This window comes from Martes martes, assembly GCF_963455335.1.
Source record: "Martes martes genome assembly, chromosome: 6".
NCBI classification, from domain to species: Eukaryota; Metazoa; Chordata; class Mammalia; order Carnivora; family Mustelidae; genus Martes; species Martes martes.
Genome location: NC_137893.1, coordinates 21,505,995 through 21,650,173, shown reverse-complemented (window position 1 = coordinate 21,650,173; position 144,179 = coordinate 21,505,995). Strand labels below are relative to the sequence as shown.

The 144,179-nt window shown below is 40.9% G+C and overlaps 3 protein-coding genes and 1 pseudogene across 6 annotated transcripts; all 4 read left to right on the top strand.

Moving 5' to 3' along the window:
* Positions 1 to 12,506: 12,506 nt before the first annotated feature.
* On the top strand, positions 12,507 to 33,309 carry AMD1 (adenosylmethionine decarboxylase 1). The gene is made up of 9 exons (XM_080805543.1): positions 12,507 to 12,945; positions 27,004 to 27,090; positions 28,056 to 28,182; positions 28,766 to 28,868; positions 29,964 to 30,006; positions 30,108 to 30,252; positions 30,369 to 30,461; positions 30,541 to 30,696; positions 31,093 to 33,309. Exons 1-9 carry the CDS (start codon positions 12,836 to 12,838, stop codon positions 31,231 to 31,233), a joined length of 1,005 nt encoding a protein of 334 aa, XP_080661669.1. The 5' UTR covers positions 12,507 to 12,835; the 3' UTR covers positions 31,234 to 33,309.
* Positions 33,310 to 71,669: 38,360 nt separating this feature from the next.
* GTF3C6 (general transcription factor IIIC subunit 6) lies at positions 71,670 to 83,725 on the top strand. The gene is made up of 6 exons (XM_080806988.1): positions 71,670 to 71,796; positions 72,113 to 72,193; positions 73,717 to 73,780; positions 73,876 to 73,920; positions 75,475 to 75,588; positions 81,334 to 83,725. The coding sequence occupies exons 1-6, from the start codon at positions 71,740 to 71,742 to the stop codon at positions 81,612 to 81,614; spliced, it is 642 nt and encodes a 213-aa protein (XP_080663114.1). The 5' UTR covers positions 71,670 to 71,739; the 3' UTR covers positions 81,615 to 83,725.
* A 5,507-nt stretch (positions 83,726 to 89,232) lies between these two features.
* On the top strand, positions 89,233 to 94,957 carry LOC308344286 (transcription factor E2F4-like; annotated as a pseudogene). The gene is made up of 3 exons: positions 89,233 to 89,420; positions 91,212 to 92,045; positions 94,791 to 94,957. The product of its transcript is annotated as a transcription factor E2F4-like (transcript).
* A 19-nt stretch (positions 94,958 to 94,976) lies between these two features.
* Positions 94,977 to 138,946, top strand: RPF2 (ribosome production factor 2 homolog; the record flags this gene model as incomplete). 3 transcript variants are annotated; one of them, XM_080806929.1, is made up of 11 exons in its annotated part: positions 95,013 to 95,046; positions 96,584 to 96,633; positions 97,213 to 97,345; positions 99,837 to 99,874; positions 105,417 to 105,456; positions 110,693 to 110,774; positions 111,608 to 111,684; positions 117,468 to 117,567; positions 124,651 to 124,753; positions 136,045 to 136,189; positions 136,937 to 138,946. In XM_080806929.1, the coding sequence occupies 9 exons, from the start codon at positions 97,289 to 97,291 to the stop codon at positions 137,114 to 137,116; spliced, it is 822 nt and encodes a 273-aa protein (XP_080663055.1). In that variant the 3' UTR covers positions 137,117 to 138,946. The 3 variants fall into 3 exon arrangements, with proteins under 3 accessions (XP_080663054.1, XP_080663055.1, XP_080663053.1); XM_080806928.1 differs by lacking the exon at positions 96,584 to 96,633 and having other exon boundaries at positions 94,977 to 95,046; XM_080806927.1 differs by lacking the exons at positions 95,013 to 95,046; positions 96,584 to 96,633 and adding an exon at positions 95,345 to 95,382.
* Positions 138,947 to 144,179: the final 5,233 nt, after the last annotated feature.

Genomic DNA, 144,179 nt, shown 5'->3' with positions numbered 1-144,179 from the left:
GGCAGTCGCTCAACAACTGAGCCACCCAGGCACCCCTGGATTTTCTAATATGTGTTTTGTAGCTACTCATGTTTAGACTTTCTCCCCACCTCCCTTAACAGTGGGTAATATCTGTTTTGTAACTCATAGGCCTATCAAATAAAGGCTCGAATTCTAACCTTATCTCGAAAATAAATGCAACAATAATAAATGATACGAGGAATTGCTGATTTTGATCTCTATACTTGTTCATTTTTATAACAAATGACTTATGGGAACCTCACAGTATTATTATAACAGTCTCAATTTCAACAGCAATAGGTACTCAGTGAATAGTTGTTGAATGAATGATTGGATTAATTAGTTAATTAATTCATGAATACATAAAAATGATGCCTAAACCTAGATGTGTTCTGGGGGAAAAAATAAGACAAGAAAAATTCATAGGTATAAGTAACCATGTCATTCTCCAATCACCTGAATTTCTGGACTAATAGTTGAGGTTAGGAACTCTGTTTTGCCTCTCTGTATCTGCATAATTTTGCATCTCTCTAATTATATTGTGGAACGGCTGTAAGCCAGCGCAAAGCTCAAGGTTGTGTCATCTGATAGGCCCACCACACATCTGCACGCCATTTGTTACTTAGCAACATTTCCCTGCTCCCCTCTCCATCTCCTGTTAGGAAACCTACTCAGAGGAGGCTGAACTTGACAGGGGTGAAGGAAAATCCAGTGACCAATCCTTAATGTCCAGGTATTTTCAGACACTATGGATGACTCTTGGTTTTGGATGGTGAGTTTTGTTCTTTTTTCTAGCTTTTTCTCCCCCCTTATTTAAGGATTAGAAGTTATATATTAGAGGGGCGCCTGGGTGGCTCAGTGGGTTAAAGCCTCTGCCTTCGGCTCAGGTCATGACCCCAGGGTCCTGGAATCGAGCCCCGCATCGGGCTCTCTGCTCGGCAGGGAGCCTGCTTCCTCCTCTCTCTGCCTGCTTCTCTGCGATCTCCGTCTGTCAAATAAATAAATAAATAAATAAATAAGAAGTTATATATTAGAAAGTTTGTTCCACAGTGGAAGATGCAGAACAGAAACGTGTTTGACTGGAATAGGATTCCGTAGCACTAGGGATGCCACACCTTAATTGCTAAAGACACGGCTTTTGAGAAACACGGACACTCCCCTTCTCACACTTTGGGTTACAGTTAAGCAAGACACAACTTCATACCGGAGACTGAATTTAAATGAGCTACAACTTTTATGTAGGTCAGCAAGGTGCACGAAAAGGAGAATAAATGAGTACAAAGGAGAAAGGAATCACTCCTTTCTATATAACTCCTTGGGTGGAAGCATAATGTGAATGGACAAAGTAAATTCTCCTTCAGTGTAATTATAATTCTATGTGGCTGAAGTGTATATATCAAAACAGCCTATTGGGACAAAACTAAGCTATAATTACTGTAATGCTTTGTTCACATAATTGCTTTCTTTAAAAAAAATTAAGCTTTAAAATACTCAATGGAAAATAAAAGTAATAAAGTGAAGTGATTAATTACTTCCTTAAATATTGTTTTTCTTAGGAATATTCTTAAGGAAAACTAAGCTTATAAGCAACAAAATGGTTATATTCTTTTTAGGGCTCAGTGCAAGTAATACTTGATACGAAATAGGTTATAGAAATATCAAAATGAATGGAAAACTTTCACATTTCATTTAGATATGAAACTAAACAGTACTGTGACTTCACTATTCAAAGTAGATAAAAATTAACTTGTCATACACAGTTAAACTCATAAGATATCTAATTTTTAATTACCCAAGTGTAGAAACAATTTATTTTCTTTCATCCACTATAATGATTATTTTCATTTTTGGTCCACCTTACTTTGATAAGGATTTAATGACTGTAAGCACTGTGACTGACTTATAAATAAAGGTATGGTTTTTAGTATCTCAAAATTTGCAAGTCATTTAAAGAGGAATCTACTTTAAAAGCACGTACTTTGGGGACACCTGGGTGGCTCAGTAGGTTAAGCATCTGCTTTCGGCTCAGGTCATGATCCCAGGGTCCTGGGATTGAGTCCCACATCGGGCTCCTTGCCCAGCGGGAGCCTGCTTCTCTCTCTGCTACTCACCTGATTGTGCTCACTCTCTCTTTCACAAATAAAATTTCTCAAAAATAAAATTAAAATTAAGAATATGGGGCACCTGGGTGGCTCAGTGAGTTAAAGCCTCTGCCTTCGGCTGGGTCATGATCCCAGGGTCCTGGGATCAAGCCCCGCATCGGGCTCTCTGCTCAGCAGGGAACCTGCTTCCTCTTCTCTCTCTGCCTGCCTCTCTGCCTACTTGTAATCTCTCTCTCTCTCTGTCAAATAAACAAAATCTTTAAAAAATATATAAATAAATAAATAATAAATAAAAATGCATACTTTGTAAAAAAGGAAAAAACATGTTACTTTGTGATATGACCAGATATCAGAGTATTCATAATTATCTGATGTTTCCTTATATAAAAAGTTATCTACTCTTCTTAACAGTGTAATTTCCCTTACTTCAAATGTTTGTAATTCTTTCATTCTATGGAATGAAATTCATTAGTTGAATTTATACTGAGATGTATAAATTCCTAGTTTCACGCATTTTATGTTCGGTCCTTTGAAAGGTCCTCATCTTGTGTTTACACATAGTGCTAAGGACATTTTGCTAAGTTGAAAACTACATTTGTGGATTTTGGTTTTCTTTTTTTAAAAGATTATTTATTTGAGAGAGAGAGAGAGTGAGAGCACAAGCGGGGGAAACAGAGGAAGAGAGAATCTCAGACTCTGCACTCAGTGCAGAATCGGACATGGGGCTCAGTCCCAGGACCTTGAGATCACAACCTAAGCCAATAGTTGGATGCTTACCTGACTGAGTTACCCAGGTGCCCCTACAATTGTGGATTTTGAATAAGTAATACTAAACTGGTTCTGTCAAAAATGTGAAGATTAACCTGTATCCCTGGGGCAAATAATACATTATATGTTAGTAAAAAAAATTAAAATTTAAGAAAAGCTGAAAAAATGTGAAGATTAGGTACATTTACAAATATTTACCTGGGGAGGTTCTCTCTACATTCTCTGAGTACATGGCTAAAAATTCTCTATTTTGACAATTTCTCAGGAGAGACATTCTCAAATAGAGATTTATTTATTAAAATAAAGTTTCAACAAGGACCAAGAAAAAACTTCACAAAAAATATAACCTTACATTTTTTGAAGATTTTATTTATTTGAGGTTGAGAGAGAGAGCAAGACCATGAACAAGCATGAGGAGGGGAAAGAGAGAGGGAGAAGCAGACTCCCCATTGATCATGGAGACTGGCGCAGGACTTCATCCCAGGACCCTGAGATCATGACCTGAGCCAAAGGCAGACACTTAACCAACTGAGCCACCCAGGCACCCCAAACCTTATATTTTTTAAAAAACAAGAAAATAACTACAGGGAAATACCTTTTTTTGTTGTTGCTAACGATTTTATTTATTCATTTAACAAAAAGAGGGGCGCCTGGGTGGCTCAGTGGGTTGAGCCTCTGCCTTCAGCTCAGGTCATGATCTCAGGGTCCTGGGATTGAGCCCCGCATCGGGCTCCCTGCTCAGCAGGGAGCCTGCTTTCTCCCCACCCCTCTCTGCCTATCTGTGATCTCTCTCTCTCTGTGTCAAATAAATAAATAAAATCTTAAAAAAAAAAGAGAGAGAGAGAGACAGAGAGAGAGGGAACACAAGCAGGGGGAATGGAAGAGGGAGACGCAGACTCCCCACTGAGCAGGGAGCCCGACTTGGGGCTCAATCCCAGGACCCCAGGACCACAATCTGAGCCAAAGGCAGATGCCCAAAGACTGAGTCACCCACGTGCCCCACCACAGGGAAATATCTTGAGGTAACTAGCTAGCTCAGTTGGTAGAGTATATGACTCTTAATCTCAGGGTCGTGAGTTCAAGCCCCATGTTGGGTGTGAAGCCTACATAAAATTGAGAAAAAAAATTTTTTTAAATAAGTGAAATATTTAACTGTCATGTGGAACAGTATTTTCAACATCTGATGATGAGGACACGAAAGTACTATTGTCCAGCAAAGCATTATCAGTGCCATTGATTATGGCAGTGTACAAAGGAGAGTTTTATCTTGTTTATAGACTTTAATTTACTGAATGTATTAAAGGTACAGTTTTAATTTTTTTAGGATATTTATTTATTTAGAGAGACTGTGCTGTGCTCCCAAGTGGGGGGAGGGGCAGACAGGGAGGGAGAGAGAGAATTCCTTCCAAGCAGACTCTGTACTGAGCGTGGAGCCTGAGGCGGGGCTTGGTTTCATGACCCTGAGATCATGACCTCAGCTGAAACCAAGAGTTAGACACCCAGCTGACTGAGCCACCCAGGTACCCCTTAAGTTATAGTTTTAAACAATAACTTCCTTCATTTCAAATTCCCCATTACTTTAGAATCTGGTCTCTCTAGCAGGTAAAGTCTGTCTACGTTGGTACTTCAAATTCATGGTTTTTGCAAAATTCCTTTCTTTTTTCAGATTTTTAAGAATCCTGAGATCAAGGAAATAAATGAAAATTTTCTTAAAATGTCCATGTATACTTAAAGTACTGTAATTATATGTATTAAATCTGTTAAAAATAATAATAAAAAAAATAAAACAGGGGCATCTGGGTGGCTCAGTTGATTGAACACCCAACTCCTGATTTCAGCTCATGTCATGATCTCAGGGTTGTGAAATTGAGCCCTGAGTTGGGCTCCTCACTCAGCAGAGAGTCTACTTGGAATTCTCTTTTCTCCCTCCTCTTCTGTTCTCCCCTCCAAAATAAATAAATAAATCTTTTTTAAAAATAAAAAATAAAATAAATCTATAAAAAAACCTGATAGTTAAGAATCTTGCAACCAAGACGTAATAGCTTTATTTTACAAAAGAGTGCTGAAACAAACAATAAACCATAACAAATCTTATAACTTTCATTCACAAATTATGTTTGCTAAAATTCTAAGTCAATAAGTGGCGTCGGATTATGTAGATTTTCATCGGGTTCATCCTCTGGTTTCTTCCAACATCTATCAGAACTGCTAAAGAGCAGGCTGAGTATTGAAGGGGTGATCCTTTAAGTACCTCCAAATCGCTATAACTAGAAAGACCCAGGCATCCCTTCTGTAGGACATTGTAAGGAAATGTCTTTTCTTCGATAGTTCCATGTTCTCAAATAACTTAAAACATATTACAGAGAACCTGTAGAATCCAGAATCCATGGTTAGAGAGGTACAAAAAGGCAGAGTCATGGGTGCCAAAAATGAACTTTTAAAAACTATTGAGTCAGGGATTCTTTGGTTACAAGTAAAACGAAGCTATCCAAATTAACTCAAGTAAAAAGGAAGTAATTAGAAGTCCCAGAGAGGAAGGGCGCCTGGGTGGCTCAGTGGGTTGAGCATCTAACTCTTGGTTTCGGCTCTGGTCATGTTCTCAGGGTCATGGGATGGAGCCAGGCATTGGGCTCCACACTCAGGGCAGAGTCAGCTTGAGATTCTATCCCTCACCCTCTGCCCCTCCCCGCACTTGCATGTGCATGTGTGCATGATCTCTCTCTCTCTCTGTCTCTCTCTCTCTCTCGAGTAGATAATCTTAAAAAAATAAAAAAAAATAAGTCCCAGAGAAGAACTTTCATGGTTCCCAACACAAAAACAGAAATGATGTAACTTGTCAGACCATTACTTTCTCTTTCTCTAGAGCTGTATGATTTCTGCTTCCTTTGGCACATCCAGGTTATGGTATATTTCTGAGGACCAGATTTCTCAGTTTATTTGCATGTATACAGCAAAAAATGACTGCCACTCCTGAGCCTACCTGACCTTGTAGTTCTAGTTTCCTCCACAGAGTTACTGACTCAATGTCTAGGTCTCTGGGTTCAAATAATCAAGCAAAAGAACTTGACTGGGTTGGGTATTCTCCCCTCATCCAATCGGCCACAGTTCAGGAGACAGGGTCTAATGGACGTAGGGCTGCCCCTTCCAGGGACTGTGGGTTGGGCAGATTCTCTGAGGAAGGGATGCGAGTGGGGATGAAACAATTAGTATCTCAAGTTACCAGATACCAGATAGGTTGAAGTTAGACTTTCTCAGTTGTTTTTAAGTCTCCTTCAACTTGGGAGTTCAGGCTGCGGAGGGTGGAAATGTCAAATCGTATCAGCATATTCTTCTTATTACAAAACAAGGTAGGCTTTGGTTTGTGGCAGATATAGTTTGTTCTATTAAAAATGGGAAGGGGGGGGGCGCCTGGGTGGTTCAGTGGGTTGGGCCTCTGCCTTCAGCTCAGGTCATGATCTCAGGGTCCTGGGATCGAGCCCCACATCGGGCTCTCTGCTTGGCAGGGAGCCTGCTTTCTCCTCTCTCTCTCTCTGCCTGCCTCTCTGCCTACTTGTGATCTCTGTCTGTCAAATAAATAAATAAAATATTTGAAAAAAATTAAAAAATAAAAAATAAATTAAAAAAATAAAAATGGGAAGGGGGAAGGGTGCCTGGGTGGGTCAGTGGGTTAAAGTCTCTGCCTTCAGCTCAGGTCATGATCTCAGGGCCCGCATCAGGCTCTCTGCTCAGCAGGGAGCCTGCTTCCCCCTCTCTCTGCCTGCCTCTGACTACTTGTGATCTCTCTCTGTGTGTCAAATAAATAAATAAAATTTTTTTTAAAAAAGTACTTTTAATTTGTGATATTTTTACCTTTAATTTATATTTTATACACATTCAGAACTTACTTTTTTAATCCTTTAGATGACAGAATGAATACAAGTTAAGATCATACAGAAAAAGAAAACACAAAAGTGGAGCTCAAAAACAGTAAAAAAAAAAGGTCTCAAAAGGAAAAATTACAAAACCCTTGAAGAGGCTATCTGCTTAAATATTTAAAAACTAAAATGAAGTGTTTATGAACCACATGAAATTTGCTAACAGCACATTACAAATTCTTTGCTTACTGAATATTTAACAACTGATGAAAACAAGAAAATTATGTTAGGATATTTTGCCAGGACATACTGGCCAGGACAATGGGCAGTACATTGTTCATAAATGGCTCTGCCCATTTTCATTAAGGTCATTGTCAATCTTTTTTTTTTTTTTAAGATTTTATTTATTTGACAGAGATCACAAGTAGGCAGAGAGGCAGGCAGAGAGAGGGGGTGAAGCAGGCTCCCTGCCAAGCAGAGAGCCCGACATGGGGCTCAATCCCAGGACCCTGAGACCATGACCTAAGCCGAAGGCAGTGGCTTAACACACTGAGCCACCCAGGCGCCCCAAATCTTTTCTTATTTTTAAGTTTATATCTGTGGTTAAAAATTTAACTCAGCCTAGGAAACACCATCACTAAATTTGTTATACTCTGAGATTCTTATTCTCTCTTATTAGTTTCACTTTCTTATGTTACTTGTCCTTCTCCTATGTCTGATAAATTGGAACACAACACAAAACATTAAGGGGAATCATTCCAAAGAAAACTGCATTTTCACTTTTGGCATATCATCTGGGCACTTCTGTTTCACAATTTAATGTAAAACACATCAGGTATTACAGTACTGTTCCTTTCCTCAATACTTTTGTTTCTGCATTTTGCAGTGATAGTGCCATGTCTTAGCCTGTATGCGGTTCTACAGTTTCCAACCCACTTTTATCACTTATAAACCCACAACAGCCTTGGGTGGTGGAACTCATGCTTATCTTAGAGAAAACCCTGTTTTCAACATCATGAATGTGACAGATTTGGGAACACCAGTGGTATACTGGTAAATGTTTAACAACAGTTATAGAGAACCCTAACTGTAGAGTTTAGCAATTTCCTTGAAGTAAATGCTCCCACCGTGTCCAATTCAACCTACCTCCTTAAAGTTCTGAAAACTGAACAAATGACTCTTGCAAACGGGAAAAAACCGGCTCTGGCACCCCCCAGTCACGTTAAATTCAATCCAGGGATGCCTGGGGGGCTCAGCTCATGCTCAGTAGGGAGCGTGCTTCTCCCTCTCCCTCTGCCAGCTGCTCTGCCTACTTGTGCTCTTTCTCCCTGTGTGTCAAATAAATAAATAAATAAAAATCTTAAAAAATAAATAAAATAAAATAAAATAAAATAAATTCAATCCAAAAGTTTATGAAAACTTACATCTGTGCCTTGTTCTGAGATTGGGATATCAAAATAGAACATACAGATGTGCCAATTTAGTTGGCATATTCAACCAACAATGAGGCTATTAAATGGCAAATTATGTGGTCTTAATTACTATTTTTTTTAAGATTTTATTTATTTATTTATTTGACAGGCAGAGATCACAAGTAGGCAGAGAGGCAGGCAGAGAGAGAGGAAGGAGAGCAGGCTCAAAGAGCCTGTTGTGGGGCTCGATCCCAGGGCCCCGGGACCACGACCTGAGCCGAAGGCAGAGGCTTTAACCTACTGAGCCACCCAGGCGCCCCATGTGGTCTTAATTATAAACGCTTCTGGAGGGGCACCTGGGTGGCGCAGACGGTTGGGCTTCCAACTCTTGGTTTCTGCTCAGGTCATGATCTCGGGGGCCTTGAGATCAAGCCCCACGTTCGGCTCTGCATTCAGTGGAATTGGCCTGGGTTTCTCTCTCTCTTTCTCTCTGCCCCTTCCCCCTCAAAGAAATAGTTAAATCTTTTAAAAAATTAATAAATGCTCTGGAGTTCCCAGAGGGTAGTGAGTGTGGTAATAGGTAGGTTCTAACTGGCCCTCAGTGATCCCTGACTGGCAGTATTCACACCCTTATGGAATCCACTTCCCTTCAGTGTGGGTAGAACTTGTGACGTCATTCCAATTTTCTTAACCAGTAGAATATAACAATGGTGCAAAGCTGGTGGGATGCCACTCCGTAATTGCGTTATATTAGATTGTAACTTCTGGCTTACTAGCATACCCTGTTTCTGTGTTTGGTGAAGCAAGACATGGCAAGGACCTATGGAAAGACACTGAGGCCCTCGGTCCAGTAGCTTGCAAGGACCTGAACCATGGGAATGAGGAAATAGCTCCTTTTCCTAGTCAAACCTTTAGATGGGACTGCAGCACAGACCAGTATCTTGACTGTGGCCTTGTGAGGGACCCTATACAGAGGACTCAGCTAAGCCATGTGCAAACTCCTGACTCACACAAACAGTGAGATAATAAATGTGTACTGTTTTAAGCAACTAAGTTTGTGTAATTTATCAGGTACCCAGAGATAATACATTCAGTGTGTGCTAGAGTACTGTTCTAAAGAATGTTATGTGGAATTATAGCTAGTATTAGAAATTGAATAAGATTTTTATAGTGTGAGGTATTGGGGGAGGGGCTTTGAGGGAATGTTGGGAGATAAGATTAGTTTGAAAGAGCAGGATCTATTAGGAGGGCACTTAACATTCATGTTTTCAGCTAATACTGATTGAATACATTATGCCAAATACTTTTTTGGGAGCAATGCTCTGCAGGTTAAGCAAAGACAAACAAGCTTTTACATAGCTTAAAAGCGGACAGAGACCTGACAATCAACAAATAAGTAAATACAAGAGAACAGTAAGAATTATGCAGAGAATTAAAGCAGAATGGTGTGTTAAGGAGTATCTACTTGGCTACTGTAAATTAGAAAGTAAGGAAAGGTGTGGCAGGCCTGGAGAAAGGCCCCCACATCCGTTCTCTCCCTGTTTCCTCTTAAGTAACAGAATCGGCCAATTTTTGCCCAGGCAACTAGCTACCCAAGTAGGAACCCTACTTTCCAGCCTCTCTTGCAGCTAGGCGTGACCATGTGACTAAGTGTGCAAAACTGATATTGCAATTTCCAGGTCTTATTTTTATAAGAAAATTGTTTTTTCTGCACTTTCTCTTTTTCCTTTTTTCCCAGGCTGGAATATAGACAAATGTGGACGAGCTTTAATCATGTGAATGAAGATTGCACGCTGTGATAAGAAAAGGCTAGAAGGAACCAGGGTCCCTGTATGATCTTCCAAAGCAGGGTGCCCACTCACCCTTTGTCACCTCCCTGCCTCCGGATGTTATATGAAAGAGAAATAAACTTTGATCTTTTTCTCAAGTTACTGTATTTGGGGGTCTCTTTGTTATCTTAGTTTAGCCTATGCCCTACTACCACAGGTGACCTCTCAGAGGAGGGGGACATTTAAGCTAATTGCTGAGTGAAAAGGATGAAAAATTATACAAAGTGGAGAGAGAGCATTTGAGACAAATGAAAAGGACCTAAAAAGGGAACGGTCAGTATGCCTAGGGCATAGAGAGTAAGCAAATAGTGGAGATGGGCTTGGAGAAAAATTAGTTGAGAACCATAAAAAATAAAATAAAATAGGGGCACCTGGGTGGCTCAGTGGCTTAAAGCCTCTGCCTTTGGCTCAGGTCATGATCTCAGGGTCCTAGGATCGAGCCCCACATCGGGCTCTCTGCTCAACAGGGATCCTGCTTCCCCCTCCCTGCCTGCCTCTCTGCCTACTTGTGACCACTATCTGTCAAATAAATAAATAAAAATCTTTAAAAAAATATAAAATAAAATAAAATAATCACTCAGGCTTGCTCTGTGGTAAATCATCTGAGAGAGCCAGAGGTATGTTTTGGACATATTAAGTTTAGCAGAATATTCAAATGAGATTAACTGACCAACTTAGTAATTAATACAAGGGACTTTGAGCCTCAAAATGGTAATGACGCTTGAGAAAAATAATATATTTTACAAAGGACCAATCCAATTGGTAGACACTATTTAAATATCCTCTACCAAATTAACAAGGACTTACCTTGCCAAGATTCTTGGCACTTTTATATTAACTTAAATTGCATTGGGAAAAAGCATAATAGTAATTGAAAAGCAACTAATTATAAGCAATTATAAGCCAAATTATGTTTACACCACAATTAGTGTTTGAGGTGGTTTAGTAGACAGATTCATTTCAATAAGCAAGCATCAAATAATTGAATAGCTTGTAAAACACAAATACTTCTTTTATCTTTATTCCAAGTATAACCACCACATTCTCTGAATTATTATTATCATAAAATAAGCAACATTTACCTTTTGTCCCAATTCCCAGCTTGAGTTGGATGCTTTTAAAAACATGGCAAGAGTAGTCACACAACATAGCTTCTTTCAACAGGTTTCATGGAGAAATGTGAGCAAATTTACGTTCTTGTAAGACAAATACTACCCTGGAGGGAATCTAGAGTGCAAATTCAAACCACATCTTTTTCATTTAGTTTTTCATGCTTAAAACATTATCTCATTTCACTTTCGGTTGAGGGAAGTCTTTCTCTAAGGTTGATAAGGAAGTCTTTTGTGTTGTGACAATGGGAATTTTTATGTCAGGCTGGGTTTTTTTCTCCCATAATCCCGAGAAAAAGTCGTAACTTTGTTGCCACAATTTTGCCACCTCGGGTTAAACTTTGAAAACCACGACTTGCCAACTATTTTACAGTTGACATTGATTACTTAAGTATTACATTTATGGTTCTTTTTTTTTTTAATTCATGGTTCTTTAAATCACCGCTAGTGATAGGTCAGAATGCCTGTTCTATGAATTTCCAAATTCTTCCGAAGCACGTGAGATGGTATCACTGTAAATTTGGGGGGGGTACCCCTTTCAACTAGTTCATCAGTTTGAGAACATTCAAAGAAAAAAATATCGAACAATTTCATATTATATTTAATAAACCAGTTTCTAGAAATAGTTTTGCAAAATAAATTCCCACCGGTTGACCTAATCGAGCACGGAATTACCAGTGCTTTCACGGCAGCGGCCGCACTCGACCAACTCCAAGGCTTGGCGAGCCACATGGTGGGAGGTAAGTAGAGCCGGAGCCCTCCGAGGCTGGGCGCCACGTTGCTTTTCTCTTTTTAAATGGGGAGACAACGCTTCTGGCTATTGTGTAAACGGGTCGGGAATTGCGTTTACTCGTACATCAGCAAAGGCACGAACAGAATTAAAGTGCCTTCTAATCCGACCCTTAGCAACATGTGAGTCACGGACAAAATATTGAGTTTTAATGCGCGGCTTCTTTCGCCTTGGGGGAAACGCACTTTAGAGAATGGCCAAGTACCTCAGCAATCGCGGTGAACTGCACAGGATCAAAACCACCACGCCATCCGAGCAGTGGCCACCGCCCCCGCCGAACCCCGCCAACCCTTCTTAAGGATCCACCCATGTTCTCTGCTAATCAGTTGTTTAACGCAGCGCGGCGCAGCCTTCCCTCGCTCCCTTCCCGTTCTCCCCACCCATTCCACATTCGACCCCAGGTTTCTAAACCCCAACCGGACCACACAGCGCCGTCTCCCGCCTAGGGGACAGCGCGAACCCGAACCGCAGCGCGGCGAGTATCTCCCCGCGCTCCTGGCAGGCGGGCCGCCAGCCAGCCGCAACTCGCGGTTGTTGATTGACATGCGGCAGCAGCAATGAGTCTCAGGGGCGGGATGCTGCGTCACTTCCTGGCCTTTCGGGGGAGACGGAGTATATAAATGCGGTGCTCACGCAGCGCTCTCGCTTCCACAGTATGGCCGGCGACATTAGCTAGCGCTCGCTCTACTCTCTCTAACGGGGAAACAGCGGACTACAAGAGACTGAACTGTATCTGCCTCTATTTCCAACAGACTCACGTTCAACTTTCGCTCACAAAAAAAGCCGGGAAAATTTTATTAATCCTTTTTTTTAAAAAAAGTTAATATAAAATTATAGCAAAAAAAAAAAAAAGGAACCTGAACTTTAGTAACACAGCTGGAACAATCCGCAGCGGCGGCGGCAGCGGCGGGAGAAGAGATTTAATTTAGTTGATTTTCTGTGGTTGTTGGTTGTTCGCTAGTCTCACGGTGATGGAAGCTGCACATTTTTTCGAAGGGACCGAGAAGCTTCTGGAGGTTTGGTTCTCCAGGCAGCAGCCCGACGCAAACCAAGGATCTGGAGATCTTCGCACCATCCCCAGGTGGGTGCTGGGGGCTGTCGTCGCCTCGAAGGCATCAGCCACGGGCGGGGGGCGGGGGCCGGGTGCCCGCAGCCTTCAGGTGGGGGCACGTCCCCGGGTGGGGCTCGTTTCGGGGGCTCTGGTGGGGCTGCGATGTTATGGGGGGGGGCCCGGCTGCGTCCACGCGGGGCACGAGCCGGCTCCTCCCGTCGCCGTTGCTGAGCCGGGCGCTGCCCGGGGGGAGGGGAGGAGGCCGGCGCGCCTCGTGCTCAGGTAACGTCCCCCGCGCGGCGTGCGGGGCCGCGGGCGGCGCCGCTCGGGGTGGTTTGTGGGCCCGCGCCGTCGGGCTTTCCCCTCCGGAGTTGGCGGTCCAGGGCCCGGGTTGGGGACGTCTTGGGGCCGCGCGGGCTGCCTCCCGGCAGGTGTGGCTCCGCAGGCTTAGTCAGGCGCTAATTTGGGCGTGCCCGTCTCGGGGAGCGAGGAGGGAGGGAGTGAGTCCGAAGCCGGGCTGGTTCTCCCCTAGTGCTGCGGGAGGAGGGGGCTCCCCCGCTCTCGGACCGAGGGTCTGGCGCGCAGGCCTGCCTCCCTCCCGCGGTCCGCGCTGGCTGCATGTGGCGCCCGGGCGGAGGGGATTGGGCGGGAGCAGTGTCGCAGTGTCTGGGCCCCACCGCCGCCCTAACGTGCTCTGCACCAAATCCTTTTCTGGGCGGCCCCGGGAGACGGCCGCGGAGCCCACTGAGGCTTGCCCCGGAGACTCTTGACCTTGGGTGTGTAACCTGTTAACAGCGTCGGCGGGTTCCGGGCGAGGTGCGGGGTGCTGGAAGGTTTGACTGCATTTACGGGCTAGAGGCCCGTCTGAGCCAGGACATAATACCTTTAGTGCCTAAGCCTGCGAAGGAATCTGGGGCCCCGGCCTCCCACCCCGGGCGGTCACGCGAGAGAGCTTGGCTGATCGCACAGAAAAGGAGAGGTCTTCTGGTGGTTTGGAGAAAGCCGAGCGCAGATAAAAGCGCAGCCGGTTGCGAAGGTGCTGGGCCTTTCGTCGCGGCGCTCACACCGCTATCCACCGCTTGCCTTTCCGCGCACAAGTGCGGCGAGTGTGGCAGTGTCGCGGAGGAACCGGCGCGGCTGCCTCATTGAGGCGACGACCAATGAGCTCGTGGGCCCGAGCAAGAGCCTGGCCCCAGGGTGTGGGCCAATGGGCGTTTCAGGAATGTAGGCTGCGCTTGCCGCCGTCCCTGACAAAAAGCAACTGGAGAAGGGAATCCAGGCGGACACGTGCTGCCGGGACTTTTAAGGCAGTCTATCTTGAGGGATTCTCCTGCTGGAAAGCGTCCTGTTTGCTAAAATGTGACAGGGCTCATTTTTCAGGCTTTGTGCGACGCATAAAATGTCTAACGTAGCCCTTTACTACGTGCCAGGCTGAGCTTTAAACACTTAATATTATAGGAAGCAGTTACTTACAAAAACGGGGAAGCTTAGTATTTCCTCCATTTCACAAAGAGGAGAATTCGCTGGTCGTGGTGGTGTTTTGCGTCTGATTAAACAATTGTGATTAGATAATCCTGTCAATGAAGACGACTTACTAGTGTGTAAGTCTTATAAGGTGTATAACAAACTGTTTTGCTCTGGCTCTTCAAATGTTTGGAAGCTTAAATTTGTAAGCTCGCATTCTTAATAAAGAGGGGTTTTCCTCCCTCCAAGTGCTTGGGCAAAAATGCCAGAATTTAAGCTTGGGCTTTTCTGGTTAAATTCGGAGTCAAGGATCGGGGAAAAAGGCTTATAAAAGGTAGCTTGTTTTCTTTAAAGGTTTGAGAACCACTTTTCCTTTGTACTTTGGGCAGCTGAAATTGTTTTGCTTCCTCAATGTAGCTTTTAAAATGACGGCAAAAGTTAAACCTTAAAGGACAGAATATTGTTTGTGATTTAGTGCCACAACCTCTTATGGACATTATTCATTAAGTCAGATTTGGGAGTTTATGTCACATTTCAGCTGTTGGAGTTAGAGCAAGTAAGAACTGAAAAATCTGTTCCATTTAGCTGAAGTCCATTGGCATCCTTGGTAGGAACTTTTCTCTGTGACCTGTCAAGCAAGGATGTACAGGTTAGGTTATTTACAAGGAGGTAAAAAATAACGTGGAAAATAGTAGATGCTAGGTAAATCATCTAAAATTAACGGCCTGGCCAGGGGAATCATTGGCCTCTGGTCTCTTGAGTTGGGAGTTGCAGGGCCCAGAGGAGGATTATGATCTAGTAAGTAAAGCATAATGAGATGGTTAAGTACGTTGCCATATAATATCTAAGTTTTAATTCAGACAGCATTTAATAACTAGCTGTTTGATGTCTCCTCATCTCTAAAATGAAGATAATAATGGCGTACTTCTCCTTGTATGGTCTTCTGTAAGGATTAAGTGGGTTAATATACGTACAATACTTAAGAAACTGACACATGGTAACCACTCTATAAGTATTACTATCATCTTTGGGGGCAGTTGTTTGGTTTGCCTTTAAAGACCACCTGCCCCCAACTCCCCGCACTTTTTTTTTTTTTTTTTAAGATTTTATTTACGAGAGAGAGAAAGCACGTGCAAGGCGGCAGGGGTGGGAGGGTTGTTCAGGAGAGAGTGAAGTGGACTCCTGGCTGAGCAAGGAGCCTGGCATGGGGCTCAATCCCAGGACCCTGAGATCCTGACCAAAGCTGAAGGCAGACGTTTAACCGACTGAGCCACCCAGGCGCCCCTCCTTTTCTCCTTTTTTTAAGCAAACAGGCTGTTAATACAAGTATGTTGCTATGAACAAGTATGCTCATAATAGCATGAACACTAATATGTCATTTAGTATACCATATTGTGTGAGCAGTTATGTATGCATTTCTGTTACGTACACACCTAGGAGTAGAATTGTTGAGTCATAAGCTGTGCATATATATATATCCAGCATGAGGGTGCTAGTTGCTCCATATCTTCATCCAACACTTGGTATTATCTTTTTAATTTTAGCTATTGTGGGTGTATAATAGTATATACTTCCCATTGGACTAATAGAGTTGAGCATCCTTTCATATCTTTATTCGCCATTTGGGTATCTTTTGTGAAATGCTGCCTGGTTTTTTTTTGGAATGCCTTTTCAGTTTGTAGGAGTTCTTAATATATTGCGGATTAATTCTAATATGTGTATTACAGATATCTTTCACCCTCAGTGGCTTCCCCTTTCACTCTATTAGTGATATCTTTAGAAACAGAAGTGCATAGGTTTTGTTTTGTTTGGGGGGGGCGGTTAAGATTTTACTTATGTATTTGAGAGAGAGCATGAGCAGTGGTGAGGGGCAGTGAGGGAGAAACGGACTCACCACTGAGCAGAGAGCCTGAAATGGACCTTGATTCTGGGACCCAGGGATAGTGACCCGAGCTGAAGGCAGGGGCTTAACCAACTGAGCACCCCAGAATTGCATAGTTTTAATGTAATCCAACTTAGCAGTATTTTTCCTTTAATGGTTAGCAGGGTTTTTATGGTTTTTTTTGTTGTTGTTTCGGTTTTTTTGTTTTGTTTTTGTTTCGTTTTTTAATTTTTTTAAGTTACCTATATAGGCAGCATAGGGCTTGAACTTGATCAAGAGTCTCCTGCTCTACCAACTGAGCCAGCCAGCTGCCTCTGGTTAGCAGTTTTGTATCCTATTTAAGATATCTTTGCTCATTTTAGATTAATGAACATGTTCTTTTTTCCTCCTAAATTTCGTTTTGCTTTTCATATTTAGATCTGCACTCCATCTGGAATTTTATTTTTAATGCAGTATGAGGGAATACAGTGCACTTGAAGCAAAATTGGCTCATCTTTCCAAGCTTTAACTCCTAAGTCGATCTGGAACTTATCTGTTAAACGTTTCCCACTCCTGTAGGCCATTTAGTGGAATTTACCTTACTTGTAATCTGAACAAATTACAGAACACTGAGAATCTTTTTTACTAACTTCTCAAGGGAGACAAAGTGTACGTTGTATAGTTGTTGTTGTTTTGAGAGAGTACGAGAGGGGACAGAGGGACAGAGGGAGAATTTTTTTTTTTTTAAGGTTTAATTTATTTATTTGGGTAAGAGGGAGAGGGAAGGCAGACCCCCCCACCAAGTACAGAGCACAATGCAGGGCTCAATCCCCAGGACCATGAGACCACGACCTGAACTGAAGTCAGATGCTTAACCCACTGAGCCACCCAGGGGCCTTGGGGAGAGAGAATATGAAGCAGGCTCCATATGCAGGCCGGATCTTACAACCCTGAAATCATGACCTGAGCTGAAATCGAGAGTCAGTCAGTTAACCAGCCAAGCCACCCAGCCGCCCCTTCTTGTTCTTGGGTTGTGAAATAAGCCCACATTGGGCTCTAAAAAATAAAAATAAATTTTAAAAAATGGAAAATCAGGACGCCTGGGTGGCTCAGTTGGTTAAGCGGCTGCCTTCGGCTCAGGTCATGATCCCAGCGTCCTGGGATGGAGTCCCACATCGGGCTCCTTGCTCCACAGGGAGCCTGCTTCTCCCTCTACCACTCTGTCTGCCTGTGCTCACTCTCTCTCTCTCTGACAAATAAATAAATAAAATCTTTAAAAAATAAAAAATGGAAAATCTTCTGTGGCTCAGGTTGAAGAATACTGGTTAACAATATGTTGAAGAAAAAGCTACAGTCCAGTGTATCCATATGAATAAAGGAATAGATGATAATGTTCCAAAATTATTTCACACATTACTTGAATTTGAATGTGAAAGGAAGGGGTGGTATATTAGGTTTAACCTGCAGTTTTTCAGATTTCAAAAGGATATGAACAGAAATCAGTGATCATATATATTAAAAGGTCTTAGGGTTGTTGGACCAAACAAAAGCCTTTTATGTTATAGGAAATGGCATCTGTGGGGAGGAAATCTGTTAGAAAATAAGAAATTTTCCTGAGAAGAAAGATTTTTGGTTTTGAATTCATAGCTCTGAGGGGCTATTCATAGTAATGAGGTACATTCAGATGGGAAATTGTAGTGGAGGTGAAGAGAATAAATATTAACTGTGGGAAGGTTAGAGGTGTATTATTTGCACACTTATGTGAAACCATGAAAACTGGAATCTATATATAGTGTTCATGTTGGAGAAGACATTTAGGATTAGTGGGATGTTTTGGCTGTTTTTCTCCTGCAAGTTTTGTGAGCTAAAATTTAATTTTTAGTAAAGGAGTGGGGGCAGTTGGAAAGATTGTAAATTACACTTCAACATTAACTTTCCCAGAACTCCTGCCTTGCTTAACCACATCATTGCACAGTATCAGTGATTTTACATGAAGAAATTTACAACCCATTGTCAAGAAACCTTTTAGTGTAAATGGTTGGGTTTTGTTTTTTTTTTTGTAAATGTTTTGAAGTTAGAAATCTTCATATTGAATTAAGCTTCCTTACATTCTTAACAAAAGTTTCAAAAAAGTTTGAACTGCTATACCAAAGCACTCATTTTAAAGAAGTATGCATTGAAAGTAATAATCAACTGAATGTAGCAGTGTTTATACTAATAGTGATTAAAATTTTAAAGCTTGAGATAGAGAATTTAATATTGGAATTAAAATTAGCAGTGTATTTTTAGTTGATTTCTTTGAATAAAAGGGGAAGGTATTTTTCTAGATATCTGAACTGCCCTAATTCAGGGGAAGGTATACTCAGAATTTAACTTCTGGTCAGTCTAGGCTTTGCTGAAGAATGATGTCCTATTTTAGGATGCCTTTTGACGGAAGGACTAATACTTTGGGTAGGATACGAATGTAGTGTGGTAAGGGGAAAGCCTCTAAAACAGACAGATCAGGCTGTTACCTAAGGTCACACACAGCTCATGGAAACTTCATGTAGTTGTGTGACTTTGGGGTAAATTACTTGGTAACCCTGAAACCAGTTTTTATTCGCATGGAAGCCTTTCAAATGCAAATTTCTGGGCACCATTTGCAGCATGTCTGACCTACTGGATCTGACCTACTGACCTACTGGTATGTTCTACCAAGGATCCAACTCATCGGGTGATGAGAGTGATTACTCTCACAGATTTTTTCCACCTGCCAGCAGCATTGTTCCCATAGACTTTTACTTTGTAAAACTGTGATTTGAAAGAATCTGAGCACTGGAACTCCTGGGTGGCTCAGTTGATCATGATCCTGGAGTTGTGGGATCCCAGAAGCAGCCTGCTTCTCCTGCCGGCTGCTTACCCTGCTTGTGCGCGCAGGCTCAAATAAATAAATAAATAAAATCTTTTTAAAAAAAAAAAAGACAACATTTTTAACCATTTTTAAATGAGTAGTATTCTAAGTATAGTCACATTGCTGTGCAACAGGTCTCTGGAACTTTTTCATCTTACAAAACTGAAACTATACCCATTAATTGCCCCTTTCCTCTTCCCCGAGTCCTTGGCAACCGTCTTCCTTTAGGATTTTGACTGCTTTATTAGATACTTCATAGGACTGTGAGTACCTCATAAATGGAATCATACAGTCAGTATTTGTCCTTCCATGGCTGGCTTATTTCATGTAGCTTATTTCAAGGTTCTCAAGATTCATCCATGTTGTATGTATATATAACATTTTATTTATCTAGTAATCCTTTGGTAGACATTTAGGTTGCTTCCATCTCCTGACAGTTATGAACAACAACACGGGTGTGCAAATACCTCTTCCAGACCTTGTTTTGAATTCTTTTGGATGTGTACCCAAGTGGAATTGCTGGATCGGTCATAGGGTAGATCGGTCTTCAAGGTTTTGAGGAATGTCCATACTGTTTTCTGTAATAGCTTTACTATTTGATACTTTCACCAGTGATGCACAGATGTTAAAATTTCTCCACATCTTTGCCAAAACTTATATTTTTAATAGTAGACATCCTAATGGATGTGAGGTGTTATTTCATGGTTTTGATTGGCATTTCTCTTAACTGTGTGATGTTGAGCATCTTTACATTATGCTTGTTGGCCGTTTTTAGAAAACTGTCTATTCAAGTCCTTTGTCAGTTTTTTAATGGGATTAATTTATTTAGTTACTTATTTTAAGATTTTTAAGTAACCTCTGTAACCAACGTGGGGCTCGAACTCACAACCCAATTTTAAGAGTCCCACACTCCCACCTACTGAACTAGCCATGTGCCCTATTGAGTTATTTGTTTTTGCTCTTGGGGAAGTTCCTTAAATATTCTGGATATTTACCTTTTATCGCCTGTATGATTGGCAAGTATTTTCTCCTTTTAGTACTTTCCTGTGATGTGCAAAAGTTAAGTTTGGTGTAGTGTAGTTCCTTTTGTCTGCTCTTGTCCTTTTGGCTGTGCTTTTTTGTGTCCTATCCAAGAAAGCATTGGCAGATCCAGTGTCCTGAAGCTTTCCCCTATGTCCTAGGTCAGTCTTAATTTTGGTCTTTAATGTATTAATTATTTTTTGTAGATGGTGTAAGGTAAGGATACAACCTCATTCATTTGTGTAGACATCCAGTTTTCTTACCACTGTTCGGTGGCTCCCTACCTCCCCGCCCCCCTCCAATTTTGTACTCGTGGCACCTTTATTGAAGGTCATTTGTCCATTTTGGGTTTTGTTGAATCAGATGACCTAGAAGTCTGTCATCTTAGTTGTATCTTTTCCCTTGTAAATGCTCCAACTTAACTATGTTTTTATTAAACCACAGATTCTTTAAGAAAACTTCAAATATACTATACTGTTAATGTTTTGCTTTCTGGCATGGTGACCTGGTATTATTCAGTCCATGTACTGTTGGTGGTAAAGAGCATCCTATTTTGGAGAGGGGGATACTTAACCATAATTTGGGTGTGGCTATGATCCCATAAAGCTTTATTTGCAAAAGGAGGCTTATTTTCCTGAAAAAAATGTGATAAAATAATAAGCTGAAATTCTCTGTTTTTTATGTTGGTTTTTCAACTTTCTCTTTGTATACATGTATAGCATTGTATTGGCTTTCTTGGTTTTCTCTCACATCTTGCCCCTTGATTTATTCTTTTTTCGAGCCTATTGGTTCTCCTGATGCTGTCTTTTTGGTTGATCATTCAGCTATGTTTTAAGGTGTTTTAAAGCAGCTGCGTTCTTTCATACTATGACTTCAAAAAAATACTAGAGGATTTTTTTTTTAAGGTGAGGAAGAGTTTGGTTGCAAAATTTATTAACTAATGGTGAATGAGTGCAGGAGCATTTTGTTTTCCCTCAAGATGGAATAAGCACACTGCTGTCTCTTGGATTTACTAAAAACCTTGGGCAGAATGCATGGGACAGCTGAGGACTTTGAAAAGTAAATGTTGGCAGGTGAATTGAAGGAAACCATAACTCAAAATACCACTGAAACAACTGTGATTGCCCATTTCTTCCCCCTGCCCCCTCTTTGGTTATCTCTTGGGGTCATCTGAAAAGCTGCCAGAAGCTGGTAACTGCACACTAGTTTCAGACAAAAGTCGTTCCAGGAGAGGTCCTCTTTTTCTGGTCTACAGAGAAGGAAGGGGGGCTGGCTCCTTTGGGTCAGAGAGAGTAGGGAACATCCCTTTTTTGTTTTTGTATTGCTTTGCTGTGTGTGTGTGTGTGTGTGTGTGTGTTCTGCCCACAGCACAGGCAGCCCTGTAACAGTTGTGGTGGCCAGACAGATGCCTAACACTCTGGGTGTGGGAGGGGGAACCGCTTTTTGACCAGAAGCACTGTGGTCCCAAGAGTGAAGAGCATCATGGATATTCCTACTGCTCTTTGCCCTTTTTGTAGCCCAAGTTACAGATAGTCACAGGCAGCCTACTGCAGGGGGACAAACTAAAGCCTTGGGTTTCTAGCCAGAGGACCCAAGAATTGGGCCCACCCCACCCCAAACCAGAAATTGTCAGCAGGATTATGGGAAGGAGAGAGGTGAAGTGATCCCATAAAGATGTATATAAACACCACTGAGCTGCTCCTGTATAGATCTTGTCATAAACAGTATATCAAAAGCTTTTGAAAACTGATAGGTCACCTTGCAGTCCCAGTCTGGCCAGTGGGTGACACAAAAGCAGGACAGATCTGAATACCATGGCAAAGGCTTTTGTGACTAAACTGGAACCATAACATAACCCAGAGAAGCTGGATAAAAAACTTGAAGACTGAACCTAAGCATTCCAACTGCCTTCTAAAACTTTTAAAAATCAACATGCTTCTCGGGATTTAAACAAGATTTAAAATTATATAACATGATCAAAATTTTCAGGATGCAATCATAAATTGCTCAATTTATGAATGAGAAGTTTTCAGCATCCCTCAAAGGAAAAGGACAACCTCAAGGTGATTGTAGGTAAAGCTTTACAAACAGCTGTCATAACCATTCTATAAGAAGAGTGAACACTCTTAAAAGGAAAAGACAAAGTCTTAGAGAAATAGAAGATGGAACAGGAAAATAATTACTGAAATAAAAAGTTTCCTGGGCAGGCTCTACTAGATTGGAGATGACAGAAGAGTGAGTGAACTTGAAGATATATCAGTAGGAATTATCCATTCTGAACATTTTGAACACAGAAAAAAGATTGGGGGCAGCAAATAGTCCCACAGGTCCCAAACAGTAAAGGAGCATGTAACAGTTTTAGATTTAAAAATTTTAAGGCTATATGGGGCGCCTGACTGGCTCGGTCAGAGCATGCGACTTTTGATCTTGGTTGTGCGTTCAAGCCCCAGAAATTACTTTTAAAAATAACAAAAAACAAAAGTTTTAAGGCTGTTCGTTACTTCCCAAATGTCCGTAAGATTTAATCAGAATAATTGCCAGATTCAGCAAATACTTACTTGAGGACCTCTTTTTAACTGGGCTAGGCACTGCAGATAAAAACAATAAAACACAAACTCCCTAACTATATGGAATGACTCTTGTGGGATTTGCATGAATACCAAAATAGCCACACAAATAAAATGCTTTGGCAAGTGAGTATTAAAATCTTTTCATGAAAAGATCCTTGGTGGGAATAGTGAGGTGACTTGAGCTAGAAGAAGGGTGCTGAGGACAGGTTGTAGGTAGGGTGAAATCCATTCAGGCAGTACCCAGAACAAAGTATATGTGTTGTCTCTTTCACTCTTGTTTGGCTTAATTTGGGTGAATAAATTTATGGTGCCCTGTTTCTAGGGAGAAAACGGTTGGTGGAAAAGCCCCATGTGACTGAAATACAGGAAATGGGGATAGAGGTAGTTACCTGTATATTCATCAGTGTGTGTGTTCTGTATTTCCACTGTTCTTCTGATTGTCTTTATATTATAAAATTTGTCTGAGTCAGATGAAAAGGGGGATGCCAAGAGATCTGACGATTAGATAATAATTTATTCTTTGGGAGTACAAAAAGATCTCACTGAAGTGAGGGGACCAGGTACTGTTGAAGAGTAGAGTGACTATACTGAAAACAAAGAATAAAAGCTTATAATGAGTGAGGTCCTTAGCTCTTTACCCTCTTTTGCCTACCAGAAATCTTAATGTTCTCTAGGCAAGAGAATGGAATGTTTGGATAATCTGACCTGCCCAGGAAAGAACTTTTAAAAAAAAGAAGATAGTGATAAGGAGGGAGTTCCCCAGTACCCTGTATAGAGGCCCACAGTAAACAAGCCCCGTCCATGTGTATGGACTTTTTGACGAGCTAAGTCTTAGTACCCTAATCTTGGCCAAGAATCACTGAAAAGAAATGTTGAAAGGAAACAGTTGGGGGAACATCTGAGGATAAATTAATGCATAGAAAACCAAAACAAATGAAAAAGCAAAACAGCTTTTAAATCCAGAGGAAAAGTTCAAGAAAGAAGAAGTTACAGAGCATTACTAAAAGTCTTAATATACTATTGTTAACACTGCTGTATGAGTGAAAGTTAAGAGAATAAAATCGCAAGAGTTCTCTTAGTGGGAAGGTTTTCTTTTATTGCTTGCTTTTTAAAAAAGATTTTATTTATTTATTTGACAGAGATCACAAGTAGGCAGAGAAGCAGGCAGGGGGGCAGGAAGCAGGCTTCCTGCTGAAGCAGAGAGCCCTATGCGGGGCTGGGCTGGATGCGCTGGATGCGGGGCTCAGTCCCAGGACCTTGGGATCATGACCTGAGCCGAAGACAGAGGCTTTAACCCCCTGAGCCACCCAGGCACCCCTTTGCTTTCTTTTTTTATTGTAGATGTGAGATGAAGGATCCTAACTAAACTTTCTGTGGTAATCATTTCACAAATGTGTAAGTCAAACCATTGTGCTATGTACCTTAAGCTTAGAGTGACGTATGTCAGTTATAAAACGGGGTGAAGGAGTCTGCATCAATAGTGAATATAACTGAGGAGGTCGTGTTTCCAGTGGGTGGAAGAGAATATTTGCAAGAGTGCTGAATTCTAGTGAAAAGTTATTACAGGGACGCCTGGGTGGCTCAGTTGGTTAAGCGGCTGCCTTCGGCTCGGGTCATGATCCCAGCGTCCTGGGATCGAGTCCCATATCGGGCTCCTTGCTCGGCGGGGAGCCTGCTTCTCCCTCTGCCTCTGCCTACCACTCTGTCTGCCTGTGCTCGCTCACTCTCTCTCTAACAAATAAATAAATTTAAAAAAAAAAAAAATTAAAAAAAAAAAAAAGTTATTACATAAGATCTGAATTAGATAAGCTCTAAAGAGAGACCCCGTAATTTTATTACTTACCTACGTATCCAGTGCTTAAATTCTTTCCATCAAGTAGGTAAATTTTGTATGCATTTTGTAATTTAGTCTTTATCAGTCAGGTGAAGTAGGTTTTAATTGCCGGCCAGTATAAGGAAACCAAGCCCAGAGAAAATTAATTGCAAGAAATGTCACAAAGTTGGCCACCTGAGTGGCTCCGTCGGTTAAAGCGGCTGCCTTCAGTTCAGGTCATGATCACAGGGTCCTGGGATGGAGCCCCCCTCCTCAGGCTCCCTGCTCAGTGGGGAACCTGCTTCTCCCTTTCCCTTTCCTGTTCCCCTGGCTTTGCTCTCCCTCTCACTCTCTGTCAAATAAATAGCATCTTTAAAAAAAAAAAAGGTCACAAAGCAGAAAAGCAATAGCTTCTTTTAGGGCCCCATTATTCCTTTTTTTCATTAAAGATATTATTTGTGAAATTGAAATACGGTGGGTTCTGAAATGTTCATACATCAGTGAGTCTTAGAAATAGGAAAGGCCAAGCTATTACATGACCACCTACAATAAGAGGATTAAAATAATCAGTGTTGCTCAGAACTGCTTCTTAATTGTAACTTTTTTTCTTCCTAAACAACAAATTGTACAATTTAAAAAACTTGAAACAGGGCGCCTGGGTGGCTCAGTCATTAAATCTCTGCCTTCAGCTCAGGTCATGTTCTGGGGTCCTGGGATCAAACCCTGCATCGGGCTCCCTGTTTGGCAGGAAGCCTGCTTCTCCTCCCACTCCCCCTGCTTGTGTTCCCTCTCTAGCTGTGTCTCTATCAGGTAAATAAATAAAATCTTTTTAAAAATTTTTGAAACAAACTGCCAAGATATGGCCCACTCTATTGTGTATTTTTTTCTTTTAAAGATTTTATTTATTTGAGAGAGAATGAGATAGAGAGGCTGAGAGGGGGGAGGGTCAGAGGAAGAAGTAGACTTCCAGCAGAGCAAGGAGCCCAGTGTTGGACTAGATCCTCAGACTCCAGGATCATACCTGAGCTAAGGCAATCGCCCAACCAGCTGAGCCACCCAGGCACCCCAAATGTGTATTTTTTTTCTTTAACATAAACAGTTGCTGGCACCTTTTTAAAAGAGAGCTAGATATTAGCTCTCTTTTAAAAATTGCTTGACAGGGGCTTTTGGGTGGTTCAGTCAGTTAAGTGTGTGACTCTTGATTTTTGGCTCAGGTAATGATCTCTGGGTTGTGAGATCAAGCCCTATGTCGGGCTCCACGCTCAGTGGGGAGTCTGCTTGAAATCATTCTCATTCTTTCTCCCCCCTCGCCTTCCACTTTCCATTTCTTAAAAGTAAAAATAAATCTAAATCTTTTTTTAGGTTTTACTTATTTGACAGCACAAGCAGGGGGAGCTAGGGCTCAATCCCAGGATCCTGGAATTACAACCTGAGCCAAAGGCAGATTCTTAACTGACTGAACCACCCAGGTGCCCCAAAAATAAAAATAAATTTTAAAAACTCCTTGGTAAAGTTTTAGGCAAATAGGCTCTATAATCATTAGCAAGCCTAGGGCACCTGGTTGGTTTAAGTGATTGCCTTCAGCACAGGTCATGATCCTGGAGTCCCAGGATCAGTCCCGCATTGTGCTCCTTCGTAGCTCATCAGGGAGTCTGCTTCTCCCTCTGACCTACCCACCCCCCTTCATGTGCACTTGCGCATACACTCTCTCTCAAATAAATAAATAAAATCTTGAAATCATTAGCAAGCCTAACTAATCTAAGGTTTTTCAGGTAGATCTCAGTACTGTTCAATTTAACCAATTTACCCAACATAGGAATTATGGCCTTCTGTGTTTAGTCATATAATTTCTTTTAGAAAATGATGAAACAGGCACAAAATGCTAGCAGGATTGACTGGTACTATGCTTGTGGGGTTTTGTTTTTGTTTCTGTTTTTTTTTTTTTTTTTTAAGATTTTATTTTTTTAAGTTACCTTTTATACCCAACATGGGGCTTGAATTCACAGCCCTGAGATAGTGTTGCATGCTCTACTGGCTGAGCCAGCCAGGTGTCCCTGTGCTTGATTTTTAATACAAAAGAATATTTGATAGACCAAAAAAGACTCATTTTGACTTACTTCTTCACTTGCTTGTTGGTGAAAGGTAATGATTGTCCTTGGTTTGTGGGCTTAAATTGCCTCTGTGCATGGCTTATTCATTTCGTCATTTGTTTTTTCTTAGTAAATTGCAAGTACCTTAAAATTTCCAGTTTTCCAGTTTGCTCTCTGTTAGTTGGTGGATATGTCAATATAGGTAGGCTTTTGAAATAAAATTAAATGTTACCCGGAAGCTGGAACAAGAATGTGACAACAAATATAAAATACAGGGTGTAAATTGTGTTAGAACACCAAATTGTAAAAGCTTTACAATTTTTATTCAAGTAGACAAGTACTGTTATGACTTAATCATCTTTTTTGTTGTTGAATAATAGATCTGAGTGGGACATTCTTCTGAAGGATGTGCAATGTTCAATCATAAGTGTGACAAAAACTGACAAGCAGGAAGCTTATGTACTCAGGTAAGTCCTGCCAAAACAGGTGTTAGCGACCTGATTTCAGTCTGAATCATACTTTGCATGGAATAGCAAATTGTTCTTCTGGATCCTAGTACTATAATCATTTTACCTTACTTTGAGAAATAATGGTATAAAACAAAATGTTCAGTTTAAATGTCTGCAGTATATAGGAGAAGGAAGCCATTCAACATGTTTATAGGTACAAAGCTAATTTATCTAATAAAAACATTGGGGTTTTTTGTTTGCTTGTTTTATTTTTTATGTGAAAGGGAGTACACAAGCAAGGGGGTGGGGGCAGAGGCAGAGGCAGAGGGAGAGGGAGAAGCAGACTCCCCTCGCTAATCAGGGAGCCTGTCGCAGGGCTACATCCCAGGACCCTGAGATCATGACCTGAGCTGAAGGCAGACACTTAACCAATGGAGCCACCCAGGCACCCCAGTAAAAACATTTGTTTCTTATACATATTATAATGGACCTTGCTAACATGGTTGCATAAAGTGCCTGGTTAATTACTAAGCTTATGATGTGCCAGGCCCTAGGAATATAATGTTGAGTAAAAACAAATTTCTTTCCTCATGGAGTTTATTATCTAGTAAAAGAAGTAATGAAATGTTTACAGAAATACTTGTGAGAGTCCATGCTACAAGCTGAAGTAAAGTATGACTTCAGTAAATAATAATGCTAAGATAGGTGAGGTGAGGAGGAAAGTTTAGTAGTAGAAGAGGGTTTGTGTAATGAACTAGTATGTTTTATGCCTAATACAAGGCCTTTCTGTGGGTTCCGGAACCTTAAATTTGGAATTCTGTATAATAGAGAAGAATACGATAGTGCCTTTCTTTGCTTCCTTCAGATCTTCACATTTAAAACTAATAGCCAAATTTTACATTGTAAATAATCTAATAATAGATTAATTGCATCTCAGTAATACATAAACATCATTATAACCTTGTGACTTTTTCCAAATGCAGTGAGAGTAGCATGTTTGTCTCCAAGAGACGTTTCATTTTGAAGACATGTGGTACCACCCTCTTGCTGAAAGCACTGGTTCCCCTGTTGAAACTTGCTAGGGATTACAGTGGGTTCGATTCAATTCAAGTAAGTAATCGAATATCTAATCTTTTTTTTTCCCCTCTAGGCAAACGTTAGGGCTCTGTGATATGCATATGCCTAGTAAATAAATTTGTATATTTACTGCTTAGTTGTGGTGGGTAATCACTGACTCTCCAAACTAAATGTACACATGTTCTCAAATTATTGCTTCCATTCCTGTTTAAAAGCTCAGAGCTTAAATAACTGCTCCAGAAATAATTAATGTACCTTGTTTCTACAGTTGTTGTGACCATCATGAGTAGATTGGTATTTTTTTAGTTTCCAGAAACTCACAGATGTGATCTGCATTCTTAATGCTTTCTTGAGATTCTTCTCCACAGCTTAAAGTTGCTCTGTGTAACACACTCTCATGGATGTTGGTCTGGAACCTTGCTCTGATGCAGTGGCCTTCATGTTTTGTTTATTGGCCCCCAAAAGACCACTTACCTTTTAAACATATTAAAGGGAAAATATGTTAAATTTCATTGGAGGAAATATTTATAGATTTGATTTTGGTACACATGTGCAAAAAATTGTTGACTAGGAAAGGTGATAGAATCCTACGTATAAAGTTATTTGTCTTTTTCAGAGCTTCTTTTATTCTCGTAAGAATTTCATGAAGCCGTCTCACCAAGGGTACCCACACCGGAATTTCCAGGAAGAAATAGAGTTTCTTAATGCAATTTTCCCAAGTGAGTTTAAATAGAATTGAAACCCATTTCCTTAGAAGGTCTGTCCTTTCAGAGATCTTTTTATATATGTGAAAGCATGTGAATGCAAATATGGTGGGTTATAGTTAAGATAAAATATCAGTAAAGATTATAAATTTTAGAATGTGCATGCACAACAGGTCATTGGTTTTGAAAAGATGATCACTTGCCGGAGGGAGAGAGCATCTTTGTCTAGCCAGTTGCTCTAATTTATATCTTAGCGGTTTGTTCCCTTCATCCAGAACAATGCATAGTGTCTTCATACACTCGTGCTAAGATGCTGGTCCATGTTAAGAAACTCTGGCCTGGCATTCTATTCAGGAATTGAGCTGGCTTAAAAATGATCAACACAGTGAGATCATAGTGTCTCTTCAAACAAATGGGCAAAATTTTCTTCCATTTACTAAGCTTTTATTTATAGACCTTCTCTTTTTGAGCTTCAAGGTCAGGGAACTAAAGGTTATCTAATCTAACACCCTTATATCCTAGATGTGGCTGAAAACCTAGGATGATTTTACTAACTTCTCACGAAACCACTGATGGGCAGGATTTAAGATTTCCGTCCCCTCCTCCCTCACAGGCATGGAAAAGAAAGTCCGATTTTTATCCTATTCTTACCTACTAGTAAGATATACAAGGCTGTGTCAGTGATGAGTATAATTTAGTATAAATATCTCCCAGTTAATTTACTGTGTTGAGTGAGGCTTTGGAACAAAAATATGGAAAGAATGTATTACATAAAATTACTTGTACTTACTTGGGAATGTAGATAAATGGGTGATCAAATTCCATTTCCTTAATGGAGTTTTAGGGGAGAGTGAGCCATAGTTTTCTCAGCACTCAGACTAACGCACTAGCTGAAGTATGTCTTTGAATGACAGTAAAATAAATAGTCTAGTGAACTATTTTTTTAAGGGATGACAGAGGGCATCCTGCCTACTTGTGAACTCACTTCCCTTCACTGATAACATTTCTGATAGGAGGCAAGCACTATCACCCTAACCATTAGAAGGGTGGGGGCAAAGCTATTCTACCAAATGGAGCTGTTAAATTACTTTTCATTCTCTCCCTCAACAGATGGAGCAGCATATTGTATGGGACGTATGAATTCTGACTGTTGGTATGTTGGACACAGTTTTATGGATTTTTTTTTTGTCTCTATAGAATTTATTTTAAATTGCTGTTTGTCCTTTTTAGAAACTACCTTTTACTTCTACATAGGTACTTGTATACTTTGGATTTCCCAGAGACTCGGGTAATCAGTCAGCCAGATCAAACCCTGGAAATTCTGATGAGTGAGCTTGACCCAGCAGTTATGGACCAGTTCTACATGAAAGATGGTGTTACTGCAAAGGATGTCACTCGTGTAAGCAGTTTCAAGAATAATTCTGGATCCTTACTGGGGACTAAATATTTTAACTCATTCTCATTTTTCAAATTTTTCAAATTTCACATTTTCAAATTCACTCTTTCCTTTCCCAGGAGAGTGGAATTCGTGACCTGATACCAGGTTCTGTCATTGATGCCACACTTTTCAATCCTTGTGGGTATTCGATGAATGGAATGAAATCGGATGTAAGTGATATTTTTCTTAATAATTATTAAATATTCAATAGTATCCATTCCATTATTAACATAAAACTGTTTCTTTAAGGGAACTTATTGGACTATTCACATCACTCCAGAACCAGAATTTTCTTATGTTAGCTTTGAAACAAACTTAAGTCAGACCTCCTATGATGACCTGATCAGGAAAGTTGTGGAAGTCTTCAAGCCAGGAAAATTTGTGACTACCCTGTTTGTAAATCAGGTAATTTGTTTTATTTTTGACAATAAAATCTTTCAGGAAATAAGGATAGTCATGTTATAAAATGTATTCTAAGATGGCATATATCAGATATCTAGAAGTACTACTGTTAAGGTTACTGGTAGAGGAGATGCTTTGTATCTTTGATTAGACTTGGTCCTTACTTTATATCTAGCCCGGTTGATGGGTTCCTTCTGTCTTGTTTTCCCTGTAGATAGATGGAGAGGTCGGGGGACAACATAGGATATCTCACTCCATCCACCCATGAGACAGTTAAAATACTCAAGTGCCACAGTTTTTCTTCAGACAGTAGTCTTAAATACTTACTAAGTGACTGTTTTGTTTGAAAATATTTGTTCAGATTGGAAACACTAATGCTTTATTTAATTTTTTCCCCAGAGTTCTAAATGTCGCACAGTGCTTTCTTCACCCCAGAAGATTGACGGCTTTAAACGTCTTGATTGCCAGAGCGCTATGTTCAATGATTACAATTTTGTTTTTACCAGTTTTGCTAAGAAGCAGCAACAACAGCAGAGTTGATTAATAAAAATGAAGAAAAAACGCAAAAAGAGAACACACATAGAAGGAGGTGGTGGCTGCTTTTTAGATATTGATATCGGGGGCCATGCTTTCCATAACCACCACCTTGTAGCTGCAGAAAGCCCTAGATGTAATGATAGTGTAATCATTTTGAATTGTATGCATTATTATATCAAGGAGTTAGATATCTTGCATGAATGCTCTCTTCTGTGTTTAGGTATCCTATGCCACTCTTGCTGTGAAATTGAAGTGCATGTAGAAAAAAACTTTTACTATATGAAACTTTACAACACTTGTGAAAACAATTCAATTTGGTTTATGCACAGTGTAATATTTCTCCAGGTATCATCCAAAATTCCCCACAGACAAGGCTTTCGTCCTCATTAGGTGTTGGCCTCAGCCTAATCATCTGGGACTGTTCTATTAAATTGCTGCCAGGATTTTACATCCAGTTACCTCCACTTTCTAGAACATATTCTCTACTAATATTACTGAAACCAGTTTCTATTTCATACAGATGTTTTTTTGCAACAGCGATTAAAGTTTATCTTCCACGAGTCAAGTCCTCTTAAGAAAATGATTGCAGTTTTCCATTTTGTGTCTTACTATTTTAACATTATTGCTTCCTGTACCTGTACTTCCTTTAATTGATTTTGTTCTCATCATGGTGTCTTGCCTCCTAAACACCCCCCCCCCCAATAAAGCAATACACTGTTACACTGTGGGTTTATACTAATCTTATACCCGGGAGGGGGAAGGGAGAGTGGACCCTGGGCTTAATTTTCTTTTTAAAGTCAAGAGAGTTTGGCCTCCTTTTATACTGACATGGGCTCTTTTGAGAGAGAGTGACAAAAATATACCTGTTGATGAGCAAGGAAGACACATACATTTATATTTGAGTCTACTGGCTGAACTGTTCCAGAAACTATGCCATTCTGTGTTCCCATTAAATGAGATTAGCTTCTCATGAGTACCATGCGTTTAGTAACTTGCTAATAAGTAGTTGTATAATTTTACCACTGAAGTTTATTAGCAAGGAAATTAAGAATAAAGGTTGTATTTACAGGATTTAATAAGTCAGTTCAGATGATTCACCTAAACTTTTACTTTAGTAGCTATCTCCAGTCATCTTCATTCATAATATACCATAAACTTTGGTTGAAAATGGAGTCTGTCCTTGTCCTCTTGTGACTTAAAGTTCTTGGACTTTGTAATGCATTATGATAGTGTTCTGACTTGAACTGTTTCTCTTCCTGGTGTTGCTTTCACCATGATTTCATAGCATCAGGTGAAACTTCCCAGAATGAGAACTGTTCAGGTAATTCAGACATACACAATGAAGCAGAATGCTGTCCATAAGACAAAATTCCAAACTGGTCAATGGGAAATGACTAGAAATACAGGCTTTGAGGAGTTGGCATCTTTTAGCTATATTTGCAAATACGAGATTTAAGCAGCTGAGAAAACAGTGAAGTTGATTAAATTTTTTATATTCTTGTCCTCACAAAAATTTTTTTGATTCTTTCTGGATTGATGCAGTGATGTTTTTGTTCCTTCTGTATTTATAAATGAAACACTTTTTTTAGTGTTTCTAAACATAAAATCTACTTGGTTTGAAATCAAGTGGTTGGAACACAAATTTTGACTTTTATTTTAAGCATGTTAATTCGAAGTTTCATTGAAGAAACTTTCAGTCAGTGGATCAGTTTGATTCTGTAATTAGCACACGGTACCTGATGTTTTGGTACTGTTTTGAGGACCAATGCTCAAAGTGGATTTTGTTCTTGAACAGTGTCCCAGTAGATTTGATGACATTTGTTGGCTTGAGGTCTGATTTTTTTTCTCCTAATAGATTTCTATCTAATGTTGAAAAACTGCACAAATTTGTATGGAATAAAGCCTAGAAAAATTAAAACTATAGATTAAATAGTAATTGAAATTAATCCTAGTGTGTATGATAGAAGAGGGAATATTTTGGTGCCATTATTTCTCTCTTCATGGTGTTGGACTTAAATCAGTTGAAATGTATTTCTGTACCACAATTTAAGCTTCAATAAAAGTTTGCTTAATTCATTGTCCAGTGACATTAAGAAAATTTTCTGTTGATGTCTAGTATTTGGTCATGTATACTATTTACTATTTAAAAAATATATCTAGTTTTTGTGATTTGAGGAAATTTATATTTGATGGTTATTTTCTAACATTTGGGAGAGTAATCATGAAGACATAAGATCTTTAAGCTCCTGGGAGAATAATTTATACTCAGATTAAGCATTTTTGTTAGGGGTTTCATAACTGAAGCTTAAAAGAAATAGCTGGGTTCTATATGTATACTGGATATCAAAGAGTAGGAAGGGTAAGTAGTAAGACTAAGAAAGTGTGTTTGTGAGTTGGGGGTTAAACCAAAAGTTTGGAGGTAAAGTGTTTCAGGCTTTATTGTGGAATAGACGTGTACTGGTGGCAGCGGAGAGGAACAAGTTGTAAACATACTTTATTTCATTCACCGGTATTTCTGTTAACTAGAACAGAGTTAAAACCTTGATCATTTTTGCTATGTTAGGTACATATCTCATTTATTTGGCAAAATTTTGGTTAAATTTCATGGTCTACAATAATCTGAAAGTCAGAATCTTACAAAAATGTATACTCAGATCTTTCCCAGAAAAAGCAGATTAGAGAATATTTTCTATGATGTGAGTGAAAAAGGATGGGTCCTAGAAAAGTAAAATGTTGTCACATAGTATAATACCGTCAACACCAGGTTCTTTTACAGGAACAGTTAAGTGACGAGATTCAGACACCTGAGTCTCAGATGCGGTACACTATGAAAGGACCTTACTTTCATTGTCCTGGCCAAATAACTCCCAATTCCTGACTCCCCACCTTCAGACTGGAGGTTTTCTCTCCCCCCACCCTCTTTTTCTTGTTAAAATGGAAAACTGTTCTTTGGAGTCTATCCTTTCTACTGTGAGAGATTTTGTAACTGAGCTCTGCAGGGATTAGCTAGGACCTGAGAAAATAGATGAGATTTGTAATTAAACTTTTCATTTGGAGAGTATTTAAACAAAATAGGACATTTAATCTTCATATCCTACCTTAAACTGTCCTCAGTTATGCTCTGTTAGATCCATCTATCTACATCTTTTTTAGGGAAGATTTACAAAGTTGAATATGCAAATCTTAACTACAGTTCCAGAGAATGGATATTTTTCTTAGTGCACAGCCATATTGGGACAGAAGTCTAATTCAGCAACTCAGTCTACTTCCACCCCCTAGCTAACTGCTTTTCCAATTTTTTTCACCATAGCATGGGGTCCCACTGGGGACCCTGCCCCACTCAAACTTTATATTAATTGAATCAAGGTATATACTCAAGAGCTTTTCATTGGATAAGAGGTTTTTGAGAGGTTAAACCCTGTATTCCTTTTGCCAAGTAGGAGCTGTTGTGTATGAGTGTACTATAGTGCGTTTATCCATTCTGTTAAACATTTTAGTGGTTTCCAGTTTTTGGAAAACATGAATAAAGCTGCTATGAACATCTGCATACAAGTGTTTTTGTGGCTTCTGGATGTGTAGTGGTACCTTGTGTTATATCTGTTTCTGTGAGTAATGAACATGTTCTCATATCTTTATCCACTGTTAGTGGACTTTGAAAGTGTTTTGTATGTTTAAATTAGGTTGGCTGTTTGCACACAAGTTCCTTATTTAGTGTTCTGCAGATGTTTTCTAGTCTTCTGTCTCTTCATTTTCCGAATAGCTACCTGATGAGTAGAAGTTCTTAATCTCAAGTCTTGATTTACCAACATTTTTAATGGATCTTTTCCTGTCAATAAATCTACCTAGTCTCACATTGTGGTAGTGGTGGTATTTTCTTGGGAAAGCCTCAATTTTTGGCTTTCACGTCTGTCATCCCTCTCCGGTTTCTGTGTGTGCGGTGAGGTAGGGAATGAAGTTTGTTTTCACCCATGTGATTGTGTGGTTACTCTGGCACCATTGTACTGTTCCCATTGAATTACGTTTGGTGCCTTTTAAATTCATTTGACCAGTTCTTGACTGCTTTGACTATTTCATGGTTACCTGTATTTCTGTGTAAATACTAAAACAAGCCTGTCAGGGTTTTTTTGGTTTGTTTTGGCCAGCTCTACACCTGAGGTGGGACTCAAACTCACAACCCCCAAGATCATGAGTCCCATCTTCTACCAACTGGACCAGTCAGGTACCCTTCAGTTTCCATTATTAAAGAGCTTGGGTGGCACAGTCTTTTGAGCATCTGACTCTTGGTTTTGGCTCTGGTCATAATCGGGGCAGTGAGATCAAGCCCATGTCAGGCTCCAGGCTGATAACAAAGTCTGCTGGAGTTTCTCCCTGGTGCTCTGCCGCTCTCCCCCAATAAATATTTTAGAAATAAAGAACCTGATGATATCATTAGGATTGGATAGAATCCATTATAATTTTCTCAAATGTTTTGTGTGCTGTTCTGTATGATTTGATGAACTCAAGTATTTTAGGTTCACTGATGCTAGTGTCAATTGAATTTTCTTTCCAGTTGCTAACTTGTAGACAATTTATAATTTTTAAAGTCTTCTTATAGGACCTTGCTGAGCTCTTTAGAATACACTGTTTAGGACCTCTAATACCTGTTTAATATAGGTGGTCAGAGCAGACCGGAGCAGAATTCAGGAAGGTACTCTTCAGCGTAGTGCAAGTAGGCATTTAAGAGGGTACATCCTGGGTGGTTGGGGGATGGACATTGGGGAGGGTATGTGCTGTGGTGAGTGCTGTGAAATGTGTAAGCCTGACAATTCACAGACCTGTACCCCTGGGGCAAATAATACATTATATGTTAATAATTTTTAAAAGGGTACATCCTTTCCTTTTGTTCAATGAGGGTTTGGCTTGCTTGAGTCTTACCCTGGTCTCCTATTAAAGTCACCTACTTGTTTCAGTTTTAGGAAGGAAACCCTGCTTATTCCATCAGGAATGTTTGCTGTTGGTTTCTATGTATAGATACCTTTTACAAAGTTTCCTGTTTATAGTTTGCTCATCTTCTCAGGAATGGGTGATGTATTTTATCAGACATCCTCTTCCTCTTTCGGCACACATGAAATGATCCTGTCTTTATCTTCAATATTCCTATTCTTGGGGGAGTTTAGTAATAGAACTCTATGAAACACTATGCCCAAGGTTTCACAAGTAGAAATAAGCATTCAGATCCACTTCCTCCCACCCCCGGCCTTTTTTAAAAGTAGGCTCCACACCCAACGTGGGGCTCAAACTCAACCTAGAAGTCGAGTCAGTCTACTGACTGAGCCAGCTAGGCACCCCTTCTGACTCATTAATCACTGTGTGGTCTCAACTAAGTCTTTTTAATAAAATGTTTCCTTTTCACAGCTGCCCTAAAAGTTGGGAATTCATTCAGTTATCTCACCGTCTTTATTTACAACTCAGTTCCCCACCCTTAATAGCACATTTGCCTATTTACTGGTCATCTTCAGCATTTGGTAGTAAGAAGTTGAGGTGAACCCTGGAAGTTAAAGCATTCATTAACCCCTTGATGTTCTTGACCCTGGTTCTCTGAAGTAGTTTTCTGGTACCTCATCTGTCTGACCAGCCTGATCATTTTGCAGGGATTCAAAGCCTGCAAGATGAGGTGAAATAATGAAATCTTAACACTGGCAAGGCTTTCTGAAAATAACACTAATTCAATGATGGTAGTCTGAATAATAGTTCCTAAGGAGAATAATCTGACAGTCTATTTTCAGTTTTGAGGAAATTTTTCAAAAAATGTGTTTATAGTCCTACAAAATTGCATGTAAAAACAACCTGGATGTCAAAAATTAGAGTGCTGGTTTGTTCATTTGGACATGTCTACGTGACTGCGTTAAATTTTTTAAGGGATGCCTGGGTGGCTTAGTTAAGCAACTGTCTTGGTTTTGGCTCAGGTAGTGATCTCAGGATCCTGAGATAGATGGGCTCACCAGGGAGTCCGCTTGGGATTCTCTCCCTCTGCCCCTCCCACCTGCTCATTCTTGAAATAAATCTTTAAATAAAAATATGTTCACTGTACAAGTAAAACTGATGTTCAGCCAAAAATTTAGAGTATGAATTAAAAGTTGGCCATAATGCTAGATGCTGAGAATATACAAATAAATGAACCATCATCCTCTCCCGCCCCCCCCACCCCCTTGAGGTCTCATTCTCATAGAGGAAATAGATGCGTAAATAGAGGTATGATGCAAGAGCATAGAACAGAGTCTGCCCCTTCCCTGAGAAGGTTGGGAAAGATTTAGTAGAAATCTTAACCTTTTTCCCAGTTGTGGGAATTACCAAAAAGCAAGGACAGATCTTTGAGAGAGGGTGAATTGGTCTAGAAATCGCAATAATCTGCATGGAGGAGCTGAATGGGCAGAGGAGGGGAGGTGATTGAGATGGCGGTGAATGCTGTGGTAATAAACCCAGATTTCCTCCCCCCTTTTCCCACCCCCCGGCCCCAATCCCCTGCTCCCAGGACCAATACATTAATTTCCCTTACTTTCCAGGAGTATTGGCTACTGACAGCTCACACCTGAGCCGTTTCAAACTGTTTTCATCCAAACACCTCTATGATGAACATATTTGAAGAGGCAATGTGGGTGGGGAAAATTTAAAGATAATTCTCGAAGGAGCTTCAAAATTGATTGCAGAAGGTTAGTCTGGATTTCCGGAGACAAGTTAGCCTCTGCAGGTGATGAGGTAAATGGGACAGCTAACGTGGTGAAGTCACAATAACGGGAAATGGTAGGAGACGTGTTTTCTGGCTTGGTTCTATTGACAGGGGAAAGGAAGAGGATTGGGCTAGAAGAGAGTAAGTTTGCTTTTGGATATGTTGAGGTTAATGAGCCAAAAGGTGGATAAAGAATTTATCCCAAATCCCCAAATAAAAAAAAATTACCCAAATTTGCTATCTACTTTCATAAAGAATGTCTAACCTATTCTCCCACATTTTTAACATTTGTGATTTTAAAAATTGCATCACACAGGCAAAACCTGTGCCTGTATGGGCCTGGTTAGATAATACATTGAAACACATGGAAGCTATCAAAGCTCATGAATATTGGCATGTCTGAGTAGTAAATATGAATAACAACAAAAAGCATTCCTGCTGTTGGTCACCAATTCCCTTGAGCCTTCTACCGTAATCTGCACTGTGCAGGGATAGTAGTGTGAATTAGAGTCTCCCACTGAGCAGGTGCAGCACTATGGAGGCCTGCGGAAATGAGTATGCTGGACTTCAGCCCTGATGCAGAGATGGAATGGAGGCCAAGGTCACAGTAAGACTAGGTGCAAAGACTGAGGCCACTGGCATTCACACTTTCAAAAACACAAGGCTGGACTGATGCAGGAATTGGCATTTTTCTAGAGGCATCAGAGGTAAAGGGTCATCTAGAACAGTGTTTCAGATTTTTTACTTAAAGGACTAGATTTCCAAATTCTCACAGCCTGAAGACTGTACACTGTAAAAAGCCAAATGCAATGAGAATAGATTTTTAAAAGATAACAGTGTGATTGAAAAAAAAGTTATTGGGATGCCCGGGTGGCTCACTCAGGTAAGCATGTGCCTTTGGTTCGGGTCATGGTCCCAGGGTTCTGAGATTGAGTCCCACATCAGGATCTTTGCTCAGCCGGGAGTCTGCCACTCCCCTTGCTTGTGTTCTCTCCCTCTTTCTCTCTCTCTGACAAATAAACAAAATCTTTAAAAAAGAAAAAATTATTCGCCTGACAATCACTCTGCCATGTAGTTCTAAAAACTCAAAATGCTTGCCCTCAGTTTCTGTATGGGGTCATAAGCTGGTAACAGTTTGGGGCTGATAATAGTCAGCAAACATTTGGTAGCACTGATCTAGCTAGAGCTTTATGTACTTCTGAACGTGAAAACTGGAGTGGGACAGGGAAACCTGACAAGAGGGTCACCATGCTGCCCCGATAAGGAAGAATTCAAATGGTCTTTGGGGACAAGGGCCACCCCCACCACACAACTCATTCATTAGGTTCATTCAAAAAAACATTTGAATGTTGGTATTGCCTGTCCTGAGAAAATGAGCTCTACACTAAAGGCAGAATAATTCTGGGTGATTTTTAGAATTTATTAGACATCTGTAAAACAATATTAAAATACATATAAAATACAACGCTCACTTCCTAGAAGAAAAAAAGGTCTTATAGCCGAAAAGTAGATCATCCCATGTCAAATAATCATTATCATTGTTAATACAGTGGGAGGCAAGATTTATTCAAGGACAATTGTAGAACTTGAAGCAATTGCTTCACAATTCAACTTTCTTGCACCTGATCAAAAAATCCCTAATCTGGGAGCTAACTGTTCTACACCCTGGAAGGAAATTTGATCCAGTTCTTAACAAATTCTTACAAATTACTAGGTCTTAATATATTTTTTTAAAGTAGGATCCCCAGGGCACCTGGGTGGCTCAGTCATTAAGCGTCTGCTTTTGGCTCCGGTCATGATCGCAGGGCCCTGGGATTGAGCCCCACATTGGGCTCCCTGCTCTGTGGGAAGCCTGCTTTCCTTCTCCCACTCCCCTTGCTTGTGTTCCCTCTCTCACTGTCTCTCTCTGTCAAATAAACAAATAAAATCTTTTAAAAAAAGTAGGCTCCCACCTAATGTGGGACTTGAACTCAGGATCCTGAGATCAACAGTCTCATGCTTTACCAACTGAGCCAGTCAGGTGTCCCTTAACATTGATTCTCCTTTTAAAAATGCTACATTTTGGGTGCCTGGGTGGCACCCATTGGTCATAATTAAAAAGCTATCAAGTTTCATCAGTAATCAAAAGGAAGTCTAATTCCACTCAAAAGAATGAGCGAGGGGTGCCTGGGTGGCTCAGTGGGTTAAGGCCTCTGCCTTCGGCTCGGGTCATGATCTCGGGGTCCTGGGATTGAGCCCTACATCGGGCTCTCTGCTCAGCGGGGAGCCTGCTTCCCCTTCTCTCTCTGCCTGCCTCGCTGCCTACTTGTGATTTCTGTCTGTCAAATAAATAAATAAAAAATAAAATAAATAAATAAAATAAAATAAAATAAATAAAAAAAAGAATGAGCGAGACACTGGGACGGAAGTCCTGTTAAGTACAGGAGGCAATTGGTGAAGAGAATTTTGCTTCCCAAAGCTTGTTGTCAAGATTCATTAAATCACTACTAAATGTTTTTTAGGAAAGCATGTGAGTTATCTTGGTGGTATTTCTAAATTGTTTTTAGCTATGTGGTAAAGTCTGAAGGTTCTGCTAGGTCTTGTCTGCCTCAAAACATCTTCCCCTCTGGCTGCCCTGGGGCCACCGACAGTTGTCACTATTAGTATAAAACTCTTAAGTCAGCATCTTCACGTATGGCTCCCACAGAAATCAGTCCATAAATATTTACTGAACAGAAGCTTAAGACACAGAGGGAATGAAGAATACAAAACCCTCTGCTCAGAACCTTCCAGTACTTCCCCATTTCACTCCATTTCAAGCTAAAGTTATCACAGTAGTGTATAGGGACTTTTAAGATCTGTGCCCTTCCTCCTCTTTTTTTTTTTTTCTTTTTTTTTTTTTTGAGAGTTAAGTGTCATCTGCCTTTGGCTCAGGCCATGATACTGGGGCCCTGGGATCGAGCCCCTACTGGGCTCCATTCTTAGTGGGAAGTCTGCTTCTCCCTCAGTCTCTCCCCTCCCCCACTTGTACACACTCTCTCTCAAATAAAATCTTTTTTTTATTTTTTTATTTTTCTTTTTTTTCAAGATTTTATTTATTTATTTGACAGAGAGAGATCACAAGCAGGCAGAGAGGCAGGCAGAAAGAGAGGGGGAAGCAGGCTCCCTGCAGAGCAGAGAGCCCGATGCGGGGCTCGATCCCAGGACCCTGAGATCATGACCTGAGCCGAAGGCAGAGGCTTAACCCACTGAGCCACCCAGCGCCCCATAAAATCTTTTTTTAAAAGAGAATTTATTCATTCTAGAGAGAGTGGGGGAGGGGCGGAGGGAGAGAGAAACTCAGGCAGGCTCTGCGCAGAAGGTGGAGTCAGACACGGGGCTCCATCTCATCACCCCAGATCAGATGTGAGCTGAAACCGAGAGTCAGGAGAGGAGAACACAGGCAGCAACCTCTGTGACCTCGGGGGCAGCAACTTCTTGCTAGACACGTCTCCAGAGGCAAGGAAAACAAAGGCAAAAATGAACTCTTGGGACTTCATCAAGATAAAAAGCTTTTGCACAGCAACGGAAACAGCAAAACCAAAAGACAACCCACAGGATGGGAGAGGATATTTGCAAATGTCTTATCAGATAAAGGGCTGATCAGATCAAAAATCTATAAAGAACTTGCAAATCCAAAAGACAAATGATACAGTCAAGAAATGGGCAGAAGACACAAACAGACATTTCTGCAGAGAAGACATCCAGATGCCCAACAGACACATGAAAAAGTGCTCGGCATCACTCGGCATCACTCGACATCAGGGAAATAAAAGTCAAAACCACAGTGAGATGCCACCTCGCACCGGTCAGAATGGCTAAAATTAACCAGTCAGGAAACGACAGATGTAAGGATGTGGAGAAAGGGGAACCCCCCCACACTGTTGGTGGGAATGCAAGCTGGTGCGGCCACTCCGGAAAAGAGTACAGAGGTTCCTCAAGAAGTTGAAAATAGGGATGCCTGGGTGACTCAGTCAGTTAAGCATCTGCCTTTGGCTCAGGTCATGATCCCAGTGTCCTGGTGTCTGTTCCACATCAGGCTCCTTGCTCAGCAGGGAGCCTGCTTGTCCCTCTCCCTGCCCTTCCCCCTGCTTGTGCAAGCATGCGTGTGCTCGCTCGCTCTCTGACAAATACATAAAATCTTAAAAAGAAGTTGAAAATAAAGCTATCCTACATTCCAGCAATTGCACTAACAGGGATTTACCCCAAAGATACAAGTGTCGTGATCCGAAGGGGCACCTGCTCCCCAATGTTTATAGCAGCCATGCCCACAATAGCCAAACTGTGGAAAGAGCCCACATGTCCATCGACAGATGAATGGATAGAGAAGATGTGGGGTGTGTGTGTGTGTGTGTGTGTGTACACACACAGCGGAATACTACTACTCAGCCATTTAAAAAAAATGAAATCTTGCCATTTGCAATGACATGGATGGAGCTAGAGGGTATTATGCTAAGCAAAATGAGTCAGTCAGAGAAAGACAGTTATCATATGACTTCACTCATGTGGAATTTAGGAAACAAAAAGAGGATCATAGGGGCAGGGAGAGAAAAATAAAAAAAGATGAAATCAGTGAGGGAGACAAACCATAAGAGACTCTTAATCTCGGGAAACAAACAGGATTGCTGGAGAGGAGATTGGGGGGATGGGGTAACTGGGTGATGGACATTAAGGAGAGCACATGATGTAATGAGCCCTGGGTATTATATAAGACTGATGAATCACTGACCTCTACCTCTGAATCTAGTAATACATAATGTTAGTTAATGGAATTTAAATTTAAAAAATATATATACACACACACACACAAAAAGAAACTAAGAGTCAGACACTCAGCTGACTGCGCCACCCAGGCCTTCCCCTTTCCTCCTCTCTGCCCTCATCTACTTTCCCCTTGCTCACCCCTGTCCAGGAACATTGACTCCTCAATTTTTCTAGAACATACCAAGCATGATTCTGTCTCTGAAACTTTGCACCAACTGTGCCCTGGAATGCTCTTTCTTTAGATACCTCCATAAGTCACTCCCTCACCAACCAAAGTTTTTGTTTAAATAGCTCAATGTTAAGTTTTGTAAAAATAGGGAACACCCTATTTTTCTATTTCATTTTAGTTTTAAGTAATCTCTACCCCTGGCATGAGGCTCAAACTCATGATCCCGAGATCAAGAGTCGAATCCTCTACTGACTGAGTCAGCCAGATGCCCCTGAACATCCTATTTTATTTTATTTTTATTTTCTAAAAGATTTATTTGTTTGTTTGACAGAGAGAGAGAGAGAGCACAATCAGGGGGATAGGGGCTGAGGGAGAGAAAAAGCAGGGTCCCCACTGAGCAGAGAGCCTGAAGTAGGGCTCGATCCCAGGACCCTGGGATCATGGCCTAAGCTGAAAGCAGATGCTTAACTGACTAAGCCACCATGGTGCCCCCCGAACAACCTATTTTAAATTACAACCTGACCCCAAAGCAATCTTAATGTTCCTTAATCTTTTTTTTTTTAAGATTTTATTTTTAAGTAGTCTCTATACCCAACATGGGGCTTGAATTTACAACCCCAAGATCAAGAGTCATATGCTCTACCAACTGAGCCAGGCAGGCACCCCTGTTCCTTAATCTTTATTCATTTTTTCCATTAGATGCTAAGTAATTTATCACATTTATTGTCCAGATGCTTCCACTAGAATATAAGCTTTGAGGGCAGAGTAATATGTCTGTTTTTTTATTTCCAGAGCATGGAGGCCAGCTTCCAAGATGGCCCCTGACTGTTCTCACACTGATAGAGCTGACTTAAGCAGCCAATGGAATGGTACAGAAATTATCAAGTGTGACCTCAAAAGAAAGGTTTTATTTATTTATTTATTTTAAGATTTTATTTATCTGACAGAGATCACAAGTAGGGAGAGGCAAGCGGAGAGGTGGCGGGGGGGGGGGAACAGGTTCCCTTCTAAGCAGGGAGCCCCATGTGGGGCTCAATCCCAGGATTCTGAGATCATGACCTAAGCAAAGGGCAGAGGCTTAACCCACTGAGCCACCCAGGAAACCCAAAAGAAAGGTTTTAAACGGCATCTTGGAAAGAAATCCTCTAGGCCCATAAAGCCTTTGGATGACTGCTCCTGGCCAACATCTCGTCCGCAAGTTCAGGACACCTTAACCCAGAACAAGTTAAGGGGCTCCCGAATTTCAAATTTATTTAAACCGTGAGAGAAAGTTTACTGTTTTAAACTGCTAAATTTGGGGGTAGTTACCTCGTAAGAAATAGCTAATGTACCAAGGGTCTAGAACAAATGCCTGGCACATACTAGCCATTTAATAAATATTTGAGGAAGGAACAAAACTGCCAGAAATAACCTGACTTTCATCAGTATTAGGATTATTGCCGTTTAGCAGAAAGCAGTGTATTTGGACACTTAATTTTTTTTTAAGATTCTACTTTTAAGTAATCTCTACACCCAAGGTGGGGCCCCAGACATCAAGAGCTACGCTCCACCCACTAAGCCGCCAGATGCCCCTCTGATTCTATGCTTGAAATGAGTGAATTGTATGACATGTGAGTTATATCTCAAAGCTGTATTTTTTAAAAAGCCTGGAGTGTTGGAGAGAATGTATAGCAACTGGAACGCCCATACAGGGGTGGTGGGTATAAACACTTTGAAAAAGTTTGTCAGTTATTTAAAAAGTTCAGAATACACCTACCATAGGAATCAGCTACTCCATTCTTCTGTATTTCAACAAGAAAAGAGAAAGCATATGTTCATATAAAGACTCACACATGGGGCGCCTGGCTGGCTCAGTCCATGAAGCATGCGACTCTTGATCTGGGGGGGCCATGAGTTCAAGCCCCACGTAGAGCGTACTCAAAAAAAAAAAAAAAAAAAGACTTATACATGAATATTTACAATAGCCTTATTTTTAACAGTCAAAATCTGGAAACAACCCAAACGTTCATCAATAGGTAAATGAATGAATCAATTGGGGCGTATTCATACAATGGAATACTATTGAGCAGTAACATGGAATAAACCGATTTGAGGGGTGTGGTTGGGAGGTTGGTGAGGCTATAGAGGGTAACGTAAGAATCTTGCAGTGAGAAAACTCTTGTATCTTCAATGTGGTGGTGGATACATGAACCTACATGTAATCAAGCTGCGTAGAACTAAAAACACGCAAAGGACAGTAAGATTCATGCATTGCATCATGTCTATATCCTGGCTGTGATATTATAAGGGAGTTTTTTTTCATTCGTTTTTTATTTTTCTTAAAGTAAGTTCTAGACCTAATGTGAGGCTTGAACTCACTTTTTTTTTTAAAGATTTTATTTATTTATTCAACAGACAGAGATCACAAGTAGGCAGAGAGGCAGGCAGAGAGGGGCAAGCAGGCTCCCTGCTGAGCAGAGAGCCCATGCTAGGCTTGATCCCAAGGACCCTGGGATCATGACCTGAGCCGAAGGCAGAGGCTTAACCCACTGAGCCACCCAGGCGCCCCTTGAACTCACTTTTTGACCCTAAGAGCCAGAGTCACATCCTTTACCAACTTAGCCAGCCAGGCTTCCCGGTTACACTATAATTTTACAAGATGTTACCACTGGGGGAAACAATGTAAAGGGTACATAATATCTCTCTGTATAATTTCTTAAAACCACATGTGGACCCATAATCACAAATTTTAATTTTAAAAAATTGGTACATATAACAGGTGACTCTCTAAATAACTATGCTGAGTGTAAGAAGCAGGAAAAAAGAGTACATATTGTCTTATTCCGTTTGTATAAAATTGTAGAAAATGCAAACCACTCTAGAGAGAAAGCAGATCAATGGTTGTTCAGGGAGGGGAGAGTGTCTGGAAGGGCGGGAAGTAAGGATAATAAAAGAGCAGGAGGAAAGTCTTAAGAGGTGATGCATTTGTTCTTTATCTTGACTGTGGTGGCAGCTGTACCCATACCAAAATTTATCAGATTGAACCCTTGAAGTATGGGCAATTTATTGTATGTCAACTATACCACAACAAAGATGTTAAAACCGTGAAAGTTATATCTGCAACAAAACTACATTTTCTAGGGGTGCCTGGGTGGCTCAGTGGGTTAAGCCTCTGCCTTCGGCTCAGGTCAGGATCTCAGGGTCCTGGGATCGAGCCACACGTCGTCGGACTCTGCTCAGCAGGGAGCCTGCTTCCTCCTCTCTCTCTGCCTGCCTCTCTGTCTACTTGTGATCTCTGTCTGTCAAATAAATAAATAAATTTTTTTTTAAAAAATCCTCAAAATTTGTGGAAATCTTAAGGCAACAGCCATTTAAAAAAAAAAACCAAAGCCATATTTTCTAATCACGATTTCATCAAATTGGCCATCCTACTTCTGTGAAAGATCAAGGGGTTTCATGATCCAAATTTTGGTGAAGACTGAGTGGATCTATTCAGATGCAGATATAAAGTCCGGCATAAGCTGTCCTGTCAGGGTTAGTTCTCCAAGAAAGCACAAAATCCCTGAAGCCTATGGGCGGAGGCTGGCCACCCGCGGAACCTGTTTCAACAGTGTGTCTATTGTATGAAGTGAAACTGCCTTAGGCGGTTTGTGAAAGCTTTTATCTAGAGAATTTTGATAACTGAGGAGTTTTTCCCACATCAGCCAAAGGCCAAAACATTTCAATTCTCTTATTTTCACCAACACCAACATTTTTTTTGGAGGGGGGAGGGTTCCCCCTAGGCTGCATGTGTGCACATACAGGCATATTTTTTCCTTGAACCCCTGAGGAATCTTTTCGCTGTCGGTTGTGGGGACAAACAGCTCCGTGGAAAGACAAGGAAGGCCATGTGACATAATGGGTAGGAACACCGGTTTTTGAGTTAGCCTGCCCTATCCAGGTTGGCTACTCAGAAGCGGTGGGACCTTGGGGAAATAAAGTCACTTTAACAGGTGATCACGTCCCTTCCTGCACAATAGAGGCAGCAGCGCCTCCTTCATGGATAGTTGTAAGATGAAATGGGCTCATATGTGAGGACTTAGGTGTGTGCATCTGACCCACAGCCCGTGCTCACGAAATGTTAGCTAGCTGACATCAGCAGAGCTCAGGGGGCCTGGGTGGCTCAGTCGCTAAGCGGCTGCCTTCGGCTCAGGTCGTGATCCCAGAGTCCTGGGATCAGCCCGCATTAGGCTGCCTGTTCAGTGGAAGCCTGCTTCTCCCTCTCCCACTCCCCCTGCTTGTGTTCCCTCTCTCACTGTGTGTCTCTCTCTCAAATAAATAAGTAAAATATTTTTTAAAATATTAGCAGGTGCACCTGGGCAGCTCAGTCGTTAAGTGTCTGGCCTTCAGCCCAGGTCATGATCTCAGGATCCTGGGATCGAGTCCCGCATCAGGCTCACTGAGCCTGCCTCCCCCTCTCTCTGCCTACTTGTGATCTCTCTCTCTGTCAAATAAATAAATAAATAAATAAATAAATAAATAAATAAATAAAATCTTAAAAAAAAATTAGCATAGGGGCGCCTGGGTGGCTCAGTGGGTTAAGCCTCTGCCTTTGGCTCAGGTCATGATCTCAGGGTCCTGGGATCGAGCCCTACACTGGGTTCTCTGCTCAGCGGGGAGCCTGCTTCCCCCTCTCTCCTTCTGCCTGCCTCTCTGCCTACTTGTTATCTCTCTCTCTGTGTCAAATAAATAAAAAAAATTAAAATAATTTTTTAGAAAATTAGCGTAGCACGATTCCTCTTCCTCAAGCACTGTTTCGAATACAGGTAAGTTATGTATAACGCTTATGGTGTTCGAAGAAACTTTCCATTATTCATACTGAGCCTTAAGGTCCCCTCTTTGTTGACCTTTTTCATCTTACTCAACCAGCTTCTTAACCTGCTGAGCGTAAGCTCCATTCCAGGAAGCCGGTCGGCTCCATATACCACACGAGGGTCATCCACACTCACCCCAAAGCCTCACTTAGCACCGTCCCTCCCTCTTAGTAGCTACGTTCATCTTGCCTTTTCTTCCTGCTTTCCCTCCTCTCCCCCTCCTCTCTCCTTCTTTGACTAGTCCTGCCTCTGAGTATACAGATAGACACAGTTGTATATGAATGATATAGTACATTTTTTTAAAGATTATTTATGTATTTGAAAGAGAATTCAAGCAGGAAAGGCAGAAGGAGAGGGAGAAGCAGGCTCCCCACGGAGCCCAACGATGCAGGGCTGGATCCCAGAACCCTGAGATCATGCTCTGAGCTGAAGGCAGACACTTAATCGACTGAGCCACTCAGGGGCCCTAAGATATAGTATGTTTATAGTTCTATATGATACATTCTTACATATTTTCAGTGGTGTATATCCAGATTATCCCATTAGATTACAGTGACCTCAAATGTCTACAATGTCTATTTTTTTTTGTTACCCTTTGCACAATAGGTTCACAATTAACTCATGGACAAGCATTTTTATTTTCTTTTTCTTTCTTTTTTTAAATATTTGATCTTCCTCCAAGCCCCCTGGCTTCCAGAAAAACTAAAGCAATAAAAATATAGAGAAAGCTATGCCTGGGTAGGAGCTAAAATAAAGCAGGCTGTGGGGGTCTGGGAGGAAGGCCCATACCAAAGAACACAGTTTCTCCTCCTAGAAAACACTCTCTCCTCCTAGAGAGCACTCTCCTCCTAGAAAACATGTCTTTGAAGTGTTTGGGGGATTTTCTATAAACAACTGATCTGAACCCTTAATTGTAATTCACTGAGTATTGGTCACAAGGATCATCATCAAATATTTATTCAGCACCTTTGTTGTGAAAGCAGCATGCTCCCAGGATACAAGCAGACATGGAGACACGGAATGATTCTTCCTGTGATCAACTAAAAACCTAATGGGATACAGACCCAAATTGCTAAGCCACCTGAGTGGTCCAAAACATAAGACACCATCAAGGGCCGTAACAGCCAATGAGTGTTTCACAGAAACAGATGAACCTGACCTAAGCCTTGAAGAAAGGGTCCAATGTTTAACACACATAAGGCAAAGCAAATATTTCATGTGAAATGCCACCTAAAAACTCAGTTTCAATATTATTTTGTAGACAGATGATTCAAATGGCATGTGTTGAGTATCTACTATCTGCAAAGCACATGCAAAGGTAGAATGGGAGACAGACGTGAAGAGGGGGTGACCCCTGCCCTGGATGAGGGTACGATAGAGTGGACAATACCAACACGCAAACACCTGCCCAACCACTTGCAGAATGATGGGAAATCAGAAAGCCGGAACCCTGAGCCTGGAACAAAGATTTCCTGACCACCATACAGTTGTGTCATCTAGCTCCAGAACACAGCAAAACCCTTTAATGCCAAATCTGGGCAGGATGTTGTCATCGTGGAGAGGCTCAGGTGAATACCACAGCATCTGGCGTTGGGCTACACAAGTCCGCTGACTGGCCTGGCTGAAGGGTGATATTATGTACGACTCCAGCGCCATCCTTATCGTTATTCTTAAAATAACTGGTTTTTTTTGTGTGGTTTTTTTTGTCAGTTCCTTGTCTCAGCCACAAGAACTTCTGGTTCCTGAAAAAGCGTGAAGCAAGCTATGTAGGAGGGATCTTAGTATTATTCAACCCAATTTTCTCATTTTATAAATGAGGCAGCTGACATCTGCTAAACCATTTAAGGGCCATGAGGCTTTTTCTTTCATTCATTTCCTTGGTGATAAAGGCACTTATATTTAAGTTTTATACTGTAATTTGTCATTTTTGGACATTTCTTCAACTTCCTATCTCATGACTTTCTCCAGAAGGTGACTTCTGTGACTGCAAGTTAGCACCAGTATGATGAAGCTCTCTGAGCGGCTTCTGCTGCCCATCCCCTCGTCCCCACGTGAGCTGTGGGCAACTTCTGTTCCAAGCCAGTCAAGAAAGAGCCTTTGTTGTTTCTCCCAGAGAACATCAGTGCTGTCAAACAATAATATGCATGAATTTTGAAATTAGTTTTTGTTACAGTTTATCTTTTTTTCCAACCTTTCACTTTATTTTTATTTTTTTAAGATTTTATTTTAAAGTAATCTCTGTACCCAATGCGGGGCTCAAACTCACAACCCAATCACAAGAGTTGCAAGCTTCTGGTGCCTCGGTGCCTCAGTTGGTTAAGCCTCTGACTCCTAAATTTGGTTCAGGTCACGATCTCGGGTAGGGATCTCACAGTCATGTGATTGCCCCCGCATACCCATCAGGCTCTGCACTGGTGGGGGTGGGGGGTTGCTTGGGATTCTCTCTCTCTTGCTCTCCCTTTGCCCCTCCCCCCACTCACATGCACTATCTCTCTCTCTCTAAAAAAATGAATAAATAACTCTAAAAAAAAAAAGTTTCATGCTCTACTGACTGAGCCGGCCAGAAACCCTTCCAAGCTTCAACTTTATTTTATTATTATTATTTTTAAAGTTTTTATTTATTTATTTGACAGAGACACAGCGAGAGAGGGAACACAAGTAGGGGGAGTGGGAGAGGGAGAAGCAGGCTTCCCGCAGAGCAGGGAGCCCCATGCGGGGCTCGATCCCAGGATTATGGGATCGTGCGTGACCTGACCCAAAGGCAGATGCTTAACAACTGAGCCACCCAGGTCCCCCCAAACTTTAACTTTAAATGACACCTGGTTGGATTAGGTAACATACTTCTAAATAGAAATATATGTGATTTTCATGTTAGGAAATTTAGAAAAACTAAGGTCAGTTTGCTTCCCCAAGGTAATCCTTTTTTGCCCTTATGTACTGAATTTGTACCTACAAACTGGCATTTTGTAATGAATTGCTCCATTTCATCAAGTGTATATCAATATCCTACAGTGTATGCAGTTTTAATGCTTAATGCCAAAGGACATGCTAATAAGTGACACGTGGTCTCTTACTCTCCAGTTGTTTATCAGCTTCTGGACAGTGTTCCGTGGAATACAAGTTCACAAAAGATAAAGAGATGCTGTTAATTTAGCATAATGTGAAGGGGTGCCAACTCTTGATCTCGGGGTTGAGTTCAAGGCCCACACTGGGTGTAGAGATTACATTAAAACAATAAAATAAAATCTTTTTTTAAAAAAAGTGAACATGGTGGGGGGACACCTGAGTGGCTCAGTGGGTTAAAGCCTCTGCCTTCAGCTCGGGTCATGATCCCAGGGTCCTGGGATCGAGCCCCACATCAGGCTCTCTGCTCCGCGGAGAGTCTGCTTCCTCCTCTTTCTCCCTGCCTGCCTCTCTGCCTACATATGATCTCCCTGTCAAATAAATAAATAAAATCTTTAAAAAAAAAAAAAGTGAACATGGGGGCACCTAGGTGGCTCAGTGGTTTAAAGCCTCTGCCTTTGGCTCAGGTCATGATCCCAGGGTCCTGGGATCAAGCCCTGAGTTGGGCTCTCTGCTCAGCGGGGAGCCTGCTTCCTCCTCTCTCTCTCTGCCTCCCTCTCTGCCTACTTGTGATCTCTGTCTGTTGAATAAATAAATAAAATCTTAAAAAAAAAAAGTTAACATAATGTGAGTAAACTATTTTTTCTTCTTCCTAAAGCTGTATGTAAAGTTATCAAGAGGGCCCCTGGGTGGCTCAGTCAGTTAAACGTCTGCCTTCCCCACAGGTCATGATCCCAGGGTCCTGGGATTGAGTTCCAAGTCAGGTTCCCTGCTCCTCGGGGAGTCTGCTTCTCCCTCTGCCTCTGCCTCTCTCTCTGACTCTAATGAATAAATAAATAAAATCTTAAAAAAAAAATGAAGTTATCAAGAGGCTTCTGAAAATGGGACGCCTGGGTGGCTCAGTGGGTTAAAGCCTCTGCCTTTGACTCAGGTCATGATCTCAGGGTCCTGGGATCGAGCCCTGCATTGAGCTCTCTGCTTGGCAGGGAGCCTGCTTCCCTTCCCCTTTCTCTGCCTGCCTCTCTGCCTCCTTGTGATCTCTGTCTATAAAAAATAAATAAATTTTAAAAAAAAGAGGCTTCTGAAAAGCTACTGATGATGTTCATTTGTGCTCCCAACCTACCAGAGTGACTTCCACATAGAAAATGACATGAGGCACGCAGAAAAATGAAACTGGACCACTTCCTTACACCACACACGAAAATAGACTCGAAATGGATGAAGGACCTCAATGTGAGACAGGAATCCATCAAAATCCTTGAGGAGAACACAGGCAGCAACCTCTTCGACCCTCAGCCGCAGCAACTTCTTCCTAAGAACATCGCCAGAGGCAAGGGAAGAAAGGGCAAAAATGAACTATTGGGATTTCATCAAGATCAAAAGCTTTTGCAAAACAAAGGAAACAGTCAACAAAACCAAAAGACAACTGACAGAATGGGAGAAGATATTTGCAAACGACATATCAGATAAAGGGCTAGTATCCAAAATCTATAAAGAGCTTATCAAACTCAACACCCAAAGAACAAATAATCCAGTCAAGAAATGGGCAGAGGACATTAAACAGACATTTTGGCAAAGAAGACATCCAGACGGCCAAAAGACACATGAGAAAGTGCTCCACATCACTCGGCATCAGGGAAGTACAAATCAAAACCACAATGAGATACCACCTCACACCAGTCAGAATGGCTAAAATTAACAAGTCAGGAAATGACAGATGCTGGTGAGGATGCAGAGAAAGGGGAACCCTCCTACACTGTTGGTGGGAATGCAAGCTGGTGCAACCACTCTGGAAAACAGCATGGAGCTTCCTCAAAAAGTTGAAAATAGAGCTACCCTACGACCCAGCAATTGCACTATTGAGTATTTACCCTAAAGATACAAACGTAGTGATCTGAAGGGGCACCCGAATGTTTATAGCAGCAATATCCACAATAGCCAAACTATGGAAAGAACCTAGATGTCCATCAACAGATGAATGGATAAAGAAGAAGTGGTATATATATACAATGGAATACCATGCAGCCATAAAAAGAAAATGAAAGCTTGCCATTTGCGATGACGTTAATGGAACTAGAGGGTATTATGCTTGGTGAAATAAGTCAATCAGAGAAAGACAACTATCATACGATCTCCCTGATATGAGGAAGTGGAGATGCAATGTGGGGGGTTTGGGGGCTAGGAAAAGAATGAATGAAACAAGATGGGATCGGGAGGGAGACAAACCATAAGAGACTCTTAATCTCACAAAACAAACTGAGGGTTGCTGGGGGGAGGGGGTTAGGGAGAGGGTGGTGGGGTTATGGACATTGGGGAGGGTATGTGCTATGGTGAGTGCTGTGAAGTGTGTAAACCTGGCGATTCACAGACCTGTACCCCTGGGACTAATAATACATTATATGTTTATAAAAAAATAATTTAAAAAAAAGAAGAAAATGATGTGAGGATTCATTATAAGAGTTCTGTAGAATTGAAGTAAGTGCCTCCCTCCTTAAAAATAACAAATGATTTTTTAAAAGATTTTATTTATTGGGGCGCCTGGCTGGCTGGCTTTGGCTTGGGTCATGATCCCAGGGTCCTGGGATTGAGCCCCGTGTCGGGCTCTCTGCTCAGCAGGGAGCCTGCTTTCTTCTCTCTCTCTGCCTGCCTCTCTGTCTACTTGTGATCTCTGTCTGTCAAATAAATAAAAAATAAAATCTTAAAAAAAAAAAAGATTTTTTAAATTTATTTATTTAGAGCACAAGAAGGGGGAGGGGCAGAGGGAGAAGGAGAGAAAGAATCCAAAGCAGACTCTGCACTGAGGAAAGAGCCCCACGCAGGGCCCGATCTCACCACCCTGAGATCGTGACCTGAGCCGAAATCAAGAGTCGGGTGCCCAACCCACTGAGTCACCCAGGTGCCCCCCAAAATAACAAATGATTAAAAAAACAAACCAACCAACCCAGGGGTACCTGGGTTGCTCAGTCAGTTAAGCTTCTGCCTTCAGTTCAGGTCATGATGGCATGGAGCCCGTTTCAGGCTCTCTGCTCAGCTTCTCCCTCCCCCCTGGTCTCTCACTCTGCTTGTGCTCTCTCACTCGCTCTCTCTGTCAAATAAATAAATAAAATCTTAAAGAATAAGAAGAACACAGAGTGATGGGTTAAAGCTAAGGTTTAGATACCTTTCACAGATTTGTCCTCTAAAATATGAGAAATAAGTGTGGAATAAATAAGTGCTTAAAATCAGGAATAAGGGTCTGCATGCAAAAAAAAAAACCTTGTTGCTATAAACTCTCTTGCTCATAGAGATGAGCTTGCCCCACAGTAGGCCAGTTTGCTCTCTGATTATTTATGTTGATCTATACAGTGATAACTAACTTCCTGCTTTGTTCACAAAGGATAGCACTGGAAATCCAGTGGGCTTAAATAAATGCCAAGTATTATTATTATTTTTTAAGGATTTTATTTATTTATTTGACAGAGAGAGATATCACAAGTAGACAGAGAGGCAGGCAGAGATAGAGAGGGAAGCAGGCTTCCCTGCTGAGCAGAGAGCCCGATGTGGGGCTCGATCCCAGGACCCTGAGATCACGACCTGAGCCAAAGGCAGAGGTTTAACCCACTGAGCCACCCAGGTGCCCCGCCAAGTATTATTATTAACCTGCTGTCCCCTTTTGCTACTCAGAGCTCCTGCAGCAGTTTTAAATAAGAGGGCACCTGTATTATCCACTGTACCCATAATATGATCTCATAAAATCTATGGTTATTGATGCCAGGGGACTTGAGATTCACATGGAGATGTGGATAGAATGTATATTCAAGGTGACAAGCGGAAAGATTTCCTTAGTGCTGAAGCATCTGCTGAGTGTTAATGTCATTTGGAAGACAAGGTAACAGAAGCCAAGAAAGAAAAATTCCTTTTTTTTTTCTTTTAAGATTTTGCTTATTTATTTGACAGACAGAGATCACAAGTAGGCAGAGAGGCAGGTAGGGCGGGGGGCGGGGCGGGAGGGGAGCAGGCTCCCCGCTGAGCAGAGAGGCCGATGCCGGGCTTGATCCCAGAACCCTGACCTAAGCCGAAGGCAGAGACTCTAACCCACTGAGCCACCCAGGCGCCCCAACAAAGTTCCTAAAGACCTATTTGACATCCTTCAATTTCATTCCAGCTTCAGCAAAACCAGAAATGGTTGGCACAATAATGAAAGTTCGGAAAACACCACCTAATTCGTAGTTCAGAACTGCTCATTTTAGATATCTGATGTGATCCTTCAACCCTTCATCTATAAGCAAACACAATTTTATTTTAAGTCCTCTTCTCACCCTGAAAAAAATGCTTCAGTGTACAAGGAGAAAAATAAGGCAGAGAGAGAGAGAGAAGGAGGGAAAGAGATAGAGATGAGGGGGAGAGAGAGAGAATTCTTTGTTGAGCTTAGCATCTCTAAAAGGAGCGAAATATGGATATGTTTTATCTTCCATCCATTAGGGCACTAATGTACTGTTTAGCAACTATCTATTGAGTGAAGACTATATTAATTGTTCTTACAGCTAGATTTTTATCTACCATTGTTCAAGTCAGAAGATGTACAATTTTAAAATGATGCTATCAACAATGATTATTATCTGTCTGAGTGGGTGTTGCTGAAAAGACCGATACTGGCTGACTCTCCAGTTACTGGGTGTGGTATATTTTTTTCTAGTTAAGAATTAAGGTTAGAAGGGCATGGTGTTTGCAACTTATTCTTGAGGGGCTCAGAAAGAAAAAAAATTGTATATAGAAATATATATAATGTTATAAAGTGAAGACTGGGTGTTCTTTGCAACTTTTCTATATAACTGAAATTATATCAAAAAATCTTTAAGTAGGGGCGCCTGGGTGGTTCAGTTGGTTCAGTATCTGAAACTTTGTTTCCACTCGGGTCATGATCTCAGGGTCAGGAGATCAAGCCCTGCATAGGGTTCCGCACTGAGTGTGGAGTCCGCTAGAGATCCTCTCTCCCTCTGCTCCTCCCTCCACTCCCCCACTCTAAAATAAATAAAATATTTTAAAAAGATCTTAAGTAAAGCTAAGGTTCATAGAAATTAAATATACTTTTTTTTGCCCCCCCCCCAACTTTATTTATTTTTTTAAGCAAGCTCTACGCCCAACATGGGGCTTAAATTCACTACCCCAAGAGCAAGAGTCACACACTCCACCAACTAAGCCAGCCAGGGGACCATAATGAAATAATTCTTTAAAAAGTGATTCATGGGGCTCCTGGGTGACTTGGTCGGTTGATTGTTGGGCTCTTGATTTCAGCTCAGGTCATGATCTCAGTGTTGTACGATCAAGCCCCATGTAGGGCTCCATGCTGGGCATGGAGTCTGCTTGGGATCCTCTCTCCCTCTTCCTCTCCCTGTCGCCTTCCCCCTTCTCTAATGAAAAATAAACAAATATCAATAGATTCATTAAAACATCAGTTAAAATTGGGCCACCTGAGTGGGATAGCCAATTGAGCATCTGACTTGGCTTTAGCTCACATCAAGATCTTGGAGTCCTGGAATTGAGCCCCACGGCTCTGCACTCAATGGCATCCACTTAGGTTTCTCTCTCCCTCTCCCCGCCCCGCCACGCTCTCACTCTCTCTAAAATAAAAAAATTTTTAAAAAATCAATTAAGGGGCGCCTGGGTGGCTCAGTCAGTTAAGCATCTGCCTTTGGCTCAGGTCATGAACCCAGGGTCCTGGGATCAAGTTCTCCATTGGGCTCCCTGCTCAGCAGGGAGTCTGCTTCTCCCTCTCTGTCTGTGTGCTCACTCGCTCTCTCTCTCTCAAATAAATAAATAAAACCTTTAAAAAATTTTTAAAAAAATCAATTAAAATTATGATTCCAAATTATTATGGAAAAATATGTATCTAAAGAAACTTGAAAAATTCTATAGCTTATGTTTAACAGCAAAGGTTCAGGTTATATTCTCATTAGATGAAACATTAGAAAATAATTTTTTATGGTTTTTTTTTTCAGGAGCTAAATGGTCATAAATAGGGGCACCTGGGTGGCTCAGTGGGTTAAGCCTCTGACCTCGGCTCAGGTGATGATCTCAGGGTCCTGGGATCAAGCCCCATCAGGCTCTCTGCTCAGCAGGGAGCCTGCTTCCCTTCCTCTCTCTGCCTGCCTCTCTGACTACTTGTGATCTCTGTCTGTCAAATAAATAAGTAAAATCTTTAAAAAAAAAAATGGTCATAAATAATTAATACCAAAAAAGTAAAATATCAATGGCATTTAAACATTTGGCTTTCAAGCAAAGATCTCAGTAGTTCCTCAATTTTAGTCCTTTGTCAATAGCAAAATTAACTACATTGCACAGGGTTTATAATTTTTTTATTTTAATAAACTATTGCACAGGGTTTATTCCCGACCCAACTGCTTACAAGCTCTTTGACCTTAACGAAGTCCCTCAACCCCTCAAGATCTAGCTGCTTCATTAACATTTCAAGAGTTATGTTAAGTCGTCTAAAAAAAGTCCTCGTAAAAAAAAAATAATAAATAAAAATAAAAATAAAAATAAAAAAAGTCCTCGTAATACTAATATTCTAATGTAAGTTCCTTTTTACAAATAGGGAAATAGAAATTCCAATCTTAACTAACTTTCCAGAAGTCACATGAGAAGAAGAGAGCCCAATTTAAAAAGAGTCAATTAATTATATCCAGTCTGGATACGTAAACCAACAAGGAGCCTATTGTGGAAAACTACCCTAAACTTCCCAAGCACACCGGCTGTCAAGGCTCCGTCCTCAAGAGATTGGAAGCCAAAGCTCATCTCACTCTCTGAACGGAGGGGACTGGGGAGTGATACACTCTCTGATTTGGTCTTGGGAATATTTTCCATTTGTTGGAGGCCAGCAGATCTCCTGGAGACAAGAGGAAGAGCCTTGGTGTCAACGTGATCTCCAACAGACTTGGGTCAGGAGATGACTGGGCCATGGGATTGTTGCCACAATAAGCTTTGTGTTTTGTTTCCCTTTGTAGCTACCCAAACACTTTCCAGTAAGTGAGAAAACATGTTAGGCTTATTTGAATCCCTGCCCTTTTTATGTGATTTTAATTATGGGGAAGCTGTACAAAAGACTGAGTACTGATCTCTGGCTCATCAGCATGTGGTAAAAGATCTAAGCTTTCTTTGTACAGCTTTACCTGGCAATAAGGCAATATTCTGGTTTGAAGTGTCTACTTTTCTAAAAGAGAAGAGGAGAAAGAAAGGAAAAGCTCTGTGAATTAGGTTTTCTACAATACAACAGGCTTTACACAGAAACGTACCAGTTGTTGGAAAGTGGATACTTATAATTCCGATAATGGCCAACACAAACGCAGCGTTTATACTGTCAGACTCTGTCCCAAGCAGCTTACGGATATTGACTCATTTAATCCTCACAACTTTACAAGATAGTGATGAGGTTCTTCCCATTTTGTAGATGGGGAAACTGAGGCACGGGGCAGTTAAATAGCATGTGTAGAACACAGATTTAGTAAGTGGTAGAGTTTGAGGAACACAGGCAATCTGGCTCCTAGGTCCTGCTCTTAACAGCTGAGCAGTTACCTTCATGAGCTTTATCTGTTAATTCTACGTTGTACTTAGGGTAAGGGTCCTCAAAATTAAGGGAGCATCAGAACCATCTGAGGCACTTGTTTAAAGTACGTATTTGTGGTCCTCACACCCACCCGGCCAACAGCACTCCCGCAAGATTCTGACTGCAGTGGCTGAAGAACTCATTTTTTTAAAAAGATTTATTTATTTATTTATTTGACAGAGAGAGAGAGAGAGAGATCACAAGTAGGCAGAGAGGTAGGCAGAGAGAGAGGGCGACGCAGGCTCCCTGCTGAGCAGAGAACCCAGTGTAGGGCTTGATCCCAGGACCCTGAGATCATGACCTGAGCTGAACGCAGAGGCTTAGCCCACTGAGCCACCCAGGCACCCCGACCTCGTATTTTTTTAACAAGCATCCCAAGTGACTCTCACATAGGGGGGCCAGTATCACACTGAGAAATACCGACTTAAGGAAAGATTCTTTTTTGGCACTGGGGATGGGGTGGGATGGGGTGGAGTGGGGGGGTAGTTAAAAGCTTGTTTAATATCAACATAACATTTCTTTTCTTTTATCAACATAACATTTCTTTTCTTTTTTTTTTTTTCAAAATTAGCATTAATAAAAGAATAAACAGTAAAGTTCTTCCTTATCTACAAAGCTCCCTGGAACATTAAAGATCCTAGCCACACCCACCTAATGCAAAACACTATGAAAAAGCAGACCCAACCATCCGTTAATTCCTAGCTCTTTCCCTTCTTGGAGCATGCAAAGCAAGGTGGCCTTTCTTGACAATACTAATCTAATACTAATACTAATACTAATACTAATCTACATCTATGTATATATCTATATAGATATGTATATATCTATATATACATATATATCTATATATATATATTTTTTAAAGTTTATTTTTTATTATAACTCCCGTTTTAAACTTTTAAAAATTTATTTTTTTATTTTTTTAAAGGTTTCATTTATTTATTTGACAGAGATCGCAAGTAGGCAGAGAGGCAGGCAGAGGGAGAGGGGGGAAGCAGGCTCCCTGCTGAGCAGAGTCCGACGATGTGAGGCTCGGTCCCAGGACCCTGGAATCATGACCTAAGCCGAATTCGGGCAGAGGCTTTAACCCACTGAGCCATCCAGGCGCCCCTAAAATTTTTTATTTTTTATAATTATTAACATATAATGTACTACTTGTTTCAGGGGTACAAGTCTGACTCACATTTGAATCTTTACACCGCCGTCTATGCAGGGGAAAGGTGGGTAGGCCGCCAACAATACTGGTTTCCCTTAACCACAGGAAGAAAGGCAGAGTTCAGACGGGGCCTCTGAGGGTAAGACTCCTGACCCAGACTGACCCCCCCCATCACAAAAATCCTACAGATCTGACTGATCCTAATCACAAAAATCATACTGTTTTGGTAACAGGTTCCTAGACAGTCTCCCCACCTGTTTCCAGGGATGGAGTTGGGCTCTCCCATCTGGAGCAGGGCTTTGAGCTCCCACTCGAACCCCGGGAGGACTCTGCTTGGACAGAAAATCTTTTATATATATATATATATATATATAATTTTATTTATTTATTTGACAGAGGAAAGATCACAAGTAGGCAGAGAGGCAGGCAGAGAGAGAGGAGGAAGCAGGCCCCCTGCCGAGCAGAGAGCCCGACGCGGGGCCCGATCCCAGGACCCCGAGATCATGACCTGAGCCGAAGGCAGAGGCTTTAACCCACTGAGCCACCCAGGCGCCCCGGACAGAAAATCTTTTCCAGCAGATGTGCGTCCACGGGAGGCACTGACGGCTTCAGAAAGTGCTTAAACCTACACCAGCGCGGCTGAGTGTGCCCAGGGAGCAGCTCCTGGAATGGGAACACTTCTTGCTGACGCCTGGGCGGTGGGATCTGCGCAGGGTCTTCAACCTGAGGGGCGCCATTGCTGGCACCGGGAGAGAAGATTCTTTCTTCTGAGGGAGAATATTTCTCTTTGTAATCTGTTCATCCACACAAGAAACGTTTACTCAGTACCCGCGGTAAACTCAGAACCGTATTACAGTTGACCCTTGAACGAAACAGGACTTAGGTTGCCAGCTCCCACCCTCTACAGCCAAAAATGTGCCTATAACTTTTGACTCCCCCCAAACATAATGACTAATAGCCCACTGTTGACAGGAAGCCTTATTAATAACATAAACAGTGGATTAAGACATCTCTTGTATGTTACGTGTATTATATACTGCATATGTAATACATGTTACATATATTACATGTATATGACACGTGTTATACATATTAGCTACTATGTTCTTACAATAAGTAAACTACAGAAAATATTACTAAGAACGTCTTAAGGAAGAGAAAACACAGCACTGTATTTACTGAAAAACACCACAGGCATATAAGTAGACCCATGTAGTTCATTCAGTGTCGTTCAAGGGTCAGCTGTAATTCTAAAATCTGTGGGGGGGGGGGGGGACGCCTGGCTTAAAGCCTCATTGGCTCTTTGTACTTCCTTGTCCTTGGTTCCAACTTTGTAAACTTGAGGCATTTACAGGCTTAGCTTTTTGGTTTGCTTTTTGTGGGTTCATTACAGCCACCTCAATCTGATGGGTTCCTTGTTTAATTAAATTTAACAGTTGCCTACAGAAATTCGTGGGAAATGAAGGAGGGCCTAGCAAACGTTGAATGCTCGGTAAATGTGGGCTTAATGAGTGAATGTAAGATTAGAGTCAGCAAGTCAGGACAAGTTCCTTGGAGAGAGAGGAGTGAAGGTCAGCCTGGCAGGGGTAAAGACATTAGCAAAGGCCCTGTGGCAAAAAGAAAAAAAAAGAAAGGCAGGATGTAGAGTTTCAACAGATTGGTTTGGTTGGAACAAAAGGGTGAGTTGGTGGGTGGAAAGGAAGAGTGTGAAGTTTGATAAGGTTTGGTACATTCTGATACAAACCCAGCTGTCACTGTCGTAACAAATGAAAACATTTGTAACACCCTTAGTATGATAGTCTTGTTCTCAGAACTCTGGCTTCCTTTCTTGAAATGTATTGATAGTAAAACATTAATTCTACAAGACCAAGCTACTTAAATAAGTAATATTTTGTGAATAGACTGAAGGGAAATGCCATCAAGATGATAAAGGAAGCGGGCACCAGGGTGGCTCAGTCCGATAAGCATCCAACTCTTGATTTCAGGATGGTGAGATCAATCGAGCTCCACGTTGGGCTCCATGCCCAGCAGGGGGCCTACTTAAGATTCTCTCTCCCTCTGTTTGTTCCCTCCCCTCCAACCCCCCTCTAAAAGAAATTTTTTAAAAAGATGATAAAGCAAAATATAATGGTATAGGTAATGTCATGGATGGAAAAAATGTAGAGATTATCTATTCTAATCCAACCCCTGTCTTACCAGATGAGAGAGGTCAAGGATCCAGGACGCAGAGTGGGGTCCCACCTAAAGCACTGACTAGGGGCGCCTGGGTGGCTCAGTGGGTTAAAGTTTCTGCCTTCGGCTCGGGTCATGATCCCAGTGTCATGGGATCAAGCCCCGCATCGGGCTCTCTGCTCAGAGGGGAGCCTGCTTCCCCCGCTCTCTGCCTGCCTCTCTGCCTGCTTGTGATCTCTGTCTGTCAAATAAATAAATAAAATCTTTAAATAAATAAATAAATAAATAAAGCACTGACTAGCCAGCTTTGGCTGCTGCTTCATTTGCCAACAGTTTCTGGAATCTTTATTGTTTTGTTTTTAAAGATTTTATTTATTTATCTGACAGACAGACAGAGATCACAAGTAGGCAGAGAGGCAGGCAGAGGGAGAGAGGGGGAAGCAGGCTCCCCGCTCAGCAGAGAGCCCGACACGGGGCTCAATCCCAGGACCCTGAGATCATGACCTGAGCTGAAGGCAGAGGCTTTAACCCACTGAGCCACCCAGATGCCCATGGAATCTTTATTGTTTATAACTCTACCTGAATTGCTTGATTATTATTACTTGAAAATCTATATGAAAAATGTGAAATATAAAATTAGAGAAAGGAAAAGATAAAGATACCATACCTGGAAAATACTGAAATCTAAGGGTGGGAAGTTGAGATGTGGATTAGGAAAAATACCTGAGGGAAATGAGAGGACAGATCAAAAGACATTCCAGTTAAAAATCTAATAGTAATTTTTTAGAGTGATTGTCTGAATAAGGAGGTAAGAATAAGAAGAATAAGAATAGTAGGGGCGCCAGGCTGGCTCAGTGAGAAAGGCATGCAACTCTTGATCTCAGGGTCGTGAGTTTGAGCGCCCGTCAGGGAGAGAGATGACTTAAATAAAAATAAAAAATAAAAAAAAAAAGAGTAAGAATAGTAAAACCAAAAGTTCTGGACATCGGTTGCCTGACAATGTGAATGTGAGTGACCACTGAAGCATTCACTGAAAAATAGTTCACACGGTAAATTTTATTTTTAAAAAAGAATTTTAAAAAAGTATATATATATATAATTTTTTTAATGAGCTCTTTTCATTAATTTAAACTTTTGCTCCGTGTTCTCTGGAGCTCTATCAGCTTTTCACGTTTGAGGAACGCAGATCCACTCAGGTCACCTCAAGTGATGGGAAGTCCCGCTATTTTAAGGACACACGTGACTATAAAGGAGATAATACCGTAGGAACCTAAGAATAGCAATAGGATTGGGCTTCAATTGGGAAGGAAAATCAACAGGGAACTGGACAAACTCCATGCATATCCAGGGCCTAGGCTGACTTGTCACTCTTGGCCGCAGCAAGCATGTAGTATTCCCCAGCCCCAGGGTGTCACCATCCCTCCTCTGTCTCTATGACTACCCACCGACTACCTCATTTAGTTATAGTTTCTGCTTACTCATAATTCCAGCTTACTCATACTCTTTCTATAACCGACTTCAGCTCCTCTCCCCATAATCAACAGACTGATTTTCTCCGTGTATCTCACTTCAAATGCTTGCAAGGAAAAAGGAAACGTGACTAGCCTCGCTGGGAGTTCAAGTTCAGTGGGCGTCACAATCCCCCCGGGACTTGTGAAACCAGCAAGCGGTGAGCGTCAGTCCCAGCCTTTCTGATTTAGCTGTTTGGGGTAGGGCCCGAGAATGTGCATTGGTAACAGAATCCCCAGTCGGGCTGACTACATGGGTCCAGGGAACCTCGGGCCTGGTTAGTCACCCTTTTTTTCTATTTGGACAGAGCAGCTGGGGCTCTATCTCATGTCACTCACGGACACCAGACACCATACTTCCAAACTAACTCTCAGGCTCATATATGGAGATTTTTTAAAACTTCCTTCTCTTAACTGGCCTTTTCATTTAGACAGTCTCCTGGGTCCTACTGCTTTTAACCTGGAAGGACTCCGACCCCCTTTCCCTTCCTCTGTCCCTGCCCCCATCCAGGGTCTCATCTCCCAGTACCCGAATAGCTACAGAAAAGCTTTCTGTTCCAAGCACCGCACTCCCACATGCCTGATTACCTTCCCCCTGAGAGACCTCAGAGGCTGTGTCCATTGGCTCCCTTTGCCCATTTCATTAACCTAAACACTGTAACATCTTTAAACTTTGTGTTCTTATAACTTATATTTACTTATTTAGAAAGATTTTAGTTATTTATCTGACAGAGAGAGTGAGAGCACAAGCATGGAGAGCAGCAGGCGGAGGGAGAGGAAGAAGCAGGCTCCCGGTTGAGCTGGATGCAGGGCTTGATCCCAGGACCCCGAGACATGACCTGCGTGGAAGGCACACACTTAACTGACTGAGTCACCCAGACACCCTAAGTCAGAAATATTTAAATGCTTGTTTTCCCACGCTGATATTTCATTTCCATCATGACCTCTTGCCCTTTCCCTACACCAGCATTTCTCAGATTTTTCCAAAAAGTGCTGCTAACAGCAGAGAAAATATAAAGGGTGAGGATCAACCTTAGGGCCTGTACTCCTTAGAAGCTTTTAAATTTTCCTCTCCCCACTTTGGAGAAAATTCTTGGTAGGCTCCTGTTATCTTTAAAAAGTTAGGCAGATTTGGGGACACCTGGGTGGCTCAGGGCATTGGGCATCTGCTTTCCCCTTGGATCTTGATCCCAGGGTCCTGGAATCAAGCCCTGCATCGGGCTCCCTGCTGGGTGGGGAGCCTGCTTCTCTCTCTCGCTCCCCCTGCTTGTGTTCCTGCTCTTACTGTCTCTGTGTCAAATAAATAAATACAACGTTAAAAAAAAAAAGTTAGGCAGATTTTGCAACCTTTTTCATCTATTTTTATTTTATTTTTCCATCTATTTTTATGTTCACATTAAAGGAAAATTTTAGTTATTTGTCAGGGAGCCAAATGGAGGCTTTGGGAACATCTTGGGTTGGTCAGGACCTTCACGGGGGCTACCTGTGTGTTGGTTTGAGGAGGACCCCTGTCTGCCTTCAGTGTGTTTCATTTCACCACCGTCTACAGCACATTCCAAGAGTTTCCCGAAGTGCCACACCGCTACTAAATTAAAGTACAAACTGCTTTCTTCTGAATTCAAACCCCTCCAAAAACGATCCTTCATATCTTATTTCTGATACTAAGTTACTTTTTTTGCAAATTGAAATATTTTAGTATGTTCTCAATATTTCATTAACTCTGACTATTGGCAAATGATTTACTTCCATAGTCATCTAGAGCACTGGTTCTCAAAGTGTGTTCCCCAGACCAGAAGAACCAGTGTCATCTGGGAACTTGTTAGAAATGCATATATTCTGTTCTGTCCTACATCAGACTGGCTGAATCAGGAATTCTGGGTGTGGGGCTGGCAATCTGCATTTTAATAAGCCCACCAGGTGATTCTGATGCAGCTGGGGACCACTGGTCTAGCATTTAGTTTTCAGATCTAAAAAGTGTAAAATATACATTAAAAAAAGAAGAACTTAATGGAATATGAACTATTATTTAATAGTAAATTGTTCTTTTTTAAGGTTTTATTTTTATTTTTATTTTATTTTATTTTTTAAGATTTTATTTATTTATTTGACAGAAAGAGAGATCACAAGTAGGCAGAGAGGCAGGCAGAGAGAGAGGAGGAAGCAGGCTCCCTGCTGAGCAGAGAGCCCGATGCGGGCTTGATCCCAGGACCCTGAGACCATGACCGGAGCTGAAGGCAGAGGCTTAACCCACTGAACCACCCAGGCGCCCCTAAGGTTTTATTTTTAAATAATCCCCATACCCAACACAGGGACTGAATTTACAACCCCTAGATGGAGAGTCGCATGTTCCACTGACAGAACCAGCCAGGCACCCTGTTAATTTTTAAGACAAATGTTAATACTAATCCTCTGCCCCTCAGCTCCTCACTCTGCACTAAAGGCTTTTTTTTTTTTTTTTACTAGAATTCCGCTACTAATTATGTTTTTCCTACAGGCTCTTCTCAATTTAGAAAACGTGTTCTAGAGGAAGAGCCAATTAAACAATTTTTAATTCATTTGTCTCCTCCTAGTGGCAGACTTTTAAATAGAGTACGACATCCTATTTGTTTCTTAAAATACGTATTTCTGATTTTTTCCCCTAAGATTCCTCTTATTAACTAAAATTAAAATCAATTGGCCTTCTCTATCCAATTCCATAGATTTTTCTCTATTTGCTCTGTGCCTACAGAAAATCATGTAATTTGTCTCCATGGCTCTTTTTTTTAAATTTAATTTTATTTTTTCAGTGTTCCAGAATTCATTGTTTATGCGCCACACCCAGTACTCTATGCAATATGTGCCCTTCTTAATACCCACCACCAGGCACACCCATCCCCCTACCCCCCTCCCTTCCCAAACCCTCAGTTTGTTTCTCAGAGTCCACAGTCTCTCATGGTTTGTCTCCCCCTCTGATTTCCCCCAACTCACTTTTCCTTTCCTTCTCCTAATGCCCTCTATGTTATTTCTTATGCTCCACAAGTAAGTGAAACCATATGATAATTGACTTTCTCTGCTCGATTTATTTCACTCAGCATAATCTCCTCCAGTCCCGTCCATGTTGATACAAAAGTTGGGTATTCATCCTTTCTGATGGAGATGTAATATTCCATTGTATATAGGGTCCACATCTTCTTTATCCATTTGTCTGTTGAAGGGCATTTTGGCTCTTTCCACAGTTTGGTGATTCCTTAAGAAATTAAAAAAGAGAGCTACCCTATGACCCTGCAATTGCACTACTGGGCATTTATCCCAAAGATACAGATGTAGTGAAAAGTAGGGCCATCTGTATCCCAGTGTTCATAGCAGCAATGGCCACAATCCATGGCTCTTTTTCTTTTTTTGTCTTTTTTTTTTTCTTTTCCATGGCTCTTTTTTTTTTTTTTTTCTGAAGATTTTATTTCTTTATTTGACAGACAGAGATCACAAGTAGGCAGAGAGGCAGGCAGAGAGAGAGGAAGGGAAGCAGGCTCCCTGCTGAGCAGAGAGCCCAATGCGGGGCTCGATTCCAGGACCCTGGATCATGACCTGAGCCAAAGGCAGAGGCTTTAACCCACTGAGCCACCCAGGCGCCCCTCCATGGCTCTTTTTAAACCAACTTGTACATTTCCCCTCATTTTGTTACTTCTTAGCAGTAGAATCTCACTACTTAGAACACTTTGAAATTCATTTTTTTCCTTTATAGGACTGAAGGACACCAGGTCATTATCCTTTATTCCTCTATCACCCCCTTTTTTGCAATGCCCTAGGAACCACACAAGATATTCAGAGTACTGGGACACCCACTGCCGCCAAATTTTTTTTCAGTTAGCACTTTGAGCCCTTAAGCTCCCGGGCTATAACTGACCTAGGGTGTGAACAAATTTTTTTGACTCTTAAAGCCAACAAGATAAGGTTTGATTTTTTTCCAAAAGATTTTATTGATAATGGCAGGATAATTTATGGAGATACTAATACCCCACATTTCCCCCATTAACCCTTCTAAACAGGTAGCCAGGCCATTTGTATTCTGTTGTCCCGGGATATCTAAAGAATGGAAAGCTGAAGCTACTTGAAGACCCTGCCTTTTCCTGTCCATTGTTAAAGTCTGAGCTCACTGAAGAAATTACGCTAGATGTCTAAGAGGTAAAAGGGGAGGGGGTGTCTTTATTTAAAACTGGAGGCTGGGAAGGGCATAAGCAGGTATGTCCTCAATCCCTTCCCAGTGCCCGGAACAGGTGCCAAGATCTTTGATCTGCTTAGGAAGGCTAGACCTTTGGGGTGCCTGGGTGGCTCAGTCGTTAAGCATCTGCCTTCAGCTCAGGTCAGATCCTGGGGTCCTGATATCGAGCCCTGCATTGGGCAGGAAGCCTGCTTCTTCCTCTCCCACTCCCCCTGCTTGTGTTCCCTCTCTCTCTGTGTCCCTCCCTGTCAAATAAATAAATAAATAAAATCTTAAAAAAAAAAAGCTAGCCCTTTAAACACTGAGGCTCCCAAACACAGCAGGGATTCCCAATCTCTGGGAAACAGAGTCCCTGCATTTCAAGGATCTGTGTGGCTTCAACCATGGGAATTTCAGTGGTAACCAATGTGGGCCGGAGACTGGAAAGTACTCTCCAAATACTATACTATGTAAGATCTGGGAGTGTAAAGGAGAGAAAACGGACAGAAATTTAATTTTCCTACCATCCTGTTAAATATTAACAGTTAAATATTTTGAATGTCACTCTTGATAATGATTACCTCTTGAGATTGTCATAAGGCTTAAAGTGGATTCAGTCAAAACATGCTAATGACTCTCGACCCTCACCAACCCCTCCCTGCCCTTCCGGTGTGGATCCTTAAGCCATCTTTTTGGATCCAGGGCCACATGATATTTCTGCTATACAGCTGCCATAGTATTTGGCCCTCATCTGACCTTCAAAGATTTTTTTTTAATCACCTAAGCAATTTCTTTTCCCTATTCAATTTCAAACTAGCAGCTTCTGTTGTTGTTGTTTGTTTGTTTTTTAAGATTTTATTTATTTATTTGACAGACAGAGATCACAAGTAGGGAGAGAGGCAGGCAGAGAGAGGGGGAAGCAGGCTCCCTGCTGAGCAGAGAGCCTGATGCGGGGCTCGATCCCAGGACCCTGAGATCATGACCTGAGCCGAGGGCAGAGGCTTAACCCACTGAGCCACCCAGGTGCTCCTGTTGTTGTTTTTAATAACAGCTATATTAGGACATAATAAGCATACCATAAAATGGACTATTTATGGATTTTATTTACTTATTTGTCAGAGAGAGAGAGAGCACAAGCAGGCGGAGGCAGAGAGAGAAGCAGGCTCCTGGCTGAGTAAGGAGCCCGGTGCGAGGATGTGGGACTGGATCCCAGGACCCTGGGATCATGACCTGAGCCGAAGGCAGCCGCTTAATCGACTGAGCCACCCTGGTGTCCCTAAAATGGACTATTTTAAAGTATACAACTCAGTGGTTTTTAGTATATTCACAGTTGTGCAACCATCACCACTAATTCCCAATATTTTCATCACCCCCAAAAGAAACCACACATCCAGTTGCAGTCATTTCCCTCCCCACACCCCAGGCCGTGGCAAACAGTAATCAAACCTTTCTCTCTATAGGCTCACTTAACTGGTTATCTCTATAAATAGAATCATTCAATATGTGGCTTTTGTGTCGCCTTCTTGGTGTAATGCTTTCAAGTTCACCCACGTTGTAGCTTGTATCTAGTTCATTCCTTTTTATTGGCAAATCAGATTCCATATATAGATATGCCAAATTTGGTTCATTCCTTCTTTTTTTTTTTTTTTAAGCAGTCTCTACACCCAAGATCGGGCCCAAATTCACTACCCCAAGATCAAGAGTTGGATGGGTTATTCTGCCCAATAACTACCTGTTTTCTGTCCAAGATGTTTCAACCTCTAAGCTAACTTTCCAAAGGCATGAGCTCTAGGCCATGAAGCCGATACTATGTCTCTTTTCCTCCCAAGGGAATGGTTTGTGTGCTATGTTTTAATATTAAAATTACTTTACACATTGTATATACACCTTTTTGTAAATATATAAAGTATCTCTGAAAGGATATGTAAGAAACTGGTAAAATTTGTTGTCTTTGGGAAGGGGATGTAGGGGGACAGGGAAGGAAAGCTTACTTCTTACTCTATCCTTTTCACTCTATATCCTTTTGTAAATTGTTCAAAATAAATAAAAATAATAATTACTTCTTAAATAGTAAACAGTAAAAACCTTGAATAGATGTATGAGGCTTGTTTATTAGAAAAGGACTTCTTTTTAAAAATTTTTTAAAAGATACTATTTATTTATTGGTCAGAGAGAGAGAGAAAGACAGCGCACAAGCAGGCAGAGCGGCAAGCAGAGGGAGAGGCAGGCTCCCTGCTGAGCAAGGAGCCCAGTGTCAGACTCATCCCAGGAGCCTGGGATCATGACCTTAGGCAAAGGCAGACCTTTAACCAACTGAGCTGCCCAGGTGTCACTGAAAGGGACTTCTTAAATTATTACACTGACCTTGGAAAACACACATATTCTCGAGGTGACTGGGTGGCTCAAAGGGTTAAGCGTCTGCCTTGGGCTCGGGTCATGATCTCAGGATTCTGGGATCACACTCTGTGCCCTGCGTCAGGCTCCCTGCTCAGTGGGGAGTCTGATTCTCCCTCTTCCTCTGCCTGTGCTCTCTCTCTGTTAAATAAATAAATTGAATCACTCACATATATTCTCACTCCTCAAGCCTTTATGACTGCTGTTCCCTAAGCTGGATTGGCCTTCTCTTTTACACCAATAAAATCTGACAATTTGTGTAATTTTTCAATTTACAGGGCACTTTCAGATACAACATAATCTAATCTTCAAATGCAAAATATACAGTAAGTATAAGTATTTTTATCTTCATTTAATAAATAAGAACATTGAGGCTTAGAAAGTGTAGCAGCTTTTCCCAGATCACAATTACCACATTTCAGAGCTAGAATTCAAATCTACAACTTCTAACAGGTTAAATGCTCTACCTTTTCTTTTTTTAAGCAATGAAATCCTATTTCTTTAATGGGGCAACTCAGTAAAAATGTACAAAGGTGTTTACTAAAGTGTCATGTAATTTAAAAAAAAAAATTTTATTTTAAGTAATCTCTACACCAAGGTGGGGCTCCAATTTAAAACCCTGAGAGCAGGGGTTGAATGCTCTACCAACCCAGCCAGCCAGGCCACACAAGTGTTGTGAAATAACATTACACAATAAATACTACGCACTTACTAAAAATTATGATGTTGATCTGTATTTACCATGGAAAACTTGGAAAAACATCCATGATACTGTATACAATGAGAAAAGCAACTTAAGAACAGAGGTACAGGGGCGCCTGGGTGGCTCAGTGGGTTAAAGCCTCCGCCTTCGGTTTGGGTTGTGGTCCTGGGATCGAGCCCCGCATGGGGCTCTCTGCTCGGCGGAGAGCCTGCTTCTTCCTCTCTGCCTGCCTCTGCCTACTTGTGATGTCTGTCGAATAACTAACTAAATAAATAAGCCTTAAAAAAAAACAAAAAACCAGAGGTACAAATTTAACACTTAAAGTGTTTACATGTAGAAAAAAGCTGGAAGGATATACGTGAGTGTTTTTTAAAAGTCAATACTCTAAAATTTCGTGTATTACTAATAGATAAGACACGTTAAATGCTTACTCTGTGCCAAATGCTGGGCTAAATCTATTTTACAGGTATTGTTCTACATGTTCCACGATAACCAACTTGCCTAAGACCTTGCTGCTAAAAATGCAGCTGAACTGGACAAGTATCCGACCCAAAAGCTCACGCTCTTTGGAGCCAGCTATTACCATCCTGTCTCAGATACGAAGATCATTTATTTCACAATCAGAGAAACCCTTGAGTTTAAGAAAATTCGGTTCAAAACTCCAATTCCCCAAGCCTCTGAATTCCCCTAACGACGTTTGTCTTACAGCACCTGGGGCCATTCATTAGCATTTAATTTGCTGGGCTCCTCTCTTTACCTCTCTTAGATCTCGGGCTGCCTAGGCCTGAAACCCAAACCCAAGCGTTCCTTACGTGTTATACTGAAATGTGCCCCTAACTCGTCTCAAGGAGAACTTGAAATGAGAAGTGCTCACACGATATTAAGAATTTCTTTCTAAGAAATGCTGAGTCGGGCCCAAACCGAGGCCTCTTCATTTCCCTCTCACATGGGTGTCTCCTTGCTTGCACCTTCTTTACCCTCTCTCCCTCCGCAGCCCTCTCCCCCACCCCAGGCCGGTAGCCTGAGAGTGTCCTCGGTCGCAAGCCTGCCCCAGTAGGCCGCCAACGGAGCCGCGCTCCTTCTCTCAAGAAAGGAACAAGGAGAAGGCCTGGAGCGCTCCTCCACGTGGGCACGGGGGCGGCCATCTCGCGTTCTGGCAGGAGCTGTCTGCGGGGCCCGAGCCGCAGCGCGACCTGCCCGTACTCAAGATGGCGGTCGCGGAGGGCGTGGCCAGCGACTCCGAGGTTCCGAAATGGTGAGGAATCATGGCGGCGACCGAGGAGCGGATCCGGGACGATGGAGAAGAAGAAGAAGAGGAAGCGGTGAGTGGCGCGACCGCGGCCTGCGCGGCAGGGGCGGCTTGTGGGCCACGGAGTCGGGATGCGGCTGGCGGGAGGGAGAGCCCGGAGCGCGCGGAGCCGGGAGCGCGGGCCTCGGCCCTAGCTGCCAGACGGTAGTGAGAATGGGGAAGTAGAGGACGTTACCTTAGGCAGTCGCTTGCTTCCTCTTGTTGAAAGCAGGACCTGGTGCTCGCCAAGGTTGGGATCGCTGCAGTGGGGATTTTTGGCTTCGCTTGTTAACCACCTCTTTCTGCACACTCTCGCGCTAGCATGTTAACGCCTCTTTTTCTTCCACCAGGAGCAGTTGGTTCTGGTGGAGTTGTCGGGAATTATTGATTCAGAGTTTCTATCAAAATGTGAAAATAAATGCAAGATTTTGGTGAGTCTAATAGCATTGGGGGATTTCCGTAGATTTTCTTACATTTAAACAAGAATGAACAGTGAAACACGTATCCCCAAAGATCTATTCCTCGTGACAAAGCACTGGATGCTAAGGGCAATCATAGAGAAGCACAGAGGGACTATGGGAGCAAATGGGAGAAAATGCCATAGTCGGCTTGAGTGTCTGAATGTGTGCCTGGGGAGAGTTAAAGATTTAGAGGAGGAAGCGTTTTGTTATTAACCAGTATATTTCGAAAAAAAATACATTGTTGTAGAGAGTGAGCGGGGAGAGAAAACAATGAAGACAGGCTCTTCCGATGTGCATGCAGAGATTAACTGGAGAAGGGAGGCAACCTAAGAAAAGACTTTCAAGACCTCACACTCTGCTGCTGTTGACTTGAGCTGTGGTGTCATGTTACCATCTTTTTATCACTGTACATAAAAATCTTTGAGCAACTGTTGTCAAAGCTTTTTCTGTTCTTACCTTAACTTGAAGAGGATGTTGATTGAAATACAGCTTGCTGCTTGCCCTTGAATGCAGCATTCTTCAGATTGTAACTGCAGAGATCAGAGCATTTTTAGCTTACCTTGCACTTGCTAGGACAAACTCCTGAGGTTCCCCAGTTTTGGAGATCACTCTCCTTGGTAGCAAGGCTCTTTGTTTTTTGGTTTTAATTGATATGTAATTGACATATAACATTATATTTCAGGTGTGCAACATAATGATTTAATAATTGTATGTACTAGGAAACAATCATCACAGTAAGTCTAGCTAATATCCATTTACTTTTTTTTTTGTAATAAGTATTTTTTTTTTCAATTAAGTAAGCTCTGTGCCCAACATGGGACTTGAACTCACAACCCTAAGATCAAGAGTTGCTCGCTACAGACAGCTCGCCAGGCACCGTGTTGTAATAACTTTTAAGATGTTACTCTCTTAGCAACTTTTAAGTGTACACTGTGGTATTATTAAGTAGAGTAATGCTGCACATTACATCCCCAGGACTTATTTATTTTATAACTGAAAGTTTGTATCTTTTGATTACCTTCACCCATTGCACCCAACCTCTCAAGGATTTTTTTTTGTTTTTTATAGAGGGAGAGGGAGAAGCAGAAGGAAAGGGGGAGGGAGGATCCTAAGCAGACTCCATGCCCAGCAAAGAGCTCCAGGTGGGACTGGATCTCATGACCCACCCTGGACCAAAATCAAGAGTTGGATATGCTTAACCCACTGAAAACCCAGGCACGCCTGCAAGTCTTTTTCTTTTTCTTTTTCTTTTTTTTAAAGATTTTATTTATTTATTTGACAGACAGATCACAAGTAGGCAGAGAGGCAGGCAGAGAGAGAAGGGAGGAAGCAGGCTCCCCGCCGAGCAGAGAGCCCGATGCGGGGCTTGATCCCAGGACGCCGGGATCATGACCTGAGCCAAAGGCAGCGGCTTTAACCCACTGAGCCACCCAGGCGCCCCTGCAAGTCTTTTTCTAATGATGATTTTTTAATGATCCTGTATTCTGTTGCAGGGAATTGACACTGAGAGGCCCATTCTGCAAGTGGACAGCTATGTCTTTGCTGGAGAGTATGAAGGTAGGAGGCTGTCACAGATGAAACTCCTTTTTTTATATGCTTTTCAGAGAAACTTATTCTTATTTCTCAACAAATTGCCTTCAACTTTTCTGCAGACACTCTTGGGACCTGTGTTATATTTGAAGAAAATGTTGAGCATGGTAAGTGTGTGCATTGCTGACTCAAATCTTGTTACTATGAAATACTGCAAGCTTACTTTTGTACAGTAAATATTTAGGTTAAACATCTCATGTGCCCATTGTCTAACTATATCAAATTCTGCCATTTTGCCAGGTAGTTAAAATACATTCCAGATACATTTGAAGCCTTGTGTATACCCTCTCTAAGCATACGCCCTTCCTCTGTCTTGATAATCACTCTCCTGAATTTGATGTTTTTCTTTCTTTACCTGATTTTGTATTACATAGATATATATCCACAAACAGTAGTAGCATTTTTTTGTGTATTTTCAAACTTGATACAAATTACAGCATATTATATGTATCATTGTATATATTTTTTCAGGTACAGGTAGGTTTTGAGATTTATACAATTGGGATGTATAATTGTTTTCCCTGTTGCTAAGTATTCTATTTGTGACCATACCACAGTGTATTCTTCAGTTACGAGATGTGCTGATGGCTTCCATTTTTACCAGTAATTACTAATTACTATGAAAATTTATTGAATGCCTACTATATGTCAGGCATTGTTCTAAATGCTACATGTATTAACTCATTTAATCTTCATCACAAGTCTGTGAGGTAGATACCATGGTTGTTCATTTTATATTTGAAGAAACTGAAGCACTGAGAGGTAAATAACATTCCCAAGGTCATACACAAAGTGAGAAACAGAGCCGGGATTGAACCCAGGGGGTGTGGTCCAGAGCCTGTGATCTGAACTACAGTTATTAACTCACTGCAGAAATGCTGCCATGAGTATTTTGTGTCTCCTTGTGCATGGACGCAAAAATGACCCTAAGATAATACACTTAGAAATACACTTAGTATTTCTAAGTAGATAATACACTTAGAAATGGAATTATTTCCATTTCTAAGTGTGTATTAGGTTTAACCATATGAAGTGACCCATTTGAACTGAATATGGACAGCTTCATGTGGTTCAACCTAATAGGTAGTGCTAGGATCCTTTCTGAAGTGTAGTGTCAGTGACCTATGGCAGCGTGTGGAAGTTTGCAGTGTGCTTCACACCTGCAGCTCAGAGCCTTATCCTCTCTCCTGCCAGTGCCCACAGTTTCCTGTAAAGCTATAACCCCGGGCAACAGGTTTTCTCTCAGTCTTCTTTCATGTTGAGAACGTCCTCACGCCAGTCTGGCTTCAAGTAGTAAATCTGACTTTGGTGCTTCATTTTGAGTGGTAGAATCTGAGACTTCATGATCTTTAGCCACATTCCTGGTCCCACTTCCTGCTTCACGGCTGGAGCCTAGCAGGCTGATAGGTTTAACTTTGCACACAGCTTTGTGTTTTGGTCCTCTGGAGATGTTTTGGGGTCTAGTTGTGCCTTCAGTTGTTACGTATTTTATCTGTCATTTCTCTTTACTAGGAGCAGGAAGGATGAGTTAAATTTTGAACTTACTACACTGTCTCACCGGGAAGTAGTTTAGTCTGACCCTTTAACTGGAATTACTGAGGCTTAACGTGATTGTTTGGTGGCATCAACAGTAAAATAATTGAGTTCATTTTATGTTCTAGGTGATACAGAAGGCAGTGATAAAACAGTGCTGAAATATAAATGCCATACAATGAAGAAACTCAGCATGACAAGAACTCTTTTGACAGAAAAGAAGGAAGGAGAAGAAAACATAGGTTAGTTCACTTAGTTCTCTGAAAGTTGGTGATTTACTGTTGGCTTTGACAATGACACATTGCTGCCAGGACATACATTGTAGTAACAACTATGTTTTATGGAAATCAAGAGTGCTCCCTGAAAAGTACCAGATATAGATTTAAAATTCATTTGAACTGTAGGGGCATTTGGGTGGCTCAGTCATTTGAGCTTCTGACTCTTGATCTCAGCTCAGGTCTTAATCTCATGGCTGAGTTTGAGTCCCATGTTGGGCTCTGCTCTGGGCATGGAGCCTACTAAAAAAAAAAAAGATAAAATAAAAAAAATTCATTTGAACTTTAATGTAGCAAAGGGCACTGGAGACATGTAAGAAATTTCTTATCTCCTTTGCACTGGAAATAATCATGAGGAGTTTGTCAAGAAACTTGATAGATTTCCAACCCCTAGGGAATTTAGCAGCTACCACTACCACCCCCCCCCCCGCCCCAGCTGCCATGATTAAGAGTTCTTTGTAAGTGGAGATGATAGAATCTCTATTCTCAAGGTGAAACCCCAGAGGATCTCCTAGAAACTTGTGGCAGTGTGGCAGCCTTCCCCAGGAAGCTAATAACTGGGAGAAGCTGGCTTTATATGTTAGGGAGGGACTGTAAAACCACAGTTGTTGGACCTGAGTTTCGTTCTTTTTTTTTTTTAAGACTTTATTTATTTACTTGACAGACAGAGATCACAAGTAGGCAGAGAGGCAGGCAGAGGGAGAGGTGGGGAGGCAGGCTTCCTGCTGAGCAGAGAGCCCAATGTGGGGCTCAATCCCAGGACCCTGAGATCATGACCTGAGCCGAAGGCAGAGGCTTAACCCACTGAGCCACCCAGGCGCCCCCTGAGTTTCATTCTTAACATGCATCCACTGAGGCTTCTCCGGTTGCTGGTCACCCCGAAGTGGAGACCTTAGTCTCGTGCTTCTTGCAGTCATAGCACGCACATGTTTGTGGAGATAAACAGATAATCACTTGATAGTTTAAAAGCTCATTGCTCCTAAGTGAAATAAGAGAAAGACATGATTTCACTTATATGTGGATTATAAGAAAAACAAACGAATAAACAAAAATCAGAAACAGACCCATAAATACAGAGAACAGACTGGTGGCTGCCAGAGCCGGGGAGAGCGGTGGGATGGACAAAATGGTTGAAGAGGAGTGAGAGATACGGGCTTCCAGTTATACATGAGTAGGTCATGGGCGTTAAAGGTACAGCATGGGGAATACAGTCAGTGGTATTGTAACAGTGTTGGGTAGTGACAGATGGTAGCTACACATGTGGTGAGCATAGAGTAATTTATAGACTTTTCAGATCACTGTATTGTACACCTGAAACTAATATCACATTGTATGTCAACTCTACTTCAATTTTTAAAAATTTTTAAATTTTTATTTATTTATTTAAATATTTTATTTATGTATTTGACAGACAGAGTACAAGCAGGGGGGAGCAGCAGGCAGAGGGAGAAGCAGGCTCCCCGCTGAGCAGGGAGCCTAATGTGGGACTCGATCCCAGGACCTGCGGTCATGGATGACCTGAACTGAAGGCAGACACTTAACCGACTGAGCCACCCAGGCACCCTCAATTTTTTTTTTTTTTTTTTTTTTTTTTAAGATTTTATTTATTTTATTTGACAGAGAGAGAGAGATCACAAGCAGGCAGAGAGGCAGGCAGAGAGAGTGAGAGAGGGAAGCAGGCTCCCCGCCAAGCAGAGAGCCCGATGTGGGACTCGATCCCAGGACCCTGAGATCATGACCTGAGCCGAAGGCAGCGGCTTAAACCACTGAGCCACCCAGGCGCCCCCACCCTCAATTTTTTTTAAAGATTTTATTTATTCATTTGAGAGAGAGGATGAGCAGGGGGAGGGGCAAAGATAGGAGAAGAGGGGAAGCAGACTCCCCACTGAGTGGGGAGCCTGACATGGGACTTGAGCCCAGCCCCTAGAGACGATGACCTGACCCAAAGTCAGACACTTCACCGACTGAGCCACTCAGGTGCCCCTCAACTATACTTCAATTTTTTGTTTTTTTTTTTTTTTTTTAAAGATTTTATTTATTTATTTGACAGAGAGAGAGAGATCACAAATAGGCAGAGAGGCAGGCAGAGAGAGAGAGGAGGAAGCAGGCTCCCCACTGAGCAGAGAGCCCGATTCGGGGCTTGATTCCAGGACCCTGAGACCGTGACCTGAGCTGAAGGCAGAGGCTTAACCCACTGAGCTGCCCAGGCTCCCCTATACTTCAGTTTTTAAAAACTCACATAATTTGAGAAAAGAAAAAAAAAACTTCATTGTTCAGACATATTTCGGACTCTAGTATAAACAGGACTATAGTGGTGAATATTTATGGCTTGGTTTATTCTATTTTAAGGAATTAACATTTGAGAGTACATTAATCATGTAGAAATTAATTATACCAATTACACATAAGTACATAAAAAAACTTTGTTCCTAACATGTATGTCCCAAAACTATCCTCCTTTTTAACACTGTGAAAAGAACAGGAAGAAAGAGGTACTTGAAATTCTAGAAAGATTTTGAAAGGTAGTTACGTATCAGATAGATTAGCTATTATTTATTCTTTTTAATTTTTTATTCTTTTTTTTTTAAAGATTTTATTTATTTATTTGACAGACAGAGATCACAAGTAGGCGGAGTGGCAGGCAGAGAGAGGGGGAAGTAGGCTCCCCGCTGAGTGGAGAACCCGATGTGGGGTTCGATCCCAGGACCCTGGGATCATGACCTGAGCCGAAGGCAGAGGCTTTAACCCACTGAGCCACCCAGGCACCCTATTTATTCTTTTTTAGAGAAGAAAGTTGTAGAATTTCCTTTTCTGCAGTCTTTAATAATCTAATAGGCCTTTGGCAAGATAATGGTATTTTGTTTAATTACATAAATTAGTTAGCCAGCCAGTCAAGGCTGTATTGGGTATGTATTGCTGCATGGTAAATTACCTCTAAACTTAACGGTTTAAAAAACAACAAAAATATTTTCCACAGTTTCCGTGAATGAGGAATTTGGGGATCAGCTTAGCCAGGCAGTTCTGGCTCTATGTCCCTCTTGATGTTGCAGTCAGTATGTTGGCTGGGTTGTAGTGACCTGAAAATCTAAATAGAAGACGGCTCCCTCTCATGGTTTGTGCCAGCTTTTAGCAGGAGGCCTCCATTCCTTGCCTCCCCACAGTACTGTTCGAGGGCCTTCCTGAAATGGCAGCTGGCTTCTTCCAGATCAAGTGAAGAGAACAAGGTAGAAGCCACAGTATGTTTTATGAACCAGCCTTACAAGTCACATTCTGTCATTTCTGCCATGTCCTGTTCATTATGGGAAGAGGTGACACAGGGGCAGGAATACCACGAAAGTGAAGACCTTTGGGGGCCAACTTGGAGGCTGGCGACCAACCACGGCAACATGCTGCAGGCAGAACAAAATAGAAGGAGATGAGGTCCTCACGTTCTGGGAATTCGCATTCTAAAGTAAATCACATTGAAACACATGTATGAATGTGACTCAACACCCATTTCATTCAATCTAAGTATCTGGAATGTGCCATGTATCATGATAAATATCAGAATAGGCTTGATGGCTTCAAGGTTTTGAACTTGGTGACTAGGGGAATGATGCTATTGCAGGGGAAACCAATGAGAGAATAGTTGAAGTTGACTAGAGAGAAAAGGACTAATCAACTTTTGATAGAAGGATACTTTATGTTAATAACATGAGAAGACATGGCATCAGCTGTAAAGATGTTTCAACAAACAGTCACAGAAGAGTTGATTTATGGTGGGGAATAGGAGCAGTGGGAAGTGTGAACAGGGTGGCAAAGATAAGTTGCCGTATCTTAGAGATCACTAATGGCATTTTTTTTTTTTTTAGATTTTATTTATTTATTTGACAAAAAGAGAGATCACAAGTAGAGAGGCAGGCAGAGAGAGGGGGGAAGCAGGTTCCCTGCTGAGCAGAGAGCCAGATGCGGGGCTCGATCCCAGGACTCTGAGATCATGACCTGAGCCAAAGGTAGAGGCTAAACCCACTGAGCCACCCAGGCGCCCCTCTAACTGCATTTTGAAGATGACATAAATAGCTCAGGCTTGCTATAGAAATTAATGAGGATCCATTAAAAATATTTGAAGGGGTCATAGGATAAAAGAAAAAAATGACTAGCATTTTCTTTTTTTTTTTAAGATTTATTTATTTTAGAGAGAGCACACAGGGGAGGGGCAGGGAGGAAGGAAAAGGAGAGGGAGAGAGAATCTTAAGCAGACTCCCCACTGAGTGTGGAGCCTGATGCACGGCTTAATCCCACAGCCCTGAGATTGTATCTGAGCCAAAACCAGGAGTCAGATGCTTAACCAACTGATCCACCTGGGCGCCCCCAAATTACTAGCATTATTGAAACAATACTTAGTTATGGGTGTGGGTTAGTGCTGTGACTGTAAGTATGAAAAGGATAACAATTTTTTTTTTAAGATTTTATTTATTTATTTGACAGAGAGATCACAAGTAGGCAGAGAGGCAGGCAGACAGAGAGGGGGAAACAGGTTCCCCACCGAGCAGAAAGCCGGATGCGGGGCTCGATCCCAGGACCCCAGGATCATGACCTGAGCCGAAGGCAGAGGCTTAACCCACTGAGCCACCCAGGCGCCCCTCAAGGTTTTTTTGTTTGTTTGTTTGGTTGGTTTTTTATTTAGGAGAGGTGTCTTATTTTATAGTTGGATGTTCCAACTCAAAATGACATGTGAGTGTTGAGTTGAAAGATGATAGGGTAGTATCATCTATTAGGGAAACTGAGGAGAAAATTGTAGGGAAGTGAACGACTTCTGTAAGGCATGAGGTGGCAGTGAGAGCTCAAATTATCTCAGTGAGCTAGGAATTGGACTCAGGAAAAGGGTCTTGAATAGTAACTGAAGTTGATTAGTTTTAGTGATTTCTTTTTTTTTTGTGGTCTCAATTATTTTTAAAAAATTTTAATTGGAGGAGCACCTGGGTGGTTCAGTCAGTTAAGCATCTGCCTTCAGCTCAGGTCATCATCTCTGGGTTCTGGGATCAAGCCCCAGGTTGGGCTCCCTGTTCTTTGAGGAGTCTGCTTCTCCCTTTCCCTTTGCCCCTCTCCCTGCTTGTGTGTTGCCCCCTCTCCCTGCTTGTGTGCTCTCTCTTGCTCATGCTCTCTCTTTCTAATGAATAAATAAAATCTTTTTAAAAATTTTTAATTGAAATATGGTTGATACACAATATTAGTTTCAGGTGTACAACATAGTGATTTGGTAATTATGTACATTACAAAGTGCTCACCATGAGTGTAGTCCCATATAGCTTCTACAATATTACTGACTTTATTTCACTTACAGTGATTTTGATGTTGCATACAGTATAGGCATTCCAGGGTTTCCATGTAAGATGGAAATAATGTGATTGTTTATCAGTAGTCATGGCACCATGTTCATTGGTTTATGTTGAGGCTTTAGTTTGACATGTATTCATAGGATGAAAATTTAAATTAAAGAGAGGGATGCCTAGGTGGCTCAGTTGTTTGAGTGTCTGACCCTTGATCTCAGTTTGGGTCTTGATCTCAGCATTGTTGAGTTCAAGCCCCACATTGGGCCCAACACTGGGTGGGCATGGAGCCTACTTAAAAAAAAAAAATTAAAAAGAAAGAAAAATAAAAAGAAATATATGTAAGTAACTGAAATTCCTTTTACATTTTTCTCTCTTGGTTTGTCCTCCCATCCCTCACTAGGTGGTGTGGAATGGCTGCAAATCAAGGACAATGAGTTCTCCTATAGACCCAACATGATTTGTAGCTTTCTGCATGAAAATGAAGATGACGACGTAACTCCAGCCTCAGATAAATCTTTGGAGTTGGAAGACCAAGAGATTCCAACGAAAAATAATTCAAACCTGAGTTATGAACAGGGGAAATCACTGAACTTGGAAGTAGAGAATTCTGGTCCTCTAATTGATATCCCTTCTTCTGAGACAGAAGGTTATGTTTTTATGGAAACTCAAGATACTGTCTAGGAAATCACTCCTAGATGAAATGTTTCTCATTATAACTAATAATGAACTTTTTGGAGTTTTTATATAAAATAATCGTGTAGCTTTCAGTTCACTATATTACTAGTTTTGTTGGCTATACATGCATTTCTGATTGTAGCACAGTTTAATATACCAGAGTTGTTAAGGACCAGATATGAATTGAATTTTTAAAAATCTGGTATAAATGACTGTAGGTACCCTTCTTTAAATTTCTTTAAATTGGAAGTTTTATTAAGGTAAGTGTATAAGTTTTTTATTGTATCCGTCACAAATTACTACAAACTTAGTGGCTTAAAATGACACAAGTGTATTATTATATAGTTTTGTAATTAAGCTGTCTGACATAGACTGGGCTAAAATCAAGGTGTTGGCAGGACTTCATTCCTTTCTCAAGGTTGAGGGGTAGGGGAGACTGTTTCCTTGTTCATTTAGTTGTTGGCAGATTCCAACTCTTTGCCATTGAAGGATCAGTGTCCCATTTTCTTGCTGTCATCTGAGGGCCATTTCCAGCTTCTAGAGGCTGCCTACATTCTTTGGCTTATGGTCCTCTTCTCTTCAAAGCTGGTAAGTCTCTTGCTTCTTTTGCTTCATCCTATCTCTGACCCACCTTGCTAATTACCTGACCCAGTATCTGTTCTTTCCCTAATTCTAATCCGAGAATTATTAGTGTGTATCCATATAGGTTATCCATATTATATCCATATATGTGTAAGTATGTGGCCGTATGACTAAGTTCTGGCCAGTGATAAAGAATTATAAGTGTTAAGTGATGGATGCTTCTGGAAAGTTTCCTTAAACTTTAAGGCATAAAGAGAGATCGGCCAGTTCAACTTCTCTTTTTTTTCTGCTGGAACATGGTGCCTAGAGCTTCAGCAGGCCTTTTGAACTGTAAAGAAACTTTGGAAATAGAAGCCATGAGTGGCAGAGCAACAAGAAAGAAGGTTGGATCCTGATGTGATGCTGCCCTGGACTGCCAGGAATAAATATTAATAAATCTTTTCTTGTTTTCCCATGGTAAAATGGCTTCAAGTTTACCTTTGGCATTGTTTCTCTGGAAATCTACTAGACAAGGTAATAATTGAATGTCAACTGTGATGTGAGGCAATATTGTTTGTGATTAAAAATGACTATTGGGGTGCCTGGGTGGGTTAGTTGGTTAAGTGTCTGACTCTTGATCTCAGCTCAGGTCTTGATCTCAGGGTCGTGAGTTTAAGCCCTGTGTTGGGCTCCACACTGGGCATGGAGCCTACTGAAAAAAAAAAAAAAAAAGACCCCTTATTGGTAAATTGTGTCTAGGCCTGAAAGACTATGACAGCTATAAATGCCCATTGGAAAATACAGACTTTGTTTGTTTGTATTTTTAAGTAGGCTCCATGCCCATTGTGGGGATTGAACTCATGACCCTGAGATCAGGAGTTGCATGGTCTGTTGACTGAGCCAGCCAGGCACTCCAAACACTATGTTTCTTATTACAAGGATTCCTGAAAGCAGCACTCATGGCTATTTCAAGAGATGTTAGTTCTTGGGAAGCTGAAGTTTCTAAGCCAGCAAGGCTTCTGCACCCACCCAAACGATCTTGTCTCCTTACACCTGAGCTGACACTTGGGGGCCAGAGTAGAGCCTCCTGTTGAAACAAGCGTTGTGCTGCTGTGCTCTTTCCTATGAAGTTAAGTGAGTTTGGTGCTGGGTTCATTCCCATAAGGCCTGTTGGGTCCTGTGAGTGTGAATGTCCTTCCAAACCTGTGACGACTGCTCCTATTTGGGCAGAGAAGACACTGCAACTATCTACCTCCGACCTTTACATGCGAGAAATAACTTGTCTCTTGTCAGAATCACTCCGTAATAGCCACACTTAATCCTATTACTACCTTACCCATTTTGAAAAGTAGAGAAAAGTATAAGGAAGTAGAATGCAAGATTCTTGAGATGTGTAATCTTGCTAAAGAAACTGATCTAGACTGATGTAGTTCTAACTTGAAGAGGATAATAAAGTCTTACATTCTGGAGAGAACATAATGTGTTTTAGTTCCTTACCTGTAAGTGAGAATAAATGTTTTGGAATTTAGTAAAATAAATCTTATTTTTCAACTATGAAATATTTTGTAAGACTAGAACTTCACAAATGAATTTCTTCACCATTGATCTGCCTTACTGACTTACTAGAATTACTTACAAATGAATCTTGGAACTACAGTCTCCATGTAGCTGTCACAGTACTACTTCTGACACTGAAACGGTATTCTATTTAATAATGATAGCGATATTCTATTTAATAGGATTATATTGCTACGGTGTGCTGTGGGGAATTATTCCTTAAGGCCATTATGGAAGTGTTAGGAAATCCAGGTATTTGTTCATTACGAACTACATAGTTGATCATAACATATTTATTGACAGATATGGCTAGCTGAGTGAAATTTTTGATGATATCATGTGGTTAGCTATTCAGTAGCAGCTGATAATTTTTTAGAATCTGTTTTCATTTCATTCTGTTCCCATCCGAAACCACACAAACTTCCTAATGTGTCAGGCATGCATAGTATTTTCTTCCAGAAATGTCATTGGTTCTAAAAATGGGTTTGCTGTCTCTCTTTTATGACTTCCACCATTATATTCTTATGGAATAAGAGAATCCTGAGGGTTTTGTTGTTTGTTTGTTTGTTTTAAAGTTTTATTTATTTATTGGTTAGAGAGAGAGGGAAAGAAAGAGCACAAGCAGAGGGAGTAGCAGGCAGAGGGAGAAGCAGACTCCCCACTGAGCAGGGAGCCTGATGTGGAACTCATCCTAGGACCCTGGGATCATGACCTGAGCTGAAGGCAGATGCTTAACCAGCGGAGCCACCCAGGGATCCCAAGAGAACCCTTTTTGTAAAATTATCTAGAAGTACACATTATTGACTCAATACAGGGTAAATATACACCTTTCTTAATGACAACATGTGGTTTCTAGATACCGCTATGCATATTTTTTCTTTTAAAATTTTCTTTTGGGCAACTGGCTGGCTCAGGTCATAATTCCAGGGTCCTGGGATCAAGTCCCATGTTGGGCTCCCAGTTCCATGGGGAGCCTGCTTCTGCCTCTGGCTCTCTTACTCCCTCTCTCTCTCTCTCACATGAGTAAATGAATAAAATCTTTTTTTTTTTTTTTTCATTTTAGGGGGGTGGGAGGGACAACTGGTACTTTGTTTTGGGTTTAATGTAGCCATACTTGCATATCTTGAATAAAGACGTTGAGATAGCAAAGTCCTAGTTTTCTCAGATCCAACATAAGAGTTCTTTCACTGTCATGTCTTTATAAACCCTTATTTTCTATTCATATTCCATGCTCCCATTTGGTGATTGTATTAGTTTGCTATTATATGTGCTGCCGAAGCGAGCACAGTATTAGTTTGCTATTGCTGCTGTAACAAATTATCACAAATTCAGTGGCTTAAGACGCATTAAATTTATTATCGCTCTGGAAGTCAGCTTCCAAGATTAAGTTTTATGGGGTTAAAATCAAGATGTTGATAGGGTTGCATTCCTTGTGGAGACTCCAGGGGAGAATCCATTTTCTTATCTTTTCCAGCTACTAGAATTCCTTGGTGTGAGGTCCCAGTGTAACATCTTCAAATCTCTCTCTCTCACCTGCTTCTGTCATCACATCTCTGATTCTTACACTCCTGTGTCCTTCAGGGTCATGGGATTCAGCCCCCCACTGGACTCCATGCTTGGCAAGGAGTCTGCTTGTCCTGTTGGTGCTCCTCCCCCTACCACTCTCTCTCAGTCTCTCTAAAATAAATAAATTAAATAGATAGATACATAGATAAATAAAATCTTTTAAAAATTTAAAAATAAAGTATTTTAAAAGCCCACAAAAGACAAAAATAATGGAAGACAAAAATACCAACAAAGAACAAGGGCAACAAATAGAAAACTAATATATATGATAGATATAAATCCTACTATATCAGCAATAATTTTGAATTGCAGTGCTCTAAATGCACTAACTAAAACAGAGATTATTAGAGTAGATCAAGAGACAAGACCCAACTAAATATTGTCAACATGAAACCTACACTATATACAAAGACACAAAGATTTAAAACAATGGAGAACAATATCATTCTAACACTAATCCAAACAAAGTAGGAGTAGCTGTATTAATTCAGACAGAGCCAACTTCAGATCAAGGAAAGTTACCAGGGATAAAGAGGGGCATTACGTATTGATAAGGTGGTCAATTCTCCAAGAAGACATAACAATCATTAACGTGTGTGTCTAACAATAAGAGTGTCAAAATACATGAGGCAAGGGGCGCCTGGGTGGTTCAGTGGGTTAAGCCTCTGCCTTCAGCTCAGCTCATGATCTCAGGGTCCTGGGATCGAGCCCCACATCAGGCTTTCTGCTCAGCAGGGAGCCTGCTTCCTCCCTTCTGTCTCTGCCTGCCTCTGCCTACTTGTGATCTCTGTCAGTCAAATAAATAAATAAAATATTAAAAAAAATACATGAGGCAAAAACTGATAGAACTTCAAGGAGATACAGATGAGTCCACTAATAGTTGGAGATTTCAGCAACTCTATCAGAAATGGGCAGATCAGGTAGGCCAGAAAATCAACAAGGACATGGTTGAACTCAGCAACTCTATCAGTCAACTGGACATATGGGACATCCATAGCCTACTTCATACAGCAATAGAATATACATTCTTCTTAAGCTCTCATAAACATTCATCAAAATAGATTTATATTTAGGGACAAAAAAGACCTTATCAAATTTAAGAGAATAGAAATAATACAATGTCTACTCTCAAACCACAATGAAACTAAACTAGAAATCAGTAACAGAGCTGGAAAATTCCAAAATATTCTGAGATTAATCAACACACTTCTAAGTAACAGTGCAAGAACTCTCAAAAGAAATTTTTTTTAAAAAAGATTTTATTTATTTATTTGTCAGAGAGAGAGAGAGCACGAGCGAGCATAGGCAGACAGAGTGGCAGAGGGAGAAGCAGGCTCCCTGCGGGGCAAGGAGCCCGATGTGGGACTCGATCCCAGGACGCTGGGATCATGACCTGAGCCGAAGGCAGCTGCTTAACCAACTGAGCCACCCAGGTGTCCCGTCTCAAAAGAAATTTTAAAATATTTTGAACTAAATGAAAACACCACTTGTCAAAAGTTGTGGGATACAGTGAAAGCTACATTTAAAGGGAAATGTATAGCATGAAATGCATATATTAGAAAAGAAGAAAGATCTAAAATCAATCGTGTAAGCTTCCATGTTAGGAAATTAGAAAAAAAAGCTAATTAAATCCAAAGTAGGCAGAAGAAAGAAGTAATAAAAATTAGAAGTCAATGAAATTGGAAACAGGAAAACAATTGAGAAAAGAAAAGAAACCAAAAGCTGATTCTTTGAAAAAATCAATAAAATTGCTAAGACTCAAGCCTGGCTAACTAATTAAAAAGAGACAGATTTTTTTTTTTTAAAGATTTTATTTATTCATTTGTCAGAGAGAGTGAGCACAGGCAGACAGAGAGGCAGGCAGAGGCAGAGGGAGAAGCAGGCTCCCCGCCGAGCAAGGAGCCCGATGTGGGACTCGATCCCAAGACCCTGGGATCATGACCTGAGCCCAAGGCAGCCGCTTAACCAACTGAGCCACCCAGGCGTCCAAGAGACAGATTTTTAATATCAGAAATGAAAGAGGAGAACTTCCTCAACTTGATAGAGACTATTTACAAAAAACCTCATATTAATAATTAACATCATATTAATGGTAAGAAACTTGAAGCTTTCCTGTTGAGATCAGGAAAAAGGCAAGAATGTCCCCTCTCACCACTGCTTTTTTAACATTGCACTGAAAAGTCCTAGTTAATGCAATCCAACAAGAGAGGGAACTAAAAGCATACAGATTGGGGAGGAAATAAAATAGTTTGCTCCAGATGACATGATCATCTATGTAGAAATGTGAAAGCATTTACCAAAAAACCCCCAAAACAAAACCAAAAACTCCTGGAACTAATTAGCAATTGTAGCAGAGAGGCAGGATAGAAGTTAAATACACACAAGGCAATTGCATTCCTATATACCAGCAATGAACAAAGGGAATTGGAAATTTAAAACATAACTATTTATATTAGCACTACTATTTATATTAGCAAGATAAAAAAAATTAGGTATTAACAAAATACATGCAAGATCTATATGAGAAAAACAATAAAACTCTGATAAAAGAAATGAAAGAATTAAATGGAAAGATACTCCATACTCATGGATAGGAAGACTTAATTTTTTTTCCTAAATTTTTTTCTAAATTTTTTTTCCTAATTTCCTAATTTTAAAATTTAAATTTAATTTCTTTTTAGTGTAACTGAATTCATTGTTTAGGCACCACACCCAGTGCTCCATGCAATACGTGCCCTCCTTAATACCCACCACCAGGCTCCCCCATCCTCCCACCCCCCACCCCTTCAAAACCCTCAGATTGTTTTTCAGAGTCCGTAGTCTCTCATGGTTCATCTCCCCCTCCGATTTCCCTCAACTCCCTTCTCCTCTCCATCTCGCCATGTCCTCCGTGTTATTTGATATGCCTCACAAACAAGTGAAACCATATGATAATTGACTCTCTCTGCTTGACTTATTTCACTCAGCATAATCTCTTCCAGTCCCATCCATGTTGATACAAAAGTTGGGTATTCATCCTTTCTGATGGAGGCATAATACTCCATAGTGTATATGGGCCACATCTTCCTTATCCATTCATCCGTTGAAGGGCATCTCGGTTCTTTCCACAGTTTGACGACCGTGGCCATTGCTGCTATGAACATTGGGGTACAGATGGCCCTTCTTTTCACTACATCTGTATATTTTGGGGAAATACCCAGTAGTGCAATTGCAGGGTCATAGGGAAGCTCTATTTTTAATTTCTTAAGGAATCTCCACACTGTTCTCCAAATTGGCTGCACCAACTTGCATTCCCACCAACAGTGTAAGAGGGTTCCCCTTTCTCCATATCCTCTCCAACACACGTTGTTTCCTGTCTTGCTAATTTTGGCCATTCTAACTGGTATAAGGTGGTATCTCAATGTGGTTCTGATTTGAATCTCCCTGATGGCTAGTGATGATGAACATTTTTTCATGTGTCTGATAGCCATTTGTATGTCTTCATTGGAGAAGTGTCTGTTCATGTCTTCTGCCCATTTTTTGACATGATTATCTGTTTTGTGTGTGAGAAGTTCTTTATAGATCCTGGATATCAGCCTCAATATTGTCTGGATGTCAGTTCTTCCGAGATTGCTCTATAGATTCAGTGCAATCCCCGTCAAAATCCTAGCGAGTTATTTTGTGGATATTGGCAAACTGCTCCCCCCCCCTTTTTAAAAGATTTTATTTATTTGACAGAGAGAGAGCATAAGCAAGGGGAGCAGCAGGCAAAGGGAGAGAGAGAAGCAGTCTCCCCACTGAGCAGGGAGCCTGACATGGGGCTTGATCCCAGGACTCTGGGGCTGTGGGTGACCTGAGCCGAAGGCAGACTGAGCCACCCGAGCACCCCTGGCAAACTGATTCTCAAGTTTATATAGAGAGTCTCCTGGTGGCAGGGTCTGTGGAAGCAGGGGTAGGTGCCATGTTCGGCCAGGAAGGTGGCAAGAAGTAGCCTGTGAAACAACCCAAGAAGCAAGCCAAGCAAATGGATGAGCAAAATTGGGCATTTAAGCAGAAACAGAAAGAGGAGCAGAACCCTGAGGAGCTAAAAGTGAAGGCTGTCGGGGACAGCCCCTCTGGCCACAGGTGGAATTAAGAAATCTGACAAAAGTAAGGTGTTTCTTGTGCCTGAGGCAATGGTGATCCTTAATTCCATTCCTGTTTAAACATCTGGATTCCTTGTTATACTATCTGTTGCCACCTATACTAGAATGAAGTGTTGTCTTAGATCCTATTGTACATTTAATAATAAACTTCCATTAAAAAAATCAGTCATTAAAAAAAGTAAAAGTTTATATGGAGAAGAAAAGACCCAGAATAGCCCACACAATACTGGAAAACAAAGTAGGAGGGCTGAAACTACCCAGCTTCAAGACTTGGTATGAAGCTACGGTAATAGAGACAGTGAGAACTGGCGAAAGAATAGACAGGACAGAATACAGAGCCCAGAAATAAACCTACATAAATATAGTCAGCTGATTTTAGTGTTTTTTTTTTATTTTAGTTTTTTAAAAGGTTTTATTTATTTATTTGAGAGAGAGGGAGAGGGCATGAGTGGGGGGAGGGGCAGAAGGAGAAGGAGAAGCAGACTCCCTGCTAAGCACGGAGCCCAACTCAGGTGCTTGATCCCAGGATCCTGAGATCATGACCTGAGCTGAAGGCAGATGCTTAACTGACTGAGCCACCCGGGTGCCCCTAGTCAACTGATTTTAGACCAAGGAGCAAAGGCAATGCAATGGAGCAAAGATAATCTTTTCAACAAATGACATTGGAACAACTGGATATCTATATACAAAAGAATGAAGTTGGGTCCCCTGTCCTTTTTTTTTTTTTTTTAAGATTTTATTTATTTATTTGACAGAGAGAGACACACACACACACACACAGAGGGAACAGAAGGAGGGGAAGTGGGAGAGGGAGAAGCAGGCTTTCTGCCAAGCAGGGAGCTCGATATGGGGCTCAATCCCAGGAGGCTGGGATCATGACCCGAACCGAAGGCAGACGCTTAACGACTGAGCCACCCAGGCACCCCCACCGTTTTTTTTTTTTTAAGATTTTATTTATTTGGCAGAGAGAGCAAGAGAGCACAAGAATGGGGAGCAGTAAAGGGAGAAGCAGGCTCTCAACTGAGCAGGGAGCCTGATGCAGGACTTGATCCTGGGGCCCTGGGACCATAACCTGAGCTGAAAGTAGATGTCCTAATGACTGAGCCACCCAGGCACCCGGATCCCCTGTCTTAAACAATATATGAAGATTAATTCAAAATGGCCCAGGGGCCTAAATGTAGGAGCTGAAGTTATAAAACTCTTTGAAGAACATAGGGTGCTGGTCTGGCCTGGCTTGAGGGAAGTCGTCAGCCAGGCATGATGGCAGAGGCTGGGCCACAGGTGCCAATGCCCCCAAGATACCTCAGACAGCTCTAGAAGAGCTTGGGACTTCTTACCACCAAGTTCATGTCACTTTTGCAGGAGGCCATGCTTGAACTCAAACAGGTAACTACAGCCTATCTGTGTGCCAGGTGTATGACATTACCAATGTGCTGGAAGATATGTGGCTGATGCAGAAAATCCTAAGAACATCATCTAGTGGCAGTGTGTGGGGCCTGGCCATACCCTGGAAATTACGTAAAAGCATAAAAGCTGATTGAGCTCAAGACAGATATCAGGGAGGGGGAGTCTGGGTGGCTCAGTGGGTTGAGCCTCTGCCTTCAGCTGAGGTTCAGGGCCCCAAGATCAAGTGCTGCATCAGGCTCCCTGCTCAGTGGAGAGCCTGCTTCCCCTTCTCTGTCTGCCTGCCTCTCTGCCTACTTGTGATCTCTGTCAAATAAATAAATAAATAAAATCTAAAAAAAAAAAAAAGATATCAGGGACCTGCAGTAGCAGGAGCACTGGACAAGCACAGGATGGGTACAGCAGAGCAACTGGAGGGTCACAGAGGACAGTGCAGAACAGCAGCTTGACCTATGTCACTCATGAGAACATCTGCAGATGCTTTGCTGAGACATCCTCCTTTCAGGCAGTAACACCTTGAGGTACCCACCCCAGAGGGTCTCAGTGGGCAGAAGGACCAGATTCAGGTACCATATTTCAAGTATGAGAAGCATCTGAAAAACGTGAGTGACCCCACTGAGGTGCTGCTGCTGAACAAGGAGGCAGTGGAGCTCACTGCCCATGGTGGTGCCAGTGCTGCCACCTGGAGATCTGTTCCTGACCCCTCTTGCTGTCTCTACCCCTCCACCTCTGTCCAAGCCTGCCCTGAACTAGCACCAAGATGCCTCACATCCAAACAGCACTCGGGTGGCCACTCTCACCCCTGTTCCTGGCAGCACTGAAGCCTAGTGGGTGGCTGGACCAACAGCTCAGATCGCAATGAGTGGTGGCCCTGGAACTGGTATCAAGGACAATGGTGAACTCAGTTCCCTCCCACTTGGCTGTACAGCACTAGCCACTAGTCACTGAAGTCCTCTGCCCTGCTGGACAGTAACAGCAGCAGCAGCAACAGCAATAGCTCACCTGGACCCAACCCTTCTACTTCCTTTGAATCCATCAAGGCAGACCCTACAGGAGTTCTGGAACTTCCTGAGGAGCTGTCAGAAATCTTCAGTCCCACATGAGAATGCATGAGCTTCAGAGCTGCTGAAGGAGCTGATATCCTCAGAAGTGTTTGCACACCTCCTCCACCTTTCTTCACCCCCTGGGGACCACAGTTGTATCTATAATCTGGACAAGAATAAAGGTGTTTGTGATGGGACTGTTCTCAACATTTGACCGACAAAGACGTGCCCTACGTGGCTGACACAGAGACTGTCTGACCTGGGGGCTGCCTGGAGTCCTCCTCCAACCCTACTTCTTCATAGCTTGAGAGCCAAAGATTCCCGGCTTCCCCATCCTTCCCCCAGCGCAGAGTTCTGGCCACAGTTCCCATTCCTGCACCAGCATCTGTACTGTGCTAGGAGACCAGAGAATGGAGGCTCAGCCCTTCCTTCCATGGAGCCAAAATATTTACCTCTTTTTCTCTGGAGACTTTTTGCTCTCTCCCAGCCCTCCCAGAACCCAGGCTCGACTGCCACTCAGTGGCACAGAACCATTGACCCACCATCTTGTCCAGCCCCACTGCTCTGTTCCTGTCAGATCCTCCCAGGCTTAGGAGGGAATCCAGCGGGTGGACCTGGATATTTGCTGCACCACCTTTAGCCTTCACTCCTCCCCATCCTCTGATTTTACAGCTCCTCCTAGACCTTTTCAAATGCCCTTTTCTGCTGGGTGCTTAGCCTTGAGAACCTATGGGTGCTGGTGGGCGCTACCAGGAAGGAACAGAGAGGTCTTTAACAGGAATCTGGGTAAGTGCCTGAGGATTGGCTCAACCTCGCCCTGCTGCATAGCTCTCCCTCTTTTCATTCATTTACCCTCATTTAGAGCCATTTGCAGGGACTTAGGAAGATTTGCAGTAATGAATGGATTCCTATATAAAATTATTTTTATACTTTTTTCAGCAAAAGAAAATTGGAACCTTCATACAATGTCCAAGTGAATAAAGACCAGGTCTAAGAAAAAGAAGAAAAAGACCAAAAAAGAAAAGAAGGAAGGAGAAAGAAAGAAAGAAAATAAAGGTGTAAATCTTTATCATCTTGGATTAGGAAATGGATTTTTAGATATGACAGAATACAAAGCAACTAAAGAAAAAAATAGATAAACTGGACTTCATCAAAATTGAAAGCTTTTTTGCTTCAAAGGACACTATCTAGGGGTGCTTGGGTGGCTCAGTGGGTTAAAGCCTCTGTCTTCAGCTCAGGTCATGATCCCAGGGTCCTGGGATCGAGCCCTGAGTTGGGCTCTCTGCTCTGCAGAGAGCCTGCTTCCCTTCCTCTCTCTCTCTGCCTACCTCTCTGCCTACTTGTGATTTCTGTCTGTCAAATAAATAAATAAAATCTTTAAAAAAAAAAAGGACACTATCTAGAAAATGAGAAGACACTCAGTGTGAGAAAATATTTGCAAATTGTATAACAGAAAAGGGTCTCATGTCTAGAATGTGTAAAGAACTTACGTATAATCCACAATAAAAAGACAACACAATTTTAAAATTGAGCAAGTAATTTTAATAAACATTTTCCTAATGAAGGTATGCATATAAATGGCCAATGAGCCCATGAGAAGATTTCAACATTGTTTGCCCTCAGGGAAATACAAATGAAAACCACTTCACACCCAGGATGGTTTAATAAAAGAGGATGGACAAAATTAAGCAAATTTTGCTAAAGAGTGGAGAAATTGGAACTTGTTGATAGAAAAGTGCTGCCCTGGAAAGATGTCTGTGTCCTAAACTTAGGGATCTGTGAATATGTTACCTTACCTGGCCAAAGGGATTTTGCTCTAGGATTAAGTTAAGGATCTTGTAATGGGGGGTGATTGTGGATTATCCTGGTGGGCCACCTGTATTTACAAGGCTCTTTTTTTTAAAATTAAAGATTTTATTTATTTATTTGACAGACAGATCACAAGTAGGCAGAGAAGCAGGCAGAGAGAGAAGGAAGCAGGCTCCCTGCTGAGCAGAGAGCCCCATGCGGCCCGATCCCAGGACCCTGAGAATATGACCTGAGCCGAAGGCAGAGGCTTTAACCCACTGAGCCACCCAGGCGTCCCTACAAGGCTCTTATAAGAAGGATTCAGGAGCATCAGAATCAGAAAGATGTGACAATGGGAACAGAAGTTCAAGCGATGCCTTTTTAAGATGGAGGAATACCAAGGAATGCAGACAGCTTCTAGAAATTGGAAAAGGCAAAGAAACAGTTTCTCCCCTGGAGCTTCCAGGGGGAATGCAGCCCTACTGACATCTTTATTTTATTTTACTTATTTGGAAAACAGAAAAAAAAAAAAAACTTGTTTTAATTTTCCTTTTAAGAAACTACAACTGTGCAGTCACTCTGCATATAATTTGTAATGTTAAGAATAGGTAGGATTAACAAAAATTAAAAAAAAATGGGTGGGATTCACAAACTAAGAGATTAGAACCTGTAAATTTCTGTTACACAGGTGAAAATAGTATCAGTGAAAATAAAATTTTTCTTGCCCAATTTAATGCACAATGAACTCTAGTCATTAAAATATGATTATAGTATTCTGATCTAATGTCATTGAGATTCAGTACAGAAAGTTCAGGAAATATAATACATATACCATTTTAAGTGTTTTATTTTCATGGCTAACTTAAAACAACATAAATTTCCCACAAGGAAGGATTAGTCTATGTCACTGCTGTATATTTGCAAAACATTTCAACACTACAAACCCTAAAAATTTCAAACGGGGCATTGGAAATGTTTTATTTTCATGAAAAAAGAATCTGATAGGATCTGTAACTGTATATTAAGTAAATGATCCTTATTCTTCATACAGAAAGCATGCTACTGTGACATTTAGCAATTTGGGAGATTCCCAGAATAACATCTGGTCCCTGAATATCTTATTCCGGGTATACACACAGCCCTGTCCATCAAGCTGGTACAGGCGGTATTACCTAGAGCGTTAACTTCCGGCCAACCAACAAGGCAAAAATCTGTAACCAAGACAACGCGGCCATGGCGAGGCGCCGCCAACATGGCGGTCCCAGGAAGTGGCGTCAAGCGCAAGTTCCAGTTCCGCCTGTCCTAGAGCGCTGGCCTATCTCGCGAGATCGGGCGGCACACGTGCGTTCCTCGGGTTCTCTTTGCGGTAGCCATGGACGCTTTGGATCGAGTTGTGTAAGTGCGCTGGGTCCTCTCTTTGGGGGACGTTGGAGAGTGGGACTCCTGTGGTGCGGAGGAGTGAAAAAGTCTCCGCTCCGCCTGGTTTCCCCTCATTCTTCCCACCCTGTAAGTGGGGCCTGCGGTGGGTCAATGTATCCACTAGCCTGGGTCTCCCTCTGTTGGTGCCGCTCGGCGGGAGACGAAGAGCCAGGAAGTCCACTTGTGGGAGTTGCCAGGTGGTAGCTCGGAGATGTTGGTCCCTTTTAGTTTGGCCAGTTAGAGACGCCCTGGGCTTTCCAAGAAGTGTGAGGGAATGAGCGGTCACCAGCACAAGGCCTCGGAATCTGACAGGTGTAGATGGCAATCTGGGCGCGTTCGCAACGCTTTGTGACTTTGGGCCATATAACCCCCCTAAACTTCTGTTTACTTTGTAAATAGCGTTCGTAATAATCGTACTTTATAGAATTGTGAGGATTATCTGCGAGAATGTATGTAAAGCCTTTGCTACAGCACGTAGAAATGTACTTAGCTTTTTTCTTTCTCTTGAGGTGATGTTTTAAATGCGTTCAGAAAATATTTATTGATCTCCTAAATAGTCCTGCTGTTATTTCTTGAGATTTGTCCGGGTTAACAGTCAATCAGAATGAAAAGTTCTTCTTTTAGTCATTAATTCGGATATTTTTGCGCATCTGCTATATATTCCTCCAGGTATGGGAACTGCAAAGATGAGTAAGACGATGATCTGATTGGGGGACAAACATAAAAGATGTTACTTATATTAGTTGCGGGCTAGTGAGAAGTGACAAACCACATGGAATATAAAGCATAGAGCACTTTTTTTTTTTTAGTATAGACATACTAAATATTTCTTCATTTGAATTAACTGTGTACCTTTATTGAATAATAAATGATGGGAAGCTTTATATTGCTTGACATTTTATCTGGAGGAGAATTTTTAAACTCTGCATGATAAGTTGAGTATGTGTATATTCTCTTTTTCTTTTCCTGCCCCATGTGTCCATAGGACTGAAAGGAGGATGGAAGGTCATAATTACTTAAGAGAGGAGGAATTCTTGCAGTAGGTGGCAGAGAACAGTTGGAAAAGGAAGATACAGTGGAAGCAGAAGTGAAACCCTTTTTCTGAACAGAAATGTACAAAAACATTCTGCTCCTGCTGTCACATCATAAAATCAGAATAATAAATTTGTTTTCCCTTCATATTTTGCAGACTGATTGGTCTAGATGAGTTTTTAAATTAGCTCATTTTGAGGATTGGCCTACTTGTAAGTTGTGTGACCTTGGCCACATTACCTTCCTGGCCTCAAAAATGAAGATAATAGTTTTACCGGTGTTTTGGGATTTTGGTGAAGATAAGCCTTAATAGAGTGACTCTGTAAAATTGTCAGTCATTTTTATCTCCCGTTGGTGGCAATAGTATCTGACTTTCTCAGCTGTGATGTTGGAGTGGGATAGCGTATATGTCCTGGTGGGCATTGCGGTCTTAAACCTGGATGAAAGATAAGGCAGTTAATAATTATCTCTTTGTGTTTAGTAACTGTCCACAGATTGATCACTAGTTGATGTGCAATTCTTTGTGTTAAGGTAAGAGTACTGTTTGCTTTAGACTGAAGGAAAAATAATGGAGTAAAAATAGCAACAATATTCATTGAGTTTTTTTTTTTAATAAAGGTTTAGAAAAAAGCAGTAATAAAAGAATGCTGAGGATATTAAAAAAATGAAAGCCTCTTAAAAAAATCAAAAGCCGGGACGCCTGGGTGGCTCAGTGGGTTAAAGCCTCTGCCTTCGGCTCAGGTCATGGTCTCAGGGTCCTGGGATCGAGTCCCGCATCGGGCTCTCTGCTCGGCAGGGAGCCTGCTTCCCACCCCCACAACCCCCACCTCTGCCTGCCTCTCTGCCTACTTGTGATCTCTGTCAAATAAATAAATAAAAAATCTTAAAAAAAAAATCAAAAGCTAATAAAATTAACTTACTTCATAGTGATAACTGAATACCTTTTATTATTATCTTCCTAAAAAGTGAGATTTTGGTTAATGGTGGAATCCTAACTGATAAATGTTATGTAATAACTTGGTTTTTAAGAATTTGCACGTTTGCCAAGTCATGGTTTCGTACTATGAGGAAGACTTTTTAAGTTGTTATGAATTTTGATTTTCTGAACAGAAAGCCCAAAACGAAAAGAGCCAAGAGATTCCTTGAGAAGAGAGAACCGAAACTCAGTGAAAATATTAAAAATGCTATGCTGATTAAAGGGGGAAATGCAAATTCCATGGTGACACAAGTACTTAAAGATGTGGTATGTATATGTATATACCCTTATTTTTTAATTTTTTAAAAAAATTTTGTTTTTAAGTAGTCTCTACACCCACTGTGGAGTTCGAGCTTACAACCCTGAGATCTTAAGTTGCATGCTGTACCAACTGAGCCAGCGAGGCACCCCTGCACACTTATTTTTCAAATGGAATTGAAATTATTTTAGGACATTTTCTGCATGCTTGTTTAGGCTGCTGGAGAAATACATGGATAAGTTTGCCTTGCCTTAAGAACTGTTAGCTTTAGAGAAAGGCTCAGGTTGGAGGTTATTTGCCTTGGCAAGCCACTAACCACTGGTTTTCCTTAAAGCAGCTACTGTAGTTCCCTTAGTAAATTTCAGCTGGTTTCAATTACTAGAATTTGGTTTACTCGCATTTAAGGAACATAGTTTGTAAAGTGAAATAACTGCATATTACTGTCAATTCCTTCAGCAATACCAAGTACTATGCTAGGTGCTGAGGGTTAATAGTTACATAAGACACATCTATCCCTTCAGGGAGCTTAAAGAGAGAGAGACCGGCAAGTAAGGCTTTATAGCATTGTGAATTAAGTGCTGTGCTGGAGGCATGGAGAGGGTAGGCTGGGAGGCAGAGCTAAAATCCCATAAGGGTAGCCATGCACAGAGTGGGCTTCCCAGAGGAGACACTTACACTTCATTTTGAAGGAGTCACAGCAAGTAGGAGGAGAGGAGGAAGAGGAGACAGTCCTCCACAAGGCTGACGAAAATACTTCTGCAAAAGGGAATGTGAAGGAGTGTGTTGCATTTGGGGAACTGTAAATAATTGTGGATGGCTAAAGGGGAAATGGGTTCGATGGAGCTAGAAGAACAGACAGAGATCAGATAGTAACATGGAGGTTGAGCTTTGTTCGGAAAGCTCTAAGGAACCATCGAAAGATTGGAGGTGACAGACATGATCAGCTCCTTTAATCAGTTTGACCAGAGAAAATTGAGAGCAAATATGGGAAACTAACTCAGCCATTGTTGTCAGGCAGGTAACGAGTATCTGGAGTGTAGTAGTGCCAGTAAAAATGAGAGATGATCAGAGAGACTAGATGTTGCGGGTAGAAGGGTTTGGGCATGGTTTCTGGGTTGGATTCTTGATGAATGCTAATGCCAGTTAGAGAATATACCAGCTGGAGCAGGTTTGGACAGAGAGGTGGTGTGTTCAGTTCAGGATCTGTAGTATAAGTGATGATGATAAAAGTTTTATGTTTTTTCTACCTCTGTAGTCTGATGTTTAGCCCAGTGTGTGGCACATAGTACATGCTCAGTAAATGTTTAATCAGTGAATGAAAGGCATAGTCTATGGAGATACCTAGTTGGTGGTTGAATATTTAGGCCTAAATATAGCAGATAGTTTCTTTGAGTTAAATCAACTAAGTAATTGAATAATTTTTAAATTTGACTAAATTCTCTATGCTTGCTTGTTAAATACAGTAGTTCAGATACCTGAATGTCTAATACATGCTCATTTTTCTGTCTCAGTGTGATTGTGTTGGTAGGATACTGGCCCTATATTTAAGTAAGCTCTAAGAATAGCACAATATTACAGGTAATTGTGGTAGTTAACATTCATATTGATGATTCCTGAGTTGTCACTGTGGTCATATGCATTACATCAAGGCAGGGAAACATTTGGTCAAGAATTATTAAAAGTTTTAGTACTGAAGGGGTATCTGGCTGGCTCCTTTGGAAGACATGTGACTTTTGATGTTGGGGTTGTGAGTTTGAGTCCCATGTTGGCTGTATAGGTTAATAAAGCAAATAAACTTAAGAAAAAAAAAAGTTTTAGTATTTAAAAAGATAGGTTTTATTGCTGAATTTCCTTTGTTCATCAGCTCTGATTGTTGATGAGTGATCATTTTTCTTTTCATTGTTTCCCTCATTTACCCCTTCCCCTAATGCAAGGGAAAGCCTTAGATCTTTGTTATTCCTTATGGTAGAGCAGAACTAACCGTACAGGGAACAGTGATTATTAGTGAATGAGTGGAAAGAACTAAGAAAAAAATGAAAAGAGGGTTGAATGACAGGAATTTTTTAAAGGGCTGTGTTTAAACTCCTGACTAGAATTCTGATTTTTATTACTGGGATTCTTTCTCCATTCTCTTATCTCCAGACAGCATTATTTCAACTCCGCCTGCCTTTTCTGATAGGATTCATTTTTTATGTTTTCTTTCTACTCTCAAATAGTTTGGAATCAGTAGAATCTAAAGAAATGAAAGGAATCATGTAAGTTGGATAGATTTTTGAAAGGGCCTAGGAACTTTAGATTAAGAAAGGCCAGTCTGAGTTAGGTTATTAAGCTTATGTTGCACGTTTTAATAGGTGATAAAAAGGGAGCCAAGCAGGAGACATCAGAATAGGGTTCAGGGACCAGGTAATCTTGTATAATGATAGATACAATGCAATTTAACTTTTCCATCTGCTTTTCAGAATGTAATTTGTTTTGAAAGCTATAAATTATATTTTACAGTATGCCCTGAAAAAACCGTATGGCGTTCTGTATAAAAAGTAAGTAATGACTTGTTTTATTTTGACTTATATTGTTCTATTATAAAAGTAACAAACAATTACATTATGGGAGATTGAGAAAAGTATTTTGTTTAAAAAACACGACAGTTCCTTACATATATATAGCTATTAGTATTTTTAAAATTTATTTTTTTCCAGTGTGTGTTTTCATTTGTATTGAATACTCACCTTGTTGTAATCTTAGCATATATGTATTATTTTGAAGTAATTATGGACTTACAGAAGAGTTGCAGAAATTTGTAGATTTCTCATAACCTTTACCCAGTTTCTCTTAATGTTGCATCTTGCATAACCATAGTATAGTTATCAAAAGTAAGAGATTAACATTGGTACAATAATGTTAACTGGACTGTAGACTTGATTTGGTTGTACCAGTTTTTCCAGTAATATCCTTTTTCTCTTCCAGAATCCTACATTGCATTTAGTTGTCATGTCTCCATACTCTCCCATTTGTGACAGTTCCCTAGTCTTTCCTTTTTTGATGACTTTGACACTTTCGATGAGTACTTGTTAATTATTTTGTAAAATGTCCCTCACTTTGGATTTGTCGTCAGTTTCTCATGAGTAGATTGAGACTTATGCATTTTTGGCTGGAATACCACAAAAGTGATGTGCTTTTCTCTGTAAATCATACCAGGGAGTGGGGCACCTGGGTGGCTCAGTGGGTTAAGCCTCTGCCTTCAGCTCAGGTCATGATCTCAGGGTCCTGGGATCGAGCCCCGCATCAGGCTCTCTGCTCGGCAGGGAGCCTGCTTCCTCCTCTCTCTCTCTCTCTCTCTGCCTGCCTCTCTGCCTACTTGTGATCTCTGTCTGTCAAATAAATAAATAAAATCTTAAAAAAAAAAAAATACCAGGGAGTACAGGATGTATTAATGCTGGAGCATTAACCTTAGTTAAAGTGGTATCTCCTTGGTTTCTCCACTATAAATTTACTGTTTTTCCCTTTGTAATTAATAAATATTTGGAGGAAATACTTTGAGACTCTGCAAAGATTATGCAGATAATCCTCTTTCTCCTTACACTTTACTTATTCATTTTGGCACCCATCAATGGATTTGTCTACAGAGAGGATTACTCTGGTGTTCTGCTGGTAGTTTCTGTCTTCCTCATTCCTTCTTCATTTATTAACTGGAATTTTGTGAGGAAAATCTCTCTTTCTTCCTCTGTTGAATTGCCCATTTATATTAGTGTGGACTGACAGATATTTATTATATTCTTTGGAGTTTTAATCCAATGCTATCATTATTTTGTTGCTCAAATTCTGCCTTTGGCCACTGGGATCTCTTTCAGGTTGGTACCTGTGCTTTTTCAACATGCTCCTTGTGTTTGAGTACTTCCTTTCTGGCGCCACAGGATGCCTCATGCTCATCTTTTATTTTTCCTTACAGCAGCTCCAGAATCAGCCCCTTCTGTAAAGCCCTGTTTCCATATATTGGAGACTGATAATTTAGAAACAGAGATGTGGGCACTAAGTATGCTCTGTTGCTATGGGAGTGTCATTGTCTCTAGATCCCTTCAGCATACAGAGCTTAAAATATGTATTATGCATGTTAACCTATGCATGCATGCACATCTAAATTTGTATTTATATATTTTAAAGACCCTCAGTTATTATCGATACTAAAAATCATGCGTTCATACTAATACTTCCAGTTCCAGCTCAATGCCACAGACTTCATTCCAGCCTTTTTTTTTTTTTTTTAAAGGTTTTATTTATTTATTTATTTGACAGACAGAGATCACAGGCAGGCAGAGAGGCGGGCAGAGAGAGGAGGAAGCAGGCTCCCTGCTGAGCAGAGAGCCCGATGTGGGGCTCGATCCTAGGACCCTGGGATCATGACCTGAGCCGAAGGCAGAGGCTTTAACCCACGGAGCCACCCAGGCACCCCCTAGCCTTTCTTCTTTACTCACTTCCTTACTTATAACTTCTGTTCTGGCCTTAAGAAACCTGGCTTTCATTATTGATAGTATACATATTTATTTAATTGTATAATTCTAATACATACATAGTTGCAGAATTTCTCATCCTATAAGAAACAGATTAACTAGAGTATAGAATGTGTGTATAGTTTTTTCTGTCTTTAGCTTTAGAATTTAGTTCAAATAGGTTATATAGATAATATAGGTTAGGTTTTTTTCTGCCTCTTTAATGTGATTGTTATTCCTTCAAACTACAATTAGGGTTGTTTATTACAGTTTGTATTCTGTTTTGGGTTTTTCTCCACATCCTGGTTCTTGTTTTAATTTACATGTATAAAATTTACTCTTTATGGTATACAGTTTTGTGGATTTTGAAAAATGCATTGAATTATGTCTGCCATTACAATTTGTGATTCAGAGATAGTTCCATCATCGTGAACTTTTGTGCAGCGTGTGCTTGTAGACCACCCCTCCCCTACCCCTGTGACCAGTGAACTGCTTTTCATCCTTAGAAGTTTTTCCTTTTTCTGAATGTCACATAAATGGAATCACACAACAGGTAGCCCATGGAGTCTATTTTCTTTCGTTAACAAAATACCTAAAAATTTTCTGTGTTGTTGCCATACATTAAATTTTATATCAAGCCTTTCTCATATTATAAATGTTTTTCTGTTGGGGCACCTGCGTGGCTCAGTTGGTTGAGCGACTGCCTTCGACTCAGGTCATGATCCTGGACTTCCAGGATTGAGTCCCACATTGGGCTCCCAGCTCCTTGGGGAGTCTGCTTCTCCCTCTGACCTTCTCCTTTCTCATGCTCTCTCTCACTCATTCTCTCTCAAATAAATAAATAAAATCTTTTTTAAAAAATTAAATAAATAAATGTTTTTCTGTTGATAGGTGATCCTTTAGATATTATTTTCATTGCTAGGATAATGCCTATTAAATGGTTATATTAAAATTTACTTGTAACTTAATTTGAGGAAATTTAGGTTTTCCTTTTTTTCTGTTCTTATAAATAATGCCAAAATGGCCATTTTACACAAATGAGTTATCCTTTTGAATAAGTTCTTACATGAGATTCCTAGACATGAGATTACTGGGTATAGCTTCATGCTCAATAGGGCATATTAATTATATTGCTTTTTGAAAAGATTGTCCTTTTGGCAGAGTGTAATATACAAGTTCCATGGACCATTACCTACTTTGGTTTATATATATGTATATATTTTTAAAGATTTTACTTATTTATTTGACAGACAGAGATCACAAGTAGGCAGAGAGGCAGGCAGAGAGAGAGGAGAAAGCAGGCTCCCTGCTGAGCAGAGAGCCCGATGCGGGACTTGGTCCCAGGACCCTGGGATCATGACCTGAGCCGAAGGCAGAGGCCTTAACCCACTGAGCCACCCAGGTTCCCTGGTTTATATTTTTAAGAAGTGAAAATCATACTTTGTTTAATTTGAATTTTCTGTGTTTCCAACAGGTCATATTGCTTATTTGTGAATTATAATTAGCTATTAACCATAAATGCTGCAGTAATTTTTCTTGGTCTGTTTTGCCTTGCATCATTAAAAATAATACTCTTTTTTTACTGACTATGAAAGTAATATGTATTTCTCCTAGATAATTGGGATAATGGATAATAGAGTAAATAATCACTATGTACATTCTGACATATTTTTTCCCTGTATATATATATATATTTTTGAGTATAGTTGACACATAATGTTACATTAGTTCCAAGTGTAAAACATAGTGATTTGACAAGTCTGTATGGTATGCTCTGCTCACTAGAACTGTAGCTATCAGCTGTCACTATTATGATATTGACTATATTCCTTATACTGTATCTTTTATCCCCATGACTTATTGGTTCCATAACGGGAAGCCTGTATCTCCCACTCCCCTTCACCCATTTTCACACACATTTCACATTTTCACATTTATTTTATTCTTTTTTTTTAAAGATTTAATTTATAAATAAGTGTGTGAAGAGGGGACGAGCAGAGGGAGAGAGAGAGAATCCTCAAACGGACTCCCCATTGAGCGCAGAGTGGGATGTGGGGCTTAATTCCAGGACCCTGAGATCACAATCTGAGCCAAAATCAAGAGTTGGCTGTTCAACCGACAGAGCCACCCAGGAGTCCCTATTTTATTCTTTAAGCAAAATTGAGATCATGTTGTATATAGATTTTGGTTCATAAAAATTACGAACTATTTTATAGAAACTTCGTTTACATAATTAGAAATCAGAAATTGTAAGTGAAAACATGAACACTCTTCCTAGAACAACCCCCTCTCATTAGTTTCTTACATATTTTCCCAGAATTTGTCTATGCATATTTAAGCAAAGAAAAATACTTATTTGTATTTCTTTCCCTTTTGCATGAAAGATAGCATGTTTTGGACGCCTGGGTGGCTCAGGTCATGATCCCAGGGTCCTGGGATCGAGCCCCGTGTCAGGCTTTCTGCTCAGCAGAGAGCCTGCTTCCCCCTCCCCCTCTGCCTGCCTCTCTGCGTATTTGTGATCTCTCTCTCTCTGTCAAATAAATAAATAAAATCTTAAAAAAAAAAAAAAGGATAACATGTTTTGCCCACTGCTTCTCCAGCTCTACTACTAATGTTCCTAATTCAGTGCACCATTTTTTTCTTTCCCTTCTGGATTATTGCAATAGTTTCTTACTAACACTTTTCAGTTTTGCCATACTATATCACATTCTTTTTTTTTTTTTTAAAGATTTTATTTATTTATTTGACAGACAGAGATCACAAGTAGGCAGAGAGGCAGGCAGAGAGAGAGGGGGAAGTAGGCTCCCTGCTGAGCAGAGAGGCGGATGCGGGGCTCGATCCCAGGACCCCGGGATCATGACCTGAGCTGAAGGCAGAGGCTTAACCCACTGAGCCACCCAGGCGCCCCCTATATCACATTCTTACATAGTGCACAGAGCAGTCCTTTAAAAAGAAAATTTGAGTCCAGTGTTACCACTCCTGCCTGAAACTCTTCAGTTCTTCCTGTTACTCCGTTAATATCTACATTGCTTACCTTGAACAACAAGGTCCTACATAATCTGGACCATGTCTTCATCATTGACCTCATGCCCCACCATTTTCCCTTTGCACACTAAGCTTCAGCGACACTTGCCTTCTTTCCATTTCTTGAATAGTCTAAGCTTGTTTCCATCTCAGGATCTTTGTTTATTCTGTTCCTTCTTCCTAGAATACTCTTAGCCTCAGAATTTTTCAATGACTTATTCATTATCTATCAGGTCTCAGCTCAAATAGTCATTTTCTACTCTTCATCCTAATAGAATACCCTATTTCATTTTCGTCACTGCATTTATTTTTGAAATTTTTATTTTCCCACTAGAATGTGGGCTGCATGAAAGCAAGGATCTTGATTGTTTTCTAGGATCCTTAGCTCTTACAACAGTGCCTGGCACAAAATAGGCACTAAATATATATTTGAATGAATGAATATCCCTCAAGCTTTATTTTTGATCATCTGAATATAAAGTTATCCTTATTTAATATATTACTTAATTGTTATGGGTGAATTGCTGTTAAGATTATTAAAATTAAGGTCATCTTTTAAAAATATTCTTAGGAAAAACATTACAAGACCATTTGAGGATCAGACGTCATTGGTGAGTACAAGAATCTTTTTTTTTAGTTTATTTATTTTAGAGAGAGAGTGTGCATGCGGGGAGGGGAGGGGCAAAGGGAGAAGGAGAGAGAATCTTAAGCAGACTCCATACTGAGCATGGAGCCCAGCACAGGGCTCAGTCCCAAGACCCTGAGATCACTACCTCATCCAAAACTAAGAATCGGTCGCTTAACTGACTGTGCCACCCAGGCATCCCAAGAATCTTTCTGATTTAAGAGAATATGTAAATGATTATTCAGACTAATTAGTACTCTTGGAGTACTTCTAATCTGTGATGTTTCTGAATTAGAAATCATCCTATATGAGGAAATTTTAATGTGAAGTAGAAGGGAAATAAGACATTTATTTATTATTTTGAAATAAGAACTTTTATATTTTCAAAAATATGAGTATAGATCTCATATCTCACTATGACCAGTATCATTCACTGCTTGCAAGTATATTGGCAGAATTTTTAAAAGTTGAATTATATTTTATGTGCATAATTAATAGCTTATCAAAAGGAAGCTTGTTATAGGTCTTTTTATAAAGCATGTTTGATTTTTAAAAATCTGACTTCTTTCTTTGAGTATTTTTAGAACAAGGAATGCTACCTGAATTGTTTCTAACAATTGTCAGTTGTTTTACTAATCAAATTCCTATTTGAGTGTATTGGCAACCAAACTAAATGAAAAAGGCTAGTGAATGAAATCAGAAGATAAAGGATGGTATATAGTAAATGGAGAATATTGGATGGACTTTGGGTATGTGATGGTATTTCTTTCTTTCTAAAGAAAATCTTAAGAGAATAAGTGGTTTAAACTAAATCAACTTAAAAAGGGGCACCTGGGTGGCTCAGTTGTTAATCGTCTGCCTTTGGCTTTGGTCATGATCCTAGCATCAGGCTCCCTGCTTTGTGGGAAGCCTGCTTTCCCTCTCCTAGTCCTCCTGCTTGTGTTCCCTCTCTCACTGTGTCTCTCTCTGTCAAATAAATAAATAAATACAATATTTAATAAGTAAATAGATAGATAAATAGATAAATAAATTGACTTTAAAAAAGTCAGAATGCGGGTGCCTGGGTGGCTCAGTGGGTTGAAGCCTCTGCCTTCAGCTCAGGTCATGATCCCAGGGTTCTGGGATCGAGCCCTGCATCGGGCTCTATGCTCAGCGGGGAGCCTGCTTCCTCCCCTCTCTCTCTGCCTACTTGTGGTCTCTGTCAAATAAATAAATAAAATATTTAAAAAAAAAAAAGTCAGAATGGGGGACCCCTGGCTGCCTCAGTTAGTAGAGTATGTGACTCTTGATTTCTGGGTTTTGAGTTCAAGCACCACATTGGGTGTAGACCTTATTTAAAAAAAAAAAAAGGCGGGGGCGCCTGGGTGGCTCAGTGGGTTAAAGCCTCTGCCTTTGGCTCAGGTCATGGTCCCAGGGTCCTGGGATTGAGCCCCACATCGGGCTCTCTGCTCAGCAGGAAGCCTGCTTCCTCCTCTCTCTCTCTCTCTGCCTGCCTCTCTGCCTACTTGTGATCTCTGTCTGTCAAATAAATAAATAAAATCTTTAAAAAAAAAAAAGATTAAAAGATACTGAAAAAAAAATTGGAATGGAATTATGTTCTCTTGAGGGGAACACCAGTACTTGTTTTTCCCTTTTAGTTAGTGAATTTATTTTTTATTTTTATTTTTATTTTTATTTTATTATTTTTTTAAAGATTTTATGTATTTATTTGACAGACATAGATCACAAGTAGACAAAGAGGCAGGCAGAGAGAGAGGAGGAAGCAGGCTCCCTGCTGAGCAGAGAGCCCGATGCGGGGCTCGATCCCAGGACCCTGAAATCATGACCTGAGCCGAAGGCAGAGGCTTTAACCCACTGAGCCACCCAGGCGCCCCGTGAATTTATTTTTTAAAGATTTATTTATTTTAGAGTGAAAGAGAACATGCACATACATGCACATGAGCAGCAGGGGAAGAGTAGAGGGAGAGGAAGAGAATCCTTAAGAAGATTCCCCACTGACTGAGCGGTGCCCAACATGGGGCTTGATCCCAGAATCCTGAGATCATGATCTGAGCTGAAATCAAGACTCAGATGCTTCGGGGCGCCTGGGTGGCTCAGTGGGTTAAAGCCGCTGCCTTCGGCTCAGGTCATGATCCCAGCGTCCTGGGATCGAGCCCCGCATCGGGCTCTCTGCTCAGCGGGGAGCCTGCTTCCTCCCTCTCTCTCTGCCTGCCTCTCTGCCTACTTGTGATCTGTCTGTCAAATAAATAAATAAAATCTTAAAAAAAAAAAAAAGACTCAGATGCTTAACTGTCTGAGCCACCCAGGCTCTCTTAGTGAATTAATTAATTAATTTTTAAAAAGATTTTATTAATTTTTTTTATTAATTTATTTGACAGAGATCACAAACAGGCAGAGAGGCAGGCAGAGAGATGGGGGGAAAGCAGGCTCTGCGCTGAGCAGAGAGCACGATGGGGGGCTCGATCCCAGCACCCTGAGACCATGACCTGAGCTGAAGGCAGAGGCTTAACCCACTGAGACACCCAGCCGCCCCTCTCTCAGTGAATTTATTTTATTTTATTTATTTATTTTATTTATTTATTTTTTAAGATTTTTATTTATTTAATTTGACAGAGATCACAAGTAGGCAGAGAGACAGGCAGAGAGAGGAGGAAGCAGGGTCCCTGCTGAGCAGAGAGCCTGATGCAGGGCTCGATCCCAGGACCCCGGGATCATGACCCGAGCCGAAGGCAGAGGCTTTAACCTGCTGAGCCACCCAGGCGCCCCTCTCTCAGTGAATTTAAAAGAAAAAACTTTTCAATAGAATTTCAGTAATTAATTAGAAGACTAAAATTGAACTTCTACTAATGTAGCAACTAACTGCATTGAAGATTATAAAATATTAAGAAAAATCAATATTCAGTGTTTTTAAAAATTGTTTTTTAAAGATTTTATTTATTTGTGGGGGGGAGATAGCATGAGTAGGGGGAGGGGCAGAGGGAGAAGCAGACTCCCCACTGAGCAAGGAGCCTGATTCGGTGCTTGATCCTAGGACTCTGAGATCATGACCTGAGCTAAAGGCAGACACTTAAACAACTGAGCCACCAGGCACCCCTTTAAAAATTTTTTTAAAAAAGATTTTATTTGAGAAAGAGAGAGAGCAACGAGTGGGGTGGGGGGGAAGGAGCCAAGGGAGAAATAAGATTCCTCGTTGAGCGGGGAGCCTGATGTGGAGCCCAACCCTAGGACCCTGGGACTATGACCTGATCCAAAGGCAAATGCTTAACTGACTGAGCCACCCAGGCGTCCCTCTGTACTTGATTTTCAATCCTATTTTTTTTTTAAGATTTTATTTATTTATTTGACAGAGATCACAAGTAGGCAGAGAAGCAGGCAAAGAGAGAGGGGGAAGCAGGCTCCCCGCTGAGCAGAGAGCCCGATGCGGGGCTCGATCCCAGGACCCTGAGACCATGACCCGAGCTGAAGGCAGAGGCTTAACCCTCTGAGCCACCCAGGCGCCCCTCAATCCTATTTTGATATGATGGTTTTTCTTACACTTGAAATTGTGCCTTTCCTCTCTTTGATATTCCACCTCCAGAGATAGGAGATATTTCACTGGACATAGAAAATCGCAGACTAGTAGAGCTCAAAATGGCTGTGGAAACAGTGGCCAAGTTGGAAATGTGGTTGAATTCCCTCTCCTGACCATGTATCCCTCCAGTAGGACCTTTTTTTTTCCAAGCACATTTCTTATACTATAATTTTGGAACTGTGCATTAGAACAAGAGTTAGCAAATATACCTCCTCTGGGTTAAATCCCTGTTTCTGTGAGACCCATAAACTAAGAATGGTTTTTGTAGTTTTATTTTTTTTTAATTTTAAAATTAAAAAAAAAATTTTACTTACTTATTCATGAGAGATGGAGAGGCAGAGGCAAATGTGGGACTCGATCCCAGGACCCTGGAATCATGATCTGAGCTGAAGGTGGGACAGTTAATCGACTAAGCCACTTAGGCACCCTGATTTTTGTATTTTTAAAGGGTTTCTTTCTTTTTTTTTCCTTAAAGGGTTTCTTTATAAAAGCATATAAAAGGCCTAAAAATAGTTACTCTCTGGCCTTTTGCAGATAATTTGACTATGCTTGCTTTAGAATTTAAACAAAAGGTAGACTTTTTATGTAGAAGAACAAGGAGATGAGTACTACATATATATGAAAGGTAGTTTATGGATAGCTTTGGGGTGTTACTCATAGTAAGAGAATTAAAAAAAAAATCAATTAAGAAAGCATTTTCATTTATTTGGACACTTAAAAAACGTTTTTTTTTTTTTTAAAGTAGGCTCCATGCCCACATTCTGCGGAGCACAGAGCTCAACACAGGGCTTGATCCCACAACCACAAGATCATGACCTGAGCTGAAATCAAGAATTGGAGGCTTAGAGGTTCCTGGGTGGCTCAGTTGGTTAAGTGGCTGCTGCCTTTGGCTCAGCTCTTGATCCCAGGGTCCTGGGATTGAGTCCAGAGTTGAGCTCTGCTCTCAACAGGGAGTCTGCTTCTCCCTCTCCTTCTGCGCCTGGCCCATACTTGTGCACGTGCTTTCTCTCTCTCTCAAATCTTTAAAAAAACAGTTGTAGGCTTAACCAACTGAGCTACCCAGATGCCCCTATTCATGTGTATTTTAAATGGATGGTAAGATGTACCATTGATGGTAGCAGTGATGTCTAGTGAATAAAGGCCTTTGTTCAGCAAATGAAATACTCAGTGTGCTGTTCCAAAACTGCATGGTTGAGAATAAATACTCTCATTTTATTTAGTAATCTAAACTTTTCAGCATGTTTTTAGTCTTTTTTTTTTTTTAAAGATTTTCTTTATTTGACAATGAGACAGCGAGAGAGGGAACACAAGCAGGAGGAGTGGGATAGTGAGACGCAGGCTCCCTGCCGAGCAGGGAGCCGGATGTGGGGCTTGATCCCAGGATCCTGGGACCATGACCTGAGCTGAAGGCAGACGCTTAATGACTGAGCCACCCAGGCAGCCAGCACATTTTAGTCCTGAACTTATTTCTTTTCCTTAGGTACACCCAAATCAGAAAATTGTAGTAAAAAGCTAGAAATAAAGTCCCTATCCCTCTGCTTATTCCTATCTAGTTCATTAAGTATTCATTACTTTTTTTAAAGTTCAGAGGTACGGTTCTTAAAGTGCTTATATTAATGCATTAATTAGAGTTTTTTTTTTGGTTTTACAGGAATTCTTTTCAAAGAAATCAGATTGCTCTTTATTTATGTTTGGCTCCCATAATAAGAAGCGGCCAAATAATCTAGTAATAGGTAAATACCATTTACTTACTTTTTTTTTGTTAAGATTTTTATTTATTTATTTGAGTAAGAGAGTAAGCGAGAAGGAGGGAGGGAGAGAGAGAGCTAGAGGGAGAAGGAGCAAAGGGAGGGGCAAAGGGAGAGGGGGAAGCAGACTCCCCACTGAGTGGGGACCCTGATCCTAGGCCTTGAGGATTATGATCCGAGCAAAAGGCAGGTGCTTAACCATCTGAGCCACCAAGGTGCCCCTGTCATTTACTTTCTAATATTGTTATTTACAGAGTCAGTTTTGTGACTCAGGTTAAATTGATGGTGTTGAGGATTCAGGAGTATCAAGTATCAAGCTAGTTTTTAAAAAAATTTTCCTTGTGATTTTGAATAAACCTTTTTATCTACCAGATTGCAGGTAAACAATAGGCATGTAAATATCACTTAACCTAAAGTTGCAGATATTTTCCTAATGTAAAATATATGTACCTTAAATCAGTGTTAGAGAAGAAAAACACAAAGTAGCATACCTACCACATAAATGAACCCTTCCCTGGTAAGTATTGCACTTGGTCTGGCATGGTCACTGGTGTAGGCACGTCCTTTTCCTTCTGTGCGCCTTTATTTACTCTTACATAAAATAAGGGAGTTTGGCTAAATAATTTCCAGGGCCAGGATTGCAACAGTCTGTTCTAGGTAGAGTTGAAAGTTTAAGTAAGAGAGGACTTGTTTGGTGGGGTGTGAGGGGGAAAAAAGAGGCAGAGACTAACATTTTGAACATGCAGATTAAGTGGGTACCTATAAGATGGCTGTTTGGGAAAAATAAATGCTTACAAGAAAATATATTTTCCTTCTAGGTCGTATGTATGACTACCATGTGCTGGATATGATTGAATTAGGTATCGAGAAATTTGTCTCTCTAAAAGATATCAAGGTAAGATACTAAGCATAAAAGTAAAAGGCATTTTGGGGGCGCCTGGGTGGCTCAGTGGATTAAAAAAGCCTCTGCCTTTGGCTCAGGTTATGATCCCAGGGTCCTGGGATCGAGCCCCGCATCAGGCTCTCTGCTCAACAGGGAGCCTGCTTCCCCTGCACCATCCTCTGCCTGCCCCTGTGCCTACTTGTGATCTCTGTCTGTCGAATAAATAAATAAAATCTTAAAAAAAAAAAAAAAAGCATTTTGTAATATTGCTCTTGGGCAATAGTGACATCTTGTGGTGAAGAGTACTGTTAAGAGAAAGAACTTTATTTTTATCCTAGTGTTCTCTGAGATGAAAGCAAATTTTACTTCACTTTAAAAAGAAGTCGTATGGCATATAACACAACTGTGGATCTTCTGGCAGTTAGACTACAGAGCGATTATTAACTCTTGCCTGGGCCCATAGTTTAAATTCTATCCTCTCCCTCTGAATTGTCATAGCATCTATGTTATGGAACCTCAGAAATACCAGAGTTTTCTTTCTTTCTTTCTTTCTTTTTTTTTTTTTTTTAAAGATTTTATTTATTTGAGAGAGAGGGTGAGTGAGAGAGAGCACAAGTGGGGATTGGGGGAGAGGCAGAGGGAGAAGCAGACTCCCCGCTGAGCAGGGAGCCCAAGGTGGGGCTTGATCCCAGGATCCTGGGATCATGACCTGATTGGAAGGCAGATTTTTAACTGACTGAGCCACCCAGGCACCTCAGTATCAGAGTTTTCAAAGTGAACCTGTTCTAAACCTAGGATGCTCTAGTTGACCCTACAGTATTTAGGCTGCTGGCCACCAAAATACTGGTTCAGCCCTTCCCTTCAGGACTTTCATCTTTGTGTCTCCTTTGTTTGAATGGGATTCTAAAATAGAAAGGCAAGAAAACTGTCCTAATTCAGTTCTTGTGTCCAGATTGGGCTTCTTCTCCTTCAGAATTCTGTTTCTGACTTAATCTGTTCCATCAAATATTCCATCAAATAGTTATTTTATTTACACTTCATGGCTACCCTTTGTAAGGCTGAAATTACTTTCTCTGTTGTGTAGAGTTGGAGAGCAGGATCCAGAGGAACTTTATTGGTGACCTAGAGTCATGCATATAGTAAATGGTATAACCAAACACTGAAAGAATGCATATTGAAGTTTGTAATGGACAATTACATAATTGTTCTTAGTTTATGGGTCTTTGAGAGTCACCAATGTTATAGTTGAAAGAATTGTAAAATATATGACTCTTTTTCCTAGTCTTCCCTAAAAGGAGGACATGCCTTCCAAGTTTTCTGTGGGTTTGAAAAAGGCTCTTACCAGATCCTGACTTAGCTACAGCAACTTCTTCGGGTACAAGGTAGAACAGTGGCCTGAGATTGGGTTTCGAGGCAGAACATTTGGGTTGCAAGCTTGTGTTGGCCATTTAGATGACTTGTAATGGGACAAGTTAGTTACTTCCTTGACCTTCACTTGCAGTCAAGTATTAAACAGGTATAAAACAATATTGGGGGTACCTGGATGGCTTATTTAGTAGGTGTTTGACTCTTGATTTCTGCTCAGGTCATGATCTGAGGATTGTGAGATCAAGCCTTGTTGGCCTCTGTGCTCAGCAGGGAGTTAGCTTGAGATCCTTTCCCTCTGCCTCTTGCCCTGCTCTTACTCTCTCTCTCTTTAAAATACAGACATAAATCTTTAAAAAATTAAGTAAATAGGTATAACAATATCAAATGAGGTAATATGTGAAAATGCTAATCAGCGAAGATAGTATTTTGGAAGGTGTTTGGGGAAGTGTATAAACTGTGATGCTTTATTATGGTGGAAGTGATCATTTTATTATAGTTTGTCTTTGCAGTGCATGAGCCCTCAGAGATGAGCAGCATATCCCCATCTCGCCTTCATCACTGCTGCTGCTTGGTCACATGTTAGTGGGTGTGCGCCCTGGCTGATGCAAGCATGCCAACTCTTCCACTCTTTGCATTTTACCTTCTAAGCAAAGAAATACTTATGTTACTATGTAACTTGTATACCAGACCACAAAATTACTATTGTGAGATCTTTCCTAACAAGAACCATTTAAAAATTAAGTACTAAATTTTCACTCATGGAACATATCCATAACTGTAAAAGTCACTAATTGATGATGACGATCTGCTTACATTGGTAGTTCCTACACAGACTATTTTTTTAAGTTAAAAAAAATTATTTATCTAATTTATTTGAGTGAGAGAACATGAGCAGGGGAGAGGGGAAGAGGGAGAAGGAGAGCAGGCTCTCTGCTGATCAGGGAGCTGGGTGCAGAGCTCAGTCCCAGGACCCCAGGATCATAACCTGAGCCGAAGGCAGACACTCATCTGGCTGAGCCCCCCAGGTGCCCACCTCTACACAGACTATTAGCCAGACCTTCACTTTTACCTCATTATTTCATTAGAACCTTCTATTTTTAGTTTGTTTTGGAATTGCATATTTGTTATACTTCCTCTTCATATTTATTTCCTTTTTATGTCTACCTCTTTATTTTTAAGACCTTTTCAACAGTATTTCTTTTTTTACTTGCCTTATCCTTCTGTTCACTCTCAAGCAACAGGTGATTCGATTCTACCAGGAAATTTGAGTGATTATTCTAGGACTCTGTTTTCTAAGATGTGGCCAAATTTCTAGGGATGGTTATTTTACATAACATAAGCCTTAATGAATGAGATGATAAAATTTAAGGCTAGTTGGTTTTATTTTAGATAGGATAAGATACATTGCAGGTGCCAGGGGATATTTTATTTGGGAATTTTGTGTGTGATTTATAAGAATTATTTCCCTTTTTTCACTTTGTTTAAAAAAAAAACAAAACTTAATTCAGGGGCCCCTGGCGGCACAGTAGGTTAAGTGTCCACCTCTTGGTTTCAGCTCAGGTCATGATCTCTGATGGTCGTAAGATGGAGCCCCCACATGGGCTCCGTACTCAGTAAAGAGTTTGCTAAAGCTTTTCCCTCCCTCTGCCCCTCCCTGGGGTCGTGCTCTTCCTCTCTTTCTCTGAAATAAATATGTCTTAAAAAAAATAATTCAGAAGCTTAGTTCAAGGATGTCACACAATTATGATGTTTTCAGTATATTATAATCATAGTACTTCTATAATATTTTGAAGTTTTAGTGCCTTTCAGACTATTCAAATAAAGCTCATGTGTTGTAGTTTCTTCTTGCTCTGGGTTTTTGCATTGTGAAAAGTATCAGTGACCTAAATGTTAAGTACTGTTTCATATAACTTGTTCAGTTGTGAACAAATGTATGAAAAAATATATATGTGTGTGTATATATATATATATATATTTAAAGATTTTATATTTTTATTTATTTGAGGTAGAGCTAGAGTGAGCAAGTGAGAGAGAGAGAGCACAAGCAGGGGCAAGGGGCAGAGGGAGAGGGAGAAGCAGGCTCTCCATGAGCAGGGAGCCCGATGGGGGGCTCAGTCCTAGGACCCTGGGATCATGACCCGAATGGAAGGTAGATGCTTAACCAACTGAGCCACCCAGGTGCCCCCTCATTCAGTTACATTTTTATGATGTATATACTGGGTCATATATTTTTATTACTATGCATTGTGGTCAGGATGTCACATCACTTTTTCCTACCTTCTGTATACTTACACAACCCCATAGACATAGGGGTCAGCACAGACAGAAGGTGAAAGAGTCATTGGGTCTGGTAGGTCTGTTCAGGCCCTAGATCACACAGACAGATCGTAGGCACACCTCCTAAGTATAGACAGTTAAGATTCAGAGTTTGGAAGCAGTGTGTCAACAAAAGTGGTCATGGTGAATGGGGAAGCAACAGGTGACCTCTGGTCCTGGGGCAGAGGATGTTTGTTTTCTTGTCTGTTTGTTTGTTTATTTCTAGATTTGTACAGTTCTTGACTGGAACCAGAGTGGTGATGCTAGAATCAATGGAAGCTCAGACTTAACACCTGTTTGCCTTCAGAAATTAATCATTCAGGGGCACCTGGGTGGCTCAGTGGGTTAAAGCCTCTGCCTTCGGCTCAGGTCATGGTCCCAGAGTCCTGGGATCGAGCCCCGCATCAGGCTCTCTGCTCAGCAGGGAGCCTGCTTCCTCTTCTCTCTCTGCCTGCTTCTCTGCCTACTTGTGATCTATGTCTGCCAAATAAATAAATAAAATCTCTAAAAAAATAAAAAATCATTCAGTTAAAGAATTTTTATTTATTTATTTATTTATTTGACAGACAGAGATCACAAACAAGCAGAGAGGCAGGCAGAGAGAGAGAGGGGGAAGCAGGCTACCTGCTGAGCAGAGAGCCCAATGCAGGGCTCGATCCCAGGACCCTGAGATCATGACCTGAGCTGAAGGCAGAGGCTTAACCCACTGAACCACCCAGGTGCCCTATTCTGGTGGCTTTTAAAGTTTCTTATTATTCATACCATGTTCTTCTTTGTATTAAAAAAAAAATCCAAAAGTGGACAAAATACTTACACAGTAAGAGTTCCAATCATTCTGGCGAGGTTTCCCATACTTTCTGTAGCTTGTATGGAATTCTGTTTCTTCCCATGTTGAATGTTTAGTTGGTAGTTTAGATTAATTTTCATTGAAAAGTACTGTTTATTAAAATTTTTTAAAATTTATTTGAGAGAGCAAGTGAGAGAGAGAGAGAGCATGCACACCGCACCAAGAGGGGGGCAAAAGGAGAGGACCCCAGGATCCTGACGGAAGGCATCTGCTGAAGAGACTGAGCTATCCAGGCACCCCTAAAAATACTGTTTATGTGGTACAGTAGGAAGGGCACAGTGGTAGTAAGTAATTCAAAGAAATTAACTTTTTAGACTCTGAGATGCTGGCTATTAAAGGGCTATGTATGTTTTGCAGCATTTTAGCTTTTTATTTTATTCTTTGAATAGAATAATGTTAAAAAGTAGCTTGCATCATTCTTTGACCGCTTATTTGAAAATGTGAGGGAATGAAGCAAAAAACTATTTTAGTTTAAAAGTTGCAAATGTGGGACGCCTGGGTGGCTCAGTTGGTTAAGCAGCTGCCTTCGGCTCGGGTCATGATCCCAGCATCTTGGGATCGAGTCCCACATCGGGCTCCTTGCTCGGCGGGAAGCCTGCTTCTCCCTCTGCCTCCGTCTGCCAGTGCTCGCTCTCGCTCTCTCTCTCTCTCTCTGACAAATAAATAAATAAATAAATAAATCTTTAAAAAAAAAAAAAAGTTGCAAATGTAGTTTTAAGTTTTTAGATTTTTTTTTTAAGATTTTATTTATTTAACAGCGATCACAAGTAGACAGAGAGGCAGGCAGAGAGAGAGAGGGAGGGGGAAGCAGGCTTCCTGCTGAGCAGAAGCCTGATGCAGGGCTTGATCCCAGGACCCTGAGATTATGACCTGAGCCAAAGGCAGAGGCTTAACCCACTGAGCCACCGAGGCGCCCCTTAGATTTAAAAAATATATATATTTTATTTATGCGAGAGACATAGGGATCATGAGCAGGGGGGAGGGGTAGAGGGAGAAGCAGACTCCCCACTGAGCAGGGAGCCCCATGTGAGGCTCCATCCCGCCCCTGGGATCATGACCTGAGTCGAAGGCAGATGCTTAACCGACTGAGCTACCCAGGTACCCCAAGTCTTTAGATTTTATCAGTATTCAAAAATACAATTTTAGGACAGTCAAAATATGAAAACTAATCAATGTATGTAAGTATTGACTATTATAAAATCAGCTTATAAACAGTTGAGAATTGATAATTATATCATTATAATTTTTTTTTCCCATTTTATAGAATAGTAAATGTCCTGAGGGAACAAAACCCATGTTAATATTTGCTGGTGATGATTTTGATGTCACAGAAGACTACAGAAGGCTAAAAAGTCTTCTTATTGGTAAGCATTTTAATACTTATTAACCTCAGGGTAGCTGAGATAGGCAATCTAGGACGTCATTGGTGACACTTGGCTACTTCACTGTAGGTACACAGCTTTTTCTTTTTGATCTTTCTTTTTTCCCTCCTTTTCATTTTTTTATTCCCCACTAGCAGGGGAGAGGTTAAGGATGCTCTATTGCATAAATCATTGTAATTTTTGATGCTATAGTAACTTCAGTATCAGCCTATTTAGAAAGCATTTTATAAATTATAAAAGGCTTATGCCCATTTCCTGTCATTATTGGCATCATTAAATTTAGAAAATTGAAAAGTTTAATTTTCAAGATTGTTACACCTTGGGGCGCCTGTGTGGTTCCGTGGGTTAAGCCTCTGCCTTCGGCTCAGGTCATGGTCTCAGGGTCCTGGGATCAAGCCCTGCATCAGGCTCTCTGCTCAGCAGGGAGCCTGCTTCCCCCTCTCTGCCTGCTGCTCTGCCTACTTGTGATCTCTCTCTCTCTGTCAAATAAATAAAGTCTTAAGAAAAAAAAGATTGTTACACCTCATCCACTTTGAACTCAAAAACCTCTGTTAATTTTTCTTAGGCTGATATGCAAGGCTTTTTACACTATAACCCCTTATAACTTGGTTTGTTTTGTTTTTTATCTCTTCCAACTTTCTGTTTTCCATTAAAAAAGTGATTTATTGAAAATATATTATGCACATTCCTATTGTCTTTTCTGATTTCATTCTTATTTACCTAGTTTCTTTCGTTCTTGCAAATTTCAGATCAAGTTTCTTCCTGAGGAAACCTTTAGTGACTTCCCAGCTCCTTTGATCTCATTTTCATTGTCATCCTAAAGTGCCAAGCATGTACTAGGTACTTTATATGTACTGCTTTATTCTCATGACCTTGTAAAGTTGTCTTACAGATGACTTATTCTTAGTGAAGTATATTAGTTCCTAATGATTTATATAATGACTACTTCTTTTCCTGTGTGTTTATGAGTCACCTTCTTAAAATTCAGTGTACAGTTATTGTCATTATCTGGGATCGACATTAAATTTACCTATTTTAAATCACTTTTTCTTCCCTTTTTTGAAAAGCTGGCATTATTGTTCTCTGTAATTTTTTTTTTAAGATTTTATTTACTAGAGAAAGAGCATGAAATGGGGGAGGGTCAGAGGGAGAAGCAGACTCCCCACTGAGCAGGGAGCCCGATGCAGGGCTGCTTAACTGACTGAGCCACCCAGGTGACCCTTCCTGCACCATTCTTACAAGCTTTGCTTTAGTTTTTTAGTTGCCCTTCTTTTGGATTTTTTTTTTCCTACAATTTTTTTTTTTAAGATTTTATTTATTTATTTATTTGACAGAGATCACAAGTTAGGTGGAGAGGCAGGCAGAGAAAAAAAGGTGGGGAAGCAGGCTCCCTGTTGAGTAGAAAGCCCGATGCAGGGCTCGATCCCAGAACCCTGGGATCATGACCTGAGCCGAAGGCAGAGTCTTTAACCCACTCCACTGAGCCACCCAGGCGCCCTTGGATTTTTATATACTTTGCCCTAGATCACTTCTGGAAAGTTGATGGAGTATATGTCATAAATAAATAAACTAATAATAATAAATAGGATATATATATTATATATTAAGATACATTTTATTTATAATTATTATATATTAGTATTACATAATTATATATAATTATATAAGATGTAATATTATAAATAATAATTTATTCAAATCTGAGCAAGTGGAGTGCCTGGGTGGCTCAGTCAGTTAAGCACCTGACTCTCGGTTTCAGCTTGGGTCATGATCTCAGAGTCCTGGTACTGAGCCCTGTGTTGCGCTCTGTGCTCAGCTGGGAGTCTGCTTGAGGATTCTCTCTCTCCCTCTGCTCCTCCCCTGACTTGTGTTCTTTTTCTCTCTCTAAAATAAATAAATCTTAAAAAACAAAACAAAAACAAATCTGAGCCAACTGAAAAACATTTGTGGACAGACACATTGCTTTCATTTTTCCTTGTGATTATTTATGGGCTTATTGCTGGATTGCAATTTTCAAAACTTTTCATTTCTCTTATTAATAATGGCTATTTTGGGAGCACTTGGCTGGGTTATTTGCAGTAGAGCATCAGACTCTTGATCTCAGGTCATGAGTTCAAGCCCCATGTTGAATGTAGGAATTACTTTTTAAAAATGACTATTTTTTAGGAGCGCCTGGGTGGCTCAGTCAGTCAAGTGGCTGTCTTTAGCTCCAGTCATGATCTCGGGGTCCTGGGATCGAGCCCAGAGTCGGGCTTCCTGCTCAGCTGGGAGCCTGCTTCTTCCTCTCCCTCTGCTTGCTGCTCTGCCTACATGTGCTCTCTCTCTGTCAAATAAATAAATAAAATCTTTTTTAAAAATGGCTATTTTTTAAAGAATTTACCGCTGTTACCTGTTCAGTCCTTACTAAAGCTCTTGAATTTAGTGATACTCCATTTTACAGGTGAAATGGAAGCTTAGAGAAGTTAAGAGCTGTTAAGTAGGTGAGCCAAAATGAAACCAAGCTTTTCTGCCTCTGCCATCCATCAGGGCCATGCTGAACAGTTGACTGATTGCAGTCTTTGCTATAGGTTTTTACCTGAATTTCTCATGAATAAAAAAAAAAATTCATGAAAGACAATGACTAACATTTCCTTCTTTCAGTATTACACACCCCAAAATTTCAAGGGTGGTTTTTAGCCAAGATTTCTTGCTCTTGTTCTCCATTGGCCCAGGTTTTCTGCCTTTTTTCCTCTTGTTCTTCCGTATAATTATCAATTATCAATATATATTTATTAAAATAGAGAAGGCTTTTATTTGGTTTTAAGTGGTTTTTATAAAGGCTTTATTATTTCATGCTTCCACTAGATGGCAGGAATAGCCACATAATGCATTGGTGAGGGGAAGGGAGTAAAAACGGAAAAAGGAATCTCAGGAAGAAAGGTGGAGGAATGAAGTGAGATTGTCAGGCCCCAAGGGAAGTTGAGTTTTTAACATAAATATAAAGTAAGACCAGCTGGTGTATGTTTTGTGTTCATATGAAATAAAGTAGAACAGTAGGGAAAGAGAATTTTATCAAGGGCTTGCTTTCTTTTAGGAAGGGATTTTTGTGTTTTTTTTTGTTGTTTTTTGGTAATTGGCCAGAAAGAAAAGTTAACTTATTAACTTCTGTGTTTTTATGCCAGGTACCCATTTTGTTCATTCTGGATTTTGCTTCTGTTTTGCTTTCTTAAATATGGTGTAGATTTGAGTTATTCTTAGTGGTCTTGCTTTTCTTTATAGAAAGTCAGTAAATATTTTTAGATTTAATAAATCCTAATTTTTATGGTTACTTTTTAGTATTACTATTTCTTATATACAAAGATGATAGTAAATCATGTAATAAGTTAGTTTTTTTTTTTTTAATTTTATTTATTTGACAGAGAGAGAGAGATCACAAATAGGCAGAGAGGCGGGGGGGGGGGCGGGGAAGCAGGCTCCCTGCTGAGCAGAGAGCCCGATGTGGGGCTCCATCCCAGGACCCTGAGACCATGGCCTGAGCCGGAAGGCACAGAGGCTTAACCCACTGAGCCACCCAGGCACCCTCAAGTAATAAGTTAGTTTTATTAAATGTTCCTTTAAAGTCTCTTTTAAAATTTAACTCCTTAAGTGGGTTACTTTTTCTTACTCTTTCTCTTTATCAGCCATCAATATAAATTTTTTTAACCTTTTTCATTTCCTAATTCTTAACTCTGCTTGAAAAATATATAATGATGAAAATAACTGCCATAGTTTAGGTCCGGTAATCTGCAGCCTTACAAAGGTAATCATATTAATCTACTTAGACTGCTATAAAAAATAGCATACACTGGGTGGCTTAAAAACAGAAATTTATTTTCTCCCAGTTGTGGTGGCTGAAAGTCCAAGATCAGAATTTCCGATGAGGACTCTTACTGCCTTTTTGCCATGTGCTCACCTGGCTTTTCCTTCATGTCTGTGTGTGGGAGGAAGGGAAAGACGGAGGGTGTCCTCTTAAGGATGCTATCCTGTGGGACCAGAACTCCAACCTTACGACCTGCCTCATTTAACCTTAATTTCTTCCTTAGAGGCTCAAATACAGCTTCATTAGGGGTTAGGACTTAAACATATGAATTTGGCAGGCATTGGGGGGTAGAAAGGGAAAACATTCAGTTTATTATGGTAATAATACCTTGTAGATGAAGAAATTGAAATCAGTTAATTCATTTGTCCAGAGTAAAGAGCCAGTAAGTGGCAGAATCAGGATCTGATCTGTTCTCTTAACTCCAGATCCCCTGATCTTTCCCATCAGCACCCTGGTCAGCCTTCTGTGTCCTTTCTCAGTATATTTACTCACGGACATAGCATGTTTGAGGCCTTATTTTTACTTGGAATTGATCCATTGAATAAAGGTCCAAGCTGGGGCTTTCCTTCTTTTTATTTATTTATTTATTTAATTTTTAATAAACATACAATATATTATTAGCCCCAGGGGTACAGGTCTATGAATCACCATGGGGCTTTCCTTCTGACCATAACCAATTTATCTTCTACCTCATATCCCCCCTTACTTATATTTAACCAGGCTTTTCATCTATATCCTTACTCCTTAATGTCTCTCTTTATCTCAGCCATCATTCTTGCCCATTTTAGGGTCAGTCTTTTTGGTAGTGTTCTGAGTTTCGACACATTTTAATTCATTGCCCCTTTGATGTTTCAGACTCCTCTTATACTTTCATTGCTCCATTCCTGGTATCAGCTGTTTCTCTAAGGAGCCCTGAACTTTTTTAAATTGAGAAATTATTTTAGAATTCACAGTTTGGGTGCTAGGAATTGTTTCATGGTTGGTCATTGTTTGTAGGCTTTTTTAGTGAACAGAACTTTGAAATTTGTTTGTTAAGATAAAATGTATCCTGAGTTCATACTGAAACTTCTAATTCAAATTTAGGACATTAGGATCTTAACTTTATTGACTTCACATATGTATCTTCTTTCATCCATGACAAAAATATAGGTTCTCCATAATCCAAACAATTGTGCCTTTATTTTATACTGTATTAACCACATAGTAGTCTCAGAATAAAATACCAGTGTTACTACTAATAATACGAATACTGCTTGCACTGAAAGTTTTGTGGTTTTGTTTTTGTTTTTCTTGCAGTTCTTTTTGTCTATAAAATATATCCTGTTGAGAATATGGTCAGGGGCACCTGGGTGGCTCAGTAGGTTAAACATTTGACTCTTGATTTCGATTTTGACTTGGGTCATGGTCTCAGGGTCACGAGCTCGAGCTCTGTGCTGAGTATGGAGCCTGCTTTGGATTCTCTCTCTGCCTCCCCTCCCTGCCCCCACTCTCGCTCTTGCTCTCTCTCTCTTAAAAAAAGAAAGAAAAAAAAAAGAATATGTGGTCAAATCACTCTGTGTGTGTGTGTGTGTGTGTGTGTGTGTGTGTGTGTGTTTTATGATAGCTTTATTTATTTATTAAGAGACCATAAATGTGGGGCAGGGGAGAGGGAGAGAGAATCTCATGCCGACTCCACACTAGTGTGGAGTCCAGCTCGGGGCTCCCAGGACCCTGAGATCATGACCTGAACAGAAATTAAGAGTCAGATGCTAAACCGACTGAGTCACCTACGTGCCCCCAAATCACTGTGTTTTGAAGTCACTTAAAATAGTTATTTTCTGTATGATAATGCTCACTACACAGGTTCATTTGTTTTTTATTTTTAGGGATTACTTTAAATTTTTTCATTTTAAATTATATTTTAAACAACTTTTGAGGTATGATTTATATATAAGCAGGTCTACTATTTTTTTTGTCTCACAGATTTTTAAAATTCTTTAATTTTTTTAAATTAACATAGAGGTCTGTGGCAAGTCTACATATTTAAAATTTTAAAATTTGATGGATTTTGACGTATGTATATACCTGTGAAAACACCACTGCAGTCAAGATATAGAACCTGTTATGCCCAAAAATTAGCCTGTGCCCCTTTGCAATCTATCCTATTTCTGTATTTGAAGCAAACATTACTTTGCTTTCTGTCATTATGGATTACTTGTATTTTATAGAACTTTAGATAAATCATGTAGTATATGCTTCTTTTGGTTGGGTTAAGATCATTTCATGTGCCACCAGTGGTATGACTACCACACTATGGGGAAAACAGCCTACTCATGGATCTCAGTGGTTCTTTTCTGGTGTTAACAATTTATTATCTTTGCTCATATAATTGAGATTTCCATTAGAATATCTTTTGTGTTGGCCTCTACCATAAAACAAAGGCTAATTTGATTTAATAGTCAAAGTTTGAACAGATCTTTGGGGGTGTGTGTGTGTGTGTGTTTAAGATTTTATTTATTTATCTGAGAGAATTCAGGGGCAGTAGTAGAGGGAGAAGGACAAACAGACTCCATGTTAGAGTGCGGAGCCCTATGCGGAACTTGATCCCACAACCCTAAGACCACGACCCGAGCTGAAACCAAGAGTGAGACACTTAACCAGCTAAGCCACCCAGGCATCCCTGAACAGCTGTTCTTATAGAAATTTGCAATCTTTAAAAAAAAGCAAACAATTTTATTTATGAGAGAGAGAGAGAAAGCATGTGGGGGCAGGGGCAGAGGGAAAGCAAGAGAGAAAAAAAATTTTTTAAGGTTTTATTTATTCATTTGACAGAGAGCACAAGCAGGGGGCGCAGCAGGCAGAGGGAGAGGGAGAAGCAGACTCCCTGCTGAACAAGGAGCCTGGCATGGGGCACCATCCCAGGACCCTAGGATCATGGTCTGAGCTGAAGGCAAACACTCAACCAACTGAGCCACCCAGGTGTCCCTAGAGTGAGAATTTCAAAACTGAAAAACTACATGGGTCAGTGAACTAAACACAGAAATAAAGTCATGAGCTTACACGGTAGAGGGGTGGTGGGTCTCTCAGACATTCTCAGGGTTTGGTTTTTGTGCCACCTGTTTATCTTTTTAGATATGTATTGATTCAATATAGAGCATTTTACAGTCTGGCTTTCTGTAACTGAGTTTAAAAGCATGTTAGTGTTTTTTTGTTTTTTTTTTTTTAAACAACCTTGAATTTGTTTTCAGATTTCTTCAGAGGCCCCACAGTAGCAAATATCCGCCTGGCTGGTTTAGAGTATGTTCTGCACTTCACTGCACTGAATGGGAAGATTTATTTTCGGAGCTATAAGTAAGTACATTTTGTAGGATATTTTTGAATCCAGGGTTAGCATTTTAGTGTGACCTTTGTAGAGCTCAAACTCGGAATTGGTGTTTGGTCAAAAGTTTGTTTGGAGAGTTTGCAAACTCATAGCGACACAGCAGGTCTGTGCTGTTCCTCACATCTGTCATTCCCCTGCTCACTCCTGCCTCTGAAACCCTGCTTTTCCAGGGCCTCAGAGCATCTGATGCGACACTCCTCTGAGCTTAGAACACTAATTCAGTCTTGACCCTACTTTATGCGGTATCTCTTTTTTTTTTCTTTTCTTTTTTTAAAGATCTTTTATTTATTTGAGAGAGAGAGAGAGTGGGTGTAAGGGCAGAGGAAGGAGAGAAAGTCCCAAGCAGATGCCTCGCGGAGCCTGACTCAGGGCTTGATCCCATGAGCCATGAGATCACGACCTGAGCCAAAACCAGGAATTGGACACTTAACTAACTGAGCCACCCAGGTGCCCCCCCCCCCCTTAAGATTTTATTTAGAGAGAGAGAACAAGCAGGGGAAGTGGCAAGCAGATGGAAGGGAGAAGCAGGCTCCTGCTGAACAAGGAGCCCCATGCAGGGCTCGATCCCAGGACCCTGGGATCATGACCTGGGCTGAAGGCAGCTGCTTAACCCACTGAGCCACCCAGGCACCCCCCGGCTCCTTCTTTTTCATGACTGGGTTTAGAGCACCAAGACACAAGTCTTAGGCCAGCCAAAGCAAATCTCAAAACTCTGAATCTAAAAACTAGAGTTTGAAAGGAATGAGAAGATTCAGTGGCTAGACTCATTTTACTCTTTCTCCAGCCTAGACCTTCCAGCTCTACTCTTACCACAGTATAAATGTAAATCCTAACACTGATTTTGTTTTCATTAAAAGCTTAATGATATGCTGCAATTGTCAAGCCTTTTGAGGTAATCGTGAGATATATATATATATATCCGTGTGTGTGTGTGTGTGTGGATACAAACATAGATATATATTTTATTACATACATTCTTTTTTTTTTTTTAAGATTTTATTTATTTATTTGACAGACAGAAATCACAGGTAGGCAGAGAGGTAGGCAGAGGAGGGGGTGGATGCAGGCTCCCTGCTGAGCAGAGAGCCCGATGTGGGGCTCGATCCCGGGACCCTGGGATCATGACCTGAGCCGAAGGCAGAGGCTTAACCCACTGAGCCACCCAGGTGCCCCCAAACATTCTTTTTTAAAATAAAGCATTGGCACTGGCTGATCAAGCCCACACACTCCTGGAGAATATATTAGTTCCCACAAAGTGCCTGCCTTTGTACATAGGATTGAGACTAATGTCTGTTTTTGAGTTACGGCATGGCAGTGCAGCCTGTTCAGTGTTGACAGTGACTTCTTTGTGTTAGTGCTGTATGTGCAACCATTTGTGGACTTCAGCATTTCATCCACAGTTTTACATTTTTTTGAATTAATTATTTTTTTAAGGAGAGAGAGTGTGTGTGTGTGTATGTGCCCAGGTGCAGAGCAGGGGAGAGGCAGATGGAGAGGGAGAGACAGAAAATCTCAAGTAGGCTCCCTGGTCAGCGCAGAGCCAACATGGGCCCAATCTCACAATTCTGAGATCGTGATCCATGTTGAAATCAAGAGTGAGACGCTTAACCAAGTCACCCAGGTGCCCTTTTTTTTTTTTTCAGTGAACTCTACCAACAATGTCTGGCTCGAACCTATGACCCCGAAATCAAGAGTCTCGTGCTCTACCGGCTAAGCCAGCCAGGCCCCTAATTTTGTTCTTTTGTTCATGATGGAATACCTAGTTGACCAGCTTATGTTAAAGAATGTCCAAATGAATTTAAATATTCACCTCTTCTCAGTAATTCCCATCTTTGTCTCAACTGTATTGAATCAGAGATACTTCGTTCTTTTCACCGTGATTGGTATCATCACTTCTATTTGTGTATTTTCCTTTTGTTTAGATAGTAATAGGCAAAATGTAATAAAGTAACCACATGATCGATACTCATTTTTATTTTTATTTTATTTTTTTAAAGCAATCATTTTGAACTTGCTGAGATTGAAAGCCTTAAGTCTGTTTGAGTTTCCAAACTTAACTTTGGTGCTATGAAGAATATATAAAGTAGATGACTCCAATTTATAGAATTGGAAAGACAAAAAATCACAAACATAAGAAAAATATTTTTGAAAATTTACTGTGATCAGCCCACCTGGAGATATAAAGGAGATAAAAATATAAAGAGCAACATCTTTGAGAATGAGAAATGAATGACAGTAATCTAAAACTCTTATTGTAAACAGTGTCAAAGAAAGTATTCACTTGTATCAGAACTCGTATTTAGTGAAAAGAAAGATTAATTTGTAAAGAAAGAAATGCAGAGAAAATAAAATGGACAGAAAATTAGCAAATCAGACATCAGAACGTGGATAAATTAAGCAGTGTAATTACACATATACTCACCTACTTACTTTAAGAATTGCTGGAATCGGGGCACCTGGGTGGCTCAGTGGGTTAAAGCCTCTGCCTTCAGCTCAGGTCATGATCCCAGGGTCCTAGGATCGAGCCCCGCATCAGGCTCTCTCCTCTGCAGGGAGCCTGCTTCCTCCTCTCTCTGCCGGCCTCTCTGCCTACTTGTGATCTCTTCCTGTCAAATAAATAAATAAATAAAATCTTAAAAAAAAAAAAAAGAATTGTTGGAATCACATTAGGTTAGCATGGCATGTCCCATGATGAAAAAAAAAAAGGTGTGAACTTTTGAGAGCAGAGACCCTAGTATAAATTTAATCCCAGTTGTTTTATACAGGCCTAGTAATACATGCTAGCTATTGATTTATAATAGAAAATGGACTGTGTGATTGAGAGCAAGCTGCTAGTGGAAAAAAACAAATCATCAGATGTAGATTAGCTTAGTCTGCAGAGGCTGTGCCGCCCTTGGGAGAGGAAGGAAGAAGTGGTCCGAGGGATGAGCATCACCTCTGAGCCCACTGAGCTGGCTCTGGACCAGGCTTAGCTGCATGACCTAGGCAGGTCACTTCTTAGGGCCTCCGTTTTTCCTCTGCAAAAGGTAGTGAGTGATACCATTCATGTGATTCTGCGGTCCCTAAAAGATCAATAGTAATTCCTTTATAAGGGGGTGGGGGTTGTATATAGAGGTGGGAAGATGCTGGAGAAGTGTGTCTCACTTAGTGTGGTTCCTTAGGCACTCTTGCAAGCTACACTTAGGTGTCCTGCCCTCTTTTACTTGGAACCAGCCCTTAAGCAGTTGGTAAAAGGTAATAGTTACCATTGGTGCACATTTGTAAAGTTAATAAGGTTAATCTTAGAAAATGGCTTTGAATTTTTTGGATGAAAGAAAGTGTAAACATGAAATTATATTAATATAACCTTTGATTTGACCTTTTGGGGGGAATAAATCATTGTTAATGACCTCTTCCCATGTATTGTATAATAATTCCTCATATGTGAGTGACCGTTTATATTCCTTGGAGAATTTTATTCACTATAAAGTCAAAGCCATGCATATAAAACAGGAAATTTTTAGTAACTGCCACATTTGCCTTTGCCATGACATTGGTTAGGTTCTATGGGGAGAAATATGCAAAACAAGGAAGTATTAGCATACCTTAAAAAGCAAACAGCATTGTAGGCATGGAGTTTAAGTAATGAAAAACATCAGCAGAAGAGAGGGATATGGAAGGGAGAAAAATAGGGAAATTACAACTTGAACAAGAATGGTAATGGCAGTCTTCCTCCAGGAATAGGCAAATAATGTTTTATTTTTATTGATTAATTGATTGATTTTATTTATTAGAGCGTGCACAAGCAGGAGGAGTGGCAGGCAGAGAGAGAGGGAGAGGCAGGCTCCCCAGCAAGCAGGGAACCCAATGTGGGGCTTGATCCCGGGACCACAGGACCATGACCTGAGCTGAAGGCAGAAGCTTAATGGACTGAGCCACCCAGGTGCCCTGCAAATATTGTTTTAAAATATATGGAAATTGGGGCGCCTGGGTGGCTCAGTGGGTTGAGCCGCTGCCTTCGGCTCGGGTCATGATCTCAGGGTCCTGGGATCAAGTCCCGCATCGGGCTCTCTGCTCAGCGGGGAGCCTGCTTCCCTCTCCCCCTCTCTCTGCCTACCTCTCTGCCTACTTGTGATCTCTCTCTGTCAAATAGATAAATAAAATCTTAAAAAAAAAATATATATATATATATGGAAATTACCCATCAACATAGCTAATAGCCTGAGCCCTTTTGAGAAGGAAAGAGTTGGGATGTCTTTTCATCCCTGCATCCTGATGTACCATAGAGCCTTGCAGAATTGAATGTCTCTTTTGATTTAGAGCTTACAGGGAGACAAAACAAAACAAAGCTTGAGGTTAGGATCCAAGATGGAGATTGATAGGCATATGATGTAACAGTTCTGGGTGTAGGCTGGAGACATGATGGCCTGGAAATGAAATGTCTATCTTAAAAAAAAACTGCGGTGTGTATGGTGGGATGGGGGTGAAGGAAAGCGTTTTAATCTTTTTATTTATTTATTTATTTATTTATTTTGAAAGATTTTACTTATTTATTTGACAGAGATCACAAGTAGGCAGAGAAGCAGGCAGGGGATGGGGCAAGGGAAGCAGGCTCCTTGTTGAGCAGAGAGCCTGATGTGGTGCTGGATTCCAGGACCTGAGATCATGACCTGAGCTGAAGGAAGAGGGTTAACCAACTGAGCCACCCAGGTGCCCCTTAATTTTGCTTTTAATGAGTCAATGTCAGTCTCTTCTTTTTGCTTAGTGTGATCACAAAAATCATTTGTAAGTTCTTTATTAATACATTCCCTCTGAGGAAAAGTAAACAGATGGTTTTTTAAAAAAGATTAATAATACTTTTAGATTCTAAACCAGGAAATCAAAGAAAAACTTAAACAATTCATGGAAACCATTGAGAATGAAGACACATTGGTCCCAAAACCTATGGGCAAATGTGGTCCTAAGGGGGAAATACATAGCCATCCAAGCCTCACTCAGAAAAATTGAAAAATCCAGAATACACCATATCTCTTTATACCTTAAAGAACTGGAAAGTCAACAACAAATTAAGCCAACCCCACACACAAGAAGGGAAATATTTAAAATTAGAACAGAGATCAATGAGATAGAAACTAGAGATACAGTAGAACACATCAACAAAATGAAACTGGTTTTTTGAAAGAATCAATAAGCTCAATAAACTACTGGCCAAACTAATCCAAAAGGAAAGAGAGAGGGCCCAAATTAATAAAATTACGAATGAAAGGGGAGAGATCACGACTAACACCAAAGAAATGGAAACAATCATCAGAAATTATTATCAACGGTTATATGCCAATAGGTTAAGCAACCTAGAAGAAATGGGTGCATTCCTGGAAACCTGTAAACTTCCAAAACTGATTCAGGAAGAAATTGACAACCTGAATAGACAATATCTAGTATCGAGATTGAAGCAGTGATCAAAAACTTCCGAAAAAACAGGAGCCCAGGATCTGATGAATTCCCTGGAGAATTCTACCAACATTCAAAGAAGAAATAATACCTATTCTTCTGAAGCTGTTTCAAAAATAGAAACAGAAGGAAAACTTCCAGACTCTTTCTGTGAAGCCAGCATTACCCTGATCCCCAGACCAGGCAAAGACCCCATCAAAAAGGAGAATTTCAGGCCAATATCCTGATGAATATGGATGCCAAGATTCTCAACAAGATCCTAGCTAATAGGATTCAACAGTACATTAAAAAGATTATCCACCATGACCAGGTGGGATTTATCCCTGGGATGCAAGGTGGTTCAACACTTGCAAATCAATTGATGTGATAGAACAAATCAATAAGAGAAGAGAGAAGAACCATGTGGTCTTCTCAATTGATGCAGAAAAACCATTGGACAAGATACAGCATCCATTTCTGATTAAAATGCTTCAAAGTATAGATCCCTATACTTTGGGATATGTGAGAACATTGTGAGAACATTCCTCAACTTCATAAAGTCTATGAAAAACCCACAGTGAGTATCATCCTCAATGGGGAAAAGCTGACAGCCTTCCCTTTGAGATCAGGAACATGACAAGGATGTCCACTCTTGCCGCTGTTGTTCAACATAGTACTAGAAGTCCTAGCAACAGCAGACAACAAAAAGAAATAAAAGGTACTCATGTTGGCAAAGAAGTAGTCAAATTCTCTCTCTTCGAAGATGACATGATACTTCATATGGAAAACCCAAAAGACTCCACCCCCAAACTACTAGAACTCATACAGCAATTCAGTAATGTGGCAGGATACAAAATCATTGTGCAGAAATTCGTTGCTTTCTTATACATTAACAATGAAAATATACAAAGGGAAATTAGAGAATCGATTCTATCTACTGTAGCACCAAGAACCATAAGATACCTGGGAATAAATCTAACCAAAGAGGTAAAGGATCTGTACCTGAGGAACTACAGAACACTCATGAAAGAAATTGAAGAAGACACAAAAACATGGAAAAGCATTCCATGCTCATGGATCTGAAGAATAAACATTGTTAAAGTGTCTATACTGCCTAGAACCATCTATACTTTCAGTGCCATCCTGATCAAAATTCCACGGGCATTTTTCGAAGAGCTGGAACAAACAGTCCTAAAATTTGTATGGTTCCATACCCCGAATTGCTAAGGAAATGTTGAAAAAGAAAAAACTGGGGCATCACATTGCCTGATTTCAAGCTTTACCACAAAGCTGTGATCATTAAGACAGCATGGTACTGGCATAAAAATAGACACATAGACCAGTGGAACAGAGTAGAGAGCCCAGATATGGACCCTCAACTCTGTGGTCAAATAATGTTTGACAAAGTGGGAAAAATAACCAGTGGAAAAAAGACAGTCTCTTCAATAAATGGTGCTGGGAAAATTGGGCAGCTATGTATAGAAGAATGAAACTTGACCATTCTCTTACACCATAGTTTACAAAGATAAACTCGAAATGGATAATAGACCTCAACGTGAGGCAGGAATCTATCAAACTCCTAGAGGAGAACATAGGCGGTAACCTCTTCAATATCGGCCACAGTAACTTCTTTTAAGACATGTCCCCAAAGGCAAAGGAAACAAAAGCGACAATGAACTTTTGGGACTTGATCAAGATCAAAAGCTTCTGGGGGTGCCTGGGTGGCTCATTGGGTTGGGTCTCCACCTTTGGCTCAGGTCATGATCTCAGGGTCCTGGGATCAAGCCCCACATTGGGCTCTCTGCTCAGCAGGGAGCCTGCTTCCCCTCTCTCTCTGCCTGCTTCTCTGCCTATTTGTGATCTTTCTCTCTGTGTCAAATAAATAAAATCTTAAAAAAAAAAAAAGATTAAAACCTTCACAGCAAAGGAAACAGTCAGCAAAACAAAGAGGCAGCCCACAGAATAGGAGAAGATATTTGCAAATGACACTACAGACAAAGGGCTGATATCCAAGATCTGTAAGAAACTCCTCAGACTCAACACACACAAGATAGATAATCATGTCAAAAAATGGGCAGAAGACATGAACATGTATGTCTCCAAAGAAGACATACAAATGGCTAACAGACACATGAAAAATAGCCATCAGGGAGATTCCAATCAAAACCACATTGAGGGGGCGCCTGGGTGGCTCAGAGGGTTGAGCCTCTGCCTTCAGCTCAGGTCATTGTCTCGGGGTCCTGGGATTAAGCCCCACATGGGGCTCTCTGCTTAGTGGGGAGCCTGCTTCCCTCTCTCTCTGCCTACTTGTGATCTCTCTGTATCAAATAAATAAATAAAATCTTAAAAAAAAAACCACACACACATTGAGATACCACCTTACACCAGTTAGAATGAAAAAAATTAACAAGGCAGTAAACAAGTGTTGGAGAGGATGTGGAGAAAGGGGAACCTTCTTACACTGTTAGTGGAAGTGCAAGTTGGTGCAGCCACTTTGGAAAACAGTGTGGAGATTCCTTAAGAAATTCAAAATAGAGTTACTCTATGACCCTGCAATTGCAGTACTAGGTATTTACCCCAAAGATACAGATGTAGTGAAAAGAAGGGCCATCTGTACTCCAGTGTCCACATAGCAACAATGGCTAGAATTGCCAAACTGGAGAGAGCCAAGATGCCCTTCAACAGATGAATGGATAAAGAAGATGTGGTCCATATATACAATGGAATATTACACCTCCACCAGAAAGGATGAATACCCAACTTTTATATCAACATGGATGGGACTGGAGGAGATGAGGCTGAGTGAAATAAGCAGAGAAAGTCAATTATCATATGGTTTCACTTATTTGTGGAGCATAAGCAATAACACGGAGGACATTGGGAGTTGGAGAGGAGAAGTGAGTTGGGGGAAATCGGGGAGATGAAGCATGAGAAACTGTGGACTCTGGGAAACAAACTGAGGGGAGGGGAGTGGTGGGATAGGTGAGCCTGGTGGTGGGTATTAAGGAGGGCACATATTGCATGGAACACTGGTTGTGGTACATAAACAATGAATCTTGGAACATTGAAAAAAAATTACAAAAAAATTCAAGGAAGTTTGGCAAAACTGTAAAAAAAAAACTAAGAATGCTCAAAATGATAATAATTTTAGATTTTACTGTTAAAAGTTTAATAAAGAAAATGAATTATAAGTCTGTCACCAGAAACCATACATAGAAAACTGAAAATTGGAGAAAGTTTTCTTCTGTTTCTGTCAATTTGATCTGCCAATAAACCTGCCCAGTGAGGTAATTCAGGCAAGATCGTTTACACAGGGGCACCTGGGTGGCTCATTCAGTTAAGCGTCTGGCCTTCAGTTCGGGTCATGATCTCTGAGTCTTGGGACTGAGTCCTATGTTGGGCTACCTGCTCAGTGGGGAGTCTGCTTCTCCCTCTCCTTCTGTCCTGCATGCCCATCCCCCACCCCAGCTTATGCTCTCTCGCTCGCTCTCAAATAAATTAATAAAAATCTTTTAAAAAGATCATCTACACAGACAGTATGGCACTGTAACTTAGTTCTTTGGTAAATAGCAGCATATGTATATATATATATACTATATATACACACACATACACGATAAATATATGTAGTTAATTGGAAATAATCTTAATTATATACTCAAAAAATTACTTTGGTAGGAGGATACTTGCATAGATAAAAAGGTACTTGGGTAATGTGAATCCGTCAGGCATGCCATGAGCTGTTCTAGATCTACAACTTTTCCATTTAGCTGAAAATAACCATTTTAAGTGGTAGAAATACTTTTAGTTGGCTATTTTTCTATGTAGAGTTTCCCTGATTTCTTAAGTAGTCTATTGGACCCAAGATGTTAATCAAGATAGTAATCTTGTTATGAGTTCAGCTTTATAAATGTCATTTATTTGGAGGTATTGAATATGTGGATGCAAAAGCAGAAATAAGTGAGTTACAGCAGAGTCAAATGATCACTGCTGCCATATACCTTCAATCAGCTTTTAGGGAAGAGACCCTGATATTACCAACTTCATCTTCTGTTCCCCCACTGTGGGCCTGAGACTGGTGTACTCTCAGCGCTCTTTTCCTGGAACCACTATGAAGAGAGTGGTCTAAGCACCCTTATTTTGGCTTATTTCCCCTCTGCTTGCTCTCTTCAAGTCCCATACTAATACTCATGTGATCTTTTATTGTTAGTAGATCTTTTTTATTGTTTAACATGTCTGCTTTTTACATATCCTAGGTCGGTGTTTGTTTTGTTTTGTTTTTGCCTTGTTCAGTTTGGTGTAAATAACTGTGTCTGGTACAGCATATCTATCATTAAGACTCTTCTTACAGCCACTAGATGCACCTCCCACGGGGAGACCGTCTGCATGTAATGCCCAAAAGGCTGTTAATGAGCTTCTGCACACTCACTTCTGCTTTCTGGAGTTTGTTGTTCTTAGGTATTCCTTATTGTGCTTGTACTCTTATGTTCTGTCTCTTCTCTCATGTCATTTGTTGCCTCTCTCATATTCTACCTTTGGTGTGAAAAGTTTGATTTTTTTTTTTTTTTTGAAAAGTTTGATCTTTTATAAACATTGTTATTCATTTAATTCTTTTATTCCATGTAGAGATCTGCCCACTATAACAAATTGAGTTAGCTCAAATAATCTTCAGGTCTTTGAGCTATTCTTGTGGTATCATTCACAAAAAGAATTTGTTAGTCTCCTCTCTTTCTGTCTGTGTTGCTCATCTGTTTCCAGATCCAGAACTATTTTGACATATGGAATCTAGAAGGTTGTGGTTTTGTTATATTAGGGTTTTAAAGTTCATTCCAATCTATAGAGATCAGTATGTGTCTATACTATACTCAGAAGTGGATTCTGAATGGGTCTTAGAGAAATAAGAATTTGTTAATCATGTAAATGGAATGTTTCAAAGGCCCAGTTGAAATTGTTTTTATAATTATGTAAATCTATAAATAAGATGAAGAAGTCAAATCAAAGGATTCCATTTCTGGGGCACCTGGGTGGCTCAGCTAAGCATCTGCCTTCGGCTCAGGTCATGATCCCAGGGTCCTGGGATCAAGCCCTGCGTTGTGCTGCTTGCCTGCTCCGCAGCTTGTACTCTTCTCTCTCAAACCTTTTTTTTTTTTTTTGGAAAATTTATTTATTTATTTATTTGATAGAGATCACAAGTAGGCAGAGAGGCAGGCAGAGAGAGGGGGAAGCAGACTCCCTGCTGAGCAGAGAGAACCATGTGGGGCTCTATCCCAGGACCCTGAGATCATGACCTGAGCTGAAGGCAGAGGCTTAACCCACTGAGCCACCCAGGTGCCCTCTTCTTCTCTTTCAAATAAATAAATAAAATCTTTTAAAAAGGGGGGGATTTAATTTCTTAGAAGAATTGTCTTTCTTACTGTTTCTCAACAATATTGTGTGTGTATATATATATATATATTTTTTTTTTTTTTTTTAAGATTTTATTTAGGTGAAAGAGAGCGAGCACGAGTAGGGGGTGGGTCAGAGGGGAAGGGAGAAGCACACTCCTCACTGAGCAGGGAGCCAGATGCCGGGTTCAATCCCAGGATCCTGAGATCATGACCTGAGCTGAAGGCAGACACTTAACTGACTGAGCTACCCAGGTGCCCAACAATGTAGTATTCTTTTGTTTTCGATTTTTAAAAAGCAGCAAACCAAAGAATATACTTGGCCTACATGCAGAAGGTATTTAAGAAGCTTAGCCTCCTAAAGACTGTCATTTTATGAACTGTAATTCTCTTGAACAAAAATATTTGAGGGGATAGGACTTCCATCAAAGTCAAAGCAACATTTCTTTTTTTCCTGCTTTGTAAAGGTTGCTGTTGAAGAAATCTGGTTGCAGAACACCAAGGATTGAATTGGAAGAGATGGGACCCTCATTGGATCTGGTTCTAAGGAGGACACATCTGGCATCAGATGATCTTTATAAATTATCTATGAAAATGCCAAAAGCCCTCAAGGTTTGCTACTCTTCTTTCCAAAAGGGTTTGCAGCATAGGACACTAAAGAACATATAGAAAGAGATCAATGATACAGATAAAATTAGACTCTAAGAACAAAGAAAAGGAGGAAGAAGCAAATAAGCCAACCATAAAGGGTAATAAAAGAGTTGTAGAAAGCACACATCAACTATGGCTAAGAGCTTTCTGGTAGCCAAGACTGCTGGTTTTCAGCAAGAAAGAAAATTGGGGTATTGCGGAGATTGGGGATTTAGAGTACAGGATGTGTATGTAACCCATACTTGGATAAAACCTATTTTGACTTTTGAATGGTTTTAAAAAACAAGTAGAAATGGTATCTCTGGAATGCTAGTAAAGATTAAATGGTAGTCACAATTCCTTAAGCTAAACACAAGAAATTATCTCAATGCATGATAATGGTTAGCATAGTCTGTAGTTTTGCTTTTTGAAGTGTGGTCTGCCAGTTTACCTGGGAATTGTTAGAAATGCTAAATCTCAGGTCCCACCCAGATGTGTTGAATTATAATATGCATTTTAACAGGATTGCCAAGTGATTTGTATGTATTTAAGTTTGAGAAGAAAGGTCTATAGGGTTATAGATTATATTGAATAGGTGATCACTAATGGAAATTGTTAGTAAAATAGTTAATGTACACTAGATTTTTACCAGTTTATACATAAATACCATTATATATATAATTAATATATATAATTACGTGTTTATATATATATATTTTTGTTTCGTAGCCAAAGAAGAAGAAAAATGTCTCCCATGATACTTTTGGTACAACTTATGGAAGGATTCATATGCAGAAGCAAGACCTAAGCAAACTACAAACCAGGAAAATGAAGGGGTTGAAGAAGCGACCTGCAGAAAGGATAACAGAAGACCAGGAGAAAAAATCAAAGAGAACGAAAAAAAACTGATGGAACTTAGCCAGTGACTATAATGTTATTACTGTAGTCTGTTTACTTAAGAGAATTATCAATCATCAGTCATTTGTAAGTTTCTTACAAGATTTTATTAAATGTTTTTATAGTATGGTAATTTACCTAAACTATATATTATATATATTATGAACACTAATCTACTGGTATTAGGTTGAATTAAGCCTCTTTGTTTCTTCGTTTTGTTTTGTTTTTAAAGATTTATTTATTTGACACAGAGAGAGACAGCCAGAGAGGGAACACAAGCAGGGGGAGTGGAAGAGGGAGGAGCAGGCTCCCCGCTGAGCAGAGAGGCCAATGCAGGGCTCGATCCCAGGACTCTGGGATCATGACCTGAGCCGCAGGCAGACACTTTTGAGGTATATCCTGGTGGGTCATTTTCTCTCTATGTTATGGTATTCCCTCTGCCACATACCTCCACCCCCCAGCAAGTCTCATTGAGTTGGTAGGTGAGGAGGGATCTCCAGAACAACCAAACTTCTGGGTTAAGCTTTCAATAAAGGAAGAAAGCCATGGAAAGTAGAAATGGCCCAAAGGAACTGTATACACACCTAATAGAGTTACCTGGAAAGTTAACCCCATCTCCCAACACATACCTACGACCTGACTTTTGTTTTTCACTCTTCTGTTACTGTGCCTGAAATTCTTCCAGTTAGAGATTCATTTGAGATTTTTAACTTTGTGTTTTAAAACATTTCTCTTAAGAGCATGTCCACTAATTTTCTACCACCTCCACCTCCCCAAAAACCCACTAATATTCATGGTCATACACTAAAGAAAGTGCCTCTGAAGACGTCCAGCAGAGAAGACACAGCACACTGTGGAGCAAAACAAATCGGATACTGGACAGATTGAGGAGGGCACGAAGAACAGTTTTCACTTCAACCTCATCAGCCCTGCCCCTGTGACCCAGCTATCCGCCAAGAGAAACCTTCCAGCCTGCAGTTTCCCCAGGGAGGGGAGGGAGAAGGTGTGAGGGAGCACATGGCTCTCCTAGCCCTGCAGGATGCTGTCAGAGAGAACCCTCTTTCTAGCCCCACCCAAAATACTGAGATGTACTGCGCAGCCGGGGAGTGGACTGCACCTGGCCTAACAGCACCCAGGGCTCTCAGAGGGCAGTAAACAAACATGGACCGAGGAGACCACAGCATATCCTCCATTAGGAATCTGCCCGTGAGCCACTAGAAATGGCTTGCCTGCAGACCCCCACAGATGGTCCATGGCGCACACAACTCTCAGTGCCTCACCCATACGTCATCCCACCCCGTGGCCTGCCACCAGTGCACGAGGAGGGCAACACAAGTGAGCTGCTGGAAGTGGCTAGTGGATGTGTGCAGAAAGCAGTCCTGTTCTGGACTGGGAGAGATCACACAGATTCAGTCAGCACCGCCCTAGAGAGAGCAAACAAAAGGGCGATTTCAGCACCCAGTGTGGCTTCACAGGATCAAGAGAAGGCCTTAAAGTTTGTATAACACTGTCTCAGGGAGTAGGAAACAAATATGCCAACCACGGAGACGATGTAAAGCCTGAATGTGTCTGGATCTGAGCTATGTATTCACTGCAGACTGGCTAAAGCACTTTTTTTCTTTCACTGCCTCAATTCTCACCTAAGTATGATGAAGCATTCAAACCTGCAGGAACTGCATCCTCTCTCTCGCTTCCAACTTGACTTAAGAAGAAATAAACTAATAATATAGAAGCATGCTTCTTTCTGACTCCACAATCAGGCATGGAGGAAATGGACCAATCGAGAGTTGCTTTCTGCACAAGAACTGGCGGTATTGTGAGGGAGAGAAAGAATCAAGGCCATTGACGCTGTGGGTTACAATACTAACCTCCTTTGTTCAGCTGGCTTTTTTTTTTTTTTTTAAGATTTTATTTGTTTATTTGACAGAGGGAGATCACAAATAGAGCAGCAGGCAGAGACAGGGGAAGGGAAGCAGGCTCCCTGCTGAGCAGAGAGCTCAATGCGGGGCTCGATCCCAGGACCCTGGGATCATGACCCGAGCCAAAGGCAGAGGCTTTAACCCACTGAGCCACCCAGGCGCCCCTGTTCAGATGTTTTAAACCAAATTTAATCCAAGGACTTTCCCAGTAAGAAGAAGCCAGTTAGGGGCACTTGGGTGGCTCAGTTGGTTAAGTGGCTGCCTTCGGCTCAGGTCATAATCCCAGGATCCCCACATCAGTCTCCCTGCTCAGCGGAGAGCTTGCTCAGGTCATAATCCCAGGATCCCCACATCAGTCTCCCTACTCAGCGGAGAGCTTGCTTCTCCCTCTGCCTCTGCCTGCTGCTCTGCCTACTTGTGCTATCTCTCGGTCAAATAAATAAATAAAATCTTAAAAAAGAAAAAGCCAGTTAGCAAATAACTTACAATCATTAACTCCACTAAAAGTAACTACTCTCACCGTGCCAATTGCTGATTCTGTCCCTTGTTAGGAAGACTTCAAGAGGCCTTGAAAGGAGCCTACCATTGAGCTGGGGTGGGGGAATGAGGGAATTAAATATTTACTCAATTTGTTTCATTCCATTGATTTTTCTACAACACTAGAGAACTTTTTAAAAAAGAAGGTTGTGGTTAGTAATGTTCAATTTAGTCACGCATGAACCAGGGGCAGGGATGTTGGTAGCACATCATCTCTTCATTAGCCATTAGTCCAAATGCCTTTGTGCAGTCTACTAATGATAGTAAAGTGGCTGATACATGCATATAAAAACTTTAGCATGTATCTCAAAAAGAAAGATTTTCATTATAATGATAACAAAAGATCACAAGTCCAAGAATATATTGAATTATCTTTGAACAGAGTATTTTTAAGAGAGACATATAAATGGAAGGAAGCAGTATGTTCTAAATAATCAGATATACGCTTTGTGGGTTTTTATTTTTCACAAATCAATTTATAAATTTAATTTATAAATCATAAAGCTTAAATGAAAATGAGTAAGTAGCAGTAGCAAAAAAGAAGGCTACTACTTGATCATTGACATTCTACCTACCATATTATTATCTTTTTTTTCTTTAAGATTTTATTTATTTGTCAGAGAGAGAGCACAAGCAGCAGGAGTGGCAGGCAGAAGGAGAAGCAGGCTCCCTGCTTAGCAAGGATCCCAGGAGCTTGGGATCATGACCTGAGCCGAAAGCAGACACTTAACCAACTGAGCCGTCCAGGTGTCTCCATACCATTGGTTATTTTAAGAGATGCTGCCACTAAGCTCTATTCCCTCTTCTGTGAGAGAAAAGCAGTTTTGGTAGGGCTAGAAGAAGAGACTGGGTAAGGTTTAGGACAAAATGCACTTAAGGTACTGAGGAGCTCTAGGTAACTAAAGGTCCCATGAGGGCCCTGGGTAGTGTTCATACCAAGTAGGAGTGAGCCAAAGCCAAACAGCTTATTTTGAAATTTTCTTAAAAATGCCTAGGAAAATGGGAAGAAGCTTTCTACTTCCTCCTAGTGCTGCATACTTGTTTTCCGTAAATGTCCAAATTTAGGTTCCTGGTAAAGAAGCTCCTTTATACAAGTGCAAACCAACGATGTCGCAGAAACACAAATACACACAAACTATAATGTGTTGTATGAGGTGGGAATGCTTTTGTTTTTAATTCCATGTCAGGGAGCTCCGTTATGCCTGTGTGTGCATACACTTACGTGAGTTTGCAGACACTAAGCAAAAGCTAGAGCCTCAATTTATCTTCTATATCTTGTCCTTTCCCTGATAAACCCATTCCTTAGCTTTCCCTCTCCCCATCCCTCTCCAGATGGTTAATACCTCTCATAAAAAGGGAGCTGGGGGGCACCTGGGTGGCTCAGTGGGTTAAAGCCTCTGCCTTCAGCTCAGGTCATGATCCCAGGGTCCTGGGATCGAGCCCCGCATCGGGCTCCCTGCTCAGCACGGAGCCTGCTTCCCTTCTTCTCTCTCTCTGCCTGCCTCTCTGCCTACTTGTGATCTCTGTCTGTCAAATAAGTAAATAAAATCTTTAAAAAAAAAAAAAGGGAGCTGGTATTACTCATTTGCACTTGTTGCTTGATTGTTCATTTACCCAAAGATGACAGAGTTTTAGATCTGAAGCAGACATTTTACGTCTAGATGCAAAGAAAAGGCTAAAATAATTCATATCCAGCCATCTACAAGTACATGGATAATAGTTGGGGCAAAGAGGAGTCATGAAAGGTACATCAGAAACAATGAATGCAGAGTTCTTACCCAGGGCCTGATCCTCTACTTTCAGCTAACACTTATGGAAATAGTGATTCAGCAAGGCAATGGGTCTTACTAGCCACTTACAGAAAGGACACTGCCATACCTTGACCTCTATTAGGAAGACCTCTCCCAGCGATTCAACTGACAGAGATGACCACATTTTTGGTATGCGGGACATTGGGTTAGGGTGTTTGTTTAAAAATTTATTTTTAGGTAATTGCTACACCTAGTGTGGGGCTCAAACTTAATAGCTCTGGGGGTCAAGAGTCACATGCTCTGCCGACTAAGCCAGCCAGGTGCCCCTTGGAGTGTTTTTTTAGTCTATCTATCTATCTGTCTATCTATCTATCTATGATTTTATTTATTTGAGAGAGAACAAGCAGGGAAAGGATTAGAGGGAGAAGTAGGCTCCCCACTGAGCAGGGACCCTGCTGTGGGGCTCCATCACAGGACCCTAGGATCATAACCTGAGCCAAAGGCAGATGCTTAACTGAACCACCCAGGTGCCCCAGGGTGTTTGTTTTAATCAATCGTCTTTGAGATTTGGTAATGCATTCTTTTGTTTCCTCTGTAATTTTTATCTCAAGGTTATGAATGCTTTTTTTTTTAAATTTATTTATTTGACGGACAGAGATCACAAGTAGGCAGAGAGGCAGACAGAGGGAGAGGGGGAAGCAGGCTCCCCGCCGAGCAGAGAGCCCGATGTGGGGCTTGATCCCAAGACCCTGGGATCATGATCTGAGCCGAAGGCAGAGGCTTTAACCCACTGAGCCACCCAGGTGCCCCTATCTCAAGGTTATGGATTGTCTAATAGGTATTTGAATGCATCCTCTTAGGTAAGAGAAGTATTATAAAGTACTAGATCTAGTTGGAATTTTTTTTTTTTTTTTAAAGAAAACTTCACTGGAGTTGTTGAGCTATCTGGAACCTTTGATCCACCATTTATATCACCAATTTTGTGGGACGGGCATTTTAATTTCCACTTGCCCTTGAATTTTAGGAGACAACATACATAATTTGGAGAATGTATATTCATTTCAACGGACATGGTAAACTACCTTAATTTTTACTTAAGGAAGTTTTATTAACTCTTTGGATTTTGGTAGATGAAGAAAACAGTTTTTTGGTTTTAAATACCAAATTCCTCCCCCCCCCCAGGATGTTAATACTGATACCAAGCTATGTATACTTTAATTTAATGAAATTTAGTTCCCTTTTATAACCTAAATGCTGCTATTAGTTTTCTTGGTATTGAACATAATCCAAAGTAGAGTTGTCATTACTCAAGAGAAGAAGAGGAAAAAAAGAACTTACCTTAAGTCAGTTTTCAGTTATCTGATCATCTAGCTTGTGATCTCTCCTTCCTTTTCTTTATATTTTTAGCCATTTTACATCCTCCTTCCCTCAGGTGGGGCCAGGAGAGAAACTGTGCAAAGTAAGTTCAAACCACTGCTAACATTTGACCAACAAGGGAAGACTTGTTTTTTAAAGATTTTTATTCATTTATTTGAGAGAGAGAGAGTATGAGCAGAGGGGCGGGGGAGAGGAAGAACAAGGCTCCTCACTGAGCAAGGAGCCCTATGTGGGACCTAACTCCAGGACCCTGGGATTATAACCTGAGCTGAAAGCAGATGCTTAACCGACTGAGCCACCCAGGTACTCAGGAAGGCTTGTTTTTTTAATTGAATTTCAGTTGTTGGTTGCGTTGTCTATCATAAAATTAAGAGCCTGCAAATATATAGGGTCTTCATTATGTCCTTAGAGCACTTTTAACAGATCATCAACATGGTCACAATATCTCATAACTGCATTAAAGGTGGGTATATCCTAGCATATATGAAATTGAATAGAATATTCTTCACATCCATTGAAATAAGCTACTATGAACAAGAAGGTAAAATGAGCTAGCTGGCTTGAGGTTTACATTAGCTGTGACAAGAAAGTCAACTTACTTTTATTTATTTTTAAAGGTTTTATTTACGTATTAGAGGGGGAGAGAGAAGCAAACTCCCTGCCAAGCAGAGAGCCCATCACCAGGACCCTGGGGTCATGACCTGAGCCAAAAGCAGACTGAGTGGTTTAATGGACAGAGCCCCCCAGGGATCCCAGTCAACTTGCTTTTTAATGTATATTGTTTTTCCCTCAAACTGACAACTTGAGTTATTTAAGTTTAAAACAGCAAAGCTATCACTGTGTGTTTCCTGTATCACCCAGAGTGGCCCATGTTAGGAATTTTAACTGCCTTGGTTGGAATGGAGCCATTTGTACTTTTCCATTTCAAAGCTCTTTGGGGAAAAGTTGTAAAAGAAGGGATAAAAAAGGTAGGCTTTTTTTTTTTCTTTTTAAAGATAACCAACATGCATTTTTAAATCTGTTCTTGTTCTGCTTCTTCCTTTAAACAACTTTCCCTCCTCCCTCCCCCAACCCAATTCACCCCCACCTGCGCCCTTCACACACAATCTGGGCATGAGAAAATAGGTTCCAAACACAGGGAGAAAGGTCCAACTGCAAGTTCCTGCTGAGCAGGGTTGGGGCCAGTATGAAAAAAGGCAGATAATGGGGAAATAACAAAACTTATAGAACTTAGCAGTCAGGGCTTTTGCCAAGCAAAGATCAGAGCCCCTGAACTTTACTTTCCTGGATTTGGTTTGATTCTTCAAACTCAAAACTGAGTTTTTTGAGGGCTTAGCAAGAAGCAGAGTGGCAGAAGTTGGCACTGTGAGGCAGGCCCTTCCACTCAGCTGGAGGCCAGGGCTTCAGAGGACCGCCTCCGGATGCTGGAGCAGGGAAAGGGACTTGGAACAGGAGTTAGGTTAGGACTGAGAAAGAGTTGCGGCTGTATTC

Bases quoted from the DNA above. Each gene is read 5' to 3' on its own strand.
- GTF3C6 (XM_080806988.1), top strand. From the start codon at position 71,740: ATGGCGGCGACCGAGGAGCGGATCCGGGACGATGGAGAAGAAGAAGAA. The intron at 71,797-72,112 runs GTGAGTGGCGCG...TTCTTCCACCAG, and splicing joins AAGAAGAAGAAGAGGAAGCG to GAGCAGTTGGTTCTGGTGGA. The intron at 75,589-81,333 runs GTTAGTTCACTT...ATCCCTCACTAG, and splicing joins GGAAGGAGAAGAAAACATAG to GTGGTGTGGAATGGCTGCAA.
- AMD1 (XM_080805543.1), top strand. From the start codon at position 12,836: ATGGAAGCTGCACATTTTTTCGAAGGGACCGAGAAGCTTCTGGAGGTT. The intron at 28,869-29,963 runs GTGAGTTTAAAT...CTCCCTCAACAG, and splicing joins TCTTAATGCAATTTTCCCAA to ATGGAGCAGCATATTGTATG. The intron at 30,697-31,092 runs GTAATTTGTTTT...TTTTTTCCCCAG, and splicing joins CTACCCTGTTTGTAAATCAG to AGTTCTAAATGTCGCACAGT.